This window comes from Penicillium roqueforti, assembly GCF_015533775.1.
Source record: "Penicillium roqueforti strain LCP96 04111 chromosome Unknown scaffold_46, whole genome shotgun sequence".
In the NCBI taxonomy this organism is placed as follows: Eukaryota; Fungi; Ascomycota; class Eurotiomycetes; order Eurotiales; family Aspergillaceae; genus Penicillium; species Penicillium roqueforti.
Genome location: NW_024067610.1, coordinates 13,958 through 141,410, shown reverse-complemented (window position 1 = coordinate 141,410; position 127,453 = coordinate 13,958). Strand labels below are relative to the sequence as shown.

The window sequence follows — 127,453 nt, the reverse complement described above, 5'->3', positions numbered from 1 at the left end:
CCACCGCCCCCCCTCCCATTTTTTGTTCATGTCTACTTCTTGGACACATACCTATCTATTGTCATACTAGAGAGTAGGGACACACTAGAGAGTAAGGACATACTAGAGAGTAGGGACACACTAGAGAGTAGGGACGCACTGGAAAGTAGGGATACACTGGAGAGTAGGTACACACTAGAGAGTAGGGACGCACTAGAGAGTAGGGACACACTAAAGAGTAGGGACACACTAGAGAGTAGGGACACACTAGAGTGGTAGAGGCTGGGCATAACGCACAGACCCACAGGGTCGGCAAAGCGCGACACGGGTTTAAGTGTTGTAGGTACATTTAAAATTATTATGGCGCTCCTTTCCATCTTCGTCAAGATTTTTCTCCTCTTTCATTTAAAGCAAAATAAGAAGAGAATAGAAGCAAGCGAGAACCTTCTTAGTCACCGAACAAACACCCTCGCCCTTCAACGGCTACAATATTATCAGGGATACGCAATTATAAAGTTACAGTATCTTAGATATAAAGAGTATAACCTCACAGGAACCCGAGAGATCGCCGAGAAAAATGTGGAGAAACTTTTTAGGATATTTGAAATCGAAGGCTGTGGTAACCTAGAGCCTAAGCACAGAGTTACCGCGACTATTAATTAGGAGGTCCTAAGAAAAGTACTTACAAAATCAAATCTCACCCTAGAAGCACTTATCGATCTAAAAAATCAGCCAAATCTCCTATTAGAAGGAAAGGATATCATTACTTGTATATATAGGAAATATTATCTAAAAGCTGGCGAGAGATTTAGAGAAACTATATGACTGGTTGATCTTTATCTAAATAGTAGGGCAGTATTAAAAAATATCGAATAGAGACTAATAACGTTATAGATATCTCGATCGATATACTCGCCTAATTGCGCGAAGAATCGATATAAAGTATAAGCTTTACTATTAGCGAAATATATCGTACCCTTAGGTTATACCAAATTTCATAAAACCCTACTTAAGAGTAGAAATAGTGGGCTAGACTTGGTTCCAAAGACTATTGTAAATAAATACGATACTTATAATATAACGATTAACGGCGTTATATTTTAGATAAGTTATTACTATACGTTAAGCTATAGAAGCCACTACGATCTTCCTAAATTACTAGGATATTAGGTCTAAAATACCTAGAGGTATATTTAATAATTATATACCTTATATATAGCTAACTTCCTAGATACTGAACTATTATCTATATATAGTCCTAAAAATATAGATAAAATTTCTTAAATCTTAGGATAGGTAGCTTATCGACTTAGATTCTATATCCTATATTAAAGGATTAATACCTAGTATCGCTATAGTAGACCGAAAATATATTACTAATCTTATAGATTTAAAAAAGATATTTCCTCTTCTTAGAATAACTTAATATAGGGAAGTCCTTAAGAGTCACTTTCTCTAAATACCTAGGAGAATATTATCTCTTACTACACTTATCTAAGATATACTGTTTATTAAGAGACTAGTAAGAGCGCTCTATTATCTCTATCCTCTAAAATTTAAATAAAGCCTTTAAAAAGTTATACTTATTTAATAGAATCTTATTAGAACTAGAGGTCTCCTTAAAGTCTAGATAACAGAATACGAGTTTATAACGTTATAATAAACTGAATACCCGTTCGTTATATCTATACTATAGCTTTAGCTTTTTACTTATAGGTATTTTGTCTACTAAGGAGGCTGTATAAGAAATTTTCGATAACAATTTAAATATTTTACTATAGATATAAGCCTGAGTAAGCTTACTATATTAGCTTCGCGATTAGGCTTTAAGTTAGACTAAATTAGGTAGCTTTAAAGTAGAAATTTAGGGTAATATATAGTATAAGGCTTTTTTGAATCACTTAGTAGGGAGGAGTTCTATAAATATAAAGAGCGAAAGGTATAATTGATATTAAATAGACTTTAGAATATATTACAGAACCTTCCTAGGTATCTGGCAGAGGATAATAGTATAGCCTAATTTATAACAAATGACCTAGAACTTAAAGTAAGCTACCGATTTAATAGCCTAGTATAAGACGAGTATCTATAGTAGTACAGAAATATTTTTTATAATCAAATCTTTGGTCCTAATTAGCCACTATTAGAATATATAACGTCGCTCGGTATAGTAAAAGATATTATTAGATTATTCTTTAGTAAAAGTTTATTTTTTCAGCTAATTTTGGATAAATGATAAGCTACCCCTATCTAAAGTCCTATAAGGCTTACTGAGACTATACTAGGATCTATCGATACTAATATAGATTTTAAAGAGTGGTATCTATAAGTTCAACCTATAAATCTATTGCCTTCGGAAGTACCCTAACCCTTAATAAACTCTGGACTAGAGTTAGTAGAGGAAGATACTAGTAAGCTAATAGAGTTGGCTAATCACCTAAGTAGAACTCCTGATTGTGATACTCTACCGTTAGCAGCTAGTTTTGAGGAAATGTCTTAACTAATAGAAACGAAAAACTACCTATCCGTTCGAAATAAGGTACCTGAGATCCTTTTAACGTAATATCGATTATATTAAGAAGTGATCGTTTTATACCTATTCGAATCATAAGTCTATTATAAATTCTTCTTAGGTAGTGGATTTAACCTACGAGTAGTCTTATAAGATCTGGTAAGTGATCATCTCTTTATAGTGATTAATAAGTATAGAATAGGTACTCTGGATATAAATAAGGTATATAAAGTAGCTTTGAAAGAACGGTTGATACTTATCGGGAAAATAGATAATCTAAGTTATGGAAATGACATAGAAGGGACGATTTTATTGGATAAACTCTGTGATTACGTTCTAGACTATAATGTTTATATAGGAAAGAGAAAGGCAGATTCTACAGATAATCGATCGAGAAAGTGTCATCAGGACACGGTACCTAATAAGGAGTTATAAGGAATAAAACTATTTTCTTATTCTTCAATCAATTTTTCATCTTATAGAGGATATTACTCCCTCTGCCACTTATCTGTACTATTACACCCCCTTTTAGTCTAATAATGAGCTTCACTCTTATCTGAAGGATTACGCCTCTAAGCAGACAGCGGCAGTAGTTGACGACACCATAGTGGCGTACTACGTAGCACACCTAGTGGGTACTGCGACGGATGCTTTACCCCCAGATTTGCCTATAATAAATTCCGAAGTACAGAATATAGACCCCTTTATGCTGTGGATGATCCTCCTGGTGAACAATGTAGGACACAAAAATAGCACCACAAATATTTTTTTGGCTTTCTATCACTTCAATTGTAGTCCCGACGGACGAAGTTCTATTTCGTTTGCACATTTAGTAGCCCCGACAGGTAGAGATTTGCAAACGTAGTAATTAATATTCTTCTCAGCTCCTTATATTCCTAATAGCTAATTTGTTAGGGTATATTATATCCAACACATCCCATCAAGGTAAACGTCATTGACACGTTTACCAATGCGGATTCCTAAAGGAAATGCCTGGTGGTAATGACGCTTTAAACTCTAACATCCCCCTAGGTTTGCTAGATAAAGAAACTCTTCCTTTCGATCTATTATTATGCATTCACGTCTTCAGTTTAAATGATACTGACCTTTAGTAGATCCTCTGCGGAACTAGAAGTATTCGCCTTCTCAACAAACGACTGCGCCAACTTAGAAAGAGACGGCATACCCAGGCCTTACTTAGGGTCGCCTACATAAGTTGGTCGGTCACTTAATAAAGTCACAATAGACCTAATAGCCTCGATGTCTTCTTTAATGCCGTCGCGCGATCTTCTCTTCATTAAACACTCCCCTATATTTGCTATCTAATGGTCAGAGTTGGTCATCATATTCATCAAGTCCTATACCTATCTTAACTTCGCCTTTCGATATGAGAAGTATATTACTACAATCCAACAAGGGACAAGAGGTCTTCAACTCGTAGTAGATAAAAATAACCCCTCTAAGGATCTCCTTGCAGATAGTTGCTATATCTACTTCACTGAAGCGAACATTCGTTACTACACAACTAAGGCTAATAGCCAAATGATAATATTCGTATACAATATAGAACTTCCCTCCAGATTGAAAGCCTTCTATCAAATACACCAAGTTTTGGTATATAACAGATTGAAGTCGTCTAAAAGCGTGGGTATTTTGAATACTACACTACTTAAGAAAGTAGGTAGGTAGGTTCTCAGTGTCTTTGAGCCCTATCACACCTAGGCCTACCTAGTCAATATTATAAGATAGATGGTACTGTGCCGGTGATTCCACTTTAACAGTTAATAAGCTGTTAATATTTTCAGTTAGAATAATAGGGACCCCAAGTCGATATGTATAATTATTTTAGACCAATTTCTCATTAGGTTTCTCGATTTCGGTACTTTCCTTAACGATACTTCTATTATCGGGCCACAGTTTCTCAGGAAATTGAGTTTCGCGCTTCTCCCGATTCAAATTGGATGCCATTCTGAACTGGTTGTGAAAGTGGAAATATAATATTAACACTTTACATCCGAAGTGCTGTCCTTATTTATATATTTAAGGATTATATTTCGATAACTAATACTCGCCTTAGGTACCCTGCATTCGCGGATATATTTTTAGTGTCACAGGGTGGAGATTTAGTAAATACTTTAAAGTTACAATCGGCTAAATTGCCCGCATATCTCTAGCATTTATTGATGTGTTAGGCACCAGACATATAGCTAAATATGGTTGAAGGTAGCTGGTCGGTAAATTTTCTCGATATAAGTGATTTTATACAAATCTAGTATTTTAGCTGAGAGACTAAATTGAAGAACACTCTTTTCTATTCCACTGTATTTAAGTACTTAGATTTTGGCTAACAAAGTAACTATATATTTATAGGAATTCCTTCTCTGCGCTTTCGCAATGCCTAATATTGTATATTACCCTGTTCTCTAGCGTCTTTATATTCGTTTCGTTTTCTCACAGCCTAAGGAAGGCGCGTAAGCTTCCAGTTTGACCCTAAGGCTAGAACTTAGGTTCGAATAGCTCAATATTCTTATCTACGTGTGACCTAACCAAGTTCCTGATATCATACTGAGTTTATGTTTATATATATACTGGTTTGAGATAAGAGGGCGTTTTATAATGAAGGGAGAGAATAAGGCTTACCTAGGATAATTATTTTCCCTATTTGATTTCCTATCTCTATATCAAGCTGCTCTTCCTAGCTAACGCGTCTACTGTGTATATCGATAAGCCTATTCTTACTAATATGCTGAATTTTATTTTCTAAGTAAGTATATAGTAGATTGTAAATTGAGATATAAAGTATCTGCTTAGTATAAGTAGATAGTATTGCTAATATAGAAATGGGTACAAATGTATCTATTATCTTACCTAATAAGGGTCTAGAGTAGGTCTCGTATACTCTTATAATTACTAACCCTATCTAACTGCTAGATAAGCGAGATTACCTATATATATACTTAAGCCTTTTTATAGCTATTAAGAAGCTCCTTAATATATAGTAATTGAGCCGCAATGCCGATACTGGTAGTAATTATAAAAGTATATCTATAGTTACCGATATTATAATTTAATCTCTAACTAATAGATAATAGACTAAAAGGGCTATTAATCTAGGCCTTATATTCTCTGTTTAGCTTAATATAATCGAAGAGTCTCTTTATAAAACTAGAATGAGGATGAAGTAAGATTAAGATTAAAACTACCTAGCTATTAATATTATTTTCCTACTAGCTGATAGTAAAAGGGTGTGATTAAAAAATATAAAAGATTCCTATAGAAGGAACTCCTAGGTTAATATATTGACTAGCGCGTATGACCTACAGTCTAGGTAATAATAGTATTATTCGAGTAATATTACCTATATAGGGTTATAGATTTATTTATATATAGCTTTTTCCTATTACTATATTGCGATAGATAATATGAATTAGCTGTAAAACCCCTATAATAACGAAGGTATATATAAATACTAGTAAGAATACCTAAAAATTCCCTTTAGCCGACCGGATATACTACTATACTCTATAGATTATCGTTACTATATATCTAATATAGGTAATAAGGAATACTTCGTAAACCCTTTTCTTTACTAATAGTAATACTACTAAAGCTAAAAATATACTAGCGGCCTTACTAATTTTAGTATCTATTTAAACTTTAGGAGCTCTAGGAAAACTTACTAGGAGACTGTAGAATTATATCTTATTTACCTAAGATATTGCCCTTAATTAAGTAACGATTATAATATAAGTTAGAGCTTTAACTAGAGCTACTAGCGCAAATAATCGATAAAGGAATCTATAGGAATAGAAGGAAATTCTAAGAAGATAAGCGCTAAACTTATAACTACTATCTAAAAACATTAGAAATAAGTTAATAAGTAAGAGCTTCGCTGCCCTCTTACTAGTATCTTAAACGGAATAGACCCGTATAATATTATAGACACTAATGCTGGTAAAATAAAGAACTATTAATATTAAATGGGTTCTTGATGTACGTCTAAGACCGGTGAAGTGCTAGTAGGATTAGGTATAAATTATATAGTATAATAGAAACGGTTGAATATAAGAAGATAAGAAAGGAGAGGTTGATAAGAATGAGAATATATATAATGTAAGACGGTATAATATAAATGAGAGAGTTATAAGACCAAGGACTACGCTGTAGATTACCTCTGGTATTATTAGAAAACAAGTGATAGTAAAATAAGTTATTTCAGTGAAAAGTTTAGAAATTTATTTATCTACTTTGGCATATACTAGGGTTGGATTTATAGGTCTTTATCTTCCTATTTGCTTCTTTCCTAGCGGTACTTAAGAACTATAATACAGCGGGCCTTAGCCAGTTATGATTAGTAGAAAATCAAGTGTATAATCAAATCCCTGTACCCCTAAGTTATAATAGTGCTAGCTTAGGCTAGTTCCTGTCTTAGCTTTTTGTGGGGCGAGAAGTGGAGAAAGTCCGTGACACTACTTTTGTATCCGCGATTCTACTTTCGTGCCTGCGACTCTACTTTCGTATCTGCGACTCTACTCTTGTGTCTACAGCTCTACTTTTGTGTCTGCGGCTGTACTTTTGTTTCTGTAACCCTACTTATATCTATATAATTCTGCTGTTTTCGAGCGCCTAGAGCTTTAGCCTACTTCTTAAGGATAAATGTGAAATTAACCTTACCATAGTACTCACTAGCCTATTCCTACTATAGCTTCGGAAATCATCGATAACTCTGGATAAAATGTAATTCGCTTATACCCTAGGTAAATAGCCTATATCTGCTAAAGAGCTATTATAATAAAGATAAAGTAGGCCAGTATACCCTCTTTGCTATCGGTAGGAGAAAAAAAAAGCCTTAGCTAATCTTACTATGGTGAAGATATCTTAACCTAATAGGTTAAATAGTTCCTTCCTAATAGCTACTACTGAGAATAATCCTAGCTGCGAATTAGAAAGTCTTAGCTATAATAGGTATATTCCTAAGATATAAGTTTTTCTATTATACTTTCTACTAAGATCTTAATGTTAAAATCCTATCTAGGTATGGTTTACCCTACCTTAGGCATCCTTCTTAAAAGTATTCTTTAAATTGGAAGATTAATTAGGCTGGTTATAGATAGCTAAGCCTTAGTAACTACTTTAGGTACTTAACTATCTTGATTAAAAGAAGAGATGCCGGTAGATAGGGCGCTAGCTTCTCTAAACTGTAAGTTATATTATATGAAAATATAGTAGGCCTAGTGGAGGCTTTCTATAATAGTATATCTACTTACTTTATTTATAATTACTATAGTTTCGCTGTTAATCTTATATAAGTCGGCTTAACTCCTACTTTAGAATTAAGTAAGAAAGATCTGGCAAGTATCTATAGAAGTGTTCTTAGGGGCCTTAAATATATCTATAAGTAGCTCTATATAGTCTACGGGGGCGTTAACTATGATAATATTATCCTATACTCCGATAGAGCTATTAAGATAGGTAAGTTATATATAATATTATCCTTTATAGATAGAATACTAAGCCTACTAGTAAATATTAGGGATAGTATAATTAATAATAGTCCTATGTCTATAGATCTTAATCGTGAAAATATTGGCTTACTATTACTTTAATTAGGTAATTTATATAGATATATAAAAAATCCTAAAAAAATCCCTGGAAAAGCTACCTATAGGCTGTTAAAGTATATAGCTCACTTTATAGAGTATATTAGCTTATTATTATATTTATATATATTTGAGGTTCGGCTACTATTTAATATCATTTAGTCTCACACTAATAATATATAGTATACATTCTTTTAGCAAGTGGAATCAGACAGTTGGACTTAGTATCTTATACCTCATTATCTGGATACAATCATATACTAGGGGTTTATAATACAAGAAACGGAGACCTAAGCGAGACTATGGTTCTCTTTCTAATTCATCACTTGCAGCTAAGGCAGAAAATTGTAGGACTCTCGTTATTACCAAGCTTTTTACTATTAGTTAAATACAGTTTGTACTAGAGAATTTGATACTATACCTTATCCTTTATATATTCCTAGCCGTTACCCCTAGGATAATATAATATAGAGGAAGATTAACTCTTAGATATAGAGGGGTTGTTTATTACGAAATATCAGATTATATTCTTATTTCAATCTCTCTAGTTTACCAAATTTATAAATAAATAGTAAAATGAGGGAGTAGGTAACGGATAGGCTAAAGGTAATCATAGTCAAAAGCACTATAATAGACCAATCGCCATTATAAGTAATATATAGGCTAATAATTATAGCGAGAAAGCCAGCTAAGGTATTAAGAAGCGTAGGACTAGTATAATTAGGGAAGTTCTTATATAATGAATAAATAATACTTATATAAAGATTCGATTGGTAAGCTAAATATAATTCCCCCGATATTCCTAGAATAGCTAGCTTATAATAGCTAAGCCTAATATAAACAGTATATATACTATTGCAAGAAGGGGAGGATTCTGAATAGTATTTAAAATCCACTCCCCTACTTTATTATCAGTGAGGCTATTATAGATAGTATCGGACTTTTAGAGAGATATAAACGTTCTAGGTATTATAAGATATCTAGTAAGAAGTATCCAGTATACTGTACTAGTAAGAACGTTATCTTACTAGGAAATTCCGTCCGCTTCTATGATTATCCGTATATAACTGGATTCGAAGGGCTTATAAGTCGAACCAATGACTTAAATATCTGGATGACTAGGGGACTGAGTCGCCATATTCGTATTTATAAGCTAGATAGGCTATAAAATAGAGGGTAGCCTTTAGTCCTTAAGAAAACCTACGATATCTAAAACAGCTCGCAAGAGATTATATCAACTAGAGCTTGACTTATTTTCACAAAAGTAAAGTATAATCTGACGTAAAGGGTATGTACTATCTATTCTCCCCTCTACATTATACTAACTTTCGTTCCGCTTAATTAAATTAGTAAATAAATGGTGAAGGTAGGATCTTCCAAATAACTATAAAATCTTAGCAGATATTTTATTATATTATAAAAGGAAGTATATTCTATTAATCACATTTACCAGACTTAATCTATAGAGCCTCTTTATTAGCAATAACATTTACTAGGTCTATATCCCTATAGAGATCTTCTAATAATCGAAAATGCTCCAATCTAGTGGCGAAATATCGAGTAAGCTGAGATAAATTACTCTCAGGGCTTTCCGGCAGGCCTTCTATTTTACTAAAATTTATTTGTTCTAGATTAGGATACTGCTATTCCTACTAGTCTCTTAGCTTAATGGCGCCGAAACCCTAAGCCTCTTTAGGCATTGTATTACTTACTAGCTGTTTATTATTAGGGGGCCACGATCTATCCTCAACTGAGTTATAGATAAACGACCCTTACTGATGATTAAAGACCAGGTAGATATCTATATTATAGAACTTGGTAAGCTTATAAGCTTTAGCTTTTAATGTCTAGGACTGCCTTATAAATTTAACTCGGGAGTTCCTGTAAGGATCGGGGCCACCTATAACTTTAATATTATTTAGTAAAAGAATCTAGAATAAGGAAAGGGGTAACGAAACTTTATAAGTTATAGAAGTTATAAGTTTTTACTATAGACAAAAAAGGACTTATATTTATACCTAAGAGTTTCTTTATCGAATATACCATAAATACATTCTAGGTTTAATCCTAGTTTAAATAAGTGCGCGTTTCCTGGGATAAATATCTCTAGAGCCTCTTAATTTACGCTTATATCTCCTACCCCTAATAGGATTTCGGATCATATCACAGCTCTAGTAAGGTTATCGGTAGGAATACCTATAGTTATCTTAACTAAACGAAGACTATAGGCCTTATTATAAAATAAACGATATTATACTCTCTAGGAAGCCGCTAATCCTTTAGTGCCTTTTAGAGCTAGTCTATAAATATATATTTACCTTATACTTTAGATAGTAGGCTAAGAAAGTAACGGAGCGGCTGTAGTATCTATATAAGGGGTAGAGACTATCTAGACCCCTAAACCTATCGATTAATCTATAATCTAAGATATAGTTAAGCCTATTAGGGTAGAGATTTTCTAAAGCTAAGATTACTATCTAAGCTAGCCCTTTATAATATACTAATCTGCGATACTAGAATAGAGTTACGGTATTTTCTAGTAATAAGTCGATAATAAAGAAGAATCTAGAGATAAGTAGTATAGTTACTATATCCTAGGCTATTCGTCTACTACTAATATAGAGGATAATAAGATCGCGATAGTCCTCTATAGCCTTAATAGCGTTAATAGTATAAGGTATATTTCCTAAAGGTATATCTAGGTAGTAACTATTACTTTTAATAGAATTATCTAGATAGCTTCGCTATTTTCTCTAATCGCTATCTATCTCTATAGTTAATATCTATATATTAAATCCCCGGTATACAAAACTATTATAAAAGATATAGTAGAAATATAGGGTTTACTTATTAGACTGCGCTTTTCTAGTACCTAATAATAGTATTCTTATAGACCCTATAGCTATAGGCTAGATTTAGTATAAGACCTAATATATAATCTCTCTTATAAAGTTATACTTTAGTCTACTGTCCTAGAAGGAACCGATTCCCTATAGATCTGCTAGTGTAAAAAAACTTATAACTTAATGGTTAGCCCTACTTATATAAAATAATATATAAGATCGACTTATAATAGAGCCGCGGCGGTAGCTCTTACTCTAGATTTTAGTTAGCGCTTAACTATAGAAAATAGGGTATATACTAAGCTTAGGCCTATATTCGCTATATAGTTAGTTTATTTTAAGTATTATATAGATATATTATTTAGAAGTCTAGTTATATTAGTAAAAATATAGGTAGATATAATTATTAAACTTACTATTTTTATTCCCTAAATTATTAGCTACATTGAAGTTACCTATTATAAAAGTACTTATATCCCTAGAAATACTTATGGTTACTACCCTAACCTTTAGGCTGGAGTATTGTGGTCCTAGTAGATCTTCTTAAGTAGTACTAAAAATATAATAATACTCTCTAAAGGTACTTTTTAGGATAGTATCGAAGACCTATGAATTATAGCAGCTATTATATAGGAGCTATTTAACCTATTTAGCTATATCCCTAAAGATAGATATAAATCTAAATACTTAGCGAAGTAGTAGAGGTAAGATAGAGGGGTATCTTTTATAGAAAATACGATATACTAAGGTATTGAATCGCTCCGAGTAATATGTAATATCCTATATTATTATAAATAAACTAAGGGCAATAAGGCTACCTATAATATCCTTTATTAGGTTTCCTGATTCTAAAAAACTATATTTATACTATAAGGTTACTAATTTATCTAAACTTATACTAAGTATAAGATCTACTATATCTTATATTATATATAGGTATAGATATTCCTATACTAAAAGTAGGAACTCTAATAGAATTACCCCCCTTATTCTACTACTATTAATAGTAAGGATTATAGGGCTTATAGTCGGTAGAAGAATATCTACTACTAATAGCCTCTAGTAGAGGTAATAAAGATAGCCCTTAATTATAAACTAATACTCTAGCCTAGGGGTAGGGTTTCCGAAAACCTAAGTATAGCGGTTATATACTATATATCTATATACTAGAATATATTATATAGAACGCAGAAGGTAGACTAGATAAATACAATTGCTTTGTATATAATATAACTAACTACTAAAAGACTTAAGTTCTTCTTTATATAAATTCACTAAGGAGACTGTATTCTCTAAGAATCGCTTATATAAGTGTGAAAAATAAAACTTAACTAGATCAGTTTCTTTTATAGGATATATATTAGGCTATAGTACCTTAGAACAGCGATATATTATAATAATAATAGACTAATATAAAGTTCTAAATACTATATAGGGGTTAATGACTTTCTAATATTAGCTTTAGCCTATGAAATATTAAGATAGGACTAACTAAGTATCTTAGGTATATAGTAGTCTATAAAAAGTGTAGACGAAATTGTGGTAGCTAATCTAGAGAGAGAGAGATTGGTATAGTAGCTAGTCTTAAGATAATACGCTAAATATAGCTCTATATATAAACTAATAGGGCGATCCTTCCTTATAGCTTTTATAAAATCGAACGGATAAGAAATATCCTTTAGTATATATTAGATTACTGCTTGAAATAATGCTATTAAATATATCCTATTCAGCTAAGCTTAGTTTTCTTATTAAATAGAGGAAATGGTATCGATCTGTTCTGTGATTAATACTTTGATTTATTAGAATCTTATGATATTAGAGAAATTATTATCTTATAGGTATAAAGATATAGAGCTAGAGAATAATCCAGATAGATTGTTATATCTACTTTCTTAGATTTTCCGGTAGAGTAATCCTATACTAGGCATACCCCTCTCTTCTTTTATTATAGATATGCTATGAATAAATATTACCCTTAGTAAATATTGTGATAAAAAGGAGGATATAGAATAAAGCTATAAATAGCTGATAAGAAAGTATATGACCTTTTTAAGATAGGCAGTATTATTAATAAAGATATAAACTATATCTATAAAGATAAATATTAACTGTAACCATAGTACTAGCAGTATTTTAGCCGCTAAATAGTTATTCTAAGGAATAGGATGGCTAACGCTAGTATTAAGTCTCTTTATAGGGTATAATTTATTGGTATTTAGGATATTACTATTAGCTAATAATACTGGCCGGCGGCTTTACAAAGAAGCGATATTATATCGCAGTTTTATTAGAGCCTCAGATTTATACCTTTTTATATTATTTAGAGGATAGAGCTATTAAAGAGTGTGATTCTTGGTTTTTCTGCTAAGGAATATATATAATGATGGATATTGGTTATCTTAGTTATATAACTTAGAGACCATACATCGCAGCCGGCTGTTATCCTAGATTGTAAGTGTGGAATCTTCCTAGGTGCTAACATCAAGCCAGCCAATATCTATCGAGTTTTACATTATGAAGTAAAAATAAAGAATCTACGTCTCTTATGCCTTACGGTACGAAATATTTATATATAAATATTACTCCTTTATATGACGGACGTGTTTCATAACTAGGGTGATAATATAGCCCATATTTACAGTAAATAACCAAACAACCTCGTTCTCACCTCATCTTCACCCCAGTCCTCACCTCATTCTCACCTCGTTCTCACCCTGACCCACATTTACTGGTATAGATCCCAGACTACGTACTTTTGTCAAGGCCAGCTCTCGCCTCCCCAAGTCCAAGAGGCAAAAGTCAAATAGGGATAACAACAACAGGGTACTATAACCAATAAAAAGCTCCCATTAACTAACAGTTGGTGGCCCTATCCTAGTCATTAGAAGTCTGGCGCTTAAGAGCAGAGCTAGATATAAGACCCATCTGCAGCGTCTAAGACTAATTTTTATTTTACTACCTTGCCCTAAACATATCTAATTACAAGCACAATCATGACTACGAAGCGTCTCTGGTACTCAATGTCCCAGATAGTCCGTGGGAGACCCATAATCCCTTTCTTTATCTTGGTACTAACGAAAACATGCATTGCACACAAGCAGACATTGACTCATACAACGCATTGAGTGCTTTCGTTCAGCAGCAGGATATGATTATAGGGAATGACGGTTTTGAGTCTAAAGCGTGCCCGGAATCGTCTAGGGTCTCTTTAATGACAGAGTTATACAGGGGTGGGTACGAGTATGGGATAAGGTATCCTTCCCCCTATGATAGGTCCCAACTAGAGCTGATAAACTAGCAGCCAAGCTGATGCATTATTATCCTCATCTTTAAGTTGTCCACAAGGCCCCAGGGAGATTAAGACTATCTCGTATATAGATGAAGCCCTATCTGTCACTCTGAAGCGATTTACAAGTACGATAAATCAATTCGGTACACTTTCGCAAACGCTTAGTAATAAGATCGAAGGCCTAAATAGCCGCTTCGACGATATAGAGCGCTGTCTAGACAGTATAGAGAACCGTATAGATAGTATGAAGCAGAGCATAGACAGTATAAAGCACAGCATGGATAATTTATCTTAGGAAACGGAAAGCTTAGAGGCTAAGTTCAAATCTATTAATAAGTATCTGCTCGAGGTCATAAGGCGGGAACAGAGGGTAATAAAGGAATTTAGTGACTTGGCAAGTCGCTACCAAGAGTAAGAAATATAATAGGTTACCTAGCACATTGCAAATTCTATAATATACATTAGTATTTTCTGAAAGAGATAAAAAGAAGCCCAACACTATAATAAGACAGTACTCGGTAGATTCCATAGCTTAAGTTCCTTCACGTCTAACCTATAACCTGAAATATTTGATAAGTCAAAAACAGCCCCCAGCTCCACTTCTAGAATTAGATCCCTAAAGTATTAGGTATTACTGCTCCGACTCATACAGGCGCGCGGTTGCCTATATAAGGGCGTCTTCTAGGGAGCTGAAGATATTAAACACCCGTTCTTAGAACTATAAGAGTATCTATTTAGTCTCTTTATACCACTAAAGCTCTGCTCTAAGATAGCCTATCTTATAAGCAGTTTCTTCTAACTAGGTCTTAAAATCTAGCGATTGTCGCTTTATATATTGCAACTGGGACTGTAGTCTCTCGAGGTTAGACGATATACCTCCAAGACATAGAATTTAATGGTCTATAGGAGTAATCTCCTCAGATATAAGATCGAGACGTTAGCCAGTATATCGACTCATTGTATTTAATAAAAAATGCAATCAGGACTATAGATAAAGAGTTTCGCCCTTTAGGTTGGTATAGAAATATTAAAGAGATTAAAAGAGGCTTACAGTAGGAGGTAATGCTGTTCCTAAAAGGACGATATTGACAATACCCTCTATCACCCCTTAATGTAAGCGGAGGTAATAATTAATAGGGCAATATAACACTACCTACAACACAAAATATACCTTAACGTATATACCAGTGTATCGATTTCAATACCTGCCTAGGTTCCCCACTCTATAGCTATATAGATTTAGATTAATTTTACCACGTGATTTTATCTAATAATATACGAGTATTATAGTTAGGATCGATAAATAAAAATACCTCTATAGATATATAACAGCAACGGCTTTATTGATAGATACAAGGATAGCAACCAAACTATCACTTTCTTAATATTAGAAAAGAAGAGATGATTTACAGTTAACTTATCAATCAGGCCGACACAGTGTAACTAGCCGGAATTTTGGGCCTCATTTATAGGCGTCATAAGGCACACAATATCGTTCGTTACCGTATATATCCGTATATCCACCTCGCACCAACCTATGGCGCACCGCGCTTACCAAGACCTACGAGTCTCTCTATACGACAGTAAAAATAAGATATAACACTAAAAACGACAAAAGACTTACAACACTAAAGACAACTTGCGATACTAAAAATAACTTACAACACTGAAAACAACTTACAATACCGACCAATTCCTACGACACTGAATACTATAAATACTATGGTTAGTTGTATATCGTTATATACTACAGTGTTTAGCCACTAATAAAGGAAACGAGCCCTCAGGTCTTTATTATATAATAAAGACCAAACCAATCCTTTAAGACATATCTTCTGAAGCCTAATATCAAAATCCAGTAGTAGCTCCGCTATCTACTACTACTATTCTTCGAGTAAAGCCGACTTTTTATCCGCAGTATATATAATATTTACTAATTCTATTTCAAAAATCTAGGACGATACCAACACTGTAAAATATAACGATAACGTCTTTATCTTAGTAGAGAAGCTGTTACGCTAAGACCAGCAGTTAAAGTATTACCAGGGGCTCTTAGAGCTCAGGATTAATAGCAATTCCATAGTATATCAAAAATTATATATCTATTGCGAAAGGTCGCTTTCTAGGATATAGTATTAAAAATCGCAGCTTAAGGCTTCACTACGTTATACCATAGAAACCTATCAAGCGTTATCCTAAAGCCTTCACTTAGAAAGGGACAAAGTATAAGGGCTCGAGTCCCGTCTTAATAAGTTATACCCAGCTATTAATTTATAGCTATAGCGATTGAGTTAATACAAGCAGGAGTCCGGATATATCGGTGATAAGGGAACAATAGAGCGCTTTCTACTAGAGAACCAATGTTAGCAAGAGTTGATTAATTATCTTCAGTCTCTCCTCTACGCACATGAATAGGCTGTGCAAGACCTTCAGGCTACTCTAGACCAGTTATCTTAATAACCCCTCAAAGGGAACGCAGGTCAAGGTAGGCTATTTAGGTCCTCTGTTTATTCGTCGGAAGAATCGAATATCGAAATCATCACAGATACACCTTCTACTAAGGGCTAAGGTATTAGACAAAGGATTTTACGTACTACACTAGGTTCCTCAATTTCATTTCCTCCGAGTTTATATAAGAATATTCTTTTCCATCACTAGTAACTAGCCTAAGTAAAGGTCTTAACTAAAAACGAGTGCTGCATCTATAGCGCTATATATACACCTCTGGATACAAAGGGACCATATCTCGAGTCAGTTCGTGGTAGACAAAGTTGTGGCGTTCAATATTCTATATTCCCCGAAAGTAAAACTAGGACAGATCAGGCAGCCTTATAGCGATCACTACCTAAACGAAGATCACTACCTAAATGGAGGACCAGAAGCTGCCGGCCCATTCCAAACCTTTTATTACAATGACATCCTGCCTCCAACCATTCCCCAGCACATTAGATAGTAGATTAAATGTTAAGAAATAAATCTTTCTTTCGCCTCCTTTTCTTCCTAGGCTTTTCCCTATTCCTTAAAGAAACTTAATCATAGTGATATAAGCTGTATACATGCATATCACTAAGACGGATCGAACCACTCGAACCGAGCTTTATTAAAGTTTTATACCCCTAGCGATCCTAAAGGGGTAATCCTGGCCACTTAATTAGAACCTTATTACGCTAACGGTCCCAGTTACCAACGGTACGTAAAATTCCGCTCACATTAGATATTACAACTATTTAGGTTAAATCCGATTTTGTTTCTTATCCGAAAACGTATGGATGGACCTATAACGCGCTGCATCTGAGGCATCCGCCCATTGCCTAGTAATTCGCCTACGGTTCAAAATACAGTCACGATAACCGAGTGGAGGTATGCACTTGAGGTCCGTTTGTGATTTCTCCAACTACAAGCTCATTGCTTTAATTCTCAGGTTGGCCAAGGCGCCTCGTGATTCTTGCACTCTCTTACCTATTACCTGCAGGGATTGACTGCAGAGCTCAGACCTCTGTCCTCAGTAGCCAGTATCTATCGACGGGCTCGACTGTAGGCACAAACCAAACCAGGTCAAGGTCTATAGAAATTTTGCTGCGGCTCTGAGACAGTGTCGCGGCCGGGGTAGGAGAGCAATTGTAAAGGTCGGCAGCAACACTCTGGTAGCTAGACCGGGGTACTAGAAACAGTGTCGCAACTCTTTCCTATATTATTTTACCACAGAGTCCTAGCTACACGGGAGTTAATACTTATTTCACCCTAGGGCAGATACAATCTTTTTTTGCGCTCTTCGATAAGTTATATCAAGGCTCTCCAAGCTTTGAAGTAATATAACAATTTTCGCAGATCTACCTTTCGAGCTACTAAGACTGATTATCGTTAACCTCAATTACTACTCCTTAAGATCGTTTTCGCTTATAAATAGAAGATACAGATCGGTCAGTACCTTAGATATCTTCTATATATTTAAAGTCGAGTTTACAGAAAAAGGGATAAAGAAGCTAAAAGGGCTCGTAATTTCTTTATTAGTATAATGCGTAAGAGTACTTCATTATAATATATTAGAATTGGTCGACCTATATATATGATTGTTTAGCTCTTTATCTGGCTCCTTACTAATCCTTTCAGTAATCCTATATTGGGACTATTTTTCTACTTATATTTATATACTATAGGAGTATATAAGAGATTAGGAAGATTTCTGGTAGGAGCTCCGAGGAAAGCAATTTTCCTATAAGGTAATATTTCGATATTTTAAAGGACTTATAAGAGCTTAGAGTTTACTCTTAAAAGAGCGGACGGATATCTATATATTTATAGAATTACTTCGGTATCTCTCTAATCTAAATACTATTAAGCTCTCCTTCTATAAAGTAAAGGAAGATCAGCTTCTTTGGTTCTTTAATCGAGTATTTCTTAGAGACTTACTTTTCGTTTACCTTAAGGCAGTACTTAGGGGTATGGCTATTACTCAGTCTATAGGATTAACCTTAAAATGTATAAAGATTAATAGGATATATTCTAAACTGGCTACTAAAGATAATAATATCCTAGAAATTGTAAAGGCTGCTTTAGCAAAAGTTAAGAGCTTAACGCTAATAGAAAGCCCAGGGTTTCTAGGGTTTATATCCTCTATCCCTTTACCTTCCTTACGGCGGCTTGAATTAGTAAAGTATTGGCTTATAGGCTTTAACTTAAGAAAGTTCCTAAAAGCCTAAGATAGGAGAGTGCTATATATATATTTTAAAGATAGAAATTAATTGTATTATGAAATATGGAATATAGATAGCGAGTCTGAGCTCAAAACTTTGTCTAAGTCCTTTATCTGCTCTAGGAATATTGGCCTATAAGAATGTCTTGTACTTACAGGAGATCGTATATAATCGTATAATTTCAATGAGTCTTTTATACACTCTCCAGAAGAATGTTTACGAATAATCCCTGAGAAGTTAGAACAGTTATATTGCGTCCCGAAACTAGTATTACTACCTACACTCTTCGATTGGTTCTTAGACTCTAATACCAAGATATACCATTGGTATACAGTGACGGTATATAAGTTTGAATACCCTAATACTGCCCGCCCTAACCTCACCTAATCAAATATTTAAAAGGTTGATCGGTATGATTGTTTAAGGGCTATTTGGTTAGGCGGTATATTTCTCTTAGAAGGCGGTAACCAAAGGGGTGCTTAAATTATACATCGTCACTGTAGTTCCGGAATATTACTTTATATATTATTACCGTACAGTGTAAATGTTATCAAAGGTTTTATAGAAGTAAATAAGTTAAACATAAGCTAGGGCCTTAAGGATTTAGTAACGTATCACTTTATCTATATACTTAGGTTAAAACTAAATGTATACCTCCTAAGACTACAGTACCTAAAACGGGTTGCAGAGGAAGTAGTAATATATAAAGCAGCTAAGCCGTTCTATCATTAATACCTGATTTCGACCAAGATAGATAAACAAATTCAACTTCTAGGTAATAAAAAGCGGGCTGTTTAGCGATCAACTTATAGGACGCGACTCGCTTAGTATATATATAAGCTCCACAGATTTTTTAAAATTAAACCTACTAATATCTCTGACTAGTTAAGAGGCTTAATCTTAAAGTAGACCCTTCCGAGGTCTAATTAAAGATAGAGGACGAATGTCTCTATATATAGTAGATAGATAATCTATCGCTTAAGCCTCTTTTTCAGAAGTATATAAGTAAATACTCGGTAGGGGCCTACATACAGCTTCACTGCGAGGTAGGTTAAACGTTTTATACAGTTCCTATAAAGGTAAACTTAATAACCCTTTAGGATAATTCATTAAACTTATAAGGGTTCTTATAGCGCAAAAAGCAAACGGACCTTGAAAATGTTGCTTATATATAATTTAAAAACCTTAGTCTTATAGAGAAACTTAGGGCAGCCGAAGACAAAGCATCTCGCTTCGAGGAGGCGGCAAAATAAGCGGAAGCCGAGATAAAAGATCAGAATTCAGTCATTTAGGAAGCGCAAATAACCATTTATCTTTACTAGCAGGACATTTTGAACTAGATAGCCGTTACCGAGTGGTATCAGACCAAATGTTTACAGTGCTCGAGTATATTAGGGCAAATGATGGCTTTCTTATAAGATACTACATCTGAGACCAAGTGAGAATCGCTGTTAGAGCTTTATATTTCGTTGAGGTACTTTTCTATAGTCTTATCTTGAATTTAAAGCTTTACTGCCATCAGAAGTTTTAAGATAGTTCCAGCTCGTGTGCCAGACTAGGCCAGAATGGACAAAAATATACTATAACACAATTCCTTTTCAAACTGGTAGCCCAATTACTATAGAAATTTGGGGATGAAGTCTCTCACAAAACAATTTGTGCATGCATCATCGTCCTTCGCAGCATATTTTCTGGCCTGCAGCATAGCTTTCACCCTGCATCATTATTTCTGGCCTGCAGCATACTTTCTGGCCCACAGCATACTTTCTGGCCTACAGCATACTTTCTGGCCCGCAGCATACTTTCTGGCCTGCAGCATGATTTCTGGCCTATAGCATAGTTTTCACCCTGCAGCATTGATTTTGAAATACGTATAATTACCACCGCGGGCTTGAAATATAAATTGAGTCTTTTTTCTCCGAATACAGGGAAGTTGACTAGGCTTTAAGAATCAATATGGTTAAAAAGTCGAGAAAGAAGGCCCAAAAGGCCTAGCGAAATGCCCGTGATATCCAAACACCCGTACCCACAGAAGTGAGCTCAGACTCCGAATCCCATCAACCTGAATCCTCGAGAGCATAAGAATTGAGGTAAGAGCATAGCTAAAATAAGAAGGGCAAAGCTCCCGAACAGAAGGCGAGATTTGTTAGAAGCCTAATACTCCTAGATGACTTTACCCCAAATACGGGTGACCACAAATCAAATAACGAAACAGATAGCGAACTAGGGGATACTTCTAATCAAGATACTCCTATTAAATATAAACTAGACCCGCTAAGCCGCTAGGTTAAGGATATCATTCGCAGCGAGATATCATAAGAGTCGGAAAGAATAGTTAAGGAGTTCTTCACATCCCCAAGCCCTCAGTACAAAAGATATCAACAATTCTTTTAAAGACTAAACCAATACATTCGGGGCGTTAATAAAGACCACAATATCACCAACCTTAATACCGGTATCATCCCCGAGTCTAGCTACAATACCCTATATAAGACCTAGTAGGAAGAAGTAAGTAAGGTAGTAGTAAAAGGCTCCTTAGAGGAGTTTTAGGTAGCTTATAATAAGACACGCGCTCTTCTAAAGATCTTTAATAAAAGATATTATCTTCCTAAGAACTAGAATATCAGTTAAGTATAGGCCAAGCAATAGATCGGGGCAATAAATCCTAATATTATAGAAGATACCGACTCTACTTCCGATAGTAGCGAGAGTTAGCCCAACTAGACTCGCTAGCCCTTAGCTAGTAAAAAGTCTAGTGCCGAATCAGATATTAATATCGACAGTAATTAGCCTATAGGACTTAATACCCTAGAAGCGAGAACCATAAAATAGTAATACCAATTGTATTCGGCTAAAGTATTATATTAGTAGCCTAAAGGTACTAGCTCTCAGATCTTTATACACTACAGAAGCCGGTCTATACCGATCTATCATATTCAGGCTAGATTATATAAGAGCTATAACCTAAGTCAGGTTAAACGTATTTTAACCACAAAGACTCGCGGCACCGCTAAAGTAACCGGGATAAGGAACAGGCTTCCTAAGGAGTTTTAGAAATACCAGCGAAAGGACGTGGAGGACTTCATTAGTATCAGTTAGAAGATCGAAGACAATAATAAGTAGGGGCTTAATCCTCTCAATCTATTACTACCTATTAAAGGCATAGTATATCCACAAACTCGGATACTTATTAAATAGAAAGACGGTTAGTTTACTTTAGAAGGGCGAACTTTCATCCGTTATATTACAGCCGGCTCTGCCTTAGATAGTGATAGAGTGATTTATCAGAAAGCCGAGGAGCTCGAGGATACTTATCGCAGAAAGTATAGCTTAGACAATATTAATAAAGATTATAATAGTGAAGTTAGCGAGCCTATACGCTACTCGAACCAACGCAGATCAAAGACAAGGAATCACTTTAAGACCAGTGAAAGTAGCGACGATAGGAGCGACGCCTCTATTCAGTTAAGTTACAACCATAACAGAAGATACCGCAGTAAGCCAGCTCGTGGCCTAGCCTTATCTACACAGGGACGAAATTCAACTTATAAGATAAGAAAGGACTCAGCGACAGAGATAAAAGAGCTTGAGCGTCAGATTCGGCTCCTAAAGATACGCAGCCCGATACCCACTCAAGAAACGCAAGAATCGCAACAGAGACGACGCCGAGGTAACCGTGGGCGCATAGCATAATAAGCACTTGTGATTTTATACATTCCTTTAGTCTTATTATAAGCCGGTGTTAAGCCAAATTTTTTACTTTCGTATTATTTCTGATAAGCTGGCCTCACATATTACTTTCAGTCTTATTTTATAGTTTAGCTTAGCTTAGAAATTGCCAGACTTGCCTTATTTTCTGAACGATTGCATCTTCCCATAGTCCTCTTCTATCTATTATGCTTACGCATTAACCACTATGGGCTTCCTTATGAACTTTTACCATCCATTTCTGCATTCCATTTATAAATGATGATACAATGTTTTCTCGATTGGTTCTCCACCTGTATCGCATCCCTGTTACCGTTAAACAATATCGATAGAGAGACATCTATCCTAGACCGGAGAGTTTAATTGCTCGACGTAAGTGGGCTTGACATCCAACCATACAATGCTACTCACCAGTGTCCTATCAAGTGCCGGGGCTATGTCAGACACTGTTAGTCTTAGGTATAAAGTTCTTCCCCTAGCCCGTTACTTACTGTAATATTTTCTTTTTCTCTTCCTACACCCGTCTGGATTAACATTCCTCCGATATAAACACCGGGCCACGATGGCAAGCCATTCCAACACTATTATTATAGCCGATGACGAGGAACTGCCAAATCTCCAGCCAGGTAGCTCACGACCTCAGAGGGCACCTCGCTATAATTACAGCTACGAAGATTCCGAGAGCATGTTTATCGATGCAGCCGATAATGAGACTCGATCGCGGAAACGCAAAAGAACCGAAAAGAAGAAGCCGTCTGCTTTGGTACTTATTCCTCACACCCTCTTCTTCGTCCTTATCTAATAATTCATTAGGACAACGCTTTCCAGCTGCTTAACAAGGAAGTCCGCCATAAAGTAAAACGGTTGAAAAAGGAAAATCGAATGCGTCAAGATGAACTTAGCCAGGAGAAGGAGAGGTACCAAAAGGCGCAAGTGGATCTTTCCAGGGAAAGAGAAAGGCGTGTTTTGGAGTGCAAGATCTGTTATATGCAACCAGATCACTGGGTGACAATTCTATGTGGGCACATGGTTTGCGAGTCGTGCGCGGAAAAGCTCGAAACCCCAAAGAGTTGTCCTATCTGCCGAGCACCATCCACAGGACATATCAAATGCCTACCCTTTGCGGGATAAACCATGTATATCATGTTCTGGATTATCTGGACTAAGAAGCGTCTATTTTGCCGCAAAAGCATACTGCAGGATGCGAATATGGAACAACTAATTTCCAAATGATCGAGACGCCGTCACGGTCAAATTACTTTCAAATCAAACTTAGCTAGACATGCTCTCGGTATTGAATCTGGAAAGGTAAGCGCGCCGTATTTACTATGGACCGCAAAAAACCTTGATGCAAGTATTCTCTGGGATGGATAGGGGAAATGGGAAAGAAAACCATTGGTTGCATTAGCTAACTAAGAGAGAGGAGTATCAAACACTAGGGTTTCTTAGAAGACTATCTCAACAATTCAAGAATATCGTATTTGTTAAACTTCTCTCCAAGACATGGAATTAAGATCAATGGTTCTGCGCCTCCGATAGGGGGTGGATTCAACCATCCACCTTGCTCTTAGTACCTCTCATCCAAGCTATCAATAAGAACCGGTTCGAGGTCATCGTTGTACTTTCAGTGTACATCATGTGGAAGCTCTATCTCATCAAATTCAATTTGATAATAGTGGTTCTTCTCGAGCAATATATATCCTCTTTCGCAAATTCTCATTCTGCGCTATTCTCTTCAGATAATTTTCGGCCTGCTTTTGTTGAAGGCTGGTCTCGGGGGAATCCGGATCAGATGTTTCACCGAGGAAGACCGATGTATTATCGTCGTCGTCAAACTTGAAAATTTGACCGGGTCGAGATAGATATAGCAGAAGATCGTGGATCTGCCTATCTCCGGATGGTGGCATTTGTAAAGTATTCCGCATTATAGCGGCAAAAAAAAAAAGAAATCCTAACAGTTTCTGATATTCCTAGCAGGGAGTTCGAGAACTAGGAGATGGTTTTCTTTATTGACGATGGCATCAGGTGCGGAGATTGAACGATATCTAAGAACTTGTCCACGTGACCTGGGTCTGCTGACATGGATCAATGTCTGATACGAATCACTCGACGTTAGGACGGAACTACTTCCCATCAGAAATTGCATTCGTAAATACGGGAATATCAATATTCCGATACCACTTTTGATATGGATTAGCGTGTCTTTGGGCAGATCATCTGGTGCATTAATTCAGGTGCTAGTTACATGCGGTGTTGCCAGAGGTTCCTCTGCTCTTCGAAGTCCAGGCCTTGCTGCACTTTGTCTCTTATGCACACGAAATTTTACAGAAAAATTTCATGGCAAAGTTTGTTTGTAAAAATGGGTTTGGAGTTCGTAAAAGCACTCCATTTGGGCCTCAAACCAGTTGATACAGCGTTGGTCATTTAGAATATTGACTGAACCCGCTGCTATAGTGTATTTGGTTATCATTTCACTTAAAGCATGAAACGCGGTCTCAGCATACGAACGACCGAACTCGGCAGCAAAAAGTGGATCGGAGTTTAACAACCGTAAATAGCTCAGATCGGTGTGGTGGGATTTGACTCGTCTAACAATAGCTTGGTCCACTGCTAGGTCAAACTGACCTTTGCCAAGTAGAATAGCAATGAAAACCTTGCTATCCTCCCCTGGCGGAATATCCGTGGTGAAATGAGCGAGGGCACCATATACGTCGGATTATTGGTTACAAAGATCGCATTTAAAATTAGATTAGATACGCATAGTCTATATAGTTGGCTTTAGTAACATTCTGGTAGGTAAGAAGGATATACACTGACTTAGAGTGGTTCCATTTGAAAGAACTTATATACTAGTCTCTGCTAGCGTGATTGGAACCCTTGGTATTCGGCAGAACCCTGATTTTTCTAAGGTGGTAAGTAGCTTCTTATAGGGGAGAAACCTGATTGTAAGCAATAAACGGACACCGCCAATAACGCACAAAAATGTCCAAAGGTCATATCGTCCTAAAACAGTATAGCTCAGAATACATGCCCTACAAAGACATTATTCCATCCCCAGACCTTAACTAGCGTTATTACTCGTTAAATCTGTCAAGGCCATTCGGTATATCGGTTAATTTAGCCAGTAACCACAAGCAGTATTGAGGTAGCGATATGAAATATAGCAATTCAGCTGCAAATTTGGGTACTAAGAACGCGACCCTATGTCCAGAAGTAGTATAGCTCAGAATATATACCCTCTTTCCACTATATCCCCATTTAATCCGTATTGGTCACCGAGTATACCGTGCATTATAACGCTGTGTTCCTTATCGCCACGTAGGTCCAAATTCTTCTAGCGCCTTCCTTATACCATTACTCTTTCCAATTTTCTCATATTTATACCACCCCTTTATTTGCTTCCCTTGTGACTCAACTACAACACATAGATTTGCTTCGCTCAAAGCCAAAGCTCCCGGATACTCGATAGACAAAACCTTGGTAACATTTCCCTTTAGTAGCGCGGGATCACTTGCTTCTCCATGCGGCGAAGCGCTAAGACCTCCGCTAAGGCGCATTAGATCTTCTCCTTGAATAGATACTCCACCATAATGAAGTCTCATGTCTAGCGGGCTACTTGGCTGTCCTTATATGTTCAGAGGGTAGATCTTGCCCAGTTGAGTCTCAATGTTCCCCAAGGGAAGGGAATCCGGTAGTTCTATTAGGTAATCTTCAGTGTCGGCCTAAGCAGTTAGTCAATTTGTTTTAATCTGCTAAACAGAGTTTGCCCATACCTTCGAGACCCCGAAACACACCATTAGTAGCGTAAAGATATTAAGCCTTAACACGGATCGGTTCGCAAAGATATTTACTATAGTTAATAGGTAGTATATAGATCCCCGGTTCTCTGGCAAGTATAGCTTATATATTAGAGCCATTATCACAAAGATACCCATTTCAGGGGCATACATCTACTATCATAGAGCCTAGGCAGGTCTATATTCTGAGTAACCAACTAACCCTACATGGATACATTCTATACTATACCCATTTAGTCACCTTCTAGGTTTCTGAGTCAGCGGCAGGGGGGACTTAACCGACCTGAGCGACTCCCACTTTCACATATTAACAATGCCAGTTCGCCGCAATCCACCAGTCACTACAGAAGGTCTGCTTCACAACCTATCCATTCAGATAGAACATTTTTCAAGGTTTTTGGAAGCCGACCTCTCTCCAGCTATTACGGAAACCAGCACAGCCGTAGATTTTATTTCACATAGTGCGAGCTCACACTTATAGATCGTACGCCTACAAACCATCCTTCAATAGTCTTCTCTAGCCTTAGAAGAGGAAGAATAGCTACAGACGTAAGGATTAGAGCGTACATATCCTAAGAGACAGGTCCGCGGTATCTAGTCGATACCGTCTTTCCTTCGTTACCTAGGGCGGTTAAGCGATCATAATACTTATAGTACTCTTCAATAGGGGCGAAAGCTTAGAAGGTTTAAGATTAAGTTTAGTAAGGGAATTACACTTCTATTCGCCCCAGTCTTACCTACTTTCCACCGATTATCTCTTATCGAAGAAGCTAAAGCCATACAGCTTCTAAGAGCTAGCCATACTAATATTCTTATTAATACACAACGACTTCTATATTTTAAGTCTAGGTATCAGGCATTAGTAGTAACTCATATCCTTTATTATATCTTATAACTAACATAATTCTTTATCTAGGTTCTACATCTAATACTACCGATTCCCTAGGACGCGAGCTACCTAAACCGTTATAAATTCAAAAACCTCTGGCCCATATATATCAGGCCCCATTAGTGCGCCAGTACTCCCTTACTAGACAAAGGAGCCTCCAGTAGGAACCTCTATCTCTATTCTAACCGATCCTTTTACAAAAAGGATTTCGTTCGGCCATAGCTTCCGCTTAACTAGTTAGCTTTCCCGCGTTTCCTCTTTCGTTAAATCCTATAGGTATAGTATGAAAGTCACTCTAATTTCGTCGATATTCAAAAGATCCCAAAAGACAGATACCGCAGGATAAGATAGGTACGCAAGCCTGGTGCCCCATGAGTGTTTTTCGGAGGAGATAACAATAACAGGGCCTTAACAACAGGTAAAGCCAACTTCGCCTATAGCCTCCTTGATTTTCCGAGTGAACTTCTATTTATCAGCCTTAGTTTAATATACTCTTTGGCAAACCTACTACATCGCTTTCCTCAGTCCCACACCGCAAAAACCGCGCACATATATCAGCATCTCCCCTACCATAGACCAAAGGGGCTTTTTCTACCTTTGGCCATAAGTATAGAGACCGCTTCACTTCGGAATTTATATCAGCTCCATCAGAGGAAGCTGAAAACACCACAAAGCCCGTGATCTCCATTCCAGATAGCTCATTGTAACGAGGCGATCTGTTCTACACTGTTATCATATTTGCGTCCCTGTAATAGGCCTAAACAGTCTAGCTTAATAGAGAATAGTCACAATTGAAACTAGGAGGAGGGATAGAAAGGCAAGACAACGAGACATAGAGCTTTATATATTTGGCATATTTGAATCGAGATGATTCTAGTTGCATTTCTCGATATGAATCTAGATAAAACTAGCAAACACAAGTATTGACCCTAAGAGTTGTCCAGAAACTCATTTCCCCACTAGGTTTTTCCACTCCACTAGCGTAAATACAAGAGGTTCGTAGTTTATCTATAGTAGCCTGACTTATAAGAAGACCATAGTACTCGACATAGAAACCGCATTTTAAATGCATAATCGTCCCCATTAAGACGCCTAGTCTATGCTATAACCGAATCTACAGGGTCGGCCGCCACCTAAGAAAGCCCTAGCTCTAAAGAGCCTATAGCTGCTTAGTTAAGCGTAAGATAGTATGACCTCAGGGACTAATTAACATCTAAAATCTAAACAGGAAGAACAAACTACTACATTAAAAACTAGTGAAGGAAAGCTTTATTAAGGCCACCTAAGCAAACAAGCGCCTAGTCGGCCAGTAACATATTTTAGGCACCAACTTGATTAAGTACAACGACCAATGCTACCCTATCCTTTAAAAGTCTCTAGAGCTTCTATCACCAATTTTAGACCGGCTTTCCTCACTTAAACTTTAATACCAACCACTCCGACAGTCTTATTCAACCCTTAAATTACTTGGATCTTCTAAGTAGTAACCTCTTCCAACCATGCTTTATCGCTTTACAAACGTTATATATCACTATTAGAGCATTCGCCTAAGAGGAGCAAATCATATATACGACTCTTAGAGCACACTCTACCAACGACTGTGATCAAAAGATCCTCAGAGAGTATACAGCCTGTACAGCCTATACCGTCCCTTCTATATCCCAGAAGCGGGTATTATATAAGGAATTCAAATATTTCAGCGCTCTCCCACTCCACTTTATCGGCAGCTGCAGATATAGCTTAGCGCCAATCGTCGTGGCTTTCGGTATGGTTCGAGATCCATACAACTCCGGCCACACAGTTACGTCTCGCCGCATAAGTCAAGAGGTCTTCTGGGATCTCTTCGTCATAGCTCCAGAACTAACCTAACATCGGTTCAGGGTTTTATTAGTATAAAAGCTGATACCAATTCGGAAGTCCATTATTTAGATTAGAGATTCTAAGATCTACACCTCGGTGTAGCAGCTGATTTACTAGATCTATATTAGCAAATTTGCACAGATTTATTATCTCCATTAGCCTAAGAGTTAATTCAATTTCAGGTATTGATCGAAGACGTTTCCAGCAGCTCTAGAACAACTGGGTATCCTAGGTAGTAAATTATAATATCATCATATATCCCTCTACCGAGATAGATTTGAGGAGGTCGAGGGGCTCTATCGCAGATATTATCCACTCTATTAAATCAGGGTTCTTTGAATTTGCTGTAATCAGATAGAGGGTTTGCCTATCCCAATAAAAAGAGGAGGGACGAATTATTTGATAATCGAGTAGAAACATAAAGTACTAAGGACAATCGACAATTGCTTTTAAGGCTAAATTATACAGAGCGGTTTTATCGAAAGTACGCTGACGAGTCTTCATATGGTCAAAGTCAGGGTAGAGTTCCTAACTAGTCTTAAATCTCTTCCGAAGCAAAAGTCTTCTAAGAACAATATAAATCCTAGTTTTAAAGATAGAGTCCTTCTCCTCCTAGCAAAAAGCTTATAAAGTATATAAGGTATCATATGATCTAAGTAGCTCAGAAAAAACACTAGCCTCAATAATGGAATCTATAAGCTCTATTAGCAATTTTTCGATTCTCCTAAGGATACTGTCTAGCCCTAGAGAAGACTCTGCATTCTCTATACCTTTATAGACAGTAGTATTTACTCAAGGGTCTGGCATTTGCTAAAAGTTGATGATTTTAGAACCTCGATGTTTAGAAGCTCGAGTATACTATCTGATTCGGTGTCCTCTATACCTTATAGTAAGCGAGAATACTATTATTGCGCGTATTTGTATAGCTTACGATTTTCTTAATCTCCCTAGACTGATGAGGGATTATCTTAAAAGAAAAAAGGACTAACCCACTTCGGCAGTAGGCTTTATAGTGTAAGTATAGGGAAATAATCTATAGGCCTTTTTTATTACAGTTATCTAGAGGCATAAATACAATTAAAATAGAAGAGAAGCTCATTTATATTTATATACTTACTAACTATAGCAGTACAGTTTAATATAGGAAAATATATCCGCTACTTATCCAATAGTAGGCTATAATTAACAAAGAGCCAGACCTTCTTATTAAGCTAATATTTTAGATTTCATAGATCTTGTAACTAAACAGACAATTTACCTTAACCCTAAAGGGCTTACCATATCGAGCTTCTTCTATCTATGCCAATCTTTACCTGAACCATATATAAGCTATGGCACAGAAATATTTAGAAGTAACTAGTAAACTAGAATATACTAGGAAATTTAGTATAGAAGGAATCGAAAGAAATAATAAAGTATCAGAATACAGAAGGAAATCAATTATTATACAATAAAATACAGAGTATAGGTACCAAAGGCAGAAGCAAAAAAGATTGTATTAGGGGAAGAGAGAGCTCTCTATCTACCTATATTACTAACTGCCACAAGGGTACGTAACTAGGGCACCGAGGTATCCACAGTATTTAATATTACTTATATACATCAAATAGGATGATATCCTGTACGTATTATAGTAGGGATACATGGCTAGAGATTAGCATAAAGGTAGACTGCGGAGCTATGGTTCTGATCGAGAACGCCCTAGGACATTAGCTAATTTTAGATATATAAGTAGGGAACTTGTGCTTATAGATAAGAAGTACTTAATATACTCTGGGTTAGGCTTAATTATCACTTCGTCAGTTATTAAGCCATAAAAGAAGAATATATCACCCACTCGTATACAATAAGTCTCAGCCCTCTAATTTATAGATCGTCCGAGATATCTTAGATAACCTCTGAATTCTGAAATATAGCCACAATAGAATGAGAATCATTCACAGGAGTGAGTGACCCCTCTTCAAGCCTTACTCTAATAATAGTTTCTTCGCCCCTTATTCTTTTATCAGATAAATTGGCTGTGCTGCCAGGAGTCAACTCACAGTGGTATACCTGTTATATTATATTCTCGGTAATAAATTACGAAAACACGGCTTACGTCGGCCCTTAGGCTAGATAGGCCTTAGCTAACATTGATGATACTAATTATAGACGATAAAGATAAGGAAATACCGGTAAGTCTCTCTTTTAAGGGAAAATAGGAAGTCTTGCTGCGAGAATAATTATCTGGGAATAAGATAATTTATAGATTTCTATAGGATCGCCTAATTTGATAAAGTAAGTAACGGAGGGGGTCTAATTCGAAACCTCAATAATTAAGGTTTATATAATAGAGCGTTGGTTACTTTCAATAGAGATATGGGACTCGAACTTATCTCCTACCGAGTATAGAAGGCCACACAACTCATAATGTGATCCATCATATCATATTCCTTAACTAGATAATAGTCCTAAAAGTACATTCTTTCTCTATTTATCAGAGAATCAATATCTAACTATAAGCTGAATAAATTTTATACAAAAAACAACTATCTGCCCTAGGTATTCAATGATTCTACTATCTTAACGGCTCGAAATATAGTGGCCAAATTCCTATAGTCGAGCTAACAGAGATATTATATCCTTCCTAGCTGGTTCTCTACCCTAATGTCCAAATTATCCATAAGATAACGCATAAGGTCCTCCCCGTTATACAAGTAAAGTATACGCTTGATTGATATACATAGGGAACTGGGCGGCAGGATATCCATTATTAGCAGACTGTATAGCACGACTATATATTCCAAGTCCATATTACTAGCATTTAACCCTATTAGATTCTTAATAAACGTCGGAGGGGTATATCCTATATACCGAGAAAGAATACTAGATAGTAGATCGGTAGTAATAGGCCTATTATTATATAGGGCCGAAGAGACGATATAAGTAGCGACATCGCTGTATTTAATCATAAACTAAGGGTTATCTATTTTATAGACTAAATAGTTAGTTAGATATCTACTATATATTAGATTAAAGAAAAATATACAGAATTGACTTATAACCCATAGCAATTGCGCGGTAAGGGGCTTAGTAGGTATTATTAGCATTATTAATATAGCTAAGGAAAAGAGGAGGTAAAATGCCATATGACTAGAATAGTTAGTAGAATAGTTACCTAGGAACAGAGATACTTTATAGCTTTCTATAGGTTCGCCTAATTAATAAATATAAGTAACTGTTAGGGCTTCTTTAATATAAATCGCACGAAAACAGACTTAGGCGCTAAACCCAATAAAAAAAATGGCGAGTTCTTATAAAGATACAATCGACTCTAGGAAATTAAAGGGTTATAATCTATAAAGAGCATAAAGGAGGGAATACCTTTCTTAAAAGCCTTAAGTGATTATTTAATTGGATAATTCCTACATTACTCAGTAATTTTAGAGAGCTATTATATCAATATTACCAGTCTAATTAATAAGTTATTATTCAAATTTACACCAATTTCCTTATAGCTTCACGTACTTATCAATAGAAGCGAGAATAAGCCCTAGCTTTCAAACCTTAAGGCTTAGCCACACGATACTTGCCACATTAATACCTGAAATTCTGTTTTCTTAGTAGCACTTCTCCTATTATACAGAGACCTTTAGTAACCTTATCGGTACATAGAAATGGCAGAGCCGTTTCCACATATTTACATCCATAAGTATAGGTATATTAAAAGCACATGATACTTCACTATAATCTATATTAGCCTCCATCTATATACCTTAGATTAATGGTATCGCGAACCTTAATAATAAAGGCCTATACAACGGTGTATTAATTGTTTTTAATAGAGATATAAGGCTCGGACTATTTATAGGCAAAGCAATTCAGCACAGAGCTAAATATATAGCTCACGGGCTCTTATACCTAACTTCAATTGTAGAGAAATAAGAGGCAGAAGTATATAGAATATAAGGATAAACCAACAATAATATAACGGTAAAGTAATTAATAAAAAATGTTCCTCCTTCAATCTAGATATAGGGCAAGGGATATATATAATATAAGCGAAGTTTCTTATTCCAGAAGTAGAGCTTATACTACTACCAATAGAACCTCAATTAAGCTTAAATATCAACCAAGTCTGACTTCTTAGCATTACTTTAGCGGTAGAGGCGGGACACCCAGCTTCTTAATACCTATTATAACGTATAGGCCATATATTTCAAGTCACTGTCCCGATACAATGAATAGTCTACGTATAATATAAATAGTAGGTCTCAAGTACAATTGATATATATTTGTAATTAAGAGATAGAAAAGTCTATATTGAAATAGTAATAAAATAAGCTTGTGCTATATACTAGCCGCAGATTTCGACGGGAGACATTTGATATTTAAGCTTGCGGAGAACGGAAGAACTATCTACCGCTTCCCGGAGATTATCCGCCTTTCGGAGTGTCCTAACGAGCCCCGCGCCACTTCTACCTAATATCATCTTTGCAAGACCCTTAACGACCATCTCCCCTTTATATAAGTAACCAGAGTATATTATATCGGCTGTACTAATAAAACTTTAATAGATTTCGGTACAGTTTAACTACATTCGCACTTGCTCCTCGCAATCTAAGCGTATATCTATAGCTACGAAGGGTTTGGATAACAACTTAGTGGAATCTTTGGCGATACCTTCATCTATTAAAGATATCTACACTAAGGCTTACAAAAATAATCAGTCTCTAATAGAATCCCTATCAATCCCTTCTAATCGGATATCCACTACTATACTGGTATAAGGCAGGGGGAGGGAGGTAATCGCTAAGATTAAAGAGCTCTCTTTAGTAAGGATATATAATTCAGCTTTAATACAATTGGGTTCTAACTTAGAATAGAATAACCTGATTCAAAAAGAGCGCCGATTAAACCAATATAGAATAAGACCTACTCTCTAGGTTTTCTCCTTAGGTATAAATATAGTTAGCCAACCTTATATAGCAATTATACCGTTTTACATCAAGGGAAAAGTGATACTTAGCGAGGAAACAGTTCAGTTGGATCGCTACTATTATATACATGGTGAAAGTCGACTGGTGATTGAGAATAACGCGAAATTAGGGATTTGGGGGTATAAATTGGGAAGTTAGTATTATCACCTTATTAAGATACATAAAGTTCCTAGTGAGATTATAGACCGAGATTATATAGTGGGGCGATACGTTTAAAATCAAAGCAAGACCTTTGGGCAATATTATCTATAATTCTAGAAATATTAATAGGTTGGTTAGAAATTTGTTCATAGAAAAGGTACACAAATTCGGCCTTATTACAATCCTCTGGATTTAGCGATTCGGCTCCGTTGCTAGGGATATCAACGTTTGCAAACCCTATATTCGATGGAACCGAATCTTACGGAACAGAAGTATCGATATATCGGAACTTCTGTCTCCCTGATTCTATCTCCGAAACTTAGCTATAACAGAACATCACTTAACAAAAGTCAGCATAGAGTAGGTTAACTCTTAAGCGAAGTCAACTCACAATTGTAGGAATTTTGCACTTAACTAAACCATAGGCTAAGGTCTCGTACTAGATCGAGCAGATATATCTTACTCTGCAAAATCGTGATATATATGTCGTCTAAAAGTAGTTTGTCCGCAAAGCGATACATTTCATTATAGCGGAATCTTTAAAATTGATCTATATACAGCCTAACGATAGCGGAAATTATATTGCATATACTTAGTAAACCATTTTCTTTTAGGCGTTTGGAAATGATCTTCTTAAAAACCATATACTTAAGACCAGCTGATAAGGCTTTCGAGAAGAAACTGTTATTCCTATAATTGAAAATATTAGTATTAAAAGGACTCGGAGACAAGATGTGTTAATAAATTTCCTTGAGTTTCGTTAGATAAACTTTATTATCTAACTGCTCGTTTGTGAATTCTAGAGCAATCGATCTCAGTATAAGAAGTCTTAAGAGCTTTTCCTTAGGGCTAAGTATTCGATCTCCTTCTAGGCGCCTTATATACTCTAATCGAAGGTCCTCGTCACAGCTTCGCTTATGAGATAGTAGGTGACTTAGTAACTTTTGGCCAGCTTCCTAAATCTAACTTACTGATTGCTTTATTCGTTTTAATAAGTCAGGGATATGGTCTGGTGGTAAAAGAGTACGTATAGACTCTATACGTATAGCGCTACTGGGGGAGTCTCTGGTCAGTATCAACTAGGCGGTTAGAGCGGAAACTTATAGGCTATCGAAGTGAGGTATTTGTGGAAATAAGACGCCTTAATCGCTAAGTGCCGTCGTTTTAGCAACTTGGAAAGGTTGAGGTGAATGTGGGGGAGATGGCACGCTTGGGGTTTCCTTAGGAAAATGATCGGTAAACCCAGCAGTCTGAAGAGGTTAAGGAGATTTTGAATTTAGTACGCCTACTTAGTCTCCGGGTTCTGCAACTTAATGAAGTTAAGGTAAATGTGGAGGAGATAGCACACTTTACAGGTTAGTAAGAGTCGCCTGAAAACTAGGTATTAAGGGTATTAGGTTGTACTGAAGATATTGACCGACTCTCCTAAGCGTTAAAATAGTCTGTGTTGCATACAAGTGAAGATCGCTATCAGATGCATTGCGTATTGTCTCTAAGGCTACTAGAAGGTCCATTTTAATAAGAGAAGAGATAGGATAGTTTAAAATTACATTCTAGAGTTAGGCTTACTCTTTAGTTTTTTACTATAAGCTTGGACCCACGGTCGACACTGCGAACTTCTAGTAAGCCTTAACCTCAGTCGAGTGTCTAACTTTAAACGTGGTTCCTAAATAGTCCCCGCTAGCTAGACTAGGGTTCGGACCCACATTCGAGTGTTTAATATCGAAATGTAGGTCCATTTTGATCTATTTAATTAGCTTCTATATACGCGCAAGGCGCAGTAAGTAGTTGAAAGCTGGGCCTTCGCTTATATAATCGTTTAAACGAGAGCGATTCGCTAATCATAAGATTGCGCAGTCCGCCTATATTATTATACGCCTAATATAGGCGACCTGTAAGTATTCCTTACTCCTTAGTTAGGAGCGGGGCTATTTCATTAGACAGCCTTATTCGAATATAGTGGAGAATACAGGTATACCTAGCCTGGCCCTAATTAGTATATTATATTACTACCGCGTGCGGGGTTCGCACTCGTTTATCCAGGAAATAATCGGCAGAGTGCGGAGATACCTAAATTGGAGTGAGTTCGTCTTCACTATCCCTACCGTCCTATGGGTTAATAAGATTAGACGAAAGACGAAGGAAGATATTATAGGCCTCTCCTCTTTTTTAACGTATCAGAATCAGTTCTCTATTGACACTAATACCTCTATTAGAGGGATTGAATTGTCATACAGCGTAGTATATTCTAGCCAACCGCTGTTAGTAATATGGGAGAAAAGCCCGTTTATTTTAATTTAGTTTGTTATTTATTCCCACACTTATATTAATATCCAGTCTGTTACCCCTAAGAGGGAAAAAGCTATAAATCCGTTAAAGATTCCTTATTAGGTAATATCTTCTATTATTACTACCATCGCTCTTACTATATATCCTCTTACTATAAACCGCCCCACCGAAAAGCCCATACTATTATTAAGAATCCTCAGTGACCTCGTACTATCGTCGAATATAAATTATCTAAATTAAGCTTATAAAAAGGGCAATGTGACCAGGAGAACTCACTACGAGTTCTACAGTACCGAATTCCTAGGATCGATATATTAACCCATTATTTTGGAAATGGTACGTCTCGATAATATCCCGGCAGAACTTCAATTCTAATCTTATAAATACTAGAGGACTACTATTACTTGTGAGTAGGTTAGTACGAACCAACTGTAAAAAAAGATGATATCTCGGAGTCTGCGTTTTACCTAAGACAGTGCTAATTATTATTTTTACTGTGAATAATTTGTGGAATAAAGCAATAGCTCTCTTCGATTCTTAAGTTTCTTTCTCTGGTAAACTCGAACCATATTCCTTTAAAAGTGCCAGTCCTCTTTTATTTAACTTAGGATAATTGCGCAATATAAAGAAATCCAACTAAAAATTGTGGGCCTCAGTATGATCCAGTAGATATATATAAAGCAAGTCTTTCTATTCTTTATTATCTTACCCCAGACTAATTCCTATATAAGTAAATTCCCACTAAACAGGGAAAAAGGCCGAAGATTCCCAGTCTAGAATCCCTGCTAGATTACCATTCTCGACAATGATATTGACGTTAGTCAGGTCGCCGTAAGTAAAGGTATAGGGAGTCGCAGCTGGCATCCGCTAACGTAATTTCGAACGAACTTACTCCAGAACTTAAGTTAAGGCCAACGACATCTCAGCCTATAATTTATTATTAGATAAAAATGGTCCATATCTAATCCTATAGCCATTCGGAAAAAGAAAGGCTAAGTAGATTAGGTGCCCGCCGATACTTTCCAGTCGGTCCAAGCGAAGCTTATAAAGCTATATTAAGTACTCAGCAGTCTGTTTTACAACGCATTCTTTATCGGCCGATATTATCTTTAGCCAAATTTCACTCAATATTTAACCTCGAATCCGTTTAGTAAGGAGAAAACTAGCCCCATCGTCTTCTTGCTATTCCTTAACGATTTAAGGTATAGGAATTGAGGTTCTTGACGCTAAAAACCTGATATTAGGGGCCTTAAAGTTAGGTAGGTCGGAAGACCGTTCTTTTAGGATTAAGTTTAAGCCTAACAACCATACCCCTCGATTGCTAATACCATAGAAGAGATTCACATAACTCTGGTAACAATATGCGTCTTAACATATTAGAGACCAGCTATACGCTAAACAGGTATTTTCGGTGGCTATTTTGTAAAGAAACGATTTTTTCTAAAGGGATATCAAATTTTAGGGGAGTTAGGAGCATCAAAGGCTTTTATACTAACGGAAGGAAGGGGGCGATCGGCGCGACAGAGTAATATATTATATAGGATAATAGTTTATCCGTAATATTCCTAATTGGCAATAGGTTGATTTATTTTCTAGTAGAGTGGCCCTAGGCGCATAATAGAATGGCCTTAGCATATTATACCAGTGGATCTTCTAAAGAATAATAAAGGCTCCAAGAAGCGGCAGAGTGCCGCTAGGGAAAAGACGAATAGCGACTCTAGCCTAATACACTGTTTAGATTTTCGATCGCTACTACATCTCTCTACTTAAGCAATCCGACGTAAGATAGATACGACCCTCACGACTTAGTGTAGGGCGACCGACCCAGTGAACCGATTTTGCCTATAGCATATAGTCTATTTAAAACCTAAGAAAATCTAATTTTAGTAAGTACTACGGTCTCTTATTAACGTGGGGGATATTATCATACTTCCAAATGCTAAAATTAGCCAGCGGAAACCTTATTATTTCTCGGGGAATACTTCTACTAGAAACCGTGATCAGCTGACATTAGCCTCCCAGATCAAGCGCCCGCCAACCGAGACCTATACCTATCGCAATTGTCTCAAGGGACCAACATCGATAGCTAACAGTAACTCGCCAGATTATAAGGCTCTTTTTCTATAGGCAGAAAAGAGACTCAAAGAGGCCGAAGAGTAACAAAAACAGGCCAAAGAGCGACAGAAACAGGAACAAGAGAGGAGGAAGCAGACTAAAGAACGACAGAAGCAGGCCGAAGATAAAGGCAGACAGGAGAAAGAGAGACAAGAACAACTTCAAGAGCTCAGCCGACCGACCACTTTCGCGGAATTCTTACACTATTCGTATGACCTACTCTCCCAACCACTAAGAGTCGAGATACTATCTCACTCGACTACCGGCAAAATACCCCTTCCCACTGGGAAATATTACCCAACACAATTAGAACACTAGACCGACTGCTCAGCACTACAGTCAGAGCTTTTCAATTCTATCTACAGCTATCTCCAGTTAATACCAGGAGGCTCTCCACATTTGTTTTCATCCTTATATAAGCTAGAAGGATTAGGCCGACAACTTAGTCGTAAGCCTATAAGCAGTAAGCAGGAACTTAAGGCCTATAAGCGGTTCGCCGTAGAAGAGCATATTAATAATATAATAACAGAGTTATACAAGATACCCGCTATTTACAATAAGCTCGGCCTCAGAGATAGCATCCAATTCAGTAATCATACGAATTCCTTGAATAATAACGTTACTATTAAAGTAGATACAACTTAACTGTCAAGTATATACCACCTAAGACCTAACTAATTCTATATCTATTATATCGACCGCAATACTACTACTCTCCTTATATTAGTTAAGTATAAGCTGCCTTATAAGCTTTCTATCGCTACCCTTTATATAGGGCTCCGACTAATAGACTTATAGAAGGATATAGTTAGATTAAACAAAATACCGATTAACTAGGAAGCGAAGCTAAGGTACAATACAGAGCGACTTATCTGCTCCGCTCTTATCTAGGAGTATTATATAATAATCTAGGAAGGGCTCGAGTACTCCTATATAACTAATAGGATTATCTAGATCCTCCTCTGTATTCGATAAAACAATCCTAGCATACTATACTACTTTCTATATAATCCTAATAGTGAAGTAAATATAGAAATAGAAGCTACCTTTACAAATACTTCTATTATAAGAATACTATATTTATATCTAATGGCATTCCACTCGCCAGTACGAGGTCAGGAGTAGAGGAATTCCGTACAACTAGATATTCTAATATAGAAGACTAGTTTCGATCACACTCACTCTTATATTCCCGAAGACGAATTCTAGCAACTTCCTCTTAACTCTAACAGTACTACCCTAGAATTTCTAAGCCTAGATTCTAGTTTAACTTATGAACCATCGTTATCTCCGCTAGATTTCCCTAAATTAATAGCTTATCAAGTGTCTACAAGATCTCGAGTTAGCTATACCCTATCCGATATAAGGTATCGCTTACAGTCGTTACAATCGCCAGACCCCGATTTAAAACCAGTAATACACTATAAACGAACCTTCAGCTAAGTTCTATCTTCCCTATCTACCTAATATATAGCTTAATAAAGAGATATAAATAATAATAAAGGACTAGACAGCTAGTCCCACTACCGCGATACGCAATTTTGTACCTAGCGATACTTACTCAGGTTACAGTCTGGCGGTCTTCTAGATAACTATTACCTAAATGTGATACTCTATCGTCGAAGTAATAACAATCCACAGCATCTAATTACATCTAAGGATTTAGTATATTTACTAAAAGCACAATTGGACGAAAACATTGACCGATATATACCCCTTAGAGGTTACGGGGTATACGGTACGCCGTTTAAACTTACTTATCTCGTATATAGGTATACCGTTATCGGAAAAGGAACCACGTCGGCGCTATAGAAAGAAGTCTCTTACGAAGCGGAGGTATACCGAATTCTATAGAAGGCGTAAGGGTCCGCTGTACCTATTTTCCTAGGTATAATCGACTTGGCGAAAATTTATTTCCTTTATAGGGCTAGAGAGATTCGTCATATACTCGTGATAGCCTAGGGGGGGGAAAGTACGGCATCGATAGAGCTAACGCCACAGCTTCTGCAGGGGATCTACCAATCGAACAAGAACATCAGAGCATTAGGAATCATCTACGAAGACCTTCGGTATAACAATGTCTTATGGAATGAAGAACTTAGGCGAGCGTTAATCATTGACTTTCACCGCTCCACATTAAAATGTTAACCGACTTTACAGCAGCCGCGAGTCTCAAAACGACGACTACCTCAACCAGAGATTATTGACTCGAAACGTCTTTATGTGACGTGAGGATAGGTGCTCATTTTATTGGAGTAGCATGAAGCATTTTCGGCCCATATCTATGTGGACAGTTCTTTGAGGGCTGTATTGGATCTACCTCAGCTTATGGACCGGGGATATCAGGATCCCAGTCTCTTAGCTGAATTCTCTCTTCAAGAAGGGTTGATCTTAGTGGAGAATCTGCCTGAATGTTGACGGCTGTAGATCCTGAAGCCGAAGAACACAGGCCTGGCGTCGGCGAATAAGCAGAGTTTAGTGTATTCGGTTCATCGTTCTCTGGTTCTCTCGCTGTCCGTATTTAGAAAGCCTGTGTACGTTGCATCGCCTAATCTGCAGAGGAGTCTTCTGTCAGCATTTAGCAGCTAGAAAAGGCAGTATACTTACTTAAGTCTAATTTAGATGCAAGGTTTTATATCGAATTTTTAACTTTCTCCTACAAATAGTCAAATATCTTACTAGCTAGAGTATCGATCTTCTACTTTCCTTTAACGCGTAATATACCACGATCCCAAAGGTACTTAATCGCCTCAGATTGGGGTTTCTATCTAATGGTATGACTCTAAAAAAAGTTTTAAAAGATTAAAATTCTTAAGGCTTCGTCACGGACCCCTACACCTGAAGTATACCAAGGCAGGAAACTCACAATTCATCATCAGTATCTTCAGGCAAGTAAAACAAAACGCCGAGGTATATATCTTCCAGGGATTCGGTATCGTCGACATCTTTGTATAAAGTATCGAGTCTCTTCCCTTCTGTGACCTATTTAGAGAATTTTTCCTTAACCTCTTTTAGGTCACTGTAAACGATGCCAGTTTTAGAAATTATTTCAGCTAATATTTCTAGCCCATTAGCACGGACGTAGTTAAGACATAACCTATCCTTAAGCCGGTAGTATAACACTTTGATCAAGCGAGAGTATACGATATCTTTCTCCGTTCTCTGCTCCAGGTTCTTAACATAGATGTAGAGTTGGGCCACAGGTGATCTACTTAAATCGAGGTCAATACTGCTTTCTGTAAAGAATGATAACGGGTTATCCTACCATCGATCTACACTAGCCAGAAAATCAGGAGGGGCATTTATTTTTAAAGTATTGATAAATTCGTTCGATTTTCTTGAGATCTTAAAGCTTTCTTGAGATCTTGAAGCTTTTCTGAGAATAACGACTGATTTTTCTTCTAGATTTTTTTAGAATAGAAGCCCAAAGTTGTCTAACCAAGTTCATAACCTAGTCTTATATTAATTTATGTTACCTCGTTATATCCTTATAGAAGATATACCTCAGGGTCTAAGAGCATGTCACTGATGTCATCCTTTCCACTAGACTCACAATCCCAATAAGCCTTTTCGAGTTTCTAGCTAAAATACTTACTCTGTGAAAGACCCTATAGTAGCAAGTTGGGGAACTATACAAAACTGTTTTGCTGGTTTATGGTTAGAAGAAACCAGGGGTAGTTGCGTCGAATCTTTCCTCCCAGAGGTCACATGCTGTCTAACCCTTATTTCTTGAGCGGATTAGTCGATCTACAAATACGGCTGTAAGCACTGCCTATATACCACACAGCCAATCGCTTTTAGGCCAGGGTAGCGGCACTAGCCTAATGCCATCCAGGTAAAGGTTAACCACGATAAAGGCGATAAAAGTGCATTCAAGTTAGAATAATGTGGTTCTAATCTATTATAAACACACTTTAGTGGATTTAGTGGGGTTGCGTATAAATGCGCAACCCCCATTAGGCAATTTTCATAGCCCACATAAGGGTTAGTATCGATATCTATTAGAAAACCAAGAGAACCACTCCTACAAGTATTCTGCTAAGCAGTATAGGGGTCAAATATATGCCGATACAGCTAAACGTGGCGTCCAAACTTGTACGTTATTGATTGGCCTTCCGCTTTCAAAGTTAGCCTTCCTAGCGTTTCTTTTATAGCTGGCCACTAACTTGTGATATGACAGGTCTGCATAAAGAGGTTTAGCTAGGAAGATTCTCTCATATTTATAAACACTAGTCCCTCAGCCGCTGTGGTGGATCTTTCCTCCCAACCTCTCTTCTTAGTTATATCTAAATTACACTGAGCTCTGATTGGCCTGTGATATAAGTCCCGCCGAGTGCGTTTAGCTCGATTTCGAGATAGCTTTTTGAGCAGATTAACCAAATCGATTGGTATTGCCAACTTGCCTACTGCCTAGGTGTGTGATACTTCCAGTTCTAGTTATATGCAGATGCCAAGATATCGAGTGTTTCAAGGGAAACAACACGATCCAATGATATTCTGCCGTTAGTTCAGCTGAAGGGGTCAATGCGGTGGTCGCGCGACCTGGGTGATTCTCACCCTGATTCTTACCCCGTTTATAGTGCACTCACCCTTATCACCCCCGGTCGCGCGACCGTAAAGCGGCGCTCACCCATTTCTCACCCGGGCGACACCCACCCGACTATCTGCCGCACATAAGCCACACGCCGGTGAGTTAGTAGTTGGGTGGGTGACCACCAGCGAATCCTCACTGTTGTATGTTTTTGTTTTTGTTTACTCAGTATAGCAATAGTATAGACCTACATAGAAATGAAACATGTGTATACTTGATCCGCTTTCTTTTGCCTCACCAGACAGAGCAAGACCTACGGAGTATAACTAGATTGAGCCCGCCAGCAAGCAGATTAGTCAGCCCCAGCATCAGCTCGGCCAAATCCTGAAATTGCCGAACCCTCGGGAAAGAATTTCAATGCTCCGACCGCATCCGGACGAATTCCTTTTTTGCTCAAATTGAACAGCCCTAGAAAAAAAGGGAAATTATCAGATGGTACGAAAAAGGCGTGCTCTTACGGAAGAGGAAGAGCAACAAGGTCGGGAGTCCCAAAGAAGGAAATTTGTTGCGTGCGTTTTCCAGATAGCTCACACCGGAGCACCGAGCACTAACACACAGCATTCACAGCTGTCAAAGATGCCACTCGCATAAAATCAAATGTTCCGGAGACCAGCCGTGTAGCAAATGCCGCACGGTAGGCGTCGCTGATGAATGTGCCTATGCTACTCGGGATCGCCAGGTGAAAGTTAGTGAAAAGTATGCAAGCAAGCCACCGACTATTATTAGCCAAAGCCCTGAAAAGCTTGTCTATTCCAAGTCTCAGACCAGAAGCTAAAACTGTCCTCTTCAATCAGCTATTTGGATCAGATCCTCGCAGAGAATCAGCGGCTTAAGGAACGGTCGATCACCTCGGCTCAAGTCGCCGAGACCAACGACCCCTCGCAAAGGTAGACATCTCTTTGACTTTCCAAAAGATAACCCACAATATACAGAATACTGAGGTTTACAACAGAGGCCCTGCCAAGACAGCAGATGTCCCTGATGGAACAGGCATTCAGAATCCATTGATTGGAGATCGAGCCTGGTTTCACCGGTATGATCCCTCTTCGCCGCCCATCTACATCGGCGAGGCAGCATGTTCAGCATTCGCGACACGGTTTCGGCGTTTCTTGTCGGGGAATAGTGGAATGCCACATATTCCGCGAACACAGTATGAGCGCGAAGAGACAATCGCCGCAGCGAACGAAGCCGATATCCAGTGGCCGAGTCTTCACCATGCCCGGTTGTTAGTCCGGATAGCAATCCACCAGATCGGACATCTGTACCACCTCATGATGCGCAAGTCGACTTTAGATAAACTGGAAGAAATCTACCAGACACAAGACTTTGACTGCGCGGCTAACAAGTGTAAATTCTTCGCCTTGTTCGCCTTTGGCCAGGCGTATTCAATCAGATCTGAGCCCAATTCTGGCTCCAGGGTACCAGGCACATCGTATTTTGCTCGGTCAATGGGATTGGTCCAGATCCTGCCAGAGAGAACCAGTGTTACACACCTGGAAACCCTGCTACTGTTGGTATGTGGCTCAGCATGTGCTATTGTTCGCATCAAAATACTTACCATATCCCAAGTCTCTTTTCTCATACTATCTCAACCGGCGTCATTCAGCATACATCCTGATTGGAAACGCCATGCGGATGGGTTTGACCATCGGCTTGAATCATAATATCCCGGAATCACAGCTCATCGACCCAGTGGAGCGCCAACACCGCATCCAAATATGGTGGACGATCTACATCTTCGACCGGATGTGGGGGTCCAAAATGGGTCTCCCAATGCAAATCCTCGATGAAGATATCCACGTCGACATGCCGTCAACCATCTCTCCCCGCTGGCGCCACGAGGAAGAACTCTCCGACTCAGAATACATGACCGCCAACATCAAGCTGGCACGCATAGTGGGCGAGACAATCACCCGACTATATAGCCGGCGAAAGTACCAAGAAACCTTCCTCCAACGCGTTCAGAAACTCCTCAAAGCCCTGAAACACTGGGTAGAAACACTCCCCGAATCCCTCAGACTCAACATGGAAGACCTAGAATCGAGCAAGAAACCCATCGTCTCACTCCACATGGCCTTCAACCAATGCGTGATCCTAACGACGCGCCCAACGCTACTTCACCTCTTAATGACACTAAGCAAAAAGAGGAAACCTCACCCCAATACCGGCAATCGTACCAGTGGAGCCGAGACCGAAAGCGATAGCGAAGACGTATCCGTTTCCCAACCAGTCCTTACCCTAAGCGAAGCATGTATTCATGCAGCGCGACACTCCCACTCCATGATCCTGACAAGGTGGATCAACGGGTCCATGCCAACCTTCGGCTATTTCCACGCGCACTACCTCTTCTCCTCGGCATTGATCTTGGCAATGTCCAGCTTTGTACCAATCGGCAGTCCGACTGATATGACCGCGTTCGACTCCGCGCTGGATCTGCTACGCTCTATGGCCGAGAATGGGAATTTGGCGGCGGCAGAATTCTATCGGAATCTCGAGCAGGTGAAGGTTTGTTTAGGTGAGTATCAGGGAGGAAGGCGAGATGACGGGAATGCTGATATGGCTGCTGGTGGAGGTGTCGCTCCTAATACCAACGCTAATGCTAGTGGTAATGCTGCTCCCTCTGGCAATGGTGCAGTACCTTTGTCTGGGCCTTCGTCGGATTTAGCAACAGCTACTACTCCTTTTTTGAACGCCTTGCCACTGAACCCGTCCACATCGGCAACTATACCTCCGGCATCTTTGATGCCCACAACGCACAGTATCCTTGCTTCTGCCCCAACCACACAACCTGTCCATAACCATGGATTCGATGCATATTCCTATCCCTTGAGGGATGCCGTCAGTGGGTACACGACCGAAATGGCGTTTCTAGAGCCGACCATGCAAGATTTTCTGGCCCAGTCAGATATTGACCTTGGGCTGCTGCATCCTGTTGATACGTTCTTTAACGAGGCTGAGAATCTGTATACATGCCACGAGTTTTGATTGGGTATATCTGGGGCATATGAGATAATAATATGCACGTTTTAGACCTAGTCGTTCTGGTCTGTGTTGACTTGACAAGTGGCTCAACACTGTATGGTCGAAGCTGGTATTCAGGTCAAGATACTATCGTGTGTACGCAGAGAGATATCCTTGCAGGCAAAAACAGTTACGGTCTCTTTCCCTCACCATCAAGCCGGTGTATGAATCAAAAATCCCATAACTACATACATGAGATACAGAGGAATATGCGCGTCTAGATTTCGGCATCAACAGCAAGCCCAAAGTTCGAGCCATGTCGTGAAAGAAGGTCCATGCAGACAAGCCAGGCTCTCCGGGAAGAAAGATCTTTGGTCGACATTGCTTTCAACCAGTGAGTCGCTTTGTTGATCTTTTTAGTGATATCAACAGCCTTGGCGGTGCCTATATGAGTGCGAGTGAACAGCTCGGTGAGCAGGATGGTAGTCGACTGCATGATGTTGTGCAGGATGCACCACCACGGAGCGACGCCATACAGCCAAATCAAGTCCGGATTTTCAGGCAGCAGTTCGAGCATTTGGCCTGCCATATGAACGCACAAGGCTGCCATCTGATCACACACCGTTCCCTGGCCCGCTTCAGATGACTGTCGGGATAGACGGCGGATACAGGGCTGCAAGATTATCAGCTTGGTCGAGTAGAATTGGAAAGCAAGACTAGCACGCTGCTGTAGAAATTGAGGGGTTGGGTCTAGCGTTGTGAAATCAAACTCCACCGGAAGACGAGACAACCAGTTGTCAGTATGATTGTTTAGCGTGGAGATGGCGGCTTCGATCTCGTGCCATGACTGTCGAACTGCTCTGGGAGCATAGAGCATATCAATAGCTTCTCGTAAGAGATGAGCCAAGTCCACTGTGTACAAAAGGTACAGAGAGGAATTTGGTGTTAGATTCTCTACCCCCGTCTGTCTGGCCCTTTCTTCTTGTTTTCCCTTGCCCGACTCTCGCCGTTCCGGGGTTCTTGGAGCCATATACTCTTTTGGCGAAGTTGCCGTGGTATCGGAAATTAAAGAGGGGGGAAATGTACTTCGAGTCCTTTGGTCGGTATTAAGTTGCGCGACACGCCTGTCCCAAAAATTCTCCTCTGCGAAGGGGACAGGGAGGGGTGTGGAGCAAAAGATTTCTCCCGTACCAGGTGGACGGCCTGTCATCTCACATAGCACCATGTCCAACATAAACAGTGCCCACCAAACTCGATATCGAAGTTCCTTCGAAAACTGGGTGATGCTATCGCTCTCGCTTCGAATGTTTAGACCCATAGTCACCGCCGATCGACTCGCCATTCCGATGAGTTTCCATGACCTAGATGAGCAAGACCAATCAGATATAAATCATGCAATAAATCAAGAAGGAAAAGGGGCAAGACCGACCTATTAATTTGACCAACCGATAGGAGGTAGAAAGCAGCCAAGCCATCCACCTGTGCCTGTTGCAAGTCCGGATGATCTAGCAATACTTTACCTACATTCAACCTCCAAGCCCGTGCAAAATAAGTCTGATGGCCGTCGCAAGTTGGTTGGATTTGATCGACGAAGAAGCAATGTCTGGCCGCAATGGCAAACACCAAGTTTAGCACTATAATCCATCGTCTCCCAGGTCGCACGTTCGGATTCGCATAGAAGGATCGATATTGATTCAGAAAGACGGCCTTTCCAATGATGGGGAAGGTAGGATGTACGGCGTGAAAGTAGGTGTCAATGAGCCTGTTAGCGATTGGTTGCGGAGGCCGGTGTGCGAGGTCGATATCGTCAGGAACTAGAATTTCCGAGTCATCTTGGAAGTAGTTCACGGAAGATAACGAAGGGCGTGCGGGGGTATCTTTGACTGCAATCAAGCTGCCATGATCAAGAAAGCGCTTGAGTCTATACAACCATGCCATCTCTGAATGTTCACCCACAAATCCCGTCGGTTGTACTTTCTCATCCCGATCGAAGTCCTCTTCGGTGTAGTCTACAGCCCCCGAGGAAATAGACACATGACTAGCATCAGCACGGGAGTGAAGCCCTGATTGATTGATGGGCCTTGTTGGGTTGGTGAATAAGGTAGGGATAGGGGTAGTGAGCGTGGTCCGTGAATTTAGCTCCCTCAGTGTTTTCTCGACCCGCTGGGCCGACAAGACATCGAGCTTGGGATAAAGTTCGCGGAGCAAAGCATCGAAGGTTTGAACCCGTGTAGTTAGATCGTTCAGCTGCCTATCACATGTCAGATGAAAGTATTAGAACAGACGAAAAAGGTTAACGACTTCACCATCTTCTCTCTTTTCCGGTCGCCATACGAACACGGGACACCGGCATCCAGGCAACGATGACAGGCTGGGCGATGACCACTACATTTGGCCTTTTGCTCGCGGCAATTTTCACAAGCCCGGCTGACTCGACCACTGCTAGTCCAACTACTGGATTGTGCGTTCCGGGGGATAGCCACCTTAGCATTCACGCGGTCGCTTGTGTTGAATGAAGGATAATCGCGGGCATCACGGATAGTTTCGGTATTGAGCTCCAGGGGGGAAGGTTGCGGGCATTCAGGCGCCCAGTCAAAATTGAATCCATTTCCCAGGTTCGGATATTCAGAAAACGGAGCACCAAAGTTCTCACCCATATCGTTACTAGATATAGTTTTCGAAAGGATTTGATCATAGGAAAGGGTTTTCGCACGAGACGCAAGACGCTAGCGGGACATCGACTCATAAGCCACACTGGACGAACCGCCGGGGAAGAAGAATCATCCCCCTTGCACACGAAGGAAAAAATTAAAAATAGAAACACACAAAAGCAAAGTCGACGAGTCCCCTACTGTGGACTAGTCACAAGTGGGTTTCAACCGAGATCGGGTCCTCTGGTATGCTGGAGGTCTTTGCCGCCACTAAGAGCAGCGCTAAGGCCAATAAGTGCTTTGCATTGCACTTTGGATGGTATTTTTTTGAATAGACGAGAATGAACATCATAGAAGCTTCCAGACTGTGAATATAGATGTGTTGTATCGCATAGACAATGGCGCGGGTGGTCTGTACGAGCCTTGCTCGAGGTTTTCCTTCGGTTTGTAGCATCCATGATTCCCATACATATAACATAAAGTTATATGGAACCCGCTCTCTGACAGGCTGAGAAGTGATGTTCTCTCTGTACTAGGGTTCAGACCCAAATCTTATCGCCCTCTTTCGGTCCGAGAATCACCGGTATCCCAAATTCCGATGATAGTTTGGCAAACCATCATTGTGTCAGGACCCAGCATCATGAATACATTTCATTTGGTTTGCTTATCAGAATCAGATACTGCACGGTAAGATTGCTGCTTCAGTTTCCTCTCCCTTCAAGGGTCTTGGCAAAATTTGCACGGGGATCTTTGTTGTGCTTTCAGACCCGGAAATACGGAATCGTATGACAGAGTCCTTTCTAGGTCAACATCCAATGCGTTTCTTTCAACCACATCGTCTTGTTTCTCTTCGGACTTGCCTCAGTTTGGGTGGGTCGATATTCGTTCGTCATCAAATCGAAGACCCACTGACGTTCGCATGCTCATGCTTACCGAAAGGCAAGCAGACAACAAACCATCACGATCCCGTTGATAGAAGTGACTATCATTTGATTTCCTGGTCTTGTAATGACTCGCCGAAGCGTGGTTGATTGCACGATCAGCTGCGATGAATAGTCCGCCAGCTAGATGGTCCGGCAGTCCGGCAGTCGGCAGTCCGGCAGTCGGCAGCACCGCAGCAAATAGAGCAATCCAAACGCCTAATAGACCTTCGAAGGAAGATCACAGATGAAACTGATCATTTTCATCATCAACTATGAAAAATTTAGCGGCAAAATTTTGACGCGGACCCAAAGGGACCGGACCTCTGTACAGCTGGGCAACGCGCACCAGAGTCTTCGCTCAACCCTAGTCTTTTGCTGGCTCCACTGCTCGAATTTCTAATAATGCGCTATAGGCAGCATTTTAAGCACAGCCTGTGATCTGCAAGGCGTGAGAACCAGAAGTCTGCAATGAGCACTTAAAGGCAAGACAGAGGACAAAATGTGAACGAAAGCCTCGGTCTTTGCTTTATCTCATAATGTAAGTCCGAGAAGAAGCGCCACGATAGTGATATGACCGGTGATATGAGCTGTGATATGAAGATGCTCATACTTCACTGGAAGCTGAGCTAAAAGCTGGTTGATGCGAGGATAGGGATGGACTTCGGAGCAACGCGCCCGTTGCTCTTGGTTTTTCTGTTAGTGCACGCGCAAATCCATTGAGCCACCATTCAGTGTCATTTTCCCAGGAAAACATCAAAGATTAAGCGACAAAGCTCCCTTCAAGCTCCGCTCTGTGTTAGAGGTAGCGAAGATATGTTGTTCGTGTGTTGGAGGTGCCGGACAAGACTCGGGGACAATCCGGAAACCAACTCCGAATAACGTCGAACCAATTATGGCCAAAGAGATCGACATTGTAAAGCTTCTCCGCCCCTATGAGCTCAGGCAAAATCCATCTCCGACTCAAGCCTATCAATAGCGCAACGCACAATGCAGCGGGAAATCGAGCCACGTGTTGGAACCGTTCAAGGGGACCACGACCCAAGCGCACCCCAAATCACAAGACAATCGCTTTCTATTCCTCTTTGACGTCAATGAAGAGTCATGTCAAAGAAAAAAAATGAGATTGGGTGGCTTAATTTTGGGCTCTTGGGTCAAGCGTCAAGTCGGGCGTTCCGCCGCTACGGGTTCATGTGACCATTGTTGTGATTGTTGTGAATCTAGTCCACCGAGAGATAATCAAGCCGTCTCGGCGCGAGCTACGGACGACAAAAAAGTGTTTCAATGATGCCTGCCTGTTGTGTCCGGAGAACATGCGCCAGCCTATCGGCTGGCACAGGTCGTGCATACATGTTTTCTTTTCTTGCAGGCTGACTCTATAAATCTGCCGTTTAGGGTTCGGAACTAGTTTCTCACCAGAATTCAATTATTTTCGTTGTTTTTCTTTTCGTTGGCTTTCGGGTAGCAAATAATTCATTATCTATCAAGTCAATTGATTCAATCCGTATGATGACCGGAAATCAGCGACTGCTATTGTATGATTACGCCATAGATCGATGTTTATAGTTTGCCTCAGGCGAAATTATCATGTGACCAGAATAATTCACGTGACCGTGGTATCTCCCCTCTGCAAAAGGCTATCTCTTGCAAGAACTCATGGACGCATTCTGGAAGCTAAATTAACTAATTACAGCGAAATGCAAGCATAACATAATACAGAAATGTCTTTGCGCGGGCCCATGCGGCGGTCGCACCTGAGGCAAGTGAGCGCGGCGAGCTTGGAAAGCAGCTCCACCCACTCACTGGAGGCTTCGAACCGTGACCATGACCACGACCAAGCCATAGATGATCGGACTGTCAGGCTTTCATCGGCAAGCTGGACGCGACACCAATGTGCGCTTTGGGTGCACGATGAGACGTTTTCGCGTGAAGAGATTTTGTTGAATCCATCGGCTTTCGGCGAAACTGAAGTGCAAGTTGGCGATCTCGTCGAGATCCTACCCATACGGGGCTCTGGCGATAATGGTTATTCTACACTTAAGCCAGAGGCAGCTTCGAAAGCTGCTCGTGAGGGTCATGCCGAACTCAACTCGGCGGCTCAAACGGACAGCACCTCGAAGTTCAAGACTCCACTGCAGAGCCGTTGTTTATTCGTCGTGAAGGCCTTACCGCCAGAAACCAAGGCTCGGAATCCTCAATTGGAGATCTCAGTGACCAACAATATTGCCAACATCTTTGGTTTCAAGAATAGAACTCAAGTTACATTGGCGATTGTGGATCGAGACCAATGTGCAGCGTCTCATGTCGATATTGCCTTTCGCGATCAATACATGGTCCGATCGGACATGTGGAGACTAGTCATGTCGGAGTTATCAGATAAAATCATGTATAAAGGACAAAAGATCATGTTTATGGGAAGCATCAAAGCCACTGTCAAGAACATCTTTATCCGAGAGAAGAAATGCCTTTCGGGATATTTTTCGCCACATACAATCCCTATTTTCCGAAGCGAGTCCGCCAAATATGTCCTATTCATCCAAATGTCGAAAGAAATGTGGGACTTTGACTCGGAGGGCACTGGGGACATCCTCTTCAGTCGGGTTATCAATGGTTTCCTACCGGAGCTCTTCAAGCGATGGGCTAATTCGGACGCCAAACATTTGGTAACTATTGTGCTATTCACTCGAGTCGAATATGATAAACCCAACACTCCAGGTCAGCCTAAACTCAGCGCTGGAAACTTGAACAGCAAATTTGGACCAAACAAAGTTCCAACTCGAGATTTCTACCGTGTGGTAGTAAATGATATGGCAAGCGGCCATTGGACGACCATCCTAGACGAGCTGAAAAGGGAATTCAGGACCTTCTTACGAGATGTGTCAATTCTAAAACCGGACGACGTTGATCCTGTATCTGGTATCAAGAACTCCAAGCCAAACATGGCGACCATTGCCGGACACCCAAGTTCAGCTCTACGAGGAAATATTTTAGAGGCCATTCATCTCGCTTCTGCTCATCTGGCTTTTGATCATATCGATCGCGACATGGTCCATACTGGCACCTCGATCATTGTTATCACACCCGGTAGTGGCGTTTTTGAGGTCTCCTACGAGTCCTTGGCTTCTACAACAGAAGCCCTTGCGAACCGAGGCATAGCAATTGACTTAGTCTGTTTGAGTCCGATGCCTCTCCATTCTGTGCCACTTTTCAAATACCGGGAGCCAGTGGAGCAACCTTCTGGGGATTCAGGGGGAGCTAGATCCAGTGAAGTGAACAGGGATAGGATGTCTTCTGAGATACACCATTCCCTTTCAAGCGTTGTCAGCAGAACGTCATATCTTTCTCCAAGTTCATACCTGTCTGCAACTAGAATGAGGGAGCGGGCAACACCTCAAGCCAAGGAATGGAGCTTTGGCATCCCTCATTGGCTTGATATCTCCTATTGGAACCCTGAAACGTACCGAGAGTCCCGGCGAATCTTGAAAAAAGACCCAAATGCGCCAATCTCTCTTACCGTCACTCGTCCATCAAAGGCATTCACGCCACGAGTGCGTATGTATGAGATCCAAATGATGGGAGTTATGGAAAGCGAACAAGCAAACATCACAATCCCCTACCTTACTGAAGGGCGCGGTGGAACAAGACCTCGTGGATCTTGGCCCGGCTACAATTCAGGTAGTCGCGCTCCCCCTAAAACACGTTTCACGAACCCTTCATCTTTCAAGGGACAAGGACAACTTAGTGATAGCCTTCGCCGGGGGTCCTTTGTTCAAAACGTGGCAGACCAAAATGAATCGCAGACTCGAGATACGCGGAGTTCACGAAAGGCAGTGATGTCTTGGATGGATCAATACGATGAAACCCTTTTCTCTGTCTCTCCAAATCCGCACCAGGGTACTAAAGCGCCCAAGGCAAAGCGACCCAGTGAAGCGGAAGTCCAGGCTGCTGGGGGTGGAGTGCATGAACGGTTATCTGCCCGTTCTATCACCCGCCTTCGCCATCATGAAACGAATCCAGCAGACGAGAATGATTCTTTGCACTCTGGTCCTCGAAGAATTGAGTCGAATATGACTACACCAAAAAGCCCAGGATCGGTCAAGAGTATGTCTCCCATAAAACCAGTGTTGAAAAAGACGCCGGTGCCAATGGCATCACGTATTTCTCGGACAATTAGCTTCGCACTTCGAGGCTTGAGCGCTACTCCTCCGAGGGCCTTGGCAAGCACAGTGGTAAATGTAGAACATGCCAGTGCTATGCCGATGACAAACCAAAGAACTCCTGCCGGATCAATTTCCGATACCAGGAGCATCACTTCTTTGAGTCCGTCAGAAACTGCATCGACTACATCGGTCTTTGAGGTATTTCCGACGCCTTCAACACCCGCCAAGTCGTCCCAAACTCCCGCTAAGCCGATTTCCATCAAAATGCCTCCCAAAAATCCACCAAAGGAATCCGAACGGCCAGAGGATGCGGGCCCCCATGGATCGCTGTCGATGGACACGCCAGCGAATGAAGTCGGTCGGGGCCATGGCGATCCTCCGAACGATCACAATATCGAGATCACTCTCAGCCATAGTCCGCGCGAGCTACATGCGCGGAGCTCCCCGAGCAAAGCTTTAGCCCCGTGGGTCCGATCGGTCAACCCATGCAATACCCCTAAAGATGTGCTGCGAGATATTAGTTGGTTTGGTCGTTGGCAACATGCGTATCCTCGGCCCCCACATGTGGCTGTGGTGAAGTGGAAGAGTTTGAAGTCTCCTGCGGTGCTTCCATTGACAACTGAAGAATTTCCGACAGCTAGCGTGCTTGCTTCAGACTATCTACAGACACCATATCGTGTCTTCCCAAATGAAGATTCCGAAGGCATTGAAGCACCAAAGACACGCGGGGTACTTTTACGAGAAATGATCTCGCTGCGGCTTTCTCATGGCTTCCAACTCATTGTTGGAAAACATGTGGCTGAAGTTTCTGCGCAGCCCACCCTTGAATCATTAAACGTCTTCGATTTCCGAGGTCTAGAGCGCGATGGGCTCACAGTGTTTCTCTCCAAAGGCAACGCGATTCACCGACTTGTCTGCCTCCAAGGGGGAGAAGTTGAAGTGACCCGCTTTACGCATCAAAACTCTGCGGTGATCATTTCTCCCAAAAAGCCTACCTTTACTCTTTATCAACCGGCGATGAAAACAATATTAAGCGCGGAATACGAAGTGAAGGACATCAAGCTGGATCCAACCTCCGAAGAGTACAACTGGAACTATGCCGATAATTATGTGGCTGGTCATCGAGATTATCTCCAAAATCCAGCGCAGCAGCTGCAATTCTGGCGAGTCCGTTACGTCTTGATTCCGCTTCAACTCCATGCCAATTCTCGGCGGAATTTGCAAACTTCTCATGAGGATAACGAAGAAGAAATTCATTTGCTGGGTATCAGCCAACTGACCCATATTTGGCAACGATTCAAATACGTGTCGCCGGAGGAAAAGCTTTTCGAGACGTCAAATCCCAAGCGAGACCAGAATCCCTTGAATATCATGTACCAAACACGCAATCCATCGGAAATCGTTACGGCAGAGCTGGATCGTTTGCTACTCACTGATCCAGGGCTCGACAATGCCCCGGCTCAGCTCTTGCCGGAGTCGGAACTGTTGGACAGATCTAGCATTAATCTTATGTCATTGGCGCAAATTATCCAAGGCGAAAAGGGCGTCCGGATGATGGACCGACGGTGGCATTGGAGGTTACATTATAATTGTTTCATTGGATTTGAATTCACAACCTGGCTGTTGCAAAACATACGTGATATCGATACTCGTGAACAGGCAGTTAAATTCGGCAACGAGTTGATCGATCATGGCTTGTTCCAACATGTGGAGAAGAGACACAATTTCCGAGATGGCAACTATTTCTACCAAGTCTGTGCTGATTATCGTGTCACTCGTCCAGAGTCTCGAGGAAGCTGGTTCCCTCAACTTAGGACAGACAAATCGATGCCGTCGACACCCGCTATCGGGACTGTCAAGGACTCTCCTGCCAGCCTCAAAGCTCGATCAGACAGCATCGACGAGCGCATACCACAGACTCCTAGCACTCCCACCAAGGCGAAGAATAAGGTCGCCATCATGTTGTCCAAGTCCATGAAATTCGATGTTGATCCGCGCAAGCGGTCGAATCGGCCGGAAGTGATTGATCTTCATTGGGACCGACTACATAACCCCGAGAATTGCTTCCATATCGAACTCAGCTGGATGAGCACGACCCCCAAGTTGATTGAAGATACCGTGCTTTCTTGGGCTTCGACCGCAGACAAATTCGGGCTGAAATTGGTACAGGTGCCGATCGCCGAAGCCTGTGCTATCGACAAGACGCAGCCATTCCGGAAACCCTACAAGGTCACACTCAAGATCCCACCACCCAAAGGGCCATTGCACACTGTGTTCAACAATGCGTCATTTGCGCAGCCGGGTCCACCGGATCGCCTCTACTATCAGAAGGCCATATTGCGAAAGTTTGATTTCGTACTTGACTTCGAAGCCTCCTCTGCATTCCCAGCAGACGTTGAAGTCTCTTACTCCTGGGGAAAGCCCGACTACAAGTACCCGCAGTTCATCCACCGAACCGGAAGCATCCTCGCGCAGATCACCGACGAAGGTGAGTTCCTTGTCCTTGCGAATCGGCTGGTGAGCACCCGCAGCACCGCGAGTCGAGACGCAGCCCGCTTTGAAAACCACAATCGGTCCGACTTCCGAGGCCGTGATGGACTTGACCGCATCTCGCCCCGACTTTCTCCAATAACCCGGCCCGTTCATGACATTGGAAGCATCGGCAGCCCACTTACCCCAGCTGGATCAGCAAGCCTCGACGCGGGAAACTTGTACCGCGCTCCGGAACACATTCTTAATGGCCTATCTGAGTTCTGCAACGATGCAGCCCAACTAGAGCAGTTCTACTCGGAGTCGCATGCTCGTCCGTTATCCACGAAGGTGGAATCGACTACCGCAAACCTAATGGATGCATCGATCCCGTCCCTCGAGCTTCCTGCCAGCGTAGTCAGTCATCATATCCCACTGCCGCCAGGATTACCATCTCGGATCACCCGTGATTCGCGCGACGGACTGATATCACCGGAAATTACACTTGCCAGGGCTCGGGCAGAAAGCATCAGCTACAATCCCAGCCCTAGGAGTGGCAGCTTACGACCCTTGATCTGACCATTCGACGATACCCATTTGATGCTCTGATGATTTTGTACCCAAATGAAATGCGATATTAGTAACAAAAGTTACCGTGAAAAGAATTTGATTTTATTCGACTCTCCACGTATCCCGTACAGATTTTACATATTCTGATCTCGATTTAAGAGGCGAATCCAAAAATATCCAGCCTCTCGATAAAATTCCTCATCAACGCTAGGCCAAGCCACCATGCATTTTAGCCTGATATCAGCCATTCAGCCGATGTTCAAACCGCACCAATCCAACGGTGTCTCCCACCCCGAGGATTTGCCCCCGCCTTATGTGCTACCCCGAGCTCCAGAGAATAGCGGAGCTCTCTGGCAAATGCGTTATTCAGAATCAGGCCATCGCGGACGATACGCCGTGTCAAATGGAGCAGGTCTACCTTCCTCATGGCGTACCGGCGTAAAACAAAAAGAGCTTGGCTGCCCTTCCTGTCGTTCACTTTCTTCTTTTGTCTTTATAAGCATCCAAAGCTGAAACGTAGCCATCAGTATCTGGGGTAGCTTGTGCACGAATTTCAGGAAGAAGGATATCAATTGGCCTTTTCTCTCAAGATGAAGTTCACCTCGGGGATGTGGTGTCTGCAGGTAATTTTCCTCGCTTCTGGTTACTGAATTTGGCATGGAATGAACACTGACACGCAATCGGCTGGCATAGGATGGCGTGAATATTGAGTGGATGAGCAACGTGGAAAGATTTTCAGTTGAACACGACTCGGTCAACCTGCTGTTGAACAAGTTCCAGGCACACCGAGGAAATACCCTCAATTCGCGTGCGTTTTCAATCTTCCCTTGGTATAGGACTCCAGAAGCTAAACGAAAATCTATAGCCACCATCTCCGCACGGGTTACCTCACCACTGGAGGGTGTCATCGGCGTGAAGCTTGTCCATTGGTAAGTACCTCAAGGGCTCAAACCAGAGCTCTCGGTCTCGGTGCTTGTTTTGGCAACGACTAACAGCATACAGGGCTGGCCAAAACGACAACAATCCTCACTACCACCTAAACAAAACCACCGGACACACCAAGATCCAGCACGACGATGCTAAAAAGAAACTCAACTACACAAGCGGGTCACTCAATTTGGCTGTGAGCACCTCCGCCAATGATCTAGCCTTGGAATTCCAATCTCCAGCCAGTAAGAAACTGACAGGCCAATCACCCCGCTCTATCGGATACGTTCGCGACCAGCGCACTGAGAAGCATCGCTATGATGACGGCATATACGCCGAGCGCCAGGGATATATGCTCGCAGGGCTTGACCTCGGCGTTGGCGAGAAAATCTACGGTCTTGGAGAACGGTTCGGCCCTCTGGCTAAGAACGGACAGACGGTCGATATCTGGAATGAGGATGGCGGTACCTCGTCCGAGTTGGCCTACAAGAATATCCCCCTCTATATCAGCTCTAAAGGATATGGTGTTTTCATCAATCATCCAGGCAAGGTTAGTCTGGAGGTGCAGTCTGAGCGCACTACTCGGGTCAATATCTCTGTCCCTGGCGAGGAGATTGAGTACTTTGTGGTGTATGGCGCTACACCAAAGGACATTCTGAATCGGTATACTGCTTTGACTGGCAGGCCGGCTTTGGTTCCGTCGTGGAGCTACAACCTCTGGCTTACTACGAGTGAGTTCGGGATATTCATTTGTTCTGGAAATCTGGAGAAATAAGCTGACATTGTTATACAGGCTTCACGACCAACTATGACGAAGAGACCGTCACTAGATTCCTTGATGGGTTCCGTGACCGCGACATCCCACTAGGCGTCTTCCATTTCGATTGCTTCTGGATGAAATCCTATCAGTGGTGCGACTTCGACTTTGACTCGGAGATGTTCCCGGATGCGTTGGGGTATCTCAAGCGCCTCAAGGAGCGCGGTCTCCGCATCAGTGTCTGGATCAACCCGTACATCGCCCAGGCATCGCCACTATTTGAAGTAGGCAAGAAAAACGGATACTTCATCAAGGTATGTTCCAAGACACTAGCACACAAGAAAAATGATATCGAAGAAACAACCACTAACAACTCACAGCGCATCGATGGCTCAGTATGGCAATGGGACATGTGGCAAGCCGGCATGGCCGTCGTGGACTTCACGAATCCCGCCGCCAGCAAGTGGTACAACTCGCACCTGGAGCGACTAGTGGAGATGGGCGTCGACAGCTTCAAGACCGACTTTGCCGAGCGCATCCCAGTCAAGGGCGTCCAATACCACAACGGCGCTGATCCCGACCGCATGCACAACTACTACGCTCTACTCTACAACAAGACCGTGTACGAGACACTCAGCGAGCGGGTGGGCCACAACCAGGGTCTCCTATTCGCGCGCAGTACCGCACCAGGCGGACAGGCGTACCCGGTTCACTGGGGCGGCGACTGCGAGAGCACATTCGAGGCTATGGCTGAGTCACTGCGCGGTGGACTGAGCCTGATGCTGTCTGGCTATATCTTCTGGGCGTCTGATATCGGTGGATTTGAGGGTACGCCGCCACCGGCACTGTACAAACGGTGGGTGCAGTTTGGTCTACTGTCGACGCACTCGCGTTTGCATGGGTCGTCTTCGTTCCGTGTGCCGTGGATATATGGAGAGGATTGCTCGGATGTGCTGCGGGATTGCGTTAAGCGCAAGATCTTGCTTACTCCGTATATTCTGCAGGAGGCACTGAAGGGCCATGGAAACGGCACGCCGCTTATGAGGCCGCTTTTCTTGGAGTTCCCAGAGGACCTTAACACGTATGCTGTTGATACGCAGTATATGTTCGGGCCGAATTTGCTGGTTGCACCCGTGTTTACAGAGGAGGGAGAGGTAACTTTCTATGTGCCTCTGTCTCCTGATGATGAGGCTGGGAAATGGATCTCGTGGTTTGATCATTCCAAGTCTTATGAGTCTGGTCGTTGGTATACGGAGACTCATGACTTTGATACCATGCCCATTTTAATCCGCCCCGGGTCTGTTACGGTTACCAATCCAACGATCAAGGCCCCTGAGGATGATGCCTTAGAGGGAATTGAGTTGCTGGTCAATGGGCACCTGCGTGTTGAGACTACAGTCGAAATTATCAACTCAGCCCAGTCAGGCGAGATCTTGAAGACTGTCCGGGTCTCTCCTACTGCGGATGGAAAGGCTGAAGCAAGTGGTCACAGTGTGAAATTGGTTTATGTCGCGTAGATACGTATCAAATAGAGAATGAAAATCATGGAACGTATGTCATTTGCATCAAATTGGTCAAGAGTCATATTAGAAAGGTAGGGGAATAGCTCCCACAAGCGGAACTAAACCTCAGTATGAAGTGTGTGGGTATCATATTCAAACAAGTCGCAATGCAAGATGCAAAGTCGAAAAACAAAAGAAAAAGCAAAGAAGAGAAACGTATTCAAAAGCTCGAAGCCTAGGTCTGGTACCATATCGGGCAAGACCAAATCACTAAATGCTGGCAGGCGAAAGAAAAAGAACAATGCATAAGTGCAATAGGCATGGATATGCAATTAGTAAACGTAAAAAGCTTGGTAAAGCAGAATCACCAAACTTCTTCAACGTCAAGGAGCCACTTTCGGATTCCTTCACGCAACGTATTATCAGCACCTGATAGTGCTCTTCTCCGCTCGCGGTCGGCCAGCCCGTGCGTGCTGTCCACATCTTCACGGCAGTGTTCGGCGGTGACAAGGCGGACGACTTCTTCGAGGGCCCCGAGCACCATCTTGCGGCATTCACCACGGGGCACTTCAAGGGGAGGGGCTTCATCGCCTCTGGGAGACGGACCCTTATCTTCAGCTTTACGAGCGCGGTTAGGGGAAGGGGCACGCGACTGTTCCATTGACGAATAACCGCTCTGCCCCAAGACACGCTCGACAGCATCAACTAGAACTCCGTCGAGATCCATCACAGGCTCCTCGATGAACCGCTCTTCCACAAAGGTCTGGTCCCGCTCATCAGTGACGGGGCCGTGGTTAGGTTTATCATGTCCAGAAAAGAAGCTGGTGAATTGTGAGGCTGATGTACCCCCACGGGGGGCAGCGCTGGCAGGCGAAGAAGGAGTATGAGGAGTCCCAGAGCTGTGACCCACTATTATCTTACGTCGCAAGCGGAGTCGTTTCACCGTAGAAGCCTTAGTGTCTGCAATCAAAGTCGTCGCAACATCTACCCATCTCCCATTCATATCCGCATCGGATGTGAATGGGATGTATGGGGATGGTTCAGCCCGCATTGCCTGTTTGATTTCTGCTTCAAGAGTAGCGTAAGGCCGGACCGCCTGGAGCGAGAAATCCTCATGGAAATTCTTCAACCAACCAGCCACATGGGCAGTCGGTCCATCGCTGTCCTTCATAGTACCGGGGAACCCGGAGCCACTGCTGTGCGTAGAAGCAACTGCATCCATGCTGGTGACGGAGGTTCGAGTCTTCTTTGGCGAGGCAATCGTTGAATCACCGGACGAAGAAAGTGACATGAAACCAGGAAGTGGAAGGTCAACATCCACCACGCCTTCCTCTGCTCGGACTGACAACTTCAAAGGCGACTCCCGAACTTGGCTGGTGAGTGATGATGGCTCTGGCGAGGCAGTCTCGGTTTTGTGGGGAGCAGCGACAGATGCAGTTGGAATTGAGATGTTTCCACTAGGCGCTGTTTCGGGCCGGTGCCCATCCTCATTTTCTGTGACTTCCTTGACCATTTGAGTCAAAGTGGTTGATCCGCGTCTAGCAGGACCAGATATTGTAGAGACAGACCCTTTTCGAGCTTCGGATGGGGATGGGGAATATGGCTCGCTACTTCCGGTAGATGAGCCTTGACGGGAGCTCCAAAGACCGGAGAAAATACCACCCCAGCGGCCTCCAGCCGAGGAAATACTGCCGTTTGTGCTCGCTGTAGAGCTGTCACACCGTTGGAGGCTCTTTAGCAGGGTCTCTGATGCTAGGCTCTCGTTGCCTTCGGCTGCACTGCGGTCCGCTCTAGCCTGACTTGAATGGCTTGGCTGAGAAGTAAAATGGGGAACAGGAACAGTACTGCTCTGGGTGATCATAGAAGTAGTTGCTTCGCTCGTATTCATGGCCCGAGCATCCTTCCGGTGCATATTTGCACCCGGGGGTTTGATAGAGCGAGCATCAGACCCTCTGCGGGCCGAGGCTGAGTTTTCCGCCGTTGGAGTTATTTCAGATCCATCTAACGACCGCTGAGCTGTCTCCTGAGACGAAACGCTCACTGACCGCTGGTGGTAATCATTATCGCCCATGATCATTCGCTGAGCACGAGCTCGTCTATCGATCGCTCTCCGGAGAGACTCCTGGCGGAGGATAGGTACAGTCGGCGGGCTTTGAGAGATAGCACGCAGGGAGGGCGATGTGCCAGGCCTGATAGGGGAAGGCAATGGCTCCAGCCGTTGTTTGGAGGGCAAGAAGGCGGCTAGTAGGAACACGAGACGACGAGCAGTCATCTTATCTGGGCATATAATGACTGTTCTGTTTGCAAGAATGAGTTCGCCATCCTGCTGAGCTTTGTGCTGCTGGTTGTGGCGGCGACGGTACCACTCCGGGCCAAGGCTGTTGAGCCACTCGGTGTGATTGCCCAAAAATGCTGTCAAAACCACTAAGAAGAAGAAGTTCTGCTCTTTGTCGCCCAGGCCACGGACAATTGAACGGCCTTCCTCCCGCCAGACGCCCCAGCGACTTTGTCCAGTGACCACATATGGGGTTTGAAGAGCGAGGGCGATCCGGCGAGAGCTGCGAATAGCTTCTTCTTTGAGCTTCGAATTGACCGATAGAATGTTAGCAGGTAAATGCACAATGGTCTGGTTGGTCCGCTGCATATTGGGATGCTTCGCAGGCTTTGGGTGTGGCCCGGATAGAGAGTCCACCTTCTTCAAAAGAAAGAGAATTTCGTTGCGAACAAGTCTTTCGAGATGGGAGAGTGTACGAGTGATGACGTCCCAATGATCAACTAATAAGTCCAGACGCTCGTCCAGACTAGCTGGGGGAGAGGCAGAAGATAGACTGTCGTCAAAGAATGCACCAGGCCAGCGGTGATCGGAGTCCAGCGAGCTTGAAAACCGTGGCCGAGGAGAATCTGGGCCTGGAGTACTAAATCTTGAGACAGGACGTCCATTGTTGCGTGGCAGCAAGGGGATCTGGATCGTAATTGCAACCGCGTACATTGGTGTTTTCTTCTCCTTGATCTTCTTGCGCTTAGAAACATCCGGGAATGGGAACTCCATCTCGGGCAATGACTCTTGGTAAAGAGCATTGGCGTAGTCATGTCGTTCGGCCGACGCCTCCGCTCCTTCGGGAAGATTCACACTGAACATGCGAGTCAAGAGAACCGTGACTTTGGAAGGTGGCTTGTCGTCCACTCCTCGGGCTCCTATCGGAGCCGAGGGATTCCCTGCGGTATAGGCCCGGGAAAGTGGACTGCCGGTGGCGGATGCTGCACTCACCCCGGTTGCCGGGCTTTCATCAGCGGAAATTATGTGCATTTTGGTAGACGACCCCCGATAGCTGAAGGCGCTGCTGCCGAAGATGCAGTTCAAAAGGCCGGTATCATTAGAGTCGGAGGAGTGTCGCGATGAGCCAGGATCATGCCATGTCCCCGGTGGTGCCAATGTAGAGCTACGGCCTCGAGCACGGGAAAAGGCACCTGGACCGCCCGGTGACGACCGGCGTGCCTCTGCAGCTGCGGAGAGGGGACTCGAGTCGAGGAGGGAGGATTGAGGATTGCGACGAGTTCCACGAGAAAGACTTGAGGCTGCTCGAGTATGTCTAAGACCCGCCTGGTCGTTGCCTTGTGGGTCGATTCCAAGACCGGCGGGAGAAGAATCGGACGCACGAGTGTCAAGTAAGACACATGCATCTCGGTCGCCCAAAGCATTTTGTGCGACAATCACACGGAAATCTTTGATTGCATCCAATTCCATTCCCCCACGATCATCATATGCACCAGCAGTCGAGGCATTCGGAGAATTGAAAGTCGTCTGCAATGGGAAGGCATGGGTATGAGAACGTCGAAGGAGGCTGGCGTCGGGGAAAAGAAGACCGGAGGTATGTTCCTCTTCGGTCACAGACTCAAGAGGCGTTCCATTGCTTCGTCCAGAGTATGTCACCGGGTTCAGAGTCGACACAGCGCTACTCAAGAGTCGGCCAATCATGATGAATGAGAACGGGGAAACCCGCAGAGTGAACAAGTACTTAGTTGTAGGGATAGAAAACGGGCCGGTCGAATTCACGTAGTGTAACGGTGGGTATCAGGCAGCTAGGGTATCTAGGCTGCATCAACCCATAGCTTAATTCAACGAAGCAAGAATCATCATCGAACTATGAGAGGAATTGAGAAGATCCAGAGTTATGGGAGGGGAGTGGAAGTGGAAGGTGGGATGAGGTGCAGCAGTGGGGCTTGGATCAGCAATTATGAGGTAGAAATTGGCTTTGCACCCATGAGGACTCCACAGTCTAAGCAGGATCGTGTGGAAGGCAGGAGGTTCAATGAAATAATCCCAGAGCTTCTCTAAGGGACCCAGTTGCTGGAATAGAGAATCCAGCAGAGCAACCACCGGGGAGCGGAAACGCGAAAGGGCGGTGAAGCAAGTCACATGATATCAGCCTCATCACTTACGGTGACCGATAGTGAACATTTTGGCAGATGTCTTTTTTCTCATATAACATCGATTTGATTCTGACTCTGATAGATGCCCTCCTAGAAACAAACCCGATGTACGACAGTTAGCAGTATAAGAAGAGCCTATTTTGATCAGGTATTACCGGCTATTGGGACTACATCCAACGGTACCCATACCAACCACTAATACTAGCCACCATGTCGCTATAAACTACCGTCATCGTGTCACCGTATAGTCGGGTTTACAAGGAATCGTGTTACTCGGAGGCGCTGATTTGTGTGATTTCCAACGCATATGAATTTGGGATTGGAGGGAAATGCTTCATCTTCCAAATACTACTCATGATCGACACATGCCACCTCTACACCGTCACTCATACCTCGTGTGATACAAGCATCATGCCTGCAACCCCGAATGCCACACCTCTTGACATGCTGTAATCATCATGTTTTTTTTTTTTTTTCAATTCCCCGACCTGTTCGCCGTTCCATCCACGTGTTTCTGCGCTTCAGCCGGTTCTTTTTCGTTTTTCCGTTTTCGTCCCCTGTAGTAAATTGACACGAGGCGTCACATTGACTGTCAGCTATTCCATACAGCATGTTACTATGTTGTAGCATCTTATTTGATATTTTCAATCTACATGTGTAAAAGAATTCATAGCTGAAAGTTCAATTTCGTTTATTGAACTCGGTGTATTAACTTCCAAATCATTTCAGTTCTATTATACTCTCAGTGAGAACGCTTGACTTTTGCGACCAATCGCTTCAACTCCTCGGAACTAGACTCCTTGGAGGACTTCTTCTGCTTCTTCTTGCTATCCAGGTTCTCTGTTGGAGCCTCAGCCTCGGCATCATCACCGGTACGTCGGCGCTTGCGGCCCTCGTCCAACAGGGCCTTCATGCCAGAAGTAGACTTGAACCGAGGATTGGTAGGATCAATGGCGAAATCATGAGTGTCGTACAGACGTGAGAAACGGGGATCGCTGACATTGACTTCAAAGTCATCTGTCTGGGCAAGTTCCACCTTCTTGCCCTTCTTGCCCTTGCCCTTCTTCCGGGCCTGTTTCTCGGCCTTTTCAATCTCGTTCATGTCGAAGTGTTTGATGTTGATCTTTTTGTCATCTACCATCAGCAGCTCCAACTCAGCTCGTTGGGCAGCTGACGCGGCTTCCTCGGCAGCACGCTCCTCACGCTTCTTGCGCCTCTCCTCCTTGCGTCGAGAACCTGCTGTGGCCTTTCCATCGGGGTCATCAAAGAAGGGATCATTGAATCCCATTTCTTCTTCCTCTTGCTGTGGCACCTCGGCTGGGCCCATCTTGGCTGGATCAGCTTCATTGTCTTCACTGTCCGCGGCAGCGCCATCCTCTGTAGATGACTTGGCCTTGAGTTTCTCCTTTCGGCGCTTTTTGCGCTCACGCTCCTTCCGCACATACTTGTCAATTGTGCTTTCTTCGATCTCCGGTTCATTTTCGAAGATAGTATCCTTGCCATGGCCGCCAGCCAAGCCCGATGTGAAAGTAACCTCCATCTCGCCAACGGGGCGTTCAGCTCTGGTGCGGGTAGGCTCGACGCTCAGACCCAGTAACGCACGCATGCGCTGTCTCTCGGCCTCTTTCTTGGATAGCTTTGTGGTTGTAGCTTCTCCTGCAGTATTATCGACAACTTCGACGCCTCCGTCCTCGTCATCCGATTCTTCGTTCTCGGAACTATCGCTACCGAGGTAGGCTTTCAGGTCATTCTCGTCAATGTCCTGACGTGAGCCCCGGAAGGCACGTGCCTGGGCTTCTTTTCTTGTTTTGTCATCCGCATCCCATGTCAATTTGACCTTGCTGTGCTGCAAAGCATCCGTTACAAACTCAGTAGGCTTGTAGCCGTCGGGGATCCGAGAACACTCGTCCCGGGACTTGTCGTCGGAGAAGTCAGTGTCCTCAGGCACGAAGCGAAGATCGAAGAAGTTGGCACTAGATAAATATTCAACACCATCCACCAGATCGTAGACATGCTTTGCGACGTCTTTTGATGAAAATTTGATAATGGCGTAGTAATACCGCAGTCGGTCGAGCTGATACCGCCGTAGCTGTGTAGAGTTGAATTCTTCACCATCGTCAGCCTTCAACATGGACTTCTTAATTTCCTCCTCCTCCTCATCAGAGTCAAGTTCCTCCTCTTCGGACTCTTGGCTGGTGTTCTTTTTCTTCCCAGAAGCAAAAATCTCTTTCGGGGGGCCTTCAACCTCCTCCCTCTCCATGCGCTCCTTTCCAAATTCGCTAGGGTAGACTGTGGCGTTCAACACTCGCCCCCCAGACGGAAGGAAACTGGAAAAGACTGCCATCAAGTCCTCGGCACGAATATTTTCCCAATCGAGGTTGACAACAGCTATCCGATCCGTCACTTCGCCGAGTGGCACATCGGACCGTTGCTCGTCCGGGAACTCGATCACATCCTCGTCCGCCTCGTCTTCTTCTTCGTCGGAGCTTTCTTCTTCAGATGACGAGGACTCAAAGCCGCCATCACGGGCAGGATCATATGAAGCAGCATTGACCCGTTTCAATTCTTTTTGGACATCTTCGTCGTCGTCGGCACTGTCCTCATCTTCGTCTTCATCTTCGTCTTCATCTTCATCCACCTGGTAAAACTGCTTCAATTTTTCCTTAGTGTCGTCTTTTCTAAGCTTTCGTCCATAGCGATCGACAGGAGCGTTGCTGGAGAAATCCTTATCGTCTAGCACATGCGCAAAGCGCTTATCGAGTTTGACGTGAGTCTGGCGTTTGCTGGGAAGACGGTAGCGAGGATCGGTCTGGATGTTCGCAAATCGAGGATCCGCTACAGAGACACAAAGAGTCAGTAATCATGGTCATGAGGTTTCCTGAAAACAAAGTCTTAAGCTTCCGCTGGACGTACTGATTGCTGGACCGGCTTCGCCTTTGGACTTGCCAGCCTTGGACTTTTTCTTGTCTGAGCCTGCCATTGTGAGCGCTAGGAAATTTCACTTTGCATACCACGAGCAGCAAGAAAATTCTTTTAATGCTTGAGTATCAATAGATATCGTCGGATTCAGCAAGTGAAAATAGTCGAGACCAATAAATTATTTCTTTTTTTTCTGCCGTCGAAGTCAGGGCGGTCAGGCACGTGTATTCTCAAAATGGCAAGTCTTCTTTTGACTTTCCCATGCAGAACAACTTGACAACATAAATTGTAATAGTATCTACTTGAACTTGAGTAAATCTGCAACTTTTTTTATAAATATGCTTTTGCTAAGTGACAATCCTAACAACCCAATGCTTGGTCTCTAAGATAAATCATAAGGGGTGGATCAACATATATACTTGAAGACGCAACAAATGAATGAATATTTCAGCATCCGAAGTATCGCTTCTCTATCCAGCGCGGTTCTCCTTCTTCTTCGATACGTCCAACAATCACATTGATCCTAGGGTATACGGCAGTGAGCCTCTTAAGGCCCCGTTCACCTGCTGCACAAGTTACGAAAACGATCCTCCCTTGTTCCACCCCATGATCAATCAAGACGCGAACAGCCATAAGTGCAGCACCTCCACTTGACATCTGAGAGTCAATTAGTATGACAGTTGTATGCTCTTCGATACGAGACGGAAGTTTCAAGTAATGCAACTCCGGCTCCTCGTTGCTCTCGTTCGTTTGAATGAGCAAACGACCAGTGAGACAGTCGGGAATGGATCGCTTAAGCGCGGTCTCCATGCAAGAGCCTCCACGTAAGATAGCCACGGCTGATACGATACCCTTGGGGTGCAAACCGAGGTACGTGCTCCCTTGTGGTGTTTCCACATTTGCGGATACATACGATGTCATATCCAGGGCCCTGCAACAGTGGTGTCAGTAAAGCAACTAGAAGGCGCTATGCTCACAGGACTCAAGTTCTTCTGTGGGCGTATCGTTGGGAATTGGGAGCATGAAGGAGCGCAGTACCTTTCAATCAAGATCGAAACCAGTCGATCAAAGTAAAATATGAAATCCTCTTGCTGGGTTTCTGGGGTCTGCAGAATAGTATTCATGCCAATAATCTGCGGTGTCGAGGGCAAGACGTGTACATTTGAAGGCAGCTCCACTTCTGCTGCAACCAAACCTAGTTTGCGAAGCGCTTCGGTATGGTTATCAGATTTCTCCTGCAGCTTGCGTTGAATGTGTTTGACCACCATGTCTGAATTAGTTAGTGTATAGGTCTCAAAACGAGCAGCTCCAGGGGTTGCACACCAATAGCGGTCTTGTTCTCAATGCCACGCGGGATAATGATGTCTAGGATTCAAAATTAACAATGGTATCCCAATGCTTTGTAAAGTCATATGGCTACCAACCTGAGATAGAGCGTTGAGGCTCCACAAAACGAGTGTAAGAAGGCTTCACAAATTCAAACCATTGTTTGATGATTCCTTCAATATCCCGCCCTCGCTCACGGACGTCACGCAAGACTATACATTGTCAGCTGGGTTCAGTAGCCCGGTTGAGATAACTTACTTCTGCGACCTAAGCACACATCCATATCTGCTTCAACAAAGATCTGGGCCATCAAATTAGCACGGATAAGCACAATGATAGCACAGAAACTATAATACCTTCACATCCAACATCTCGACAATTCTGGGATCATGGAGCGCCAAAATCCCCTCGAGAATGATCACATGAGGGGAGTAGAGGGTGGTCGTATTACGCTGCCGCTGGTGCTCAGCAAATGAGTAAATTGGGATGTTCGCTTTCTTTCTGTGTGATATTCAGTCAGGTCAAATAGAAGGACTCTAGCAAGAACAGTAAATTTACCCTTTCTTCAGATCACGGAGGGTTTCCACCAGAATATCAAAGTCAATCGATTCCGGGCAGTCGAAGTCATATTCATTTGCGTGGGCCTTGTGGTGTTGCTCAGGAGTTAAGGTCTTGTAAAATGAGTCCTGTATAGAACACATTAGAACAAGGTCTCGATTTATATGCAGTTCACAAGCTGTACCATTACAAGGATCACCACCCACGGCAAGTTCAAAGACTTGACAATCTCCATTGCCACAGAGCTCTTACCGGAGCCAGAGCTGCCAGCAATGCCAATAATGCTCAAGTCCTGCCATGGTGGAGAATATCGCACTTCGGTGGACGAAGAAAATAAAGGCGAGATTGATTCCATGTCTACGTGTGCGACATACAACGCTGTACTTTGTAGGTATCTTGACCCTCTCCACCCCTCTGGTTTCGATTATGACAGCTTGAAACTGTCCAGGTGGGGAGCCCCGGGCCCACGATAATTACCTAATCTCTAGTCCCAGAGCGGGTTAGTCGAGGGCCATTTCCTGGAAGTTCCAAGATTGGCTGCTCACGTGCTGCTTATGTCAGAGGTTTATAATCACCAATTTCGGCCTAGCGTGCTACTTTCGCTTAAGCTACTTCTTCCGCCGCGAGCTTTTCACTTCCTTTTCTCTTTCGCATCCAACTCCCACACAGCGATTTGTCTTTCCCCATGGCTGTCGTCTCTTGGGTTGCCTTCCAGCTTTACGGATAGCTTCAGATCAGATTCAAGACTGGCTATCTAGACCATAATGTCTGCTAATGTTGTATGCTTCTCGGCTTGACACCCGTGGTTGCTGGCCTTTTAACACAATGCAGATGTCTCGCACTTCGTCGACTGCGACGCCTACATGGCATCACTTCGAGCGGAAGCTCGAAGAGGTCAAACCATCTAAAACGTGAGTGACCTCTATTCCATCCCCATCCGCCTACACCACCGTGACATGATGTTCTTGAAATTAAGTTGGGAATCTCTCTGAAAACATGTGAGGAAAAACAAATTTGACTTATCCTTCTGATTCACGTCACCACTGCACAATTTTCATTAATCCGTTGAATCAATGGTTACTGACAATTACAATGCAGCGATATCAACTATTTGGTCATGGATTACCTCATCACCAATGGCTATCCCGCTGCTGCGAAGAAATTCGCAGTGGAGGCCAACATCCAGCTCAGAACGGATCTTGAAGCCATCCAAGAGCGGGTTGAAATTCGCACTGCGATTCACTCTGGTGATATCCAGGCGGCCGTTGAAAAGATCAATGAGCTGAATCCTCAGGTAAGAAAATTTTTCCCACTAGTCTACTTCACATCCCTCGGCCCCACTTCTTGCTATGATTATACGGAGTTTCATGCACCACTCTTAAATTCCCTTCGGGGATATTTGCAGAAAAACAAACATCTTCAGTCCTCAGTATGAGCAATTGCCAAATATTGAATCTTATCAGCATATCACGCATTTTATGTCATGTGCCATGGCTAACAAGACTTCAATAGATCCTCGATGAAGACCCGTCTTTGCACTTCTCCCTCCTACGTCTCCAACTGGTTGAGTTGATCCGGACCTGCATGGACACACCTGGTAGCGATATTACTCCTGCTCTGGATTTTGCGACGGCACAACTTGCACCCCGCGCCCCTACAAACCCTCAATTCTTGGCAGACCTCGAGCGGACTCTTGCCCTTCTTATTTTCCCCAGTGATAAACTGGCCCCATCGCTTGCGTCGCTCCTGGACCCTGCACTTCGTAAAGAAATCGCAACCCGAGTCAACGAGGCAATTCTGCAGAACCAGGGTGCTCGTAAAGAGGCCCGGCTGCGCAATCTTGTGAAGACCCGGGCATACGCCGAGCTCAAGGCACGAGAGGCCAAAAAAGACATCCCAGATACCTTGGATATTGGCTTGGTCGGCGATTCTCACGACAACAGTAACAGTAATGACCTTGCTACTAACATTCGTGACACTCTGATGTCGAACAACAGCGACATTGATCCAATGATCTCCTGATCCAACTTGCCTTTCAAGCTGGCCTTGATTGTCACTTATATCCCCCTATTTTGTCAAGGCAGGATCTCCTCCTTTTTGGTCCCTCTTCTAGCGCGGCGTCTTGGATCCACATTTCTAGGTGTTGGGCGATGGTATCTCACTAGCTCTAATAATATGGGCGTTTCGACGATCCCTTTGTAATACAAATGGCTATTTCAATATTTATTTTGACCACCTATTTTTCTCCTGAACATGGTAGTTTTGTACTCCGTAGCGTAATATCACTTGATTATATTTGAAAAGCTCCCTGGTGGAATGGATGCAAACAATGCATTGATGTATGCAGCAACAACCAGTGTAGCAAGAATGATAGCTATCCCACGCAATAAATCAACCCGCAATATGAATCAAGAGTGGCTATGAAATCCGATAAAGCAACAAAAGCAAGATCTAGGAGAGATCTTAAGCAACCAAAATACCCCCGGGCTCGCTGCCTGCCGAATATTGAAGATGAAATCTATCACAAATGTCTCTAGATCAACAACAAATGACAGGACACATACGAGGCAAAACAGGCTTCCTTAGAAGCTCATGAGATCTGGAGAATAGAAAGTATTAGCAAAGCACGAATTTTGATAGAGAAATAATGAGAAAGTAGAAGACATACCTCTTCCAAAGAGCGCTCTCTTGGCCCAATCCATGGCCAGCATGCATCGCGTGCGGAAGCTGACACTCTCAGCAAAGTAAATACTACGCCAAAGATACATAGCAATGACGCCACCACTGAAGCTCAAACCACCCAAGTCAAACACAGCAGCATTGCTGATGTACGCCAGGCTTCCGAGGTGCTTATACTTGAACGCCTTGTAGACAGCCTCATCGAGGTCACCGTAGTCGACCTCGTTGGCCCTGAGACCGGGAAGCGCGGCGGCAATCTTGGTCAGTTTACGACCCAGGTACACACCCTGTTGATTAGCGCGCTGAGCAGTGGCGGGCAGGGACGTGAGCTTGGTGTCGATCTGGTGCAGGAGCTCGGAAAGCTCGCCGTAGTCAAGAGTGCCAGATTGGTCCTTGTCGTATAGCTCAAAGAGCAGATCCAGGCGACGGAGATGATTTGTGGCTTGCGGGAAGCGTCTCTTAACCCGAGCGGCGAATTCGGTCCATTCAGAGAAAGTAAGGTGCACTTTTTCGGGGTCGCGGCCTTTCTCCCAGGCAACGGTGCGGAGGAACCTGATGATGTTGTCTGCAATGTTGTTCTGGACTGTTGAGCAGTCGCCAATTGCATAGACGTCGCCCAGGGGAGCGCCAATCACGCGGAGATGGGAATCAGTTTCGAGAGCGTGCTTGTTGTTTTGGCCTTCCAGTTCATTAGAGAGTTTTTCTGAGATCTCGGCTCGGGCTAAAGAGATGTTGTTAGACCTAGTATATTGAGTAATGGCGTTAGTGCACTAACCAACTCCAGTGGACCACAAGCAGAATCCCATTGGGATTTCTTTTACAACCGTCTTGCCCTCTTCCACCTGTGAGAAAAGAACCCGGTCATTACGCACTTCCCTGACACGGGCGTTGGTCAACACCTCAATGCCATCGCGAGTAAATCGGCTCTGCAAGACGTCAATATCAGACAAATTCCGAGGGGGATGTAGAGAAAACATACCTCGGCATACTTAGAGAGTGCTTCGTCGTAAGTGTTCAGGATGTGGGTTCGACTTTGGATGATGTGAACAGAAATCTCGTTCCGTACAATGCGAGGGAAAGAATGAAGCAGATCTTCGTTTAAGAGATCGAACAGTTCGGCAGCGAATTCAACACCGGTTGGGCCACCTCCACACACCACGAAAGACAGCAGGCGTCTGCGCTCTTCATCAGATGTGGTGGGGAGGCACGCTAGCTCCATATTTTCTAGAACCCTGTTCTTGATTCGACGAGCGTCGTCAATCGTCTTCAGGAAGTTACAGTGCTCAAGGCCTTTCACGCCGTGTGGGTTTGTTACACAGCCTAGTACATAGACATGTTAATACATTTTTGAACATGGCCCTGCTTGTTCTTTGTCACAACGTACCGACTCCGATGACCAGCTTGTCGTATGGAAGATAGAAATTTTTTGTCTGACCATCTTGGCCAACCTGGGATATTTCCACCAGCTTCGCAGAGAATTCGACATCAACCGCAGAAGCCTTGAGGAAGTGACCATTGACCCGGTCGATAATGCGCCGAACGGGCTCAACCAGCGACCGAAGACCCAAAGTTCCAACCGTAGCAGAAGGCAACATGGGAGTAAACAGGAAGTAGTTAGTAGGTGAAACAACAGTGACATGGTAATCGGCAGGGTTCAAGTTCTTAAGGAGCGCGACGCTACCCCAGCCCGTTCCCAGGATAACCAGACGAGGTTTATCCTTCTGCCGAAGCATAGCTTCCGAGTCATAGTCGCCAACCAGCACATCGGCAATGGGCAGGTTCTTCGGGCCTCCGATTCGAGGATTGAGAGCCAATTCTGAGACCGGGATGTCCGTCTCTTCGGAACCTGTGCGGTATGTACTAGCATCGTAAACGAAGAAGGCGACGACCACGGTGCCGGAGGCGACGACGAAGAACCCGAAGAATGTAAACACCTTGCGTAGAGCATTAATAGTACGGGACCCTGCCAAACGTTCGACTTTAGCTGCGGTTTCTGATTTGAATCGGACCCGCATCGAGACCGGCGCCAAGGCTCGGCATTGGGGGGCTGGGCGCCGATGAGGAGTGTGTAAGGAGCGGGACAGAGGTCGGCGGAATGTAGCTGATGGTCTCGAGGCAGGAATCCGCCCTGGTAATGCCCCTATCGACTTCAGCGCGGCGGCGTCCGCACGGGTCCGGTGCAGCATCGCGTTCAACATTGTCATGGGAGGTTGTGTAGAGGATGTTCAACGATGGAAAAAAGAGCCGAAGCAGCTCATGGTCCCTGTACACTCAAAACACGAGCGACCTTGAAGCAATCGAACCAAAAAGAGTATATCTCACAAAAATTTATGAGGATACGACACCAACTATCACCGGCGACGTCATCGTAATGGATGTCACGTGCCAGGAGCTACTCGGGAACCCGGCATCAAAACTCTGAACTCATACGACAGTGCCGGACTCGGTTGTAGATTCACCGGCAACTATATCTAGATAAGTCGATCTTCTGTGTACCAATGGAAATGAATCCGTGGAATTCTATTATATACCAATAACTAATCGGAGTGGACATCGGGCCGAGCTCGAAGAAAGCCTCAAAAGCCCAAGCGCATGTATGATAAAGAGCAACATAGCAACCACCCATTCCGGTCTCGGAAGTTAAAATAAAAAAAGCCATTCCCCGCGGGATGCTTCATGTGCAGAGGGAAATAAATAAACGCCGACCTCGCTTGACATGCAAAAAAAAAAAAAAAAAAAAAAAAAGATTTCCCGTGCATGATGGATGATGTGGATAACGCGAGCTCAGTCTCAATCTAGGTCCTCGTCCGGCTCAGCGCTAGGCTTCTTCTTACCGGTTGAACTCTTCCGGCCCTTGAGCCGCTTGCTGAGGTTGGAGCTGGAGACCGAGCTCTTGCGCTTCATGGGCCGAGGAGCCACCGTCTCGTCGAGATCTCCAACAGCGTCCAGGCCGTCCCCTTCTGCGTCCTCGTCTCCATCCACCCTGAACTCCTCATCGATGGAGAGTAGGGTTGCAAACTCTCGACATTTTTGGTGCATCGTTTCCTCGTTGTCTAGGGCTGTCATATTTCGGGCAACGGCTTCCCAGAACTTGTCGCCGGTCACACCGTGCACCTTGGTGGCAGTTTTATTGGGTTCCTTCGTTGCAGGTTTCCCTTCTTTGTTCTTGCTCTGGGAATTTATTCCGTAGAGACGACGAAGGTAGGTTCGAGCTTCCCAAAGCATTGACAATGATGCTGCAGCAGTTGCCAACAATCTCAATGTCGCAGGGTTCGCTTGCCGCGGTGTGATTGTCGATTGAGGCATCTCAAGCGCAAACCCTGGCATCATGTTATTTGAGGCATCTGCGTCTAACTGAGGTGGACCGATTGGGGTGGGGGATATGTCTGTCTCAATCGCGTGTGCAATAATAGTGCCCGTTGAAGAAACGATACGCTCCATACACGCGATGGTTGGCACAAGTTCGGCCAATTGACCGTAGTCGAAAAATGCCAGGTTTTGGGAGATGAAGCGTGCCAGTAGAAGATGTTCTGGGGGGTTGCCAGTTACATCCAATTTTTTCGGATCGAAGTTGACTTTGGAGCAAAGGTTCGCGAGGAACTTTTTCTGGTAACGGCTGTTGCTGATTTTGACAATTTCAAACAACGGCGCAAGCTTCGAGACATAAGGCCGAGGACTGGCGCCGTTGGAGTCGCCAACAATATCACGTTGGTAATAGAACGCCTCTTGCACAGCCCGCATGTATTCTCGCTCAAACATGGATTCATACTGTTGGTGGAGCATTTTGTGCGTGTCAAACGCGATTTTCGCAATTGCAGGGACTGTAGAAGTCTCCAGAGAGACCAGAACGCCCGCGCATTCCTTTGGGTGCACTAAGCCCTGCCTATTGATACTCGCAATGAGTTCAATAGCAGTCAGTGAATACGTATCCTGGCGCGATTGTGCCACCTGAAGCATGTTTGAGAGAAAGTTTTGGGCGATCAAAGCAGCAGCGCCATCATTGTCGCTAGCCCTCAAGGAACCACCCAATCTGGTAGTGTCTTCCTGAGCGGCGGCTTCTGCGGTTGGCATGACGGCCTTTTCTGACTTGCCTTCATGGATAGCAAAGAAGTCTGCAAAAGATCGGAGAACGATGTTTTGCAGACTTGGGGCATCTTCCTTGAAAACCTGAGCGAAAGTCTGCCGTGTGCGTTCTCTGCCGAATTGACCAGGCCAAGACTGGCATATAGATCCCAGGCTTTCGAGAGCCATGACCCTCAGTTCAAAGGGTGAATTCGATGCAATGAAGGGAATAATAGAGTCAACCATTAGCCCCGCAACCGAGCCACCGGTCCAGGTGGGGAATTCACTTTTGAAATGAGATGCATACTTCTCAAGGTCGCAATGCCGTCCAACACAACCTGCAATGCGAATATAACTCTTAGCGCGACCCAGGATTGCAGCATGTGTAGGCGAGGAGAGATCGACACTCTTATACTGTTGCAATGGTTTCAGTACTGAAACTGTCAATTTCACCAGTCTGTTCGTATTTTGCAGAACACTGTTGATGGTCCACAAGCAAGCCATGACTTCGTTCAACTCCGAGCGGGAGAGCTTAGCAACACTCTTGAAAAGGTCATTCTGTACTTCCTTGAGAAGAGTGTTGTGGGACGAGGATAAAAACGGCAAGACGCAGCGATAGATAACCACAACCGATCGGAATAAGAAAAGATCATCTGCGGTAGAAAGGTGTCCGATGTAAGGATGCAGGGCCTCCAGCTGGTCCGAGGTAAACAGCTTCGCATTCGACTTGGCAAAGACGGTGATCGTCTGCAAAAGAGCTTGCTGGGATACCTTGCTTGATCCATCTGAATCCTCAACCAGTCTCTCGAACATGGTAGCGACCATTGCCTTACAAACTTTGAAGTTCAATGCCGCCGACTTGGATTTATCCGAAAGAACCGCTTTCAGACAGACTCTAAGAGACTCTAGGGCAGTCTCACTACGCTCAGTCAGACCAATGACGAGGCCTACCTGCTCTCCAAGAGCCATTTTCAGTTTTGGCCCTTCAGACGAGGAATCAATGGATTCGTGGAACGGAACGAGCCATATTTCTTCGAAGGTTTGGCGAGCCAAACTTGCCACGCTCTCCTCAAGATCGCCTGTGCGTTGAAGGAAACTGTCGAGAATGGCCAACTTCAGTTCCTTCCGAGGCGTTTTGTGGTAAATGTCCTTCAAAAGTCCGATGCAGCGTTTGCGAACACCAGCTGTTTGATCAGCTGCACATGCTAAAATGCTTCGACATCCTTCTTCTTCCAGCTTAGGCTTTAGACCAATGCATTGTCCGATCAACTGTAACGCGGAGTCCCGAACCATAGGTGAGGCATCTGTCGTACACCGATGTATAACGCGCAAAACGGAAGGATCTCTGTCAAGAAGGTTCGGGTCTTTCTCGAGCATGTAGATGACACTTTTCAAGCTGCGGCTGCGAACCTTGGCCGAGTCACCAAGGAAAGAGGCCAAAAGAACTTTGAGAATGGTGTCGAATGCTTTGCCGAAATTGGAATTTAAAACCGTGAGGATATAGGCAAATTTTCCATGCACGTTGGGAATTTGGTCGAATTCTTTATGAGTCTCCAACCAGCGTGGATCTGAGAAGGACATTGTCAAAAGAGTAACTAAGCCATCAGTCACCTCGTCATGTGCAATTTCTTCATGGTTCTCGGAGTTGTAATATAGGGCGCAGGCTGTTTTGGCCCATTGAGCCAAGTAGTAGCCTCGCGCGCTGGTCAGTTGCCAATTGTCGGAATTCTTGTCTTGCAAAAGATGCTCGAGCGCAATCCTATACGGGCCCGTTGGAGTGATGAGGTCCTGATGATGCAGTGCGCCAGAAGAAAATTCCTCGAATTGTTGCTTGAGGTAATCAGTCAATTCACTGTCGGAATCTTCCAGAGCCGGGAGCATGTGCTGAGCGGTTGCTATCAGATCTGAGATAGCAGAACCCATCCAGCCAAGAAGCTCAAGCGCCATGCTCTTCGCAGTCGCAGCGCTTTTATCTTGGTCGGTGATCTGAATCATGCGTAAGGCCAAGATCCGGAGAAGCAATTCTGCAGCCGGCCAATCAGCCGAGCCCAGTACATTGATCAGATCTTGAGTGAAAAGATCCAGAATATTCCGATATGGCTGGTCACCAGTTTTCGTCGAGTTCATAGCACGCTGAACGATGAAGTTCACAATGTATTGTGCAGAGCGCATGGCATTGTCATAGAGTCGGTTGGCCTTGTTCGCTAGGCGTTCCAATGATTCGTCTGACTCGCCATCAGACTCACCATTAGCATGATCCTCGCCATTGCCCATAAGCTCATCATCGTCGTCATCGGCTTGTGCTTTGATTCGACGTTTGACCTTCGGTCGCGAGGGTATCTCCAACGCAGTTGTCTGAACAAGCTGCAAGACTAGCGCGGTAAGTAGTTGGATGTTTTTTCCATCTGCAACTTTGAACTGCCGGGCATTCTGACGTGTGGTGGGGAGTTTCTCCAGTGAGACCAGAATCTCATCTAGAATGAACGGTCGCTGCTCAGGGTATTTGGAAAACACCTTTGCAAGCACATCCATCGCACCACGTCTCGCAGGCTCGTACTTCTGATATCCTAAAGCGGAGTCTTTGTCATTATGCGCATTTTCCACAAATATTAGCTTTGCAGCAAAGAACTCCGCGGCCGTGATCGCCCCCTCGGAGACATCAATGCGAGACAGAAAGTCTGCAAAAAGAGTGAGAACCTTCTTGCTCTGGTGAACAAGAGTGCTAATGATCCGTCTCTGGGAGGAAAAGAATTGGAAGTGCTGGCTGTCTTTGCCACCAGGACGAGATTCCACTGCGGGAATAATGCAATGGTCAAATACTTGATTGAGAACCGTGGGAATGGCCTCGATGAGATCCTCTGGACAAAGATCTCGCTCAGTCTGACGCCCAGACATCGTCTGCAGCAGCGTTCCGATTGCAAATAGTGCGTTCAACACATCCTCTATCTTACCCAGCCACTCCTGGGACTCAAGCTCACCGAATGAATCGCCTAGGCCAATGTCCGGAGATTGTGCAGCAATAATTGGCTTTTCGCACAATTTTTGAATGCGGTTAAGATAATCAGACGGTATGTCCTGGAGTCGACCAAACCCTGCAACTTTCCGAAGGGCCTTCTGCAGGCGAGTGTGAGCATCAGATGATAGTATCAATCCATGAACTTCTAAAGATTTTGGGTTCACGAAAATTGGATTCGGCGTGTCAGGGGTTGGGGGAATCGAAGTATCGGGTTCGATTTGATCTTCTGCTTCAAAAATCTCGTGTAGAAGATCTTGAAGCTTTTGCAAGGCTGCATCTGCTTCCTCTTTTTGGTCCTTGAGTCGTACCGCCGCCATGGCGTCTTGGTCATGGGCTTCCGGTTTAGGCTTCCTTACGTTCGCGTAATCGCTGTGTTGTTGTTGTACGGGTTTGATTGGAATAACGACGGACAGTTGACTCGATGTAAGAGGAGGATTCAGCTCAAAAGAGGCCGAGAAAGGTGCCGAGTTCGATTTGTTCGCAACGTATGCTCGCTGATTCAATGAAGCAACTGTCTTCGGTGTGAGGTCTTTATTTTCGGGCTTTGTCTTTGAGGGTGCTTCGGGGTCTGCGGCCGGTCAGTGAATTGACTATAAATATATCTGTGGCATCTCAGAGCTTACATCTGAATGCAATGTCGGTGGAGTTAAGCACCATCCGTGCGAAGGATCCAAGGCTATTAAGACCGGAAGTAGCACCGTCAGGATCGTTTGGGCGCAACTGTTGACTTCGCGTGGGAACGCGAGGAAGCTTGAATTTGCTATGGAATCCAAATTAGTTGACTGCCTTTCAAATATTTCACATCTCCTTACAATTCTGTCAGCTGGTCTCCATCCAGCAACTGTTGGATATATTCTCGAGACGTTTCTAAACGACTAGACTCGTCCCGTCCCGTTTGCATTTCCGTGTCAAGTGCACTTAGTGTTTTGCGGCCTTCTTGGAGGACATGGTTTATAGACGTGGTATTTGAAGGCCGGCCAACATCGGGACGTAGGATGCAGTCTGTGAATACAAGCTGTCAGAAAAATGAGCATAATTGAGGAGCGAAAGAACGAACCAAGGCCGAAGACAGGTGCGCTGGACATAGATGAGTACTGCAATGCTTCATCCACAGATAGCGACCTTTGATTCTGAAACTGCATATTGGAACCATATGGTGGCATCTGATCATGGCCGCTGATGACCACCTGAACGGCGGGTCGTCCATTCTGGTCCATGGTCGCGGTTAAGTTAAAAGAAGAAGTAGGCGCGAGTCAAGTTGACATGCTCGTGATAGAGACATGGCAATGAAGGCAGGCGCCCTATGACATCCCTAGATCATTCAAGTAGTTTAAAAAACCAGAATCTGAAAGAAAATGAGCTGAGCTACGAGCAACTGCGTTAATGAATTCCGTATGGGTGACGGCACCCCTATTGCCGTCTGTGACCGCCTCTGTGGAGGCTCGTGCATCAAAAAAAAAAGTTGCATAGATTATTCACTGCATAAGGCCTGTTTCGTTATCACTTCGCTTGCACCTTGATCTTCTGCAGTATCCAGATCGTCAAAAATACTTCTCACTCCTCAACATGTCTGCCATTGGTTCCTTGATTTTCTGCACAGATTGTGGTAATCTCCTACGAGAATCTACCGGCAATGCAGATGCGATTCTACACTGTGATGTCTGCGGCACTCGGAATAAAGGTATGTGACTAAAACCCGTTATTCTTGCCAGGTTGATAGATCAATCATTGCTAACTTCTATTTACAGACACAATCCCCCAAACAACCGTGTCCCAGTCCAAGCCCTCCGCATTCCCCTCCGCACTGAGAGCCAAACTATCGGCAGTCCAGGTCCTGTCAGCAGAGGATCGGAAGACTGAGGCTATCATCGACCGTACATGTAACGAATGTGGAAGGAAGCAGATGTTCTACACTACGGTACAACTGCGCAGTGCCGATGAAGGAAGTACCGTGTTTTACAGATGTGTCTGCGGATTCAAGTATGCCCACCCGCCTCAAAAGCATATATCTATGCATGCCCAACAAATACTAACTACTTCAACAGGGAAACTACCAACAATTAAACTTGGAGTAACGGATTGTACAAAAGATGTGGGGAAAGTCTATTTTTGGAGAAAGGCTGTATAACTAGCGGGACAAGAGTATTAAAATCACGACCGTCACGAGACAAACTTTTTTTTTGCAGGATCTCCATCATGCAGCAACAGGTGCAGCGCTATCCGGGATCAGCGCATATTGGGTTTCGCCATTCTTCTCAAATTCTGCCATGTCAAGAGCAACGATGACACTGTCCCTGACCACCTGATCAGGATCATTCAAAAATTTCTTCAAGGTCTCCTCCACACCCTCCTCCTCGCCCAGGCTGCCAAGGGCCTCCGCCGCTTCGTGTCGCACCATCCCTACTTCCGAAAGGTCACTCAGCGAGGCTGTGAGACTTGGGATCGAGGCAGGGTGGCAGAGTTGTCCGAACACAAAAGCAACCTCATGGCGGAAAAGAGCAGAGGGATCCTTGAGGCCCTTAGCCAGCGCATTGACGGCGTCGACTGCCGTAGGAAGATCTGGTGGCGAGGCAAGGTCGCGCAGGCCGAACATCGCACGGTACCTTTGGAACAGAGGAAGCTTTGTGTCAAGCAGTGTCTTTTGCAGGTCGGGTATGCAGGGTTCGGCGCTGGCATCTAGAGGCATGGGTGGAGCAGGGTCGATAGACGTGAAATCACTGTAAATCGAAGATCTCAATGTCAGCATTTCTCTTCATGGTATATAATCTCCCGCGCAGATCGTACCTAGGCTTCAATTTCTCGGCCTTGCGCTCTTCTGAGTTCTCCCACAAGATTCGATCGACAGCAATGTCGCAAGTCTCCCGAATAATCTCTAGTTCATTCGTATCATCCCTCAATTTCTTGAGGATATCCAAGCTATCGGCGTATCCAAGAGCGCCCAGCGCTTCGGCAGCCTCGTGGCGACACATCGCATCCTCCTCGGTATCTTTCACCACATGCTGCAGGTATGCAACAGACTCGATGTTTTTGGTTTGGCCGAGACAGTAGGCAAGCTCATGCTTGAGTAGCGCCGAGGGTGATGCGAAACCTGCGGCGATCGCTTCAATGGCGGGGAGGGTCTGGTCTGTGGTAGGCTGTAGGCAGGCCAGGTGCTTAAGGGAGAAAAGAGCGCGGAAGCGGCGAGCAAGCGGCTCAGATTCAGAGACCAGCACCTTGCGGAGAGTAGGAACGGTATTGTCTATTTCGAAACCCATTTTGAGGAGTGTAGTCAGAGGGGGAGTATAGAGGTGGAAAAGAAAAGTTGTTAATCTTTTTGATCTTATCATTTTTTAGAGTGGGGTGGCGGGGCCCATTCAGGCGCATGGATTTTGGATTTTTGCTCGTACGTTGTTGTTTTTAATGCTTCCGGTGTAAGCCCAAGACATAATTGTTGATAGTTGCAGATTAGACTACCTAGGTACCCTTACAGCTCATAATCATGTATTAGTGTAGGTTTAAGGGTGGAGTATGCGGGCTCTCGCAGATGGGAGCGCTGATCTTAGGAGATATACTGTATGCTATAAAAACGTTGTATGGTGTGCAAATGTTCCACATGTATACTTCAGTAGGATGCTTGAGCTTTAAAACAATAAATGACCGAGAAACCAAATAGATATTCTCACACCGATTGTACACATATCACGAGATATATAGACGTCCCAAACTTGTAGTCACAACTGGAGTAGAAACTCGGATGGATTAGTTTGAAGCACTATATAAGTCAATCTAGCCTTTATATTATATCCTTTAGTATATTGTCCGTGTGTTCTCTGTTCATTTAGCAGGATACTTACTGTAGGCTGGGATCCGAACACGGCTGTTTTGATAAATACCAGACAGTTGGAGCTACAAGTATTGATCAATAGACTTGCCTAGACACCTTTCCAAGGAAATAAGACATAAATAATAAAAAATTAGCAAAGTCATGATCCTAGAGCCTCACATGCTCATCCCATTATACAATGCTGTTGACTGGGAATTTATAGCCTGAGTGGAAGCTCTATATTATACATCGAGGACACTATCTAGTTTTATACTCCGATGGACCTGAGATGTTGGTATCGAGATGGGGTTGGAGATGTCGTGTGATCGGTATAATGAGCATACCATTAGCAAAGAGGTCGTGATGTCGGTTAGTTACATTGAGACGAACACATTGATTTGAACCTGATATCTTACAAAAGCGACACGAAAAGCGACATGAGGGATACACATGTGTAGACACTTCAAAAACTATTTCACAAAGCGCATCAAAAAAAAACAAAGTGTCAACACAGAAGTAGAATTGACATCGTTCCCTACCTTTTGCTCCTGGTAGTTGTAAGGGAGTTGACCGGTAGTTGGTAGCCCTAACTCATGAGACCCTTTATATTAGAATGTAATATATTGAATTACTTGAAATTGAATTCGAGTGGTAAACTGGCAAATATGTACATAATACAGCGCGAAGTCAAATCATTTGGTCTTGATATGCCTGAGCTTCTTGGGCTCGTGAACGTAGTTGTTGGCATAGGACTTGGGCACGATACGGCGCTCGTTCGGTTCCTGAACAAAGTATTCGTATCCCTGCTTCTGGGCAAAAGCGATTGCATCTTCCTTCGACTTGAACTTCAGGTTGGTACCCTGCATGCCATCGGCAGACGACTGCCAGCCCATGAGCTGGTTCTCCCAACGGTAACCCCGCTGCAAGACATCCCAATCCATGCGCCAGTGATGCTGGTGCCAGGTACCTTGCTGTGTTGCGGCCTTGGTAGGGCGGTAGATCCTGTGGGAGTCATGGGTTAGTGTGTGGGAAGTAGATAGGTGATCAAGCTCTAAATTCGTATAACATACCGAACAGTGCGGGCCTGAAGGTCAGTGGGGGCTCCGGAGAGCACGGCCGCGGGGAGAGTTTTGCCGGGCTCACTGCCATCCATCACACGCTTGGGCACAGGGGAAAATTGCCTGAATTGAAGCCAGACTTGTTAGTGAAAGGATCTGCGACGGAACCAAAGGGGAATGTCGTACGAGGTACCGTGGTCAATGGTGGCCTCATAATCCAGCTTGTGATGGGTCATAGCCTCGGCGGGGGTCTCCTTGTTGATCAAGGAACTGTCCTTGAGAGGCGTGGTGGGAGCATCCGAGGTGTTGGTCTTCACGGAAGGAACGCCAACGGGGGCATTAGCGGAGATGAAACGGGCATTGACGGGCACAGCAAGTCGGCTGGCCCGAAGGCTAGCAGCACCCCCGATTCTGAATAGTGACATTATGTCTTTTTGTATGCGGGGAATGGTCGTTGCCAATGAGGTCCCTTCAGATCCCTTCAAGTGTGGTTTGGTTGCGAATGACAGGCAGGTCACGACACCACCGAATCGGGTTTAGCCGGGCTTGGCAAGCCGAACACCCGCAGGGCTCGGTTTGTTCCTCCTTCCTCCTCCATCAGCTTTCTTTGGTTCACTTGCGCCGCGAATCAATGTGAGTCCACGTCTCTACCACCCTGCAAATGCCCATTGACAGCCGCTCTATTCATTGCGCCCAATCTCTGACCCCCTTTAGCCTAGACAAGATGAGCTACATTGCCCGCCGAGGTCTCTCGACCTTGATCCCCCCCAAGGTAAGAGCATCCCTGTTCATGGCTATTTGTAGTCAATCGACTCTTCAAACGATGCTAATTGTTCCTGAAGGTCGCCTCCCCTAACGTGAGTTACCCACACACTGCCATCTTCGACTTAGTGCATCTCTGCCACACCCGTCCCGCCCCGAAGCCGTTTTTCGTGAAACTCGCGATATGATCAAAATGCCGCCTTTCTTTCGCCTTCATAACTGACAAACTCTCAATCAAGGCTATCGGTGCCGCCCAGGATGCCGCCCGCATGGAGCGTGTTGTGACCTTCTACGCTGGCCTTCCCCGTGGCCCCGCCGCTGATGTTAAGCCTACCGGCCTCATCCGTCGCTACCAGGCCCGCTACTTCAACGGAAAGAACGCCTCCGGTCTTCGTACGTATTCGTCCATTGGGATCTTGTATTGATACAAGACTGATTTTCATGCAGCCTTTGTCCACGCTATTGCCGGTATCTTGATCATGGGTTACGGCATGGAATACTACTTCCACCTGCGTATGTGTTCCAGCTATTACCCTGCTTATATATCCTCTATATCGTGGGGACATCCACTGACTTGATTTCTGGACTAGGTCACCACAAGAACCACCCCCACTGAGCTTTCTCTTTCCACCGAATAGGTGGAGGATTGATGTATATACTGGATCCTCTGTCCTAGTGCAAGGGAAAACCGTGGTTTTAGCGAGAACTTTAGAATCTCACTGTGTTTCAATATTCAGATTTACCATCCTTTGTTGTTTTTTAGTAGATTTGGAAGTATACATATTACGTAGAAGCTTGAGTGACGGGCTCTTTCCATAGTTTTTCATCACATACAAACTTCAACCGGACATCAGAAATTCTCACCATTTGCAAGCAACGACATCATCCATAAAACCCACCCTTTATAAACCAAACGAACCGTCAACAAAACTAGGGCTTTCGAAGAGATCTTAAGGTGTGTGGGCAGACAGACCTCGCAACTTTCGTACGGGCCACGCTAAACCGAAAACAGCGACCCTCAGCTTCAACCCGAGCTGACTCTTGAATCTCGTATCATCCACCCTATCTTTGTATCATCAACCGTCCTTACGCATAATCCCTCCCTCTTTGCCCTAATCCCTTTCTGGGACCTCTTGGGCTGCGGACTTCCCAAGACAAACGCGCCTATCGATTCCGCGATCGTGCTCTCCACACCAAGCCTAACTTAACACGGGCTTTCTCATCATCCGAGAGAGTTGGCCAATACTACATCTGGTTGTGATATCCCATATATTCAGGGTGCAACCAGTCAAGGAACCAGTGCAACTGTGGCGATCCTTGGTATCTGACGATAGGTATGTCTCCTTAGAATCTGGCATGATTGATCTGCAGCTGCCTATTACGACCCTGATCTATCTCCCCGCTGTCAGGGCACTTGGCTTACTTGTTCGCAATTATTGTATGGAATAGAATCGAGTATTGTTATGGCAGAGCAGAGCAACCGCGATGTGGTAGATCAGACCCTGTCGGGCGGCGAGCCTTCGCCTTCCGACGTTCCTGCGAGCACCAACGACAATTTATCTGCTGGAGGGGACGCAGGGAAGACCGAACATATCGCAATGACTACCGCTACATCGAACAACTCAAATTTGAAAGATCAGCAAAACCATGATAAAACGAACCCTCCTGATTCACAGGGAGGAAAAGCCGCCGGTGACAAGGATACTGGAAGCTCGACGACGGTGAGCTCGCTTCTGGATGCGCTACAGAGAACTTGCTAATACGGGCGCAGGATACTTCTAAGCAAGGCACCGGAGTTGTTGCGACTCGAGTTCTTGAACTTAATGGCCTGGCGTCGGCATCGGACGGCGGAGAGGATACAGCATCACAAGGTGGTTCAGAATCGGATGCTAGCCGATCAGACAGCAGGAATCCCACTCACGGTGGCTCAGTCAAAAAACCAGCAGGATTCAAGCCAGTTTCATTTGCCAAGTTTTCGGTAAACAAGGTTCCGGGGGCTCCAACACAACCTAAGGTGCCCGAGAAAGGTAACTTCTTTGTTAAACTGTCTCATAGTTGGCTCTAACGTGTTCAGCGCCGACCTCTACAACACCACTCGGCACCCCACAGCCAAGCTCCCGACCGCGCTTGGTTGCGAAGACTACACTCGGCATGCGCGATTCGTTCGCGAAGGCTGGAGCAGGCGGAGGCAAGCCTGGTGGATCAGGGCCTGATCCAAATCAAGTGTGGAATAAGAATAGACGTATGTATTGGTCATGCGATGCAGTGAAACCACTTGAAAACTAACTGATATCCGTGTAGCTGTTGTGCCCGCTCCTCCGAAACACTTGACCGATGAAGAATTGAAACAACAATACGGAATTCATATGACTTCTCGTATCCAAGAAGATGGGGCTGTTACCTCCGAAGCAAAGTGGGCAGATATTGATGATGATGAAGACGATTGGGCGCCTGAGACGATTGAGTGGACAGACGGAACTAAGGTCAATCTCACTCAACCTCACACTGAACCCCCGCCGGCTCCCAGTCATCGGGAGCCTAAGGAGTTACCGCCTGCGGAACCAAGCATAGTGAAGGAGCCCGTCAAGGTTGCGCCGAAGCCAGCTATATCAATGGGATCCCGTGCCATGGTACTCAAGGTTGGAGCGAACGCTGAACGGCAAGCGAGAACTGCGAGTGCTTCTTCCAACGGTACGAATGACAAAGTTCCATCTAGCTCTACAAGCCCAGCACCTCCGTCCAAGTCTCCTTGGGCCGCTCTGCCTCCTGTCGAAAGAGTGTCTCCAGTCAATGGCCCGGTCCAGCCTCACCAACAGCGCATGCCCGTGAGATACCCACAGAGAGATGACGGCCATCATGCCTCAATGGCAATGCCACCCAAGGAGATTGCAGCGGATGATTTCAACCGTGCATGGAAAGATCAGTCAGATTTGCCCCAGCTTTTCAATCCTCGATCTTCCCAGTATGAGCCGGTGGGTGAAACCAGGAGAGGAACTTGGCGTCATGACCAACACCCCCGTGCTCCTGCAGTTTTGCAGAGGCCACACGATCATCCGAGTGGACCGGCAGAGCCATCTGCCGCATTCCAGACGCACCGATCTAGTCATCAGGACGGTATGGGCTGGGGTGGTCGCCGTCGCACATCATCAAACGTGAGCGGAGGAAGCGGAGGATTTGGCCGTAGGATGTCAGCTGGCCGATTTGATGCCCCTCCAAGATACAATGATGCTCGAAGAGGTTCCCAAGTGAACGGTCTAGGTGATTCAGCAATTGTGGGTCACGAGCAGCACCATGGCAAAGACGAAATTGCTCCGTCTGGTCCAAATGGTATAGCACGTCCAGCTGTTGATGTAGGTATGTCTCCTGTGGAAACACAGGCTGCGATTCCTCAAGTTCCTCAAGTTCCGCAAGAACCTCAGGAGGACCCTGTTGCTCTACAACAGCGTATCATGAAGGAGAAACTTCTAGAGGCCAGGCAACGAAGAATTGAGCAGGAGGAGAAAGAGGAAGCGGCTAAAAAGGAGAGGATTAGGCAACGTCTCGCGGCGATGGGTCCGGCGCCAGAGAAAAAGACTCCCGAATCGCGCAACCCCCCATCTCTTCAACCTCAACCTCACCATCACTCTCACCCTCTTCATCCTACCCCCACCTCTTCTCAACTTCCTATTCAACCTCTCCACTCTATTTCTTCACCTCCCAAACCACCTGTTCCAGAACCTAACCGGGAACCAAAACAGTATGGTATGATGAAAGTGCATCATCCAGACTCTGTCAAGAAACTCGTTGGTGCACATGACCGGAACTCAGAGCAAAAACATATCAACCGACGTGTCTCTTCACCCCACCAAGAAACCCATCGCGACTCTGCACCCGCATCTGCCTCCCACTTCAAAACCGAACCTCACTCACCCGTCCAGAACAAGACATCTGATTCAAAGCTCGACGAGCACGGTACTCAGTGGCAAGGCAATTTAACTTCTACTTCGCCGTGGTCTCATCCAAATATCACTGTCCCATCTACATCTGCGAAAAATCTATGGAAACCGTTTGGCAGTGACCGCACTCCAACTCTCGGTAACGGCATCTTTGATCAACCTCTGGGAACTTTCACATCACGTGAAAATCCTCTAGGCCAACTTGGCTTGGATCCGTCAAATATGGCTTCCCCTCCCAAGTTCTCTGCTCCTAAGGAGCCAACCGATTCTTTGCCATCACCTGAGGCACGTCACCCCTCATTTGAACCCCTCAATCCAATTGGACGCCCTAGTCCGATCGGACCACCGAGCACACGGAATACGAATACTCGTGCCATTACCGACTGGAATAACTTCCACGAGAACGCTTTGGAAAAGGAATCCGAGAACGCGAAGGAGTTCCTCAAGCGACTCAACGACAGACAGAAGGGAGTCCCAGCACCGCCACCCGCACCTGTGGTTTTTACTGAGACTTGGAAGAAGACCCGTGCCACTGAAGACGGGAGACGAGTCATCACCCGGGTCACCGAAAGGGTTATCAACAATGAAGAAGAGATTGCCAAGGCCAACGCGGCCACAAACCAGCAATCTAACCCTCTTACGAGTCTAGATGCTCCTATGGATGGCCTCAACGTGTCTGATATCGGTGTTCGTCCAGCCGGCAATGTTTCTACCCGGAGCTCCCGATTCTTCCCCTCGGCATCTGAACAGTCGAAACGCCAGGTCGCCGAGAAGGAGCGCAGCAGTCCTTCGCCCCCTCCTCCTGAGGAAGTTAGCCACCCTGTATATTACGGAGACGCGAAGCGGCCCCATGTTAATCTCCCGGCCCCTAAGCCTCCCAAGCCCGTCGTCAAGCTCCCACCGAAGGCCATTGGTGTCCCAGCGCCCCCGCCAACATTTGCTTCTATGGCAGCTGCGCCACCACGTCATGCGGTGCCTCCTTCTTCCACTGCGCTTTCGTGGCAGGACAAGATCAATGGTCTCTTCGGGAAGACAACTCCTACTCAGAAGAAGAGTGTCTTAGCTGTGACATCAGCTACCAAGGAGCCTCTTCCTGTTCACGCTACTGCTGTTTCTGTCTCTATACCTCAGACCAGGATTGGTCTCCAGGCTGGCGATGGCGATTTCGCCGTTCGACAAGTCAATGAACAGGATGAGATGTTTGAAGACCGCGAACCCGGCTCTTTGCCTGCCGTTCGTGTGCCGAATATGGCGCCCCAGAATTCTTGGAGCGCAACTCGTCCATCAGAGCGACCCCGTGGGAAGAACTTCAAGCCGGTGCAAGCGCAGAGCATTCAGGCATTCCTGGTTGGACACAATGATCGGGATAATCATGGTAATACTCGCGCATCGGTTTTCCTTCCAGGTGGCTCTGAACCCAAAGTCGTTCTCATCCAACGCAAGGCTGGATCGACCCGAGGCCGCAATATCAATACCAATGTCAGACCCCGCAAGGGAGTCAACAACAAGTCTGGGGAAGTGTCTGGTGGTGGCAACAAGAAGCCTCCCTCCAACACCATCCCACGACAGCAACCCCGTCAGCGGTCGGGCTGGAGCCCAGAACCCCCCACTTCTCATTAAGAAGTATCGGCCTTGCAAGCATATGGTTTATCTGAAAGCGTTTTCGGTATCTTCTCTCTGGTTCATTTATCTTGCCTGGCAGGCGAGAAATTGGGGTCAACCTCGCCAACTCCTAATCAACATTTGTTTCCGACTCTTGTTGCCATTGCCCACTTCGTTACTCGTTTCTGAAGTTGGGCCCACATTTCAGATCCTCCCTCTACCCCTTCACGCATTCGCGTTTCTCATGTACTTGTGATTTCCAGTTTCTCACCTATTGTGTCCCCTCCCCGGACCCATTCGGAATTGCGGCTTTTCTTTTGGCTTTTGATGTGTGGACGATCACCGTCTACAGATTCGACGCCCTGTTTGCGCGATCATTGCCCAAGTGGTGCATGCTTGTTCTGACCTAGCAGTATCACATTGCCGAGTATTCAGCCAAATCCGCACGGATACTTACCAAGAGAATTCCATTGTTACACAATTCCATGTTCTTTTTCTGTTGTAAACGTAATCTCGAGCTCTCAAGATAGGCAAATAAGGTGAGCTAGGTAACCTCTTACCTTCAGCTGGGTAGTTTCGCTAGAATAAACCCTTACACCTTGTAATTAGATAGCAAGATGGTGAGGTAGATTTCGACTGGGAAGTTGAGGGTGAAAGTGAATGGACAACGCTGTCGCTTTCTCGATGAGATTGTGGAAGTAGTAGATTGATGGTTCATATTACGGTGGCTTTACTGGACTCACATCAGAAGAAGACAAAAAAGTTCTCCATCTACGACGATTTGACATACTAAGTGATGAAAGAGTTTAATAAACAACAGGTTTAGAAGTATAAACAGAGGATAGTTAAAGATTTAAACATATGATAGGTATCAACCGAGGAAAGCCCCTACAAGGCTCAAAATAAACGCCTTGTCCCTGGAATACGCCGCCCAGATCAACCCAAAGGTCAAAACAATCGAATCAAGAGACATGGTGGCATTTGTGATGCGACAAGTCTGAAGATGACCATCGTTTCGACGTCCATAACGCCCCCAAACCAAGCCCGAACATCCATTAGATAACCACGCATATTAAAACAGGTCGCATGATATTGAACAAAACGAAAGTGAGCAGAGATTTCTCTTCACCAGTTCCAGGTCCGGCTGGAAGCAGCAAAGACAGGAGGCTTCCACTGGAGACGGGCAGGGTCAATTTTGCGCGCGCCCTTGATCTCCTCCTTCTTGAGTCGCTTTTCGTGCTCCTCCACGACCTGGTCCGTGAGTACAATGACCCAATTACCCTTCTGCAAAGAGAGTTAGTAAATCACACGGTATTGTATGTACTGCAGTACAGTTATACGTGGAAATCAGACTTACGTGGTATCGGAGCATGTTGAATACAACTAGAGTCTCGTGGACGTCCTTCTCAGTCATGGAAGTGAGCACCGCGAGCTCGTTCTCGCTTATAGCTTCTCGGGTCGGCTCGATCAATAACTCCACTAGTGTCTCGCGCCAGTACTGTCGATAACCAAGTAGACCCAAATCACTGAGTGGCTTCTCGGGGGAGCCGAGCTTGCCTTCACGCTTGCTGAGCTCGTAGCTGAATGAGATGAGCAGACGGCCGAAGCCGCGGCGTTGGTATTGCGGCAAAGTCATAATACACGCCAGATTATACCCCTCAGCGGAGTCCTTCTCCTTAGAGAAGTAGCCGACGAAATGGCAGCCGGTTTCGTCGCGAGTCGTCATACAATAGAACAGGAATGGGTCGACATCGTAGTAAAGCGTCTTGTGGTCGAGGAAGAGCTTGCTCAGGAGACACAGGTTCCGGCACCAGGTGCGCTGGCGACGGCCGTCGACTTCAAAGAAGGAGATATAGTCGTCGCGGTAAATCTCATTACCAGGTGGGTGGGTCAAGGTGCATTTTGCGCGATGGCGCTCGAAAGCACGCTTGTTGTCAAAATAGCTCAGGCAGAACTCGTCGATGTAGACTAGGTCGACGTCCGAGAAGGAATCCGGGTACGGCGAGAAGTACCACGGCTCGACGTCGTACTTGCCCATCTGGAGGCGGGTCAAGTTTCGCACGCGATGGATCTCCGTCGGGTTCTGTGTCATACTACCACCTGTGCGGAGTCGCTCGATTTCCTCCCCTCGTGTAATCACCTCGCCTGTGGTCGTTTGGACATGATCTTCTTTTACCGATTTACTTTCAGCTGCAGCATCTGCCATTTCGAAGTCTTCTGACTCGGTGGCCTTGGGTGTGCCGGCTGTCGAAACAGCCTCAGATGGGAACATCGATGAGTCTCCAGGTGTTTCGACACCGAGGTTTTCTTTGCCTCCAGCCTTCGAGGGCCGTGACAACTTGCCGACGTTCGCATTATTGCCGCCTAAGATATCGGGTGTTTGTGACATATCACGGCTTTCAGCCCGAGCACGCTTATTTGCATTCACATTCTTGCTAGGCGCCGCTTTGCTGGCAGCAGCGGTCTTCTTTTTATCAGCCTTATCTGGCTGAGGCCATTCAACTTCTTGGGAGAGATCGATGCGAGAAGACGCAACCCATTCTGACAAACGAGTCAGAGAAAAGTCCAAATGAATGCATTTGTGGAAGTGGGAACTTACCATCAAGACGTTTGTTAAAATCGACATAGTGTACGCTGGGTTCTATATCAGCACCAATTCGAAAAAAAAAAAAAACAGACACAATATGAATAGAGGCAAACATACTAAAAGGAAGGACCATCCTTTCGCTGTCTGATTGACAGAATCTCAGCTTTTCGCAGTTCTCCGTCCTACATAGAATAGTCAGTATCAAAGCCCATACTGATTGATAATCACGTGATATGGACACAAAAATCTGCGACCACAAGGCCAGAACGAACCTTCTGCACCATGGCTTTCACACCGATTCTACAAAGCCAGTTAGCACTTGCGACCGATGAAAGTCGACCTAAAAAGCCCAAGGCTAATTATTCTGGATATAAAAAGCGACATACCTGATGGTGTTGAGTGTGGCGAACCCTCTGTCAACGGGGTCGGGCGTCCCCGTCGTCTCCCCGTGGGAATCTCGGACGCCCATGTTGTCGGACTGGAAGTTAGGATTGAAGCAATATCAGAGATGGGAATGATGGAATCGAGCAGATACTGTGGTCATTTGGTGATGGGGAAATGATGCGGGAAAGGGAGCAAACTGGGTGATTGTTATGTAAGCTGTTCCGCATCGGGGTCCCGAGTCTATACAGGACTTCATTCAGCTGAAGATTTACAGAGTACAACTATATTACAAGAGGGGGAGGGAAATCTTTTCATTTCTTGAACCATCCCAAATGATAATGCCATAAACACCGTCTCCCGTTTGCGGGATTTACATTCCCTTCCATGTTGTCATGATCTTGTAGATAAAATGCAAAGTCCAAACCTACGCCAAGCGCCTTGCAATGAACCAGAGATGAAGAGCAGCCGAGAAAGAAGCCATGTGCTCAACCTAAAGACTATATACGTCTTTCCCATCACCCCTCAAATTTCCGCTTGACACCATTCGCATTTGCGGACGGTGGCAAAGCTTGGGCTCTCCGTTTTTTGTCCTCACCCGCAGCAGCCATATTGTGCTGGCGCTGCTTCCAAGCTGTTTTGATGAGGGGAGCAAGGCGGATGAGATCCTCTTCAGTGACGCGGTCCTCAATACTTTCAAGAACCTTTTCAACAGTGGAGATGTGGTTCGCATCGTTCTTGTCATCACGAAGACGATGGAAGCGCCAGCGTCCTTCCATATCTTTGGCGCACTCAACAATAGTGTCATCAAGAGGAATGCCAAGAGCTTTGAGATCTTCCCATTCCTTTGGCTCGAGAAACATCTCTCCAAAATGACGGTACTCACCAGCATTGAGCATGACGAACAGGTGGCAGGTTGGGATAGCGTCGTAGTCCACGTAGGGCTGGGTGATACCATCAGCCTCATCCTCGGTATCTGGCTCGAGTGTCGGAAACTCAAGGCGCATACGGAAATCAACAGTGTTCTCCTGGGGTGGCTTCCATTTGAGGATGTGCTCGTCGGTGCCGATGCGGTACGGAGTACTGCGGCAAGTAAAGATGAGACCGTCGTTGCCGTGAATGCGCTTGACCTTGGGAATGATTTCGCGGAACATCATCTCAAGGCCGTAACTAAATTGTGTGGATTTGTCCTCGACTGCGAATGGGCGGTGATTCTTCTCCTCCGGGAATTTGCGATACATGGCATTGTATGGCCTGAGTACCTTCTCCTTGAAGTATGCTAGACGCTTATCAAGGGTACGGTGCATCAAGCTTTGCCCGTCCAGCACCAGGCAGTCGAAGACCAGATATTTCAGCTGGGTGGTTCCATCCTCGTAGGTGTCGTTGACAAGCTCGCCGTCAACCAGGGTGTCGACGTGGTATCCCTGGAAACTTTCGTCGTTCGGTAGGGGGAAGTGTAGGCCGGGCACGTAGCGGTAGTCGTTCTTGCGATCGATCAGGTAATGAATCTCGGGCATATCGGAGTCGGGATCTCCGCGCGCAAAATACATCAGGCAGCGGATACCGTCGGTCTTTTCGCAGACAAAGTAGTCCTCCCGCTGTAGCTCGACAAGGTGCCGCGACGAGAAGCTGACCGGTTGTGCGCCAGGGAAGTTGAGGTTGTTGCGCCCGAGAAGGTTGGCGACTTCGCGGCGAAACTGATCAGCTAGGTCATGGTCGGCTTTGATGCCAATCGCGTCTAGATCGGGGACAGCGTGGCTCATTGTGAAAAGTTGAAGGTTCAGAGGGACTGGGTTTATGGTGTAAGAAGCTCAAGGATGAGTCTGATAGTCCTAGATTTCCAGAGTTGAGAGGGGGGTCGAGCTGCAATCAATAAGACTCGGAAAGCTTGATGGTGGAGTAGCAAATGCACAGGGCGCTCGCCCGCAATCGCGACAATATAAACCAGACGCTTTTCAGCTGCAGGTGGCTTTGGAAATAACGAATAAAGAGGATCGCCCAAGGGTCATAGTATGGCTCGCTTTGCTCATGCTGTCAGGTCTCAAAGACAATGGATGATCGGCGAACGGAATGAGATGGATGTCCTTATGCCTCAGGCACACCTCACGTAATCTGAATAGCTTCACGCCCTGGGCTATTAGTGCATAGCGTATTCATTGGGGTGTCCTACATGGTTACAGATGGCATTTATGCTTACAGATTTATTAGACAGAGCTCAATGAGGTAGAAAGTATTCAATCGCAACAACTTTCGAAACTTGAATGTACATATCACGCCAGTCGGGGTATCATATCGTCACCTTTCAAAGCAGACAGAACCAGCCTGTACCCATGGCCTATCCAGGGAAATCGAGGAACTAAAAAGATGCAAAGAAATCAAAGAAGAATAGTACAGTCAGTAGTCCTCCTGCACCCATGAACGCCAGCATCCAGTATCCAGTACACACCGTAAAAGCTCAAACCTTTTCAAACCACAACCGCAAACAAAAAAAGAGTCGTCATAAATCATCGCCTGATATGCGCAGGTTGATTGACAAGCCAATCAAGAGGCAGAAGTGACCGGGGTTTTGCGGCTACCTGGAACAGCAGATCTTTTGCTTCCATCCATTCCACCAGCAGAGATATCAGGCTCCCCAATGGCGTCAACCGATGAGGATGATTCCAAATCGGTCGCGACAGTCGAGAAAAGAATACCACCGAAAAGAGGTTGGCTCTCCTCGTTGGAGAAAAGTCCACCGCCGTTTCGAACTCCCATGGCATGCGACATCTGCTCCTTGATGCGGACATATCGATACTTCGACTTGGTGGTGATGACGGGGTGGCGCACAAGGGGTTGGGGCGCAGAACGGGCAATGGCGGCCATGACAGCGTCTCTTTCTTCATCTGAGTCAATAGGACCGGTGTTCTCGATATCTTCCTGCAGAGGAGCGTTGGCATCGATAGCCGCCTCTGTGGTTCGAATGGGTTAGTCATCTCGTGATCTATAGGAGCAGCATAAACAAGATAATAGCAAACTTACTCTGCTGGCGAGCCTGGTTCTTCTTCTGATACTGCTGGAGAAGCATATCATATGGCAGTGTCCGGCCAGGAACCGAACGCTTGGCACCCATTGAATGGCTCTTGCAGGTCAAGGAACGAGCGCACTGCGCGCCGTTGGGAAGAGTGACACCGCACTGTTTCTCGACATCGACAGGGCCCTTCGGTTTGGCCGTCTTTTGCTTGACCTCATCCTTCTTCTTCTTTTTCTTTGACTCCCTGCCATCCTCTTCATCGGCCTTGCGCTTCTTGCCCTTCTTGTTGCCGTCCTCGGTACCCTTGGCAGCGCTCTTTTTGGCGCTTTTCTGACCCATGTTAGGGTTTTCTCCGTCGGCCTTATCGGCACCGTCATCGTCTCTATCATCGCCGGCCTTCAGGCGATTGGCCGCGTCGCGGGCTTCCTTCTTCTTGCGCGCCTTCTCCTGCTTGGCCTTCAAGCAGCCGCGGACATGATCAGCTGCGGTTTGCTTGAGAGTGGGCCGTTTGCAATGCTTGCAGATGACGGTCTCGAGGAGGTCATCTTCACGCGGCTTGCCGGTCGGGAACACGGAAACGACTTTGCTGTCGAGGGAGGGAATAGGAGAGGCGGTAGGGGAGGTATCGATAGGGCCATCTTTGGCTTCTATTAGTTTGTTAGTATCATTAATTCCTGTGAAAGCATATCCAGGGAGCTTTACCATCTGCCTTCTTCTTGGTAGACGCCTTGGACGTCTTCTTCACCTTGATCTTGCCGGGTTTAGTATCCTTGTCTGTGAAAGTGTACCCGGACGCATCAACAAGACTTCCCCGTCCTGTCAAAAAATATAGAATTAGCTCAGATCATTTGTAGATCGATGCGCCGAACTTGATCTCGAAGTATCCTAGATGCTTTGCGCTTGACAGGAACTAGGTATTGCTTACCTTGACCGGGGTCACCATTGTTCGCCATGGTGAGCGCAAAGGGAGAGAGTACCGAGAGACAGAACGCTTTCTTGTCACTCGGAAAGCCTTTGAAATGGCGTGGGGGTGTTTATAAAGGAATGAGTTCAGTCGCCGGAGTCAAGGTCGGGCTGGGCTCCGCGTTAGGATCAGTCACGTGCCATCTGTTGATCTATTGAATAGGCACTTTGGCTTCTATTTTGCTCTGCGTGTAACATTTAATTCTATTGATGAGAATAGCTAATGGTAGAGACTGATGTTCTTCCAAGCAATTTCTTGATACAGTACATTGTTGGTCAATCAGATTAATCAGGCAGCGACTCTTTTTATGTTGTAGGCAAATCAGCACCTGCCAAGCTTGTAATAAGAGAGTTATAATTTGATGGCATTCAGGACGTTAAGTATCGCATATAGAATTGAATGATACGCTGCCCTAAGAAAGAGTAGAGGCTTCATCTTTATAGGCTTTAAGATTAATGGTAGGCCGACCAGCATAGAATAATAGTCAAGTCAAAGGTAGCATACTTAGTCGCCCGTGCTTCTGGCTCCAAAAACACATTGTTGTACTCAAACAAATATTCATACAATATCATACATGTTAGAAACAAATATCATGAATAATGTGCAAAGCAAAGGCTACTGTTAGTGCCACCAAAACCAAAACTATTTGTCAAGGCAACATCGATCTGTCGTGACTGGGGATCTTTCGGCGCATAGTTGCAATCAAACCCATCAGCCAAGCGATCTAGGTTGATAGTAGGTGGCATGGTATTCTGTTCCTCGTTAGCAAGAACCTAGCACAGCATGTCTAGTGTACAGCCACTCACCTCATGGATTGCAAGTACACTGATCAAAGCTTCTATAGCACCAGCACCACCAAGCAGATGACCGAGGGCACCCTTTGTGCTGCTGACGTTCACATCAGCAGCCTTATCTTTACCATCAGGGCCAAGCAGGAGGGCCTTGATAGCAGCGTTCTCAGCAGCGTCACCGACAATAGTCGAAGTTGCATGTGCATTGATATAGTCGACTGCAGCAGGACGTAACTGGGCTTGCTTAAGCGCCTTTTTCATAGCCATAAACGCGCCTTCACCATTTTCTTTAGGCGAGGTCATATGATGTGCGTCGCTGGAGCAGCCATACCCTTTGAGTTCTGCATAGATCCGCGCCCCTCTTGCCAGGGCATGTTCTAGCTCCTATACTTTAGGCGTCAGTATCGGGTTGTAGTATGCGTATAGGCAGGACATACCTCCAGAACCATCACAGCTGCACCTTCGCCGACTACAAAGCCTGCACGGTCGGCGTCGAACGGCCGTGACGCCTTCTCTGGAGTATCGTTAAACCCCGTCGATAGACTTCTTGCACGCGCAAAGCCGCCAATGGCCAAAGGATGGATACAGGACTCGGCACCACCAGCGACCATTACATCGGCATCACCGAAGGCGATGAACCGAGCTGCATCGCCAATGGAATGGGCACCAGTTGTGCAAGCCGTTGTTGCGGAATGGCTCGGGCCCATGAACCCGTACTTCATAGAGATATGCCCAGCGCCAAGGTTGATCAGCAGCTTCGGCACGAACAGCGGATTGACCTTTTTGTAGCCCTGTGCAATAAGTTAGCTGTATGTTCCTAGATCTTATACGATATAAACTTACACCCTTGTCGTAGGCAATAACTGTGTTGTAGATTTCATCAAAATTCCCAATGCCTGATCCTAGACAGATTCCCTATCAAAATGGTTAGTATAGCTGTCAAGCTTCACATATTCCCACACATACTGTGGCTTCCCTCTGCTCAAAAAGCTTGGGCTTCCAGTCCGCATCTTGAAGCGCCTCTTCCGTCGCCGCCATAGCATACTGTGCAAACTTGGCCATCTTCCGCTCATCCTATCCATTCCAAAGTATCAGCATCACAAATAAATCACAAATCACAAAGTGAAGATAGCTGGCTTACACCCCGACTCAACCATTCCGAGGCAGTCCATCCACCATTATCGCGATTGCCCTGTGGGACAACGGCAGCAACCTGACAGGGTTGCTCGGCGAAGCGCTCATCGCGATCCTTCACATTCACAACGCCGCAATGGCCATCTAACAAGCGTTTCCATGTACGCCGAATCCCTGCAGCCAAACCCGGTGTTAGTCACAGTAACATGCGCATGTGAAACCCAGTATGTATACGGCGGGTAATGTCTCTTATCTTCCCGGTCCGCATTCCCCTCATTGGCTGTCACGACCTTCCCCTTCCGGAGTGGGAAGTGGAGAACGAAGAAGCTCGACAGCTCGGAGTCCGGGGATATCGGATAGAGCTCCCGGACAATTAGAGATGGATAGAGTGTGCTGGCATTGTCTTGCTGACAGATAATTGCCGAATTGTGTAATTGCATGCATTGTACCCGGTCACATGTCCAGGTGAGCTCCAAGGATGACCTCGAAGCTATCGATGCCAAAACAACAAAACAAAAAAAAGAAGCAACTCACCTACACCTAGCGGTGTCACCGCCCCAAGACCGGTTACAACGACTCGCCGCATTGCATCGTTAATAACTTTGTATAAAAGCTATCGGAGGAGTTGTCAAAAGAAAGAAAACCGAAAAGCGGGCCACGGCCAAGAAGGGAAAGTCTTCACGATCGGGACAACCCTATCTGTTCGTCTTTCCCTTTACAACACTACTGCTTCAGGAAACTTGACGAGATGGGGGTTATGTAGAAAAATAAATCTCTTCATTTCCATCTTCTCTTTTACTTCATCCCATTAACTTCAGCCATGTCTGCTTGGAAAACCTTCCTCACACTGGCTTTGGCCGGCTCCGCGGCCGCCTGCGCGCACCACGATAACGGCGAGGTAGTGCCCGAACATGAGCGGGCGGAATTACTCAAGAAGTGGGATCAGGAGGTATGCCAATGCTAGAATATCTAAGGAATGAGGTCCGAACGACTGCTAACATGTAACTATAGTGGACTTTCTCCGGCATTGCCAGCTTCGCCCACCTGAAGCCGGTCAGGTGTCTTATCGAGCCCGATGAGAACTACGACATTGCCATTATCGGTGCACCATTTGATACAGCCGTCAGCTACCGACCTGGTACGACTCACCACCACCACATCCAACATCCAAACCAAACCTACGAAACAAAATACTAACAAACCCCCACCAGGTGCCCGCTTCGGACCACGCGCCATCCGCGCCGCGAGCGCACGCCAAATGGCCGGAACAGGCTACAACACGCGCGCCGGGATCAACCCCTACCTATCCTGGGCGAAGATCACCGACTGCGGCGACATCCCCGTGACACCGTTCGACAACGGACTAGCCGAGCGACAGATGTACGAAGCGTTCCTCGAGCTCGGATCCCGCAGCATCGTGAACAAAGCACCCAAGGCGAACGGGATCGGCGCCCAGCACCCCAAGCTCATCACTCTAGGTGGCGACCACAGCATTGCGCTACCTGCACTGCGGGCTCTGCACCAGATCTACCAGAAGCCGATCACGGTCGTGCACTTCGACGCGCACCTCGACACGTGGAATCCGGTGCGGTACAGCGCGTACTGGCAGTCCGAGCAGACGCAGTTCAACCACGGGTCATTTTTCCACAAGGCGAGTCGCGAGGGACTGATTTGTAATGCTACTTCTGCGCATGCGGGACTGCGCACGAGGCTTACTGGTGTTGATGCGGGGGATTATACGAACCCGGGGCCTGAGCAGGGATTCATTCGTATTCATGCGGATGATATTGATGAGCTTGGGCCTATGGGGATTGTTGAGACGATCCTTGCGCGCACGGGCGTTGATCCTGAGCAGCCTGTTTATCTGTCTGTTGATATTGATGTGTTGGATCCTGGTACGGCGCCTGGAACTGGAACGCCTGAGCCTGGTGGTTGGACTACGCGGGAGTTCATTCGAATTCTGCGGGGTTTGGAGAAGTTGAATATTGTCGGTGCGGATATTGTGGAGGTTTCGCCGGCTTATGATAATAAGGGAGAGACTACTGCCCTTGCGGCGGCGCAGGTTGCTTTTGAGATTATTACTAGTCTTGTTAAGTCTGGTGTTGATGAGGAGCTTGGCGGGTGGTATGGATGGATGGAGCAGGAGGAGAGAAAGAAGAAGCAGGAGGGTAAGGATGAGCTTTGAGTTTGGACATTTGGACATTTAGATCTACGAGATGCATGTGGAATGAAGTGAAGAATGAATGATATCTATTTGAATGATTCCTTCCTTGGTAGACTGGAGTGATGTCATGGCACAGTAGGAGCCTGAACTCATTTAGCCTATGATCTCACAGACTCGGACGGGAGTAACCTTGGAAATACAATATCAAAATACTACAAGCTACGTGACAGATACACGTTCAACCCAAATGTCTTCATAGAACTGGTTGTATTGGAGTCTGTAACTTTCTAATGACCCAAAATAACGTTGCTCTTTAGTGAGACATAACTCAAAAGACTGCAAGAGATCGCAGAAAGGACGTAAACGAAGACGCTTGTATCAAGACCGCGCGCATGGAGAGTGATGGCGATTGTAGATCAGATTGGAGTAGAGGAAATCACAAGCAAAAAGACGCAGAGAAGAAGCCGGATCTGCAAGGGAAGGGTACAGCAAGCTCAAATTCATAGTCCGGGGTCGCAAAGCTGGGGTACATAAATAGCACGCGAAGAAGAAAAGGACAGGGGCATATGGGGGATATGGGACAACATTGACGGAAACCGTCCAGCCAAAACACGACGCCCTGACGTCCAACGCCGAGAGAGACGACCGAAGAGGTGAAAGTGCCGGGTGCGGAGAAGGTAATAGGTGATATGTGGGGAGTGTAGTCGACGCGACAAAAAGGGGAGAAGAAGGTCAAAATTGCTGTCGCTGTAGTTCGTGAAGGAGAGGAATGAGGGTAGAGGATCGGGATCGGGGAAAGTAAAAGGTAATAGACGAGCACCGAGGTAGCTCTAGACCAAGTCGTTGAATATGGCAGGTAGATGCGGCCAGGCGAACCAAGAAGAAAAGTAGAAGCAGAGATAGAGAGCAGAAAAGGGACAAGGCAAACTAGAGAGATTAGGGCTCGAACCGGGATATGCGAACAGAGACAAAATAAGAGAGAAGGAGGTCAAGAAAAAGCACAGAAGCCATTTTCAACTGGAAAACGTAGATATGGAACGCTTCAGATAGCATCGCTAGCCATAATACAAGACCACACTCCTCCCCCTTTTTTTTTGTCGCTGAATTTGGATATCCCAGAAAACCAGTCCAGTCAGAAATATTTGCCGCCCAATAGAACGTGAAGAGTAGAAAAAGAGATAAACAGGTTCATTCCATCGTAGCTGCTTCGAGGCGCGCGTCAACCAGGCATCAACCCAAGTGCAACATTATCCGTCGCACTCGGACCAACCCGTTGCGATAAATCCGTGAAGGGTAACTTCACAGCAAGCGGCAGCCCCTTGACTTCTTCTTGGGCGCGGGCTCGAGTGCCGCGACAATAGCCTAGAAAGGTAGAAAGATACGGTGTCAGTGGCGGTGTGGAGATGTCGGGCAGCAAAATTGAAAGACTCGGTGTACCTCATCAAAGACGTCCTTCAGCTTGTACTGAGTCAGGGCGGAACATTCGACGTATTTAACGGCGCCGAGTTCCTTGGCCATCCGGTCACCGTCTTCTTTGCGGATGGGGGTCATCTTCTGGCGAGCGAGTTTGTCCCGGACTCCGGCGTCATCGCGTAAATCGGTTTGTGTGCCGACGATCAGACAGGGCACACCAGGACAGTGGTGGTGCACCTCGGGGAACCACTTCTCCCGGACGTTTTCAAAGGAGGCGGGCGAGGTCACCGAGAAACAGACCAGGAAGACGTCGGTCTGTGGATAAGAGAGCGGGCGCAGGCGATCGTAATCCTCTTGACCGGCGGTATCAAACAGTCCCAGGGTGTAAGGCTCATCGCCGATCCTGAATTTGGAGAGCGATCGGTTAGAAGTGTTTCTTTGAGGCTAGACTGACGTATAACTTTTTTCTTCTCGGGGGGGAGGGGTGGGGAGATGACTTACATCACGGTCACGGCGTAGTTGTCAAAGACGGTGGGGACATATTCCGAAGGGAACTTGTTCGTTGTGTATGAGATGAGCAGACAGGTCTTTCCCACTGCACCGTCCCCCACCACGACACATCTGGGTTGGGGTTAGCCATGAGATCTGGGGGGTTTTTTCGCCTCGGCAAAGAGTGAGGAGATGAAGCGAGATGGAATAGCGTACTTGATGGTAGCGACGACCATGTTGAATTAATGAGAAGTGTTGATGTAGGAGTGTTAGAGAAGAGAAGTGTGGGAGACAAAAAGGGAGGAAGAAGCTGTGGTCTGGATTGAATGGGGCAACCCGCAGAGTATGGAGTCTAGACACGGTGCTAGTTTCGATACACGGTCTGTACAGCACTCGCTTGCTTGAACAGCTTCTTGGTATTAATTGTGTTCTATAAGAGATAATTTAGATCTAGCATTGTCGTTTCTCATATTTTGCACTATTCTATATGATCTAATACTCATTCACTATGATATTTGCTGTTGATGTCATTCATTACTTGCCAAGAGAACGGTATCAGTATCTCGACTATAAATATCAGCTCAAGCGCTAATCCCCTATTCTATTCTTTACAATTGCTGTATCTTGGAGACTCGAATTTAGGATATGTAGGGGAATGACAGCTTCAAGTCAGTAACAGGTGCAAGTACGAAACACCCATCACCCCAATAATACCCCAAGTAACTATAACTTCAGTATAACTAGTTAAGATAAGCCCCGTCTAGGAACAAAAGGAGACCCCCGGGGTGTTTACCCCCTTTTTCCTTCGAGTCGACTATTTCTTTCACCCTTTTGGAGAAAAGAAGCAACATGGGAAATAATTAAAAAACCCCCCAATTTCATTCTCGTTTCACCATTCACGGTCCCCCGGCCTCCCCTCGGCCCTAAATCCCCCCCTTTCCAAACCGTCGTTTTACATCGTGTGATAGAGATCCGAGGACCTAGATGGATACCATAAAATACTATCCATAGTACCTTCATACAGTCACGATCCAATCCAGCTCTCATTATTACCTATGTTGTACTCCGTTCTCCGTAGGTGCCTTGTTTCCATCACAGCTTGGCAGCCCGATCCAGGTCCAGTCTCTGCACGACTAGCTTCACTACGTTGGCAGAGCTTGCCCTGGCGGGTGCCTCATATTACTAGCTATCTAAGTATAGCGACCTATGTCACCTATGGTTCTGATTGATGACCTGACAGCTGACAACTGACGATATATTGCAGGATGCGTCCTCCATACGGAATACCTCCGTACAATATACATTGATTGACAGTAAGCACATGCACATGCTAGGGGTGTCGGGCAGATCCAATTGCCATCTCATGTATCCCCAAGCCCCTCCGTCGCGGTATCTGGTCTGCATGCATGCATATATATGCAGGTACATAGGTACATGCACGGACGGGTAAGATACGTGGATAAGACGTGGTGCGTATGAGAGTCCTGGTATACGAGCTGGATAAAGGCGGGGTGATAGGCTGGATGGAGAAGAAAAAAACAAAAGATTCACGTATTTCAACCTCTACAAATCTAGCAAGGCTTTCCGGATTGGAAATAAAGTCGATATCCAAATCCAAATCCAAATCCTTCCCGCATGACGGATAGCAGTGGATATAAGGCCGCGATGCGTGAAGTTCGGGCTGGACTAGACTGGGATATCTTCATAGGTCAGTGCAAAGTACCTCTGGTGTGCCACACCGGGGCGAATTAACTTTATTTCTGCTGTTTCAGGGAAATGAAACCCACTAGGCCGTAACTGCAGAGGATGTTACAGCCTGAGGGGCTTAGGGCGGCAAGCCGGCGGGATCGGAATAATCGTCTGGTTTTGGTGATGATTTTGATCGGAAGCGCCGGAGCGCTTTCAAGGTTTGGAGTGTGCGGATCATGCTTGACTAGGTGGCAGGACGTGGGTTTGTTATCTTTGTCGAGGTTACAAATCACTACGATGTGTAGGGCAATGTAGCAGGGCAAGTCTTTCGCTAACTCGGGTATTCATATTTTCGGCGTTGATAACTATCTCAATCCATTGAGCTGTTTCAGTCGTAGAAAGATAGATACCTCTAATCCCGTGAATACGTAAATAGTAACGCCGAATGCAAATGGTGGATTGGCTCGCGTCCAATCTGAGTGAACAGAATATAACCCGAAACGCCTGGTTGTATCGAGATGCAAAAATTAAGCCATGGAAAAGCCATGGAAAAGGCACAAAAAGGTTCAATTCGTAAGATCGTAATCGTCTGTGTGTTGAGTGCACACAGGAATTCCGGGTTTAGGTCCGTTTGGAGTGTCCCTCACCCGAGTTGGGCTCTACTTCTGCCTCAACTGGAGGCGGGGCGCCCCGCCGCTCAGGACTACCATAGCCCATCTAGAATCAAGTCAGAGGAGATCATCAGATACCACGGTTTGGTGACTTACCTTGTCAAGTTTGTAGTCGACCATGAGAAGACTCAGTGGAATGAGGGGGAGGGTAGCGATGACAGCCAGCGTCAACAGCCTGTTCATGGTCTCTTGGTACGCACGGTTGATAGCAATGCGAGTTGGAGATCCCATTGGGTACGACAGAGCGGTGGTCAGCTTGCCGAAGATTTCAGCAGCTCGGCCCTTGCTTTCCTCGGGGAGGTAGCGGAGAAGCTTGTTTGGGATAGCAGAGGACCACACGGCTCCGGAGATAGCAGCGCCGACTGCACCGCCCATCTCCATGGAAGTCAGGAACATCGCAGTGGCTGCTGCGACTTCCTGGTGGCTGGCGGATGCTTGGACGCCCAGTTGGACGGGCACGTTAACCAGACCGCCACCGATGCCGACCATGATTTGTGTGCCGAGGACTTGGAAGTGCGAGGCTCCTTCTCCTCGACACATGAGCATGAGGGCTAGGCCGGTCATGTACACAACACATCCGATGGTAATGTAGATGCGGTATCGCCGGGTATACTTGATAAGAAGTGATACGCTGAATGCGGCAATGGTTGAAGTGAAAGAGAAGGTCTGGGTGACGCGCCCGGCAGTGGCAACGTCATATCCTTGTACAACCTGCAGGTAGGAATAGAGATAAGGTTGAACGGAGAAGTAGAAGGCCACTAAGTAGGGTTAGCAGGGACACCTCGAAGGTAGAGAGAATAATCAACTCACTAAAGTACCAGAACGCCAATGCACAACCCGCAAGAGCAGTTCTCTGCTTGAGCAGGTGTAGAGAGAGCAAGGGCTTCGGGGCCAGTTTCCGTGAAGACTCCCAGAACGGTAGCAGACACAGGCAAACAATACCAAGCGCGATCATGGTCAAAATACTGGTGTTCTGCCACCCGTTCTTTGCGGAGGCCGCAAGAGTTAAAGGCACCAGAATTAATGTGACGGCAGCGGACAAAAGGGCCAGTCCGCCAACGTCCAGATCATACCAGGTCCGACGCACGACGCTGACAAAATCTGTTCGTTTTCTAGTACGCTTCTTGATCAAATTCAATCTCTGGGCCTTGCGCTGATTGAAGAGCAGGGTGAGGGCGAGTGGCAGGAAGGATGCAGGCAAGATAATAGCCCACATTCCATAACCCCATCGCCATGAACTACTGCGCAGCACCGCGCCCGCAATAGTCGGTCCGAGCCAGACCGTAACCAAGAATGGGAATTCGGGCAGTAGGGCGAGGAAGGCACGGTTCAACAGGTCACTGCTGTCGGCAATGAATACTTGTTGGAGGATCTGCAAGCCCGTTGAGCCGGCGGAATAAAAGATTTGGGCAGAGGCGTAGGTTTGAACGTTGGTTGAGCCGGCCATTTGGATGTATCCTAGGACGTATATAAGGATGCTCAAACAGAAAGCCTCGAAGCGACCGAATACGTCGGCGATCTTAGCCATCGGGGGTTTGATGACAGCTATAGATTAAGGATTAGCAGCCGCTTATTGAAGCGGGGTAGTAGATCTCACCATTGACCACATTTTGAATAACGAGGACGGTCGAGATCAATGAATGTTTACTGAATGAACTCGTCGCATATGCAGACAGCGACATCACAGTCTGACCTTCCAGCGACGTGCAGAATGCCATGAGAAATATACTTTGCGCTAAGTCAGCAGGGGTTCGGCAAGAAAGCATGGGACTGCAAGCCACACGAACCTGACGTAGGCCACCATTAAAGACTTGGTCGTCCAAGTCAGATTGATGGCTTCAATCTTTTGGACTCCCTCCTGAACTTCATCCGGTGTAGACAATCCACTAGGCTGGCCCTCGACCTGGTATTCATCCTGCAACAGTTGATCCCGTTCATCCTCCATCCTGGCGCTTCCGTGTTCAATAGTGCCGTAGGACGGTCCTGAGCTTGAATCGAGAAGCGGCATGTCGCGCGTTACCACAAGATCGTATACGTTGGAAGTATTCTCTAATGGACAGGGTCCATATAAGAATAACCGGCAAGAGAGTTCGGTCTGGGATTGGTAGAAACCATATACGAAAGACGGCGACCTTAAAAGCGACGATTAAGCGAGAAACAGACCATCAAAAAAGGAGTTCATGCGATATCAAACGTAAGTAGCGGGTGTATCACATAAAAGGGATGGAGCCCTGCTCTAATAAGTAGTACTTTTGCTCTTCAGCTAGATAGCCCGAGCCACTCAGGTCCACAGAGAAGAAAAAGAAATGACAATACGGGATGTCAACAGCGAATCAGAGACTGATTTAGGACAGGACAAGAAGAAAATAAATATGGGGCGTGATATGTAAAAAGATGTCGAAGCGCGCTTGCCTCGGGGGTCGACCCATGAAGGGCTATTAATATTGGAAGCAAGTAGCAAAATCCGGTAGGCAGCTATGGGGCAAAAGATTTGGCGGATGGGTAGATCCGCCGTGCTTCGGAGGGCGACGCCCCAAATGTAAGGGGAACAGGCCTTGAAGAGTTTAGGCTTGCCAGTCTGCGCAAAACCACACCAACCCCGATCGTCGGTCGCACTTATGCACGCTGATGGGGTCTGTGGTGTAGTGAGGTGAGATGAGAGGCTGAGGTCCGATCTCAGCTCGCTCTCTAGCATTCCAGGTTGCTGCACCAGGACAGTTTAAGAAACAGTGTCACGTTGCAATCCAGTCATCATTCTGGGATCTGAACTGCCCAGGTAGTTCCCATGTATTCTCCGCAAAAGAGATGGAAAATGTGTCCAAGAGGGAAAATGCAAAAGAGGTGGAGTTTCAGGCACGGGGAGCGGAGGGGCACCCGCTGAATACACTTGTTCACTCGGTGGCATGAGCTGAGTCTTTGGTACTGCCAAGTCACGGTTTCCCTGGTTCACGTCATCAGATAAGATGGAACCTTGATCTCTTGATCTCTGTTATTTGTTTCCAAAGAGTCTCTTCTCATTTCGAGGACACTTCGCTACATCATAATACAATGTCTCCACTATGTGGCAGCGACATGCATTGCTACCCTGTCATTTATTACCTCCGATCTAGGGAATTGTTAGCCGGAATGACGGGGCCGGTCACTTGACCTGGCTATATCATTTTCCCTTCTATGCACATTATTAATGCACTCCGTAGTTACTCCGTAGTATTTGATATACTTTAACAGCGGAAATGAAATTGGGAAAAGGAATGCAATAATTGGATGGCATCTTTCATTTAGGTACTTCTCTCCACTTGTGTCATATCCACACGCGACTGGTGTGACCTCGGCATCCGAAACAGGGCCTGTGGGCGCATACACCCGATTGTCGGGATTACACTGCACTGGGTATAGTAGGATCAGATAGCTCAGTGGGAAGGTGTAGGAATATGCGCTCTAATGGGTAGTATACACATATAGGATAGAAGAAGAACAGCAAGAGGACCCGAAGTCTATATATCCACTATAAGTATTCAGGGGTGCCCAGGAGCGCAATAGACATCCGATATAGTGCCAAGAACGCTAAAACCATATGCAATCTAACTATCCTCAGTGTTCAAATTAGCATAACCTCTCTATTAATGCATCTGGTAACCGCAAGTGCGTCAGCATGGCTGATCATCCACCATGACAAAGAACGAACCATGAATCTTGGAAGAAAGCAACTTGATTGACTGGAACTATCCGTACATCGGCTGATCTTCGCCATGTCAGTCATCTTTAGCAGATACACGAGGTGGACCTGGAACTCTGTGGAGCCGTGGTACATATGTCCGCAGCAAGCCGGTATCCTTATTTCTACCTGAATAGATCATTGATGGCCTGCCGTGTTCCGTTGCAACGTATGATCAAACTGGTCTTACTTTACAACATACTTCATTCCAATCTTCCTATTCGTCATATATACTGTTGTCTCTTCGCAGTGGCCATCGTCACCTTATTGAGGCATATAACTAACAACGTCCTGCTGACCTATTCCTGGTCTATGATCAAATGACTGAACTTGACAGAAAGCTCCCCGCCCTCGGTTGATGGCCGGGCAGCATAGATACCAACCCAGAAGTCCTCCACATTCTCCTGTTCAAAGATCCAAGTGACCTCCCGGATAGGAGACTTCTGCAAGCCCTCAACAAGATAGATCCACAGACTGTTGTCCTCTTCCCTGACCAGTTCAAGGGTTGCCGAACCACTACCTGAAGGCACTGGAAGCAAACTCCAGTCCGCCCAGTTATCTTTGGCGACGACGCTGAGGTGGGGTTTGCCGTGGGTGAGTTCAATGCCGCACTTCACCCACTTCTGGCCACCACCAGCAGTATTGAGGACGAGCACTACACCACCCTGGTCATATTTCTTCTCCCAAAGGCCAGTGACGGCGACGCGGATCCGCTTGAATGACTTCAGCGGCACGGACTTATACAGAATCGGGGCCGAGAAGGAGATCGTGGAAGGTGGCTTGGCCCAAATATCTGTGGAAGCTGGTGTTTTGATGGTAAACTCCGCGGGAAGGACACCTTTGCCTGGCACTTCGGCATCAGAATTGGCGAATTTGAATTGCGATTGCGACATGGTGGGCTGTGGAATGCGGGGAAGCCGTGGTATATTCACAGATGAAGTATATTCAATCACCACGCCACGGATACTTGGTCAAGTGGGTGGTTTAGGTGGAAGATTGGGATTTTAGTAAGTGAATAAAGAGAATAACTCAGCGGAAAGATAAATGATTTCGCCTAGGCGCCAACAGAACAGGCAAGTCCATGGGTGCCCGGACGACAGCTACGTCACTACATACCGGGACTTCCTACTGCGGTTAACCAAATGATGAAATAGACATAGAGCTCTCAATTTACTTGTTTTGTTCAATGTTTTATTTCCCGATCTAGAACGTATTTATTGAAGCCCAGAAACATTTGGGCTCGTTATATTCACATCCCACCGTACAGAGTACCGAGGCCAAGGCAATACATGTACCGCCTAATGTAATAGCTATACCGCCCGGTGCTTTCCAATTATTACTGGCAGACAATCTAATTGCCGGCAGAATAATAATCGCAAGTTGTCTGACACCACGTGATGGCATTGATGATGTAAGTTCTCCATGGAGGCTTGCTTTTTATCATCAACAATAGCTGCAATGTGCCAGCTTATTGAATCAATTTGCAGCTAAAGATAGGCCTAAGGGTGTATACCCATTTGGTACCACGATCCGCCATGACTGCACGACTACTGCATCCCGATGAATGGGAGCTTGCCTCGCGGTCCTCAGTTGACTCGCAGGGGACGTTCAATCTCGACGAGGCCGATTTCGAAGCTCAAGTCCCTTCTTCGTCCAAATTTGGTAAACGAAAACTGCCCTGGCTGTCCCAAATCTTCTCCTCGGCATCGGCGGGTTATCGCCGCCTGAACAACACTTCCAGACCGATTCTCGCAGGCACACCACGACCGAGCTGTTCTCGACGTCTCTGTATTCGCCGCTGTTGCTACCTGCCCGTCGTCGCCGGCATCGTTTTTGTCCTCGCGCTCTTTACCTCGCTACTCTTCCCGTCATATACCCATCTACCCGCGCATTACTCTGCCCTTCGCAAATCAGTACTCGAGAGCTCATACCCCGGACGAGGCAATCCCCGCAAGGAGAAGGTCTTTATTGCAGCAAGTCTGTATGATAGTGGCGGCAAGCTTGCTCAGGGCCAATGGGGAACACAACTCTTGGTGCTGATTGATCTGCTCGGTCCTGACAATGTGTTCTTGAGTATCTACGAGAATGACAGCGGTGACGAGGGAGAGCGCGCATTGCGCGCGTTAGAGGAGAAAGTGGAGTGCCAGAAATCCATTGTGTCTGAAAAGCACCTGGACCTGAATAGTATACCGACTGTGACCATTCCTGGTGGATCAAAGCGAATCAAGCGCATCGAATATCTGGCCCAGGTTCGGAACCGAGCATTACAGCCATTGACCGACCACCCGGAGATGAAGTTCGATAAGCTACTCTATCTGAACGATATCCTCTTCCAGCCCGCCGAGGTTCCCCAGCTCTTATTCTCCACAAACGCCAACGAGGACGGTGTTGCCCAGTACCGTGCGGCCTGCGCGGTAGACTTTGACAACCCTATCAAATTCTACGACACATACGCCACCCGCGATCTTGAAGGTTACAGCATGGGTCTTCCCTTCTATCCATGGTTCACTTCATCCGGCAAAGGCGAGAGCCGAAGCGATGTGCTAGCCGGAAAGGACGCAGTGCGAGTGCGCAGCTGCTGGGGCGGAATGGTGGCATTTGATGCCAAATATTTCCAATCCGGCTCGCCACCCACAACGCCTAACCCAGCTCGCTTCCGCTCCGGACAGGATCTCTTCTGGGAGGCGTCTGAATGCTGCCTCATCCACGCGGACATCCAAGACCCGCAAACCAACATCGACGAGATCACCGATACGGGAATTTATATGAACCCGTTCGTGCGGACCGCCTATGACTCCCGCACTCTCTCTTGGCTAGGAGTCACTCGCCGCTTCGAGGGGCTGTACTCGTTCCTCCACAACCTTGGCAATCACCTTGTCGGTCTGCCTTGGTACAATCCCCGTCGTGCGGAAGTCCCCGGCCAAATTGTGAAGGAGACTGTGTGGGTCCCTGATGCTGCGCAGGACGGTAACGGCTCTTTCCAGGTTATTGATCGGGTTGCGGGCAATGATGGCTATTGTGGTCGTCGCGGCCTGCAGGTTATTATTCAAGACCGTAAGCCCGGGCAGAAAGGATACGAGAGTATTCCTATCCCATCGTAGACCTGGACATTTTGATGTTGTGGAATCAGATACCCATTCTATCTATTCTTGTTATATAGATTTGCTTCTTTTGGTTTTTTTGGTGTATTGCTATTTTCTAGAAAAGCTTTAGGAGCATTAGATCAATGCATAATTTGTGAGCTGATAATTATTTTTCCTCCTTCGCTCAGCAAAAAATAGAGTCGTTCAGGCAAGGGAATACTAACTAAGCAAGTAAGCAAGTAAGTGAGTAAGCAAGTAAGTGAGTAAGCAAGTAAACATATAAGCAAGCAAGTAAGTAAACCGCGGCATAGCCACTAAGCTGGGTAGGTTCGAATGCCTAAAGGCTTGTATAGAGTAAACCTAGGCTATCCCCTACGGTAGGTCACATTAGGACAGACTTTGGTTCGTCTACTCCCAGCAAACTATAACCCGTATGCGTCACCACCCCGAGTGGTCGCTTACAGGTAGCTGGTATCTCTTGAGTCTAGACCACTTAAGGCGTGCTGCGCATATAAGAGCGAAATGTTTCCATTCCCCCCCCCCATTTCAGATCTAATGGAAATGCACAGTATGCCTATGAAGTAATTACTATACTAACACACTACAACAAAATACTGAGGACTTCATCATGGCCATCATCTCAGAAGCATTGATCTCAGTCTGGTCACATCTGCCAGCCATCCTCGTCACCCTTGTTATATTTCACTTTACGCGCAAATATCTCAACCCAGGATTAACGTCCATCCCCGGGCCATTACTAGCGAGGATAACGAACCTCTGGAGGTTCATCGATGTCGCCAATGGCCGTTCAGAAGTGACGCTCCATAACCTTCACCAAAAACACGGGGACTATGTTCGACTAGGACCCAACGTGGTCAGTGTGCGGAATTTGGATGCCCTGAAAACAATATATGGTATTAATAAAGGATATCAAAAGGTGTGTTCAAATTGCAATAACTGATTGATCATTCTGCTAATATCCGCAAGACAAACTTCTATTCTGTTCAGCAGCAGCTTGTCAAAGGAAGACCAACGCCTACACTATTTACTACAACTGATGAAGTCTTTCATGCTGCTATTAAAAGACCCGTCTCGTCAGCTTACTCAATGAGTACTCTGACTGAATTCGAGCCTTTTGTCGATAAGATCATTCATACTTTATTTGGGAGATTGGATGAGTTCGTAGCTGAAGCAAAAGTCTGCGATATTGCTGCTTGGCTACAGTACTGTAAGTCTCACTCTTCTCGCGACATGAGAGCGGAAGCTGATGCAGCTCAAAAAGATGCATTTGATGTCATCGGAGAATTGACATTTAGTAAACCACTCGGGTTTCTTGAGAAAGGGAATGATGTCGACGGAATCATCGTCGCATTGGAGCATACGCTTGACTATGTCGGAAAGGTAAGTATTGGGTGTTGGATAAATGACACGAAAGCTAATTAGAGTGGGCATTAGATCGGGCAGATGCCATGGCTTGACTACCTTTTCATCAAGAACCCTCTCAGAAGCTTCTTGACGGGGGGATCGACCGGGGCTGTGGCTCGCTTTGCTCGCGCAAGACTAGACGAACGATTGAAGCAGAAAAGCACACCAGTGGCCAAGACACACCAAGACTTTCTCGATCATTTTCTGAAAGCGAAAGACGAGCATCCGACTATTGTGGATGACAACCAAGTCCTCTCATATACGATCAGCAATATGAATGCTGGCTCCGACACAACGGCGATATCTCTCCGAGCAATACTTTATTACACCCTCAAGAACCCGCCAGTAAGTATAAAGCTGCACCAAGAGCTCACCATTGCCTTGAAAGAAAACCGGATCTCGGTACCTGTCTCATGGAAGCAAAGCCAAGAGCAACTCCCTTACCTCGATGCCGTGATTAAAGAAGCATTACGTCTTCACCCGGCCGTGGGATTGATGCTTGAGCGAGTTGTGCCCGCCGAGGGACTCCAGCTTCCTGACGGCGGCCCATTCCTACCGGCCGGGACGATAGTTGGTGCGAATCCGTGGATAGTACATCGTCATCGGGTCTTTGGGGAGGATGTGGAGTCGTTTGTTCCGGAACGGTGGCTCAAAATGGATACCGAGTCCGAGGCCAATTTCCTGGACAGAAAGCAGAAGATGCTTCGTGCGACGTTCACTTTCGGAGCTGGACCGAGGACCTGCATTGGTAAGAATATCAGTCTGCTGGAGATTTATAAGCTGATTCCATCGCTGTTTCTGAGATACAAGGTAAGAGTATGGTTCCAGAAACGAGATTTGACTCTAACCGGGGCTTTTGCAGATTGAATTCAATGATCCTAGTGCAGAATGGGAGATTGTTAATGCGTGGTTTGTGAGGCAGAAGAATATGGATGTGAGGTTGTCCTGTAACTGAGGCTATAGTAGTATCATGAAGTTGGACAGCGGCGACCAGGGGAAGGACTCGAAAGAGCGACTCACTCTTTATTTTATCTAGATCCAAATGTTTTGTTTTGCAGAGAATGGCTACTGAGACTATAATAGCTGAAGCTACCTTGTCAGGATTGGAGAGCTGTCAGTAGAAGAAGACTGAAGAAGACCGTTCTCGGAAGGTACCACAACGTGCCTTTGTCCTATAGTTCCGGTATAGTAGCTGACGAACAAGACATTGCCTAGCACACAATGAGACAAGTTAATACAAGCACAAGGAGTAGCAGAGGAATAAAGAATGCTGTTTGCTTACAGGATATTTCTTTGTCTGACATCTAAAGAACAGTGGGATATCTAATATGTGCCCTATAGGAATGACTCCGGGCCATTCTATCTTGATGTCTGTCTTCTAACCCGGTCTTTCCTGAATGAAACAAGTATAGCCAGAATATTAAGAAAGCATGAAGCCTTTGAATGTTCCTTCCCGTCTTGCATCCAATTGTGCCTTCCTAATTCGAACACAGAACGCATCTGTTCTACGCGGGTACTCCAAATAAAATGTTCCGTTTTGTTCTTCTTCTTCTTCTTCTTCTTCTTTTCCTCTCCCCATCCTGCTACTTTTTTCGTTCCATCATGGAGACAACCAAAGTCATTGGGCCTAGCGGCCTTGCTCCAATTACTCTGCAGCGATTGGCAGAGATTCGCATCACCACTGAGGTCATCTACAAGATGATCACCAACAGCAACATGATCAGTCTGGAGGAGAGTGCCCATGCTCCTATTGATGTCCGTAACAAGGCTCGTGCTGATCGCCTCGCTGGCGTGCACACGGTCTCAGCTTCCCTGACCACTCGTCGTTTTACCCAGATGGGCTTCAAGGAGCCTAAGCTGTATGATGCCTCGAAGGATATTGAGCTGGCCATGCAGGCCAAAAAGGTATGTCTCACTCTTCCCAATGCCCCCAATGCCCCCATTTCCCCTCATCCATTCCTATCCCCGCCCACTACATGTTATGGTCTTCTTCATTAAGTCGCTTCCATTCTCTCTTCGTGTTTTGTCCCCGCGACTTGATCCCCATTTCTTATCAACACTCATCTCTCATCTCTCTTCGTTACTCCCATCTCACACTGGTCTTTCATAGGACGAGAAAGCTGCTACTTCCCCTGATGCCGCTCAGGAGACTGCCACTCCTCGTGCCCCTGCTTCGTGTGCCCCCGCCAAGGAGACTTCTGGCATTGATCCGCGTGCTAAGCCATTTGTTCCTGCTGCCAACCCTGCTGGATCCAAGGACAAAGCTGGTGAATGCAGGGATACAGACAACGACTCCACCGCTGGCTCCAAAGCATCCCAGAAGGCCGAGTCCGTCGCGGATGAGCCTACTGACTCTTCCAAGAAACCCAGAGGTGTTACTGCCCCAGCTGACTTCATGAAGCAAGTCCGTTTGCTCCACCTGCAGAAGCAGATGGCACCCAAGGTTGTGCCTACCGGACCTCCTCGTCGGATCGTTTTCGGAGATCTTCCTGACTGGGCCAACGTCTCCAGCATCCTTCAGCTCGTCTACGGCGGTGCTATCGAGCGCTCTTGGAGTGAGGATGGCCACGTCGTCGTGCAGTTTGTTGAGCAAGACGACTGCATTAAATACCATGAGAACCACTCTGATGGAATCAAGTTGAAGGATGGTGATGACGACGTCACTATCTCTGTTACCATGCCCGAGGAGGGCCTGAAGGACAATAACGAGCTTTCGAAGCGTGTCGAAGATGGTGCTTCCCGCATCGTTTGCCTCTCTGGCCTTTCCCCCGGCTTCCAGACTAGCGACAACGAGAACATCTTGGGTATTGCCGCTGACCCTGCCTGGGGTGCCAAGAGCTTCGAACGCATCATGATCAAGCAAGCTGAGGTAAGTTTGCAGTAGTTCTATGTTTTGAGTCTTACTAAATTTTCTTTCTTTCAAGTCTGGCATTGACATCCAGGTTTCCTTCTATGATCTCCATGACGGTTGGGAGTTCTTGCAGACCATCAAGGAGGGCGCGTATGACTGCATCGCCAGCTTTGAAATTGATCCGTAGGTTTCCGGTTTGCACTTTCACTCTTTCTTTACTAACTGGTCTACTAGATGCGCTCTCGCCCAGGGTTTCCACTTCATGGATGAGCCCAACCTGATGTTCTCTGGCATTCTCGCCGTTGACTAGGGTATGGAATTTATCCATCAGCAACCGCGGCCGCGTTGATAGCCATCATGGCTTGGATGAAAGTGGAGGGGATACAAAGGAAATTTCGGAATTGAGATCTTGCAATTTGCTTTCGATGGGTTTTCAGTTAGTGATTCTTCCTCTTGCTAGGTCATAATCAATGAAACAATTAAATTCGATCAACCCTTGGAACATATACCGTATATAGTAGCTGCTACAGTAACAACCTTACCGTACAACCTAGATCTTACACTCGCACAACCGTGACGAAAGAAGCATAATGGCACATAATATTTAAGCCTGCTAATTGGCCGCTTTAAATTAAATTAGTCATAAAGTATATCGGCATTTGCAGTGCCCCTCCTGCTCTTTTCATATTAGTGCGGATGAGATTCGACAGCGCGGAAGAGGGCCAGTGGTCGAATGGAGTCGAATGTGGAGTTTTCAGGATTTAGTGCGAATTGTAGCGCCGGGGATGTCGAACCGATGTGGATAGCTTTGAGGTCTAATTTTTAGTTTTTGAATTGCGTTACTTAGTATTAGTATACGAAGGATAGTACAATGTACATTGTACGCTTTGCCCTAAATGCCATATGCAGTATGACCTCGCCTAGTTATAGGACCGTGACACAATACTACACTTCATATTACCTATATCGTACAGTCTCAACTTGCAATAGAATGAAATATCCATAATTATACAACTAGCTCGTATTATTGGCCCCCAAAGTACAGAGTCCAAAGCACATTTACCAAATTTCCCCTGGAAGCGAACACGGGCTAACTATATCATCGTGCAACATCATGCATACATACTATGATATCAAGCCTCGGCAATGCTTCTTGATTCTTTATCGCCACAGGCGACCTAATTTACCTTTTATGACGCATTTACAAAGTACATCTTCAACACTTGACATCACACATCAATGACCCCTTATTACATTAGGTATTCTACATTACATCCGCCCCACAGCCCGAAATAACAATTCCATGCCCACTAGAAATAAAGTCCTCGAATCGGGAATTATCCTTCTGTCAAAGAGAAAGCGACAGAAAAGAAAAGAAACGAAAAAACCCACGATGGAGTCCGCGGGTGAAGTCCCGAACCCCGGCACGCTAGGAATTGACAGGATCGGCCCCGTTTATATGTCTTTGTTTTTCCGACGATCTCTAGGGGTTAGCGAGAGTAGTCACGATCAAAACGGAAACAATAGTAAGATTAACTACGGAGTAACTAAAACAATTAACTACCATATACCGAAAAGAGAAGCCGATCGAAAACCACGGCAATTGGCCCAAGCCCGAGTCCAAGCCCAAGTCCCATATTATATTGCACGCACGGCTAAGTACTTTGTACATACAGCATAAGTACCAGGACAACAATGCGATTCTTTAAGCCCCTGACAAGTCCCTGATCCTGGTATGGGAGGCTCTAGAAGTAGAAGTACATAGTTATACATATGTGCCTAGTAATGAACTAACTAATACAAACCGGTACTTTGGCTTTCCCCATTCATCCATCCCGTATAAGCCGAAGCGAAGGCGAACAAAGAACAAAAAGAAAGCCACCAAAAAAAACAAATAAAAGCCCCTGATCAAGTAATGGAAATGTCAGAATCGCACTAGATAACTAATTCCCACATCCGAGATCTTCATACTAGTACGGAGCACGGCGGATGGCGACGGCGACGGCGACGGCGGACGGATATGGAGCACCTAGACGAAAGATGGCACTCGCCTTGCCGTGAAGGACAGGGACCCGCGATCGACGGATCGGAGGGATTGGCCGGGTTGTGGATAGGTTTCTTTTCTTAGCCTTAGCATGGTCTGGCTGTGTTGACTAGCGGGTTGGATGGAGTATGGCGGACTACTACGAGTCATGTTCTGGGTCAATATCCAGACCAAGAATAGATGAAGAGGCTAGAATGGTCTGAATGGTTTGGAATTGGATAGGTTGCGAGTATACTATCTACTAGCATATGTATGCAGCGATAACGGCGAGTCAGTCATTACACTAGAGGTTGGACTATGTTGGATATCAATAGGCGAGGATGGACCATGGCGTTGCTCGGGATTTGGAATAGGAAGGATGAAAGTAGGGGATTTGCTTGAGGTGTTTGATAATAATGCAGAGGATAATACCTGATTCCTGGATAAAGCATTGAAAGTAGAAAACATTCAGACTCAATTCAACCTCGACTTTTATAGTAATATCTAGATCTAAATCCCGATGTTTTGACTCTCACGGCATGGATAGCTCCACACAACATATAGATATTATAGCCCCAAGAACCAAGCTTGGAAAGTGTAAAGTGAAAGTGTAGACAAGAAAATGACAGGAACCCAGATGGAAGATATGTAAGGAGAGAACATCAAAACGACAACAGACCTCCCACGCTGAACAGAGGTATCTTAATAAAGACGAAGACCGACCCACGCAAAAACAAGACAGACAAATTGACCTCCCAACGAAACCACCCGAAACCAAAAAAAAAAAAAAGAAAATCACTTCCGTCGCAACGGCAACGCACCATCCCCCTCCTTCCTCATCCAAGGATACCAAACATTAGTATACTGCCTAACGCCATACTTCGGCGTAGCACCATGCGCCGCCGAGGCCCCCTCACGCAAGAACTCGCCGTCCCGCATGCGCCGCTGCTCCCGCAGCGTCGGACACTTCTTCTCCTTGATAAAGCGGTAGAACTTGCACTGGATGCCCTGGAAGCCGCTGCGCTGGCGATCATGGAACTGGCGATTGAAGGCAGCGCGGACCTCCTTCCACTCCTGCGACAGGTCGACGCGGTGGTACCAGATGAAGTACATTTCCTCCTCCTCGTACTTTGGCCGCGGCGGCCGGCGGCGGTCGCCGTTGGTCGAGGAGGCGCTGGAGACGCTGGAGTAGCGCTCGCGGGAGTGGTAGGGGTTTGGCGAGGGGGGCTCGGAGAGCGAGCTTTGATTTGTGCTCGTGCTGGCGCGGTTGGGGTCCGCGCTGGCGCTGGCGCTGGCGGTCGAGGACCGGTAGGTGAAGAACATTTGGTGGGACCGGGAGGGGATTACGGTCGAGGTGCTGGATAGCGCGCCTGGGCTGGAGTTGTGGTAGCTCCGGCTGTAGCGGTAGTCTGGGCTGGCGGGCAGGAAGCTTGGTGAGGGCTGGTGAGAATGGTAGCTGTGGCGGTGGGCTGGGATTGAGGCGTGCTGGGAGCGTGGAGAGATGTCTCCGTCGCCTGGGTTCAGCAGGGCGTCGATTTTCATTTTGCTTTGGCGTGCGGCGGGCAGTGTTGCGTATGATTCTGCGTGTGCCATTTTGGAATATGGAATTGGGCCAGTACGTAGATTTTGGACGGGATTTATAGAGACCAAGCTTTGAATCCTCCCCAGAAATGCTCAGACCAGGTCTGATAGTAGAAGTGGGGATATAGAGGTCTATATCAGAGAGCCAATGGACGATTGGGAAGTACAGAAAGTAAGGAAGTATAGTATGCGCTTGGGGTAACGGGCAAGGTTTATAGATCTCTCGAAAAAGAAAAGAAGATCAGCCCGCCGTCTTAAAGGAAAAAAGGACGCGAAAAGATCGAAAAATAGTTCTCGCAGCGTTGGGTGCACTGGACCGACTGCCTGGGTCTTGGTTGTGTTCCTTTGGCCCCCCCTGTATAGCTGTGTACCGCGGATACACAAGGCTCCTGGGGCTAACAGGGGTCTGTTATGAGGTTTGGTTCCACCCCCAGACATTGAATAATATAATAATAATATAGGAATATAGGAATATAGGAAAATAAAATACAAATACAATATAATAATATATAATATAATAAATATATATATATATATATAATATAATATAAAACATTAATCGGTGAACCGGACTGCGACTCCGTTAGTGGAGAGAATTATTTTATTAATTCTATATCTTTTGAAGATGTGGCAATTCGGTCTACTCCGATTCCTTAACCTTTTTCGAATCCTTCTTTCTTTGTAGAGAAGTGATATGGGTTCCAAGGTTGGAGCTTCTTTAACGGGACGATCTTTCTAATTTCTTTTTTCTGTATTGTATATACAGCATACATACATATGTGTATGCACATACTCCGTATGCGTAAAAAAAAAGGAGGGCCACGCGGTAAATTCATTTTACCTTTAGCCTTTTGCAATCTTAGCGCCAAGGCGAGGTGATGAATGACAAATCGTATATCAAAAAGCAGTTGAGAACATCGACGTAATGAGACCGATATCCAAGTCAGAGAGAATCATTGCTGGTCTTTGGGACCCTGCTGCATGAGCGCTTAGGTGAGAAGCTCGATTGAGCACCTATCAGATAATGTAGAAATAAAAAAAGAAGTGAAGAATAGGAATCTCGTGAATTTCAATTCAATTTCTGCTTTAGTGTCAGTGTTTCATTCTGTCCAACACGACTTTGTCCCCGTTGTAACTTGCTCATGTGAGTGGGTAACGGGCTACCTGATACTCCGTGTCTTTTCCCCTTCCTTATTTTTTTTTTGAAGTCAGATGTAGACACAGTGCAGAAATGGAAAAGGAAAAATGAACCAACACAAACGCGCGGCGTCTATTGGTAGACGCAAAGTCTGTTGCTGCGACGTACGCCATGGCCCTGGGATATCGGGACGAATGAGCGTGAGGAGCTAATGCAGGCTCGATTTGGCACTGCCAACACATCTGTCCTTCAAGGCGCACTATGAGGTAAGAGAGATCCTTGAAGACCGTGGCACAGTTCTGCTCTATCCTCTTCAGGCTGACAATAGTATGTTGTACTTGCCAATACACGACTACTATATACTACATATACTTACCTACAATCTAACTATACTCTTATTCTCTCGGGGGAGCCGACAAAGCGGATTTCCTGCGCAGTCAACTTGCATGTATATCAAATCCGTGACGATACATGTCTTAGCACTGATCCTGATGTTACTCGCGTGATAATAATTTTCCTCTGCGCCATTTTCCCTCGATCTGCGCCTTGACCAGGCCGATCGTCAGTCATCTGCAGCCGCCAACGGTTTCCTTTGATTTTCTTCACGGTTTAACCGTTACGATTCTATTTGAAACGGAATTAATATAAAAATATTAATCTCAAGGAATACAGTTGAGTCTATTCTCATTCTCATCTCACCTCATATCAATAGACCGTATCATGTATATCACTCTTCTAATTAGATCCACGCAATCTCCTCCAATTACCAGAAAGAAAAAAAAAGAAGGAATAGAAAAGACGTTCTGATCGTATTTCTGCGGCGCAGTCAACTTGCGCAAGCGTGAAATCCATCCTCAATTAGGGCAACCCATCGGCCACCTCTGTATGGCCCGTTGCTTCCGAGAACCCCCCTTCGCAAGCCCCAAGCCTCTCACTGGTAATCCTAGTCCCTGAAGCCCCCAATTCCGTGCAGATCGGATCAACATGGCTCCCCCCGGGGGCTAAAACCAGCCTTTTGCCCCTCCCCACTCTGTTTTCTTTGTCTGCCGCTCTCCACTCGGGACACTTTTGGCGTTCATCAGTCGCGTAGCCGCAGGCAGATTCGGTCACGTGAGGGCTAGTGTAATATATGTTTCCCTTTCGTCTGTACGTGTATTGTATTTGTATCTTCATTCGTATCTTTTCCCTATAATTGCTTCGCTTCGCTCCGCAATCCGTCCATGTAGCATACACTAACCATTAGATGCAGATAATACGCTTGACCCTCCCAAAGATCAACTCCTTCCTGAACCAACACGTCGTGGCCATCCATGGTTGGCGTAATTACCGAGTTTAATTATCGTCACATTTGCGCGAGTCATGCCGTGCATATTGCATGCCCATCCTGCTCCAACGGTTAACGTAAAAAGAAAAGAAAAAGAAATGAAAATATTGGACGATATTCGCTCATTAATTTTGAAATTAATTTCAGAACGTGGGCAGATTGGTCCAAAATTCATGTATATCGATCCAATCACCGTCCCCAGTCGCTTAACGTCTGATTTATTTCCTTCTTTTTCCGTTTCTTTTCCGCTTTGTCTGAGCCGCGTAGATCCGTGAGATGTGTCGAACCCTCCCCTTTTTTTTTGTACGTTTTTGTACTTTTTCTTTGTTTGCGCAATCCTCAGCTCGAATCGGCAGGCTCGAATTCCAAATTTCTCGTTCCCCAGGCCTCTTCTGCAGCTCAAGGTAGACGTCAGCAGCCAAGGACGCTATGTCCTGTTACTAGACGTTAGCGATAGCCGCCGCCTGCCCCGCTGCAGCACGCAATTAATTGAGTCATATCGGATTTTATAGTTATGTTGCGACGGAGGATACCTACGGAGTACTCTTAACTCCGATAGATCGTTACGGGCATTGTTTGGGGGCCGACCTCGATCTAGAATCTCATTTTACCAGAGTAGATCTGGACTCTTCTTCCTTCTTCTTCCTATCATTCCTGCCTCCGTATTCGAAACGGGCTGGTCCCGTCGACAGGGGGGGTGGAAATGACTCGTTTGAATGCGCAAATTTCCGAAAACTGCATCTCGGATACTACATGGTAGGGATATCAGGATCCAGCATGTCCGGCGAAGATGCGCAGTCACTGCGCAACAACAGTCGGGAAACCCACAGTTTCAAGCGGGCACAGCCGTTGCCTAACGGAGACGAAAGAGGGGAATAGATTCGCTTCTCCCCCACAATGGGCCAGACAAAAGGTTCGTCTGTATCCGTAAATCCATTATCCATCTGTCAGTACCTCCGAATCCGAACTCCGGCAATCCCCCCTGACGGATGTCATAACCGGTTGGCCTGGATTGGCTGTATACTTCCGAGAAGATTCCAAATAGTTCCTAGAACCTTGAGCCTTGGAGCCTTGGCCTTTCGAAACCTTCTCCCTTCCATAGATCGGGCTTGAGGCTCGTTTCTAGCGAACTTGGGATCGGAGTCGATCGTCCGAACTTACGCCGAACTGCCAGATTGATATAATACTGTCTTACTAGACGTGGGCGTTTGCAATCGCAGCATGGTGCTTGATTTGGCGTAGTGGAGCATGCAGTTGTGTTGTGAACTGGATATGTTGACAACACGTCGATACCAACTTCCAAGTAAATCCTGCATTGGCGCCAGAAACACCTGACCGTAGCCTCCTGCAAGAGAATCCTGGTCATCCCAACGTTGGCAGTTGTTGGCTACTGGGGGCCCGCTAAAGGCGCAGAAGCCGGGCGCCAGTTGTTGCAACATCCGATCATGGGTCCGGGTAATCATCTCTTGGCTGTGATCCTTCAAAATCAATAATCATTTGTCAGGAATAAATAGAATTATTAATCCAAACTTAGCTTCCCCGTAACTCCTCTCGGGCTTCCGCTTCGGATCCGACTCCCCTATTTAGCTATGGGGCCTATTCAGGCTTTTGGTCGATTTCAGCCGCACGGTGCCAAGCTAGGATTTCTGGCACTAGCCACGACAGAGTATGTACGGAGCTCTGTTGTACGGAGTACGTGTAATACAGGTATCCAATATAGACGCAAGTCGTACCCATATTGAGAGGCTAGACTACGGAGACGTTGATTACGGAGACGTTGATGTGCACTATTAGTGTATGGAGTTCAACACGTATATCTCCGCTCCCAAGACCCCACGCCATTCGCACTAAACTAGTAAACGATCCATAAACGATCCATTAAACGGGGGCCGGCCGAATCCTGCACGGTTCGATCCAGCGCAGCTCACCCGCAACGAGAGTGGACGTGATCATCTTCCTTGTTTTCGGACGCTCTCGAGTCTCGACAGACTCCGCTGGGCATATTGGAAGTCGTGATGCTATCATCCTCACACTTAGCACCATTTATATTTTATTCCCCCGTCCATTAGTACTATTGGCCCAGGTACGAATATCCTCACGAATCAAAAACGGGGAAAATCACCCGCCAAGCAAGCTTAATATCTAGTAGCGACTAGTGCCTCCAGCTTCTTTTCCCGTATCTGGCCTAGCGCGAGGGAAACATAGGTACCGAGTACGGAGTGCTGTCTGTCACCTTTGTCTGAAGGAGATCCGAGATCTGACTTTTCGGCAAGACATGAAGAGGGTCTAGGTGAAGTCAGTTTGGGGGGGGGGGGGGGGGGGGGGGGGGGGGGGGGGGGGGGGGGGGGGGGGGGAGGGGGGGGGGGGGGGGGGGGGGCGGGGGGGGGGGGGGGCGGGGGAGGGGGGCGGGGGGCCGATTGGGCTCTGACCTCGCCTGTCAGGGGTTTTCGGCCACTCACTACTCTGGGGCTTGTTCTTCCCGTTGGGGGCCCCCCCCCCCCCCCCCCGGCCAGACACGCGCAAAAAGAGAGAAAAAAGGGCAACGAGACACGGATTTTAGTAATTTCCGTTTTGACCTGAGCAGCTCAAAGAATTCCGAATTCTACAAATCGTTTGGACGCCGGATTCCGCCACACTTCTGGAATCGATCGACGCGCAAATTCAAAGAAATGATAAGCGAAGCAGCGAATGGGGATCCCCGGCCGAAAAGGCAAGAAGGATACGGAGCTAGCTGGTTATGGGTGGCTCGCTGTATTTGGTATTTTCATTACGTTTGTTACGCTCGCTACTGCTTACTGAGGATTATGTATCCAGTGCCCAGACGCTAATACACATCGGGGCAATGATGTTATATTACCTTGGCAATATCAACCAGCTTGAACTGAACTCTTTATATTGACATTCAGCTGCGTGGATCCCCAAGTCATGATATCAACACTTGAGCTGGTAGGACCGATATCCACAAGAACCCTCTATTGAATTCTATACTGTGGACAGGAATACGACATGATATTGCCTGATGTCTTATCCCTCGAAATGCTACAGGATTGGGTATTTACTTCCCTTGTCGATCTTCTTCAGTGCCAGGCGATGTGGGTATACTTCGGTTTCGCGTATGGTTTCCCCGGTGGTTATCAAGATAGAGTATATAAATATATATTGTGCCCGAAGTAGGGCTATCATCCGGCGCTATTGTCATGTTACTATCTAAAGCCAAGCATCGCTTATTCCTGGTGGAGTGTTGAGAAGTACGTATAAGCACTAGTCACACGTGGTTCGTGACGAACTGGCGGAGGCTGTGCTTATTCTCATGTCAGATGATCTATTTCTTTTGTTCTCCGTCTTGGCTGTTATTGTTCTAATCTGATTGTATAGGGGTTTAGGTTTCCAGTTGGATAATTTATCCGAGATCCATACACATATGTAGTCATGGTTACACGGCATACCATATAGGTACGATATACTCGTACGCAGCAGCATATTATTTCCACTACGACTCTTCAAACGATGTGTCCGTGCAGTACTCCGTACTCGTACGAGCACACACCTGATATACATCATACAGCCCACCTAAACACACTAACCAGCAGATCTTAATTAGATAGGCCCACAAGACCCCGGCTAAACACACCCGTCTCGGCTCGCGGTTTGATAGGGCGTGGATGCGAGCTTCCCCCGGGTATATGCGGAGAACAAAGTTATTGTATGGATCTGGCCTATCGTCTCCTTTCCGGAAGATCACTCGTATACCTGCTCCGTAACGCGCATTGTAATGGTCATTGTGGAGACGGACTGGATCCTGCCGAATATCAGAATTTCGAAATTTCGAAATTTCCACTATGGGTTCCGATCAGCCCTGGCGGCCGGATCTGACATGGGAGATCTGTCACACGGCGGCCGATCGAAGGATATGCGGTGGGATGATGAGGCGTCGTCGGGGATACGATGGGAAAGCATATGGGCTAGGGGAAGTGGGTTTGCAATGCAGGGTTAGGAATGTGGTTGGATGTGATGTGGGTTGGGAAGAAGGGGTGGCCGGGATGTGCGTGCGTGTGTGTGGAGGTTGTGTATGAGATGTGATATGGAGGATCCTTCAAAAGGAAATATATAATACTAAAAAAGACAGTGAAAAGGACAAGCCCAACAGTCACCCAGTTGGAATTATCGCCATTCGTGAACAGCAATAGCATCAATGGCATCACCGCTCCGACTTGTGATCATTAGCGACCGGTGATCAGTCCAGCGTTGCCATTGCCATTCATGTTGTATACAGCCCGAAGCAGTCAACAGTCACTCTGTAAATATCGGTGAAAACACCGCTCAATACCGCACGTGCGTATTACTTCCTGCCCCAGCCACACCAATCAGCCCTCGGGCATTGACGACAATGGAAGCACTAATGCCATCAGCACACCGAAGCCAGAGACCCGGGTCATTAGCTCCGGGATCGGGCCTTCTGGCGTGAGCTATTTCTGCACTCCGTTTCGGCGATAGATTGACTTTGCGCCGTTGGATGTTGGAATTAGATCTCGGGACATTAATGTTGTCGCCTCGGGGGTTTGTTGCCTGGATAGTGCTGGATAGTGAGCGATGAGTGGTTCAGATAGGAGTGGGGGCATGATTTGGTGTGTAGCATCTCTTGAGTTGAGGTCGTATTTGCGTGA

At 45.1% G+C, this 127,453-nt stretch overlaps 28 protein-coding genes across 28 annotated transcripts; 12 read left to right on the top strand and 16 right to left on the bottom strand.

The window, feature by feature from the left end:
• Positions 1–23,190: 23,190 nt before the first annotated feature.
• LCP9604111_9381 (uncharacterized protein) lies at positions 23,191–23,759 on the top strand (the record flags this gene model as incomplete). Its single annotated transcript, XM_039077629.1, has 2 exons — positions 23,191–23,391; positions 23,442–23,759. The coding sequence occupies 2 exons, from the start codon at positions 23,191–23,193 to the stop codon at positions 23,757–23,759; spliced, it is 519 nt and encodes a 172-aa protein (XP_038924655.1).
• Positions 23,760–43,721: 19,962 nt separating this feature from the next.
• On the top strand, positions 43,722–46,274 carry LCP9604111_9380 (transcription factor domain-containing protein; the record flags this gene model as incomplete). Its single annotated transcript, XM_039077628.1, has 5 exons — positions 43,722–43,798; positions 43,857–43,985; positions 44,084–44,176; positions 44,242–44,803; positions 44,859–46,274. 5 exons carry the CDS (start codon positions 43,722–43,724, stop codon positions 46,272–46,274), a joined length of 2,277 nt encoding a protein of 758 aa, XP_038924654.1.
• Positions 46,275–46,527: 253 nt separating this feature from the next.
• LCP9604111_9379 (putative C6 transcription factor) lies at positions 46,528–48,907 on the bottom strand (the record flags this gene model as incomplete). The annotated part of the gene is made up of 3 exons (XM_039077626.1): positions 46,528–47,611; positions 47,680–48,501; positions 48,585–48,907. 3 exons carry the CDS (start codon positions 48,905–48,907, stop codon positions 46,528–46,530), a joined length of 2,229 nt encoding a protein of 742 aa, XP_038924653.1.
• A 2,635-nt stretch (positions 48,908–51,542) lies between these two features.
• Positions 51,543–57,029, top strand: iml1 (GTPase-activating protein IML1; the record flags this gene model as incomplete). Its single annotated transcript, XM_039077625.1, has 1 exon — positions 51,543–57,029. The coding sequence occupies one exon, from the start codon at positions 51,543–51,545 to the stop codon at positions 57,027–57,029; it is 5,487 nt and encodes a 1,828-aa protein (XP_038924652.1).
• Positions 57,030–57,610: 581 nt separating this feature from the next.
• Positions 57,611–60,221, top strand: LCP9604111_9377 (putative sugar hydrolase; the record flags this gene model as incomplete). Its single annotated transcript, XM_039077624.1, has 6 exons — positions 57,611–57,643; positions 57,714–57,828; positions 57,886–57,949; positions 58,023–58,678; positions 58,741–59,018; positions 59,085–60,221. The coding sequence occupies 6 exons, from the start codon at positions 57,611–57,613 to the stop codon at positions 60,219–60,221; spliced, it is 2,283 nt and encodes a 760-aa protein (XP_038924651.1).
• A 349-nt stretch (positions 60,222–60,570) lies between these two features.
• LCP9604111_9376 (uncharacterized protein) lies at positions 60,571–64,182 on the bottom strand (the record flags this gene model as incomplete). Its single annotated transcript, XM_039077623.1, has 1 exon — positions 60,571–64,182. The coding sequence occupies one exon, from the start codon at positions 64,180–64,182 to the stop codon at positions 60,571–60,573; it is 3,612 nt and encodes a 1,203-aa protein (XP_038924650.1).
• A 1,197-nt stretch (positions 64,183–65,379) lies between these two features.
• Positions 65,380–67,617, bottom strand: LCP9604111_9375 (pre-rRNA-processing protein ESF1; the record flags this gene model as incomplete). The annotated part of the gene is made up of 2 exons (XM_039077622.1): positions 65,380–67,472; positions 67,551–67,617. The coding sequence occupies 2 exons, from the start codon at positions 67,615–67,617 to the stop codon at positions 65,380–65,382; spliced, it is 2,160 nt and encodes a 719-aa protein (XP_038924649.1).
• Positions 67,618–68,003: 386 nt separating this feature from the next.
• LCP9604111_9374 (uridine kinase family protein) lies at positions 68,004–69,795 on the bottom strand (the record flags this gene model as incomplete). The annotated part of the gene is made up of 8 exons (XM_039077621.1): positions 68,004–68,487; positions 68,595–68,826; positions 68,880–68,921; positions 68,981–69,094; positions 69,141–69,183; positions 69,239–69,383; positions 69,441–69,568; positions 69,625–69,795. The coding sequence occupies 8 exons, from the start codon at positions 69,793–69,795 to the stop codon at positions 68,004–68,006; spliced, it is 1,359 nt and encodes a 452-aa protein (XP_038924648.1).
• Positions 69,796–70,204: 409 nt separating this feature from the next.
• On the top strand, positions 70,205–71,462 carry LCP9604111_9373 (glucose-induced degradation complex GID8; the record flags this gene model as incomplete). Its single annotated transcript, XM_039077620.1, has 4 exons — positions 70,205–70,219; positions 70,272–70,351; positions 70,539–70,734; positions 70,953–71,462. 4 exons carry the CDS (start codon positions 70,205–70,207, stop codon positions 71,460–71,462), a joined length of 801 nt encoding a protein of 266 aa, XP_038924647.1.
• Positions 71,463–72,022: 560 nt separating this feature from the next.
• LCP9604111_9372 (putative NADH-ubiquinone oxidoreductase 64 kDa subunit) lies at positions 72,023–74,317 on the bottom strand (the record flags this gene model as incomplete). Its single annotated transcript, XM_039077619.1, has 5 exons — positions 72,023–72,039; positions 72,109–72,840; positions 72,895–73,045; positions 73,099–73,439; positions 73,504–74,317. 5 exons carry the CDS (start codon positions 74,315–74,317, stop codon positions 72,023–72,025), a joined length of 2,055 nt encoding a protein of 684 aa, XP_038924646.1.
• Positions 74,318–74,909: 592 nt separating this feature from the next.
• Positions 74,910–80,414, bottom strand: LCP9604111_9371 (putative sister chromatid cohesion protein Mis4; the record flags this gene model as incomplete). Its single annotated transcript, XM_039077618.1, has 4 exons — positions 74,910–79,765; positions 79,821–79,957; positions 80,010–80,199; positions 80,255–80,414. 4 exons carry the CDS (start codon positions 80,412–80,414, stop codon positions 74,910–74,912), a joined length of 5,343 nt encoding a protein of 1,780 aa, XP_038924645.1.
• Positions 80,415–80,763: 349 nt separating this feature from the next.
• On the top strand, positions 80,764–81,261 carry LCP9604111_9370 (DNA-directed RNA polymerase I core subunit RPA12; the record flags this gene model as incomplete). Its single annotated transcript, XM_039077617.1, has 3 exons — positions 80,764–80,878; positions 80,946–81,177; positions 81,243–81,261. The coding sequence occupies 3 exons, from the start codon at positions 80,764–80,766 to the stop codon at positions 81,259–81,261; spliced, it is 366 nt and encodes a 121-aa protein (XP_038924644.1).
• Positions 81,262–81,391: 130 nt separating this feature from the next.
• On the bottom strand, positions 81,392–82,451 carry LCP9604111_9369 (deoxyhypusine monooxygenase; the record flags this gene model as incomplete). Its single annotated transcript, XM_039077615.1, has 2 exons — positions 81,392–81,914; positions 81,982–82,451. 2 exons carry the CDS (start codon positions 82,449–82,451, stop codon positions 81,392–81,394), a joined length of 993 nt encoding a protein of 330 aa, XP_038924643.1.
• Positions 82,452–83,691: 1,240 nt separating this feature from the next.
• LCP9604111_9368 (ETC complex I subunit) lies at positions 83,692–84,482 on the bottom strand (the record flags this gene model as incomplete). The annotated part of the gene is made up of 3 exons (XM_039077614.1): positions 83,692–84,001; positions 84,070–84,180; positions 84,244–84,482. 3 exons carry the CDS (start codon positions 84,480–84,482, stop codon positions 83,692–83,694), a joined length of 660 nt encoding a protein of 219 aa, XP_038924642.1.
• Positions 84,483–84,559: 77 nt separating this feature from the next.
• On the top strand, positions 84,560–85,435 carry LCP9604111_9367 (F1F0 ATP synthase subunit f; the record flags this gene model as incomplete). Its single annotated transcript, XM_039077613.1, has 6 exons — positions 84,560–84,690; positions 84,772–84,829; positions 84,900–84,914; positions 85,059–85,212; positions 85,267–85,332; positions 85,410–85,435. 6 exons carry the CDS (start codon positions 84,560–84,562, stop codon positions 85,433–85,435), a joined length of 450 nt encoding a protein of 149 aa, XP_038924641.1.
• Positions 85,436–85,468: 33 nt separating this feature from the next.
• On the top strand, positions 85,469–90,374 carry LCP9604111_9366 (uncharacterized protein; the record flags this gene model as incomplete). The annotated part of the gene is made up of 8 exons (XM_039077612.1): positions 85,469–85,488; positions 85,754–85,774; positions 85,832–86,000; positions 86,120–86,153; positions 86,269–86,540; positions 86,591–86,846; positions 86,894–87,061; positions 87,121–90,374. 8 exons carry the CDS (start codon positions 85,469–85,471, stop codon positions 90,372–90,374), a joined length of 4,194 nt encoding a protein of 1,397 aa, XP_038924640.1.
• Positions 90,375–91,481: 1,107 nt separating this feature from the next.
• On the bottom strand, positions 91,482–93,412 carry LCP9604111_9365 (NuA4 histone acetyltransferase complex catalytic subunit ESA1; the record flags this gene model as incomplete). The annotated part of the gene is made up of 6 exons (XM_039077611.1): positions 91,482–91,640; positions 91,714–92,897; positions 92,956–92,990; positions 93,061–93,125; positions 93,216–93,243; positions 93,330–93,412. 6 exons carry the CDS (start codon positions 93,410–93,412, stop codon positions 91,482–91,484), a joined length of 1,554 nt encoding a protein of 517 aa, XP_038924639.1.
• Positions 93,413–93,842: 430 nt separating this feature from the next.
• LCP9604111_9364 (mRNA guanylyltransferase) lies at positions 93,843–95,087 on the bottom strand (the record flags this gene model as incomplete). The annotated part of the gene is made up of 1 exon (XM_039077610.1): positions 93,843–95,087. One exon carries the CDS (start codon positions 95,085–95,087, stop codon positions 93,843–93,845), a length of 1,245 nt encoding a protein of 414 aa, XP_038924638.1.
• A 778-nt stretch (positions 95,088–95,865) lies between these two features.
• Positions 95,866–97,287, bottom strand: LCP9604111_9363 (deubiquitination module subunit SGF73; the record flags this gene model as incomplete). The annotated part of the gene is made up of 4 exons (XM_039077609.1): positions 95,866–96,272; positions 96,343–96,981; positions 97,037–97,150; positions 97,260–97,287. 4 exons carry the CDS (start codon positions 97,285–97,287, stop codon positions 95,866–95,868), a joined length of 1,188 nt encoding a protein of 395 aa, XP_038924637.1.
• A 601-nt stretch (positions 97,288–97,888) lies between these two features.
• Positions 97,889–99,491, bottom strand: LCP9604111_9362 (putative beta-ketoacyl synthase (Cem1); the record flags this gene model as incomplete). Its single annotated transcript, XM_039077608.1, has 7 exons — positions 97,889–98,050; positions 98,105–98,473; positions 98,527–98,880; positions 98,933–99,004; positions 99,056–99,163; positions 99,231–99,397; positions 99,458–99,491. 7 exons carry the CDS (start codon positions 99,489–99,491, stop codon positions 97,889–97,891), a joined length of 1,266 nt encoding a protein of 421 aa, XP_038924636.1.
• Positions 99,492–100,043: 552 nt separating this feature from the next.
• Positions 100,044–101,408, top strand: LCP9604111_9361 (agmatinase; the record flags this gene model as incomplete). Its single annotated transcript, XM_039077607.1, has 3 exons — positions 100,044–100,172; positions 100,235–100,361; positions 100,435–101,408. 3 exons carry the CDS (start codon positions 100,044–100,046, stop codon positions 101,406–101,408), a joined length of 1,230 nt encoding a protein of 409 aa, XP_038924635.1.
• A 1,278-nt stretch (positions 101,409–102,686) lies between these two features.
• On the bottom strand, positions 102,687–103,525 carry cdc42 (Rho family GTPase CDC42; the record flags this gene model as incomplete). The annotated part of the gene is made up of 4 exons (XM_039077606.1): positions 102,687–102,749; positions 102,825–103,203; positions 103,302–103,421; positions 103,506–103,525. 4 exons carry the CDS (start codon positions 103,523–103,525, stop codon positions 102,687–102,689), a joined length of 582 nt encoding a protein of 193 aa, XP_038924634.1.
• Positions 103,526–105,599: 2,074 nt separating this feature from the next.
• Positions 105,600–107,657, bottom strand: mirC (siderochrome-iron transporter MirC; the record flags this gene model as incomplete). The annotated part of the gene is made up of 5 exons (XM_039077604.1): positions 105,600–105,695; positions 105,746–106,407; positions 106,460–107,194; positions 107,247–107,377; positions 107,437–107,657. 5 exons carry the CDS (start codon positions 107,655–107,657, stop codon positions 105,600–105,602), a joined length of 1,845 nt encoding a protein of 614 aa, XP_038924633.1.
• Positions 107,658–109,663: 2,006 nt separating this feature from the next.
• LCP9604111_9358 (uncharacterized protein) lies at positions 109,664–110,257 on the bottom strand (the record flags this gene model as incomplete). The annotated part of the gene is made up of 1 exon (XM_039077603.1): positions 109,664–110,257. One exon carries the CDS (start codon positions 110,255–110,257, stop codon positions 109,664–109,666), a length of 594 nt encoding a protein of 197 aa, XP_038924632.1.
• A 642-nt stretch (positions 110,258–110,899) lies between these two features.
• Positions 110,900–112,465, top strand: LCP9604111_9357 (glycosyltransferase family 69 protein; the record flags this gene model as incomplete). The annotated part of the gene is made up of 1 exon (XM_039077602.1): positions 110,900–112,465. The coding sequence occupies one exon, from the start codon at positions 110,900–110,902 to the stop codon at positions 112,463–112,465; it is 1,566 nt and encodes a 521-aa protein (XP_038924631.1).
• Positions 112,466–113,075: 610 nt separating this feature from the next.
• Positions 113,076–114,908, top strand: LCP9604111_9356 (cytochrome P450; the record flags this gene model as incomplete). Its single annotated transcript, XM_039077601.1, has 6 exons — positions 113,076–113,384; positions 113,435–113,675; positions 113,730–113,848; positions 113,903–114,682; positions 114,735–114,781; positions 114,836–114,908. The coding sequence occupies 6 exons, from the start codon at positions 113,076–113,078 to the stop codon at positions 114,906–114,908; spliced, it is 1,569 nt and encodes a 522-aa protein (XP_038924630.1).
• Positions 114,909–115,474: 566 nt separating this feature from the next.
• LCP9604111_9355 (uncharacterized protein) lies at positions 115,475–117,033 on the top strand (the record flags this gene model as incomplete). Its single annotated transcript, XM_039077600.1, has 4 exons — positions 115,475–115,777; positions 115,983–116,741; positions 116,797–116,906; positions 116,958–117,033. 4 exons carry the CDS (start codon positions 115,475–115,477, stop codon positions 117,031–117,033), a joined length of 1,248 nt encoding a protein of 415 aa, XP_038924629.1.
• A 2,508-nt stretch (positions 117,034–119,541) lies between these two features.
• On the bottom strand, positions 119,542–120,339 carry LCP9604111_9354 (uncharacterized protein; the record flags this gene model as incomplete). The annotated part of the gene is made up of 1 exon (XM_039077599.1): positions 119,542–120,339. The coding sequence occupies one exon, from the start codon at positions 120,337–120,339 to the stop codon at positions 119,542–119,544; it is 798 nt and encodes a 265-aa protein (XP_038924628.1).
• Positions 120,340–127,453: the final 7,114 nt, after the last annotated feature.